General features: G+C 46.1%; 2 protein-coding genes across 3 annotated transcripts; one reads left to right on the top strand and one right to left on the bottom strand.

Moving 5' to 3' along the window:
- Nucleotides 1–32,797: 32,797 nt before the first annotated feature.
- LOC309970989 (piwi-like protein 3) lies at nt 32,798–38,951 on the bottom strand (the record flags this gene model as incomplete). Its single annotated transcript, XM_082853748.1, is given in 10 exon segments — nt 32,798–32,902; nt 32,906–32,914; nt 33,600–33,753; nt 34,856–34,984; nt 35,694–35,799; nt 35,802–35,846; nt 36,232–36,302; nt 38,514–38,617; nt 38,743–38,810; nt 38,813–38,951. Coding segments are annotated over 10 exon segments (930 nt in total).
- A 29,233-nt stretch (nt 38,952–68,184) lies between these two features.
- On the top strand, nt 68,185–143,898 carry SGSM1 (small G protein signaling modulator 1; the record flags this gene model as incomplete). 2 transcript variants are annotated; one of them, XM_082852507.1, is made up of 26 exons in its annotated part: nt 68,185–68,203; nt 68,301–68,344; nt 90,047–90,122; nt 93,299–93,461; nt 95,899–96,051; nt 98,942–99,009; nt 99,286–99,431; nt 99,564–99,695; nt 100,995–101,119; nt 105,779–105,846; nt 107,013–107,176; nt 107,365–107,497; nt 112,077–112,241; nt 114,141–114,270; nt 116,746–116,810; nt 118,669–118,814; nt 122,254–122,382; nt 127,288–127,470; nt 128,703–128,771; nt 130,090–130,680; nt 132,243–132,367; nt 134,597–134,679; nt 138,007–138,116; nt 139,501–139,597; nt 140,695–140,862; nt 143,810–143,898. In XM_082852507.1, 26 exons carry the CDS (start codon nt 68,185–68,187, stop codon nt 143,896–143,898), a joined length of 3,441 nt encoding a protein of 1,146 aa, XP_082708633.1. The 2 variants fall into 2 exon arrangements, with proteins under 2 accessions (XP_082708633.1, XP_082708634.1); XM_082852508.1 differs by lacking the exon at nt 112,077–112,241.
- Nucleotides 143,899–144,179: the final 281 nt, after the last annotated feature.

The following is a 144,179-nucleotide window of genomic DNA, read 5'->3' as shown; positions in this document are numbered from 1 at the left end:
GAATGGTGTCAGAATGACCAAGACAACTGATGGTTGCAAGGCAGATTTTATTGTGCTACAGTTGCAGATTATATAGACTAGAAAAGGGAAGGTTGCCTTCCCCCTCCCCGTGTCCTCAAGTCCATTCTCTACGTCTGCGTCTTTATTCCTGCCCGGCCCCTAGGCTCTTCAGAACCGTTTTTTTTCTTTTTTAGATTCCATATATATGTGTTAGCATACCGTATTTGTTTTTCTCTTTCTGACTTAACTTCACTCTGTATGACAGACTATAGGTGGGCTACTTTAAAGCGGTACGTCTGCCTCCTCCCTGCTGAAGGCCTGGACGAAAAAGCGTGGGCAATGCAGGCCACGCCCTGCGCTGAGGCCCCGCCCCCTCAACACCGTGTCCAACCAGGGCCTCCTGACTGGGGATGGACTGGGGCGGGCCCCGCGGGGCCCGCCCCTCCCGCATGCCGGAGAGAAGGCCAATTCCTACACCTAGACCCGCGCCATTTTGCGCCGCCTCTTGTCACTCTGAGGGAAGCAGATGTGCCAAGGAGGAAGGCTGGGCCCAAATGGAGTCCCAGCAGGCTTTCCCCAGCCAGACTTTGCCCTTTATGGCTAACATTCAGCTCTACTTATATGCGCCAGATGCTATGTTGAGTGCTTTCTTTGCGTAATCACCTGAAATCTCCTCAACAGTCCTGGACCCCGGAAGGTGAGTCAATTAGTCCTTATCTTGGAGTCTCACTGCAATGGGGGTGCTTCTTCCTGGAAAATAGGGGGCTGGAAAGGTACCGAATGATCCCGCTGCGAATGAGATGCCTCATTTTTTTGTAATCAAAGTTTTTATTTTGAGATCACTGTCGATTCCCACGCAGTTGTGAGAAATAATAAAAAGAGATCCCATGGATCTTTGACCCAGTTTCCCCTAATGGTAACATCTTGCAAAACAATAGCACAGTGTCACACCCTGGATATTGACATTGGTCCAGTCAGGGCACAGAATTGATCCATGACTACCAGGGCCCCTCATATCCCTTTAATTCCCACGTCCTCATCCCTTCTCATGCAGCCTCTCCTTAACCCCTGGATTCCACTACTTTTTTTTCTCTGTAGCTGCAAGAATGTTGTGTAAATATACCATACAGTCCTTTGGAGATTGGCTCTTTCCACTCACGTAATTCTCTGAAGGTTCATCCAAGATGTTAGGTAAATAGTCTGTTCCCCTTTATGGCTAAATGCTATTCGGTAGTATGGACGTTCTGCAGTCAGTTTAGCCTTTCACCCACTGAAGGACATCTGGGTTCTTTCTAATTTTTAGCTATTATGAATATAGCTGCTATAAACATCCATGTACAAGGTTTCTGTATAAACATAAGTCTTCATGTCTCTGGGAAAAAAAAGAGATGCACAATTGCTGGGCCATGTTTAGTTTACCGGTAAAAACTGTCCAAATGTTTCCTGGAGTGGCTGTACCATTTTACATTCTGCCAGCAATCTATGAGTGATCCAGATCCTCTCCGACCTCAGCAAAATTTGGTGTTGTCACTGTTTTTTATTTTAGCCATTCTGATAGATATATAGTGGTATCTTATTGTGGTTTTCATCCCTGATGGCTAATGAATGTCAAAAATTATTTTTTCTCTGTAAATTCCTCTTTGGTGAAATGACCCTTCATGTCTTTTACCAATTTTAAAATCGGGGTGGTTTTTTTTCTTTCTTTTTTGCGGTACGCGGGCCTCTCACTGTTGTGGCCTCTCCCGTTGCGGAGCACAGGCTCCGGACGCGCAGGCTCAGCGGCCATGGCTCACGGGCCCAGCCGCTCCGCGGCATGTGGGATCTTCCCGGACCGGGGCACGAACCCGTGTCCCCTGCATCGGCAGGCGGACTCTCAACCACTGCGCCACCGGGGAAGCCCATGATTTCAAGTATATTCTTAATTGCTAATTTGAGGATTTTTTCAATGGCTGCTTTAAAATCCTTGTCAGATACTTCACCACGTCTGTCACATCAGTGTGGGCATCTACTGACTGTCTTTGTTCAGTCCGTTTGAAATCTTCCTAGTTCTTGATGTGATGAGTAATTATCTATTGAAACCTGGACATTATGAGTATGATGAGACTCTGGATCTTATTTAAATGTTCTGTTTTAGCTGGATTTTCTGACCCTGCTCAAGGGGAAGAGGGTCTTGCCTCATTACTGCCAGTTGACTGTGGAATCCAGGTCTCCCAGTTGGCCTCCATTAACCCTCGAGGGCTGAGGTTCTCCTTACTGCTGGTCAGGTTGGGCCAGGAGAGTGGAGTTCCAGCTCCCCACTAGGGCTCCAGTGATACATCGGTGGGAGGGAGGGTTATGAGTGCCTCATTAGTGCTCCCCATGTGACCTCACTGACATCAAGGGTAGGGAGGGTGGCCTCAGTAACACTGTAAACACTGTGGTAAAATCCTCCTCTGACATCACCTCAGCGGGGAGAGGGAGGCCACCTCTTTACAAGGCTGGGTGTTGTTGGAAGTCCAGGCTCTCTCCAAAATCCACTGACACTGAAGAGTGGAGGACTTCCTCATCATCTGGCAGGGATGAAAGTCCTGACTCCATACTCAGCCTTCTCTGGCACCACCATACCCCTGTCCCGCCAGAAGGGGGTTGGAGTGCCTCATTACAGCCTGGAGAGAGTGGAAGTCGAGTTTATTTACTCAGTCTTTGCAGGTATGGGTGGGTGACTTATTCAGACTAATTACCCCTGGTTTCTACTTTGTGCCTGGATCAACTTCCCTTGACCCTGGGATATAGATGAAAAGCAGACCAGTCAACTGGCTTCTTTGAAATGTGGCCAGACATTCTCATTGTCTGAGAACAATGAGGGAAAGGGTCAGAAGGAAGAAACAGGGCTTGCAACCCAGAATAAGTACTGTAAATTTTTAATCCCTATTAATGTTGGAACTGAATAACACACTCTGGCACAACTGCAGAGGATAGCAGTCGTGAACATGAGCTTGGGAATCAGATAGCCCTGGGTGCAAATTCCAGCTCTTCCACTAATTAGCTGTGTGACCCTGGGTAAGTTATTCAACTTCTCTGATCCTCATCTATAAAATGAGAATTGTTAATGTAACACGTTTTGAGTTCCTACTATGAACAAATAATTGCTATTATTTTTATGCTACTTAGGACCCCATCACAACACTTTGGGATGGTTTGTTACACAGCACTAGAAAACTGATACAGAAACCTTATCCTCCCATTTTACAGACTGAAGGAAGTGAGGTTTGCTTGAAACCGTGGAGCCACAGTTCAGTCTCTTTCCACTACATCATCAGGGTGAGGCCCCTTCTGACATCCCCAGCCCCATGAAGCAGGGCCAGTTACTGATAACACAGGGGGTGGGAGACTCCAGTTTCCATTTCCAAAACTCTCATCCACTCACTCTTGACTCTCAGTTTTCACATAAAATGGGGTCACAGCACCTCCTGGGAGGCTTACTGTGAATATCTTTTCAGGTGGGAGATTCTGCCTTCTTCCTATGAGACTTTGGGACTGGCCTTCCCACTTGGGGAATCAGAGGCTGAGACACCTCCCTGTGTCTCCTTGAGGGTGCACTGGAAACAGTGCACCTGGAGACCTGCAGGCACATGGGGCCCACAGCCAGGACCCTCCTCCTGGAGCCTGGAGGGCTGTAGGAGACTGGGGGGTGGGGGGAGGTCCAGGCTTGGAGGAGACAACATATACAATGGGACCAGGTGCTAAGGCTCCAGGTCCATGGCTGGAGCTGGAGCAGTCCTGGGGAGAAAGACTGATGGGCCTCTGAATGTTGCCTGGTTGCACAGAGCAGAGGTTGGTTGGGCGGGTGCCGTGTGGGTGTGGCCCCCTGCAGTTCTAAATGCTGCCCTGCTGCTGCTCCTTGGGGCTGAGCTTGTGCAGGGGAGGCTTCTGCCAACTAGATGTGGGCATGGGGAGTGGGGTGAGGTTAGGGCTGTCCTCTTCTGGAGCTCTGAGAGCTTCAAAAGAGCCAGAAGCCCAGAAGATGCTGGCATTGTAGCCCTTCACCAGTTCAGGTTGGGGGAGGCAGGCTGAACTCCCTCAAACCAAGAATTCACTGTATGTCCCTGAATCATCTACTGTCTCTTCCTTCATTCAACAAATAGGTCTGGGGCTGGGGTTAAGACCCTTCTTCCCACCACTGTGTGATTTGAGCAAGTGACTTCACCTCTCTGAGCCTCAATTTCCTCATCTGTAAAATGAAGATGACAGTAACACCGCTTTCATAGCTTTTTGAGGATTTAATGAGAATACAAGTAAGGCCCTTAGTAAGGCGGTATTACTGTTGATGCTCTCCTCCACGCCACACCCTCCCCACTCCCTCAGCCCAGGAGACCCCTGCCTGGTCTACCCAGAGGCCCAGCCCTGCTGGTTATTTGGGGTTGCCCAGGGAGAATGGCTAAGGCCAGCGCTGGAACCAGCAAGATATAGGCTCAGTGACATCCCTCTCTGGATCTCAGTTTCTCCACCTGTGGAAGACAAGAGCTGTACTGTAAAAAATGAGAGACAGCAGTGCCTGGTGCATTTATGGAGTGCCAACGGTATGCTCCACACTTCACCACCTTCCCCACAACCCTAAGGGGCTGCCAGTGTCATCAACAGCCCCATTGTACAGTCACACAGCTAGGAGTAGGGGTGCTGGGCTTGAAGCCTCACTCTCCTGTCTGAGGACGTTGGGCCCCTGGGAAAGCAGGGCTAACTCTGGAGGGACTTCCTCTCCCCCTCCCTCCTCCCTCCTTCCCAGCCTCCACTGGGGGGTGTGCCCTGGAGGAGCAGCTGCCACCCCACCTCCACCAGGCTCAGCACAGAGGCAAGGGCAGGGCTGGTGCTCTGTCTCCACCTCATCGGAAATGGGATGGAAAAACACAGGAGAGTCGGCCTGGAGGGGAGGGCGCTCAGGAGCTGGCGCTGGCTCTCTGGGGCTGCAGCACAAAGAACTGAAACAAGATTCAGTTCCTTCGGGCATCTGAGCACCTACTGTGTGCCTGGCACTGAGTGGGGCCCGAGGGGCGGGTGGGAGAGTAGGAGCCATCCCTGCCCCCAAAGAGCTCATTCTCCATCACACGAGCCGTCCGTTACTTCACTTACTATAGGGGACTCACTATGTCCCTTCATTCACCACCACCAAGCTATGGGTGCTGTTATCCCCAAGGGTTGTATCTGGAAAATGAAGCCCAGAGAAGGAAAGTGAGTTGTCCAAGCTAGTTGGTGTTGGAGTTGAGAATTATGATTCTTTTTTTTGAATCACACAATTTATTATTACATATTGACTTTCTAAAGGCAAAACAGTGCTTTTGGTCTCCAACCATATTTAGTTTGCTATTTATTCATGTACCTTCAATAATCTTTCTCTTTCGTTAATGTTTGCCTAGTATAACTTCCCAACATTTTAATCAAAAGTATGTATGTGGGGGCTTCCCTGGTGGCGCAGTGGTTGAGAGTCCGCCTGCCGATGCAGGGGACGCGGGTTCGTGCCCGGGTCTGGGAGGATCCCACATGCCGCAGAGCGGCTGGGCCCGTGAGCCATGGCCGCTGAGCCTGCGTGTCCGGAGCCTGTGCTCTGCAACGGGAGAGGCCATAACAGTGAGAGGCCCCTTTAAAAAAAAAAAAAGTATGTATGTGTACTTATATATAGTCATGTCTTGTATGGTTTATCTAATCTGGATAAAAGCTTTTTAACTCTCAAGTTAAGCCCATTTAAATTTAGTATGAGTGAATATTTTTATATTCATATTTATTTCTATTATAATTTTGATATCTTTGTATTTATTTTACTATGTTTTTTGCTATTTGTTCTGATGGTTTGATGCTTCCTTTCTCCTTTTCTTTTTTCTTTTGGTTTGACTAACTGTAATTTTTACCATAATACTATTATGTAATTTTAAAGTTACTCTTAAAACTTTCCTACAAAATTAGCTTACAGTGCAAAGTAATCTTTGTGCCTACCTCACTCTGAACAACATGAGAACTCTTCAAATCTGATTGCCATCCTTCTCACCCTACATGTTACTTTTGTCTAGTAGTTTGCTTCTTTTTTTTTTTAACTCCCAATTTGGAAAATACTATTCTTTCATTTGGTGAGTACTTCATTTCTGCTCACCAGTGTTCACTGAATATCCCAACATCTCAAACTTTCATTCTGAGATCATTGTCCCTTTAACTACCTCAATTTGTCTCTGAAAAATCATCTTTACCGTTTCTTTTCACTGTTATTTGAATACAAGTAAAAGTCTATAATTCTACACTGATCTTCTTTTGAATCTTAGCATATGAAAGTGTTATTTCAGTTCCTTTTGTTTGTACTTTTGCTGGTTGTTCTTATGGGATAAGAATAGCCCTTTCTCGTTGCTCCGTTTGTTTTTCTTGAGATGCACCGCGATATAGCTCTACATGGATTTTTTATTTATTCACGTGCTAGGGTTTTCATCCTGCTTTCTGAAGATGAGAATTCACATATTTTTATCACATCTAGGAAATGCTCGGCCGTGATTACTTCCAGTGTTTTCTTTCTCCCATTCTCTTCATTTTCTCCTTGGAATAAAGTTGGAAGATGATGAAAGCTTCTCATTCTGTGTTTCATATTGTTTTGCCTCTTTATTTGAGCATTCCATTTCTTTGTATACTAAATTGGGAAAGTATGTCAGACCTAATGTCCATTTCTATGTTTCTTTCTTCACCTATCTCTAATCTTCTGCTGTAGCTCATTAAATGAGTTTTTAATTTTAATTTCTGTATTTTTCACTTCTAGTAGTTCAGTTGTTTCCTTTAATAATCTGCCTGGACATTTCTGATCATCTGTGATTCCTTTCCATGTTTTTAGTTCTACATTTAATTTTTAAAATATTTAAAAGGTCTTTATGATTCTGACAATTATAGAATCTCAAGCCCTTAGATATCTAGTCAAACAGGAGGTTATAGGTGAATTTTCTAGATAAAGAACTTTGGCTGTGTTTTTGCAAGCCACTGTAATCCCTTTAGATGGTACAGGTTTGTGTCCTAGGGGGTGGGGTGTGTCTGTATGTGAGTTCGTGTGGTGCAGTTTTGTGTGTGTGTGTGTGTGTGTGTGTGTGTGTGTGTGTCTTTCCCCTATATTACTTTTACACAGCAAAATTGCAAGTGTCAGCTTTCTCAGTAAAATATCCCATTGCCATTGCCTCATGGGTATATGTGTTAGGTGTACTGCAATGTCATTCTGACGCTAACCATCAAGAGTTACTATCGGATCCCACAAGTTAAGGACAAAGTCCTCCATATGACTGCCGTTTCTTCAGATACCAGCCACATTTTGCGGGTTCCCAGGCTACCCAAACTTCCAAAAGACTGGCTATAAATTCAGGGGTTCCCATGACCCCCTCAGGTTTGATAATTCGCTATAAATGACTCAGAAAACTCAAGAAAGTGCTATACTTGTTATTACAGTTTTAGTATAAAGGATACACATAGGGCGAGGCCTGAGGGGGTCCTGGAAGCAGAGCTCCCATCCCCTCTCCCTGTGGAGTCAGGCACGTCACCGTCCCAGCACAACTGTCTGTTCCCCAAACAAAAAACACCACTGAGCTTCGGTGTCCATAATTTTTATTGGGGTGTCACTCTGCAGGCATAATTGAGTTAAACACTGAAGCCAATCTCTGTCTGCCCTCCCCTCTCCTAGTCTTTGACCATGGTTACCTTACAGCAAAATGATCAGACCTGTCTGAGCATCTACATTTGGAGTAGCATTTACGTAATAGATACAGCAATAGTACTGATGTGAATATAGCTAATATTTGGAGGAGCAAGTGTAGGGTACAGATAGTAGGTTTTTAACTCAAATGTATTTCCCAATACATTTAACTATCAGTATTATAATCTTGCCAACAATGCCGGTGTTAGACCGCATCTCAATATTATAGATGCAACCTGAAAAATGAGTTCCTTTTCGTTATGAATAAATAGTCCAGCCCATCATCATATTACATGACCAAATGTCTCCTGGGCCAGGGCCACACAGGTTTGCAGGCTTCCGTTTGACATTGTCAGGTTCCAAAAGAAGGAGTGGTTTCAGCTCTATGTATCAGCCTTTCAGGCATCTGGCATAATTGAGCTAAGAGCCTTTTTGGAAGAACATTGGATTTCCCTCTGCATAACCCATGTATTCATTCCTTTACCTTCGGCTGTTATTTCTGCTTCTCTCCATTTGTACAGAATGAATGGGCTATTTCTACCGCTGGGCAATAGAAGAGCATGCACCATTAACCCCATTTTGGCTTGAGGGAGTGAACCCAGGACTCACTCAATCAGGCCCTTAGGAAAATTGACATAAACGTGTAAAAGTAGAGTTACAATTTCTTGCCTAGGACCCATGCCTGCTTCTGATTGTAGTTACAGCCCAGTCCTGTGACTACTATTTACGTCAGGTAGGGGAAGAAAGTTGAGGTGATGGGTGAGGAAAAGAAAAATATATAATCATACCATCATCTTCCCCCAGTGGGAAGAACTGCATAGTCAAAGCAGCATCCTCTCCCATGCCCTCTCCCTCAGATCCACCAAAAAAGCAGAAGGATCTATCTAGTGGGGAAATGCCTCTGGCGCCTGTCACGGTGAGAGTGAGCGAACGCTTGTGAGGGCACACAAGCCAGTCTGTTGTGCCTCTATCTCCCCCTGTTTTAGACAAGTCAGTGCTTTAACTGCCTGCTCCAATCTCCACCAAACCATTACTCTGAGGATGAGCATTGTGTTGCTCGGTGCAGGACCTTCTGTTCTGACTCTTTTGTTGTAGTGTGAGCATTGGCATGTACCACCTGATAACATACACTCCAGTCCATAGTCAGTATCTATTCCTGTCAGGACTTAGGTATAGCCCCCTGGGGCCCCAGCATTAGTCCAGTGTAATCCACTTGCCAGCTTTCCCCCTGGGGAATCCACTCCACGGCCATCAGCAGTCTGTGTCTCTCTTGTCGACAGACAGAACAGTTCTTGGCATTTTGTGTCTCAGAGGGAGCAAGAGGAATGCATATAGATTCAGTCCATTACTACAGTCCGTGGACCGAGGAGGCCACCTCAGGCAAGCACATTAGTATATCCAAACTCATCGATTCCAGTCATCTTACAAATCTGAAGAATGGTTTTTCTGATGGGCATTGACGTATCCTACTTGAATTCAGTCTTCACATTTCCATAGTGATTTCCATAGGGCCATGCCCCATCTGGGCATCCTTCTCATAGGCCAGTTTTCCATTGCCTTTTGGCCTGACCATATGGCCAAGCTATTGGTCACCACCCAATGCATCAGTAAAAACCCAAACAGCATGCAATTTAGGGGCATGGAGCTAGTTTATTTTTACCTTCTTTGATCAGAGTGATGGTCTTCCAAACAGGAAACTATCTCTTCATCTTGGAACTGTCATCTAAAAGCTAAGCCGCTCTTTTTTGGTCAGTCAAGAGCTGTTTATAGGGCACTGTCCCAAGTGGCAATGGAATCAGCAGCTCCTCATGTGATTCCAAAGTCAGTCCTAGAGAAAATGAGTGTACTTGCCCACAAATACACTGAACAAGTCTTTGCAATCCCCTCACAGCATGCTCCTGTGCAAACCATTTCCATTTTATCATGGAACTCATCTGGGCACTGCCCTCCCTATTAGAGTGTCCCTCTGCTATCACCCAAGATATTATGGGTATTTCAGGTTTCAAGATTATTTTATATCCTTCAGTTGTAGGGCAGAGTCAGTTAATGTCCGATAGCAAGATAATAATTGCTCCTCTTATGGAAATTCTCTAGTCTGTTATCCCAGCAGTGGTCACTGGGAGGGGAACACAGGGTTTTGCCATAAACCCCAGTCTACACTCTTACATGGGTTTACTGTAACGAGAATTTGTCTGTACCAACACTTAAGCTTCTATTTTATACTCTAGGTTCTGACATTTTTACTGCTTCCCATTTAGCAATTAGTATTGCTTGAAGAGTGGACTTATGTGCCTTCTGTTTTATGCCAGGCAAGGGAAACATTCCTCAGTCAGACCCAATATCCATCCCTATAATATGTTCAGGTAACACAGACACAGCCACTTCACACAGAGCCTGCATAAACATTCCAGTTTTCATCCAAACTTTCCACCTTAATCCGATTAAATCATGCATTTTTTTAATTTTCTCAGTTTAATTGTAGGCTCTTTGAGGTCCTGTCTCACGCACAGATTTGGGTGCTACACAGTGCATGAAGTTCTTTTGTCAAGGAGCCCAAGAAACTTCCCTTCCTCCCTCCCCAATCATTCCACCCACTCATGTGCATAAGGCTTTAGGTCCCCAGCAGAGCCATGAGCCAAGATACACTGGCCCCTTTGTCAGTCTTTATCTAGGTGAGTCTGCTTGACTGTCATCCCAGGTGACTCCCAGTTGGGTTTCTCACTGTAGTCTTTGCCTCCTGACTTTTAAAATTGCTCCAAACTGGGATAAATAGAGTGGAAAGACATGTTTGAGGACCCATGTCCCATTGTTCCACTCATCCTTTGATGGTGCTCCATTAAGACTTTTGTTTCAATGCCATCAAGGTCAGCTTTATTCATCCCATTCCTCAAAAACCATGCAAAGATTTCCATTCTGCTGGGATGAGTCCCTTGACTCTCCCTTCTGCCTTTTGCCATTGTTTAAAGTTAATTAGTCTATTTTTTAATTAGCACCTATAAGACCCGTAAGGGGAAAACTGAGACAGAAAAATCTCACAAATCATTTTGGGGCGCTGTTTGATTTGGCAGCAGTTAGGTTACAAGGCGTGTCCATGCAGAAGAGGCTCTTTAATCACAGCACGTGCCATGTCCTGGGTAAGGGGCATACTCTGTGGATTAAAATCCTGATCTCCATAAAGCCAGTTAGCATGGCTTGTGTGCAAAGCATTTCAGCTGCTTCATCTGAGATGTACTAGTTGGCATTTATAGGGGGAGTCAGACAGTCTTTCCTGTCAGGGGAAACAGACTTCACAGGGCCTTTTATCCAGCCCACAAGGCTGTTGGGAATAACCTTTGGTGTGTCTGAATCATGCACAACTTTCTGTGATTGTTCCATAGTGACATGTGGGTCCTGGATCAGAGCAAACACACCCTTCCACTGTGCAGCCTTCAAAGCCAAAGGCACAGCCCCCACATTAATCGTCTCACGTGCCATTTCAGTACAGGTTTTTCAGGAAGCTGATGATACCAATCCACAAAATGAGACAGCGGCACAATCTCCCTCCTGGTTTCAGGAATTTCTTCTTTTTGCCATCCTCGACCTGGACTGCCTTTTTGATGACCAGAGGTCTCAGAGGTCCTCTCCCCTGTCCAAAACCTGAGCTTTGTCAACACCAAGATCTGGCTCAGAACTTTCTTTCAATTCAGCGGTAGCTATTACAGATAACAGTAACCAGCGGACTACATACTGAACTTTTTTCTTGTTATTGCACAATTCTTATGCATCCAGTGAGCCAAAACCCCAGGAGCCGGGCCCATCATCTCTAAACCCTATTGTTCACTTCTGAGTAAGGGACTGCAGCACAACTGCTCTTCCATGCTCTAAATGACCTTGTGGCCACCCAGGAATCAAAAAATCCTCACCCGCCACCCTTTTATCCTTTCTCTTCACAAACCACATGTCTCAGTGGGTCAGGGTCCTTGTAGTGGATCCCCCATTTCTGACACCAAATGCTGTGTTTCCCCCCCTAATCTGGGCATACATTAATGTGAGTCTGATGCTTACCACCCAGAATTAGCATCAGATCCCACAAGGTAGGACAAAGTCCTCCACAAGACTCTCCTTCCATCAGACACCAGATGCAATTTGGGGATCCCTAGCCACCTACACTTCTGATGGACTGGCTATATATTTATGGGTTCCCACAACCCCTGGGGTTCAATAATTCCCTGGAAACAATTCATAGAACTAAGGGAAGCACTATCCTTACACTTACAGTTTTACTATAAAGGATACACACAGGTGAGGTCTAAGAGCGTTCTGGATGCAGAGCTTCCATGTCCCCTCCCTGTGGAGTCCTAACACATCATCCTCCCACCACGTGTTCACCATCCTGGAGGTTCCAATGTGTACGGGTGTCCAGAGTTTTTACTGGTGTTTCATTAGGTAGGCACGATTAATCAAATCATTGGCCGAATGACTGAAGTCAATCTCCAGCCCCCTCCCCTCTCCCTGGAGGTCACTTTGGCCTGAAGTTATAACCATCTAATCCTGCAGTTGGCCTTTCACTTCCATCCTAAAGCCATCCAGGGATCCAAAATGAGTCACCTCTTTGGCCTAACAAAGGCTATCTTAGCATGCAGGAAATTCCAAGGATTTTTGAAGCTTTGTGCCAGGAGCCAGGGACAGAGACCAGACACCATCTTTATTATACTATAGGATGTATGTCCAAATTTATCAAACTGCAAACCTTCAGTATGTACAGTATACTGTATGCTAAGCATACCTCAATAAACTGGGACAAAATACTGTTGCCATCCAGGAAAACATTCACAGAGTTCTAAGTGGACAAAGCTGTGGCTTCAGAATCACTATTACTGAGACATTAAGTATTCGTTTAATAATAAATCTCCACTCTGAGTTGGCCTTTACGTTCCCCTCATTTTGGTTGATCAAATACAAGAAAAGAATCTCTAACTGTATTTATTTGACTTATGAGAAATGGGAGGCTTGAGAACGTGGGGGTATTCTGCTAAGTTGTACGACCAGCAAATAGGGAACCAGGCCCTGTAGATTAACCCTTCAGTTCCAAATCCTGTGGACTTTCTCTGGTGCCTCTGCTTCTTGGGACAGACTCTAAACTTCTCCTATGAGTTTGGCATATCAATTATGACTTTAATCCTTGTTCCCAATCCTTGTGTGGGATGCTCAGCAGGCCTGAGATTGCAGGAATCCCAGCCCTTGCTCCTTCAGATACTTTAACATTAAAGGGGTATTTTCTCAAGGATGCCTCCTTCCTGTCCGTCTCCACATTCCCAAAGCTTCTTTTTGTTATTACAAGAGGCTTCAGAATTAATCCTCCCCCATCTCAGCTGGGCGCTGGGGCAGCATTCCTTCCTTTTGCAGGAGCCCCAGGTGAACCCACATGTCGCACCCAGTTCTGGAGGAATCTGAGAAAGGAGGATCCTCCAAGGATAAATGAAGAACCTATACTCCAACTCTCACCAACTAAAGTCTAGTATTTTGCTCCAGAAAATGTTGCCAAGAATAGGAAATGCCATTCTGATGTGGGAAATCAGTTTCCCATCACTTATGCCAGCCCTGGTTTCTGTGTGCTGGGCACGAAACACTGTACAGAGATCTCCTTCAGGGACTGAGCGTCAGGGTAGGCCCTGGGCTCCCTTCCTGGGAGGCTGAAGGGGAAGTTATGCATTGCAAGGTGGGGAGAGGGGAACTCAGCAGTGGGACAGGAACATCGCCACTCATGTCCCTGTCAAAACTGCCAGAGGAAATAGGGTCTGGGTTTCTTCTGAAGCCTTAGCAAGTAACAAGTCAAGGGAGTTGTTTGAAGTCAATGCAAATATAAAATGAGGCAGAGTCTGACTTGAGGATCCTTTAGTTTCATGGCTCCTGTGTGAAATGCATGGCATTTTAATAGAATTTGATTGTCCCACAGGAGTGTTGAAATTTTTCCCCACAAAATAAAAAAAGGAGACTAGTTGATTAAAAAGATCAATTTTTTCCCCCCCAGAAGCAAGTTTCTCATAACAAGATTGTCCTAGAAATCCTTCATCTCTAGATCACAGATTCCCAGGGGTGCTTGAGGGGACCCTGGCCATGTGTGATTAAAGATTACAGTGAGAGATACCAAGAGCAGCTGCCCATAGGAGACATCAGGGCCCAGAACCTTGGGCAGGACCTTGAGAGGGAAAAGATATGGAGGGACACAAGAAGGACACAAGAGTACCCAGGCCATGGGAAGGAAGAGGGGTGATAGATTCCAAAGTCTTCAGATGGGAAAAATCAGTACAGCGTCACCACCTGTGTCCAGCCATGGCCATCTGTACCTCTGTGCTCCTTCCATGTGGGGATGAGGGAGGATGAGGTGCAGTGGCTGCAGTGAGAACAACAGGGACATCCACCTTATTTTCTGCAGAGAGGAGCTTCCTTCCTATTCTGTTGTCTTCTCCATCAACTGGAACATACCCGGCACTTTGCATCATGGCAGTTGGTGAGAGGCAGAGAAGAGGAGTCAGGTCTGACATGGGTCAGCAGGAATGGACTACAGGGTCCGGCCAGAGACAGGAGGCTCTGAGACCTCTTCTCCCTCATGCTGGGACAGGGACCAGTTTTTACTTTTCATCACCTTCTAGAGGTTGCATGACTGCTACTCCTTTTCTAGACAATATTAACCAAGGATTTTCCGGCCCAGAAAAGCATTTAAACTGAAGAGAGCTCACAGCATGTGGCCAGGCAGCTGTAGAACACTCCAGGTGCAGTGGAGGTGGGGAGGGGCACAGGCAGTAGCACCGGGCAAGCTCAGCAAAGACATGAGGGATGTTCCCAGAGTCGAGGTGGTCCTTGCTACTCTTCTCTATGACTGAGAGGCATCAATTTGAGAGTTTCTTCGAAATCGTCTTGGAATTCTCAGGCCCAAACTCTGTGTCCTCCCACTCATGGGAACAGGAACCTTGGACGTAGGTGACCACTTCAAGGGCACTGCCTGTATCTTCCTCATCAATTCTCACCCCAGTGGTCAGCCTTGGACAACCCTTCTTAGGCCCCATAAATGTCTAATGTACATCCCCCCACCCCGGACTGGGATCCAGTTCAGGGGTGGAAAGGGTCCCTCCTCAGCTTGTCCAGGCCTGCTAGGTCCACACCAAGCCAGGGGCCTGCCCAGGTTCTAATCCAGATCAGGAATGAGACGGGTGGGCTCCTGAAGCATCCCTCCCTCACCCCTGACCCTGCTGTTCTGATTACATCAGCACAGGTGTGCCCGGCCTTGCTCTTCATCTCTGCTGACAGGTGGGCCCCCTGCTGGGAATCCTCTAGGACCTGGGTGTTGACCTTACTGGCTGTGTCCCCAGGGCCTCACTTAATGCCTGGCACGTGTGCGTGAGTCCAGGAAGGACCTACAAATGCATTGTCAGATAAGACCAGCAAACTATACTTACAAGGAACAAGGCGGAGCGGGGGAGACTATGTCTTCCTCATCTTTGGATTCTATAGCTGTGACATCCAGTGTGGTGTTCCCTTGCCAGATTTACCTGTTTATAACTAACTACTTAATTAATTATAAATAAAATGAACATTCAGTCCATCCATCACACCAGCCATGTTTCAAGTGCCTTATAGAGTTATGTGCTAGCAGCCACTATATTCAACAAGGCAGAGAGAACATTTCCATCCTCACAGGACACCGTCTTGTGCAGCTGACCTGATCTGGGCACAGGTCTGTTGGTTGAACTCATCTAATTCAAAGTGTTTCCATCACAGGTGGAATTTCAGGTTGATAAATTTGCAGGTGACAGTGGTACTTATCCGGTGGGAATTGGGGTAGTGAGAAGTTGAAGAGGGATCCTCTCTCTCATTAGAAGATTTGCAGCTATAATCTTGGTGAAGGGCTCTGGCTCCAGGGAGCCCAGGGAAGGCTGAGAACCCAGAGGAAAGAGCTGGGTGATGCTGAGTGAGCCAGCATGGCCTCCACTGGAGTAGAAGGAAGGAGTGAGCTACTCTCTCTAACAACCTTATTGCTCAAGTTTGTGTTTCTAAAGAATGGCTTGAGGAGAGCATATATGACTCAAGCAGCGAGGATGAAGACTCTCCAGGTAGGGAACAAGGCTCAGCTGCTTTAGTAGGCTGAGGAAGAAAGGTGTAAAATCAGAAAGAGGAAACATGGAGGCTTGTTTTGTGTTTTCCGTATTTTTTAAAGTTAATTAATTAATTAATTAATTTTTGGCTGCATTTTATTTTTGGCTGCATTGGGTCTTCATTGCTGCGTGCAGGCTTTCTCTAGTTGTGGCGAGCGGGGGCTACTCTTTGTTGCGGTGCGCAGACTTCTCATTGCAGTGGCTTCTCTTGTTGCAGAGCATGGGCTCTGGGTGCATGGGCTTCAGTAGTTGTGGCTCGTGGGCTCTAGAGCGCAGGCTTAGTAGTTGTGGTGCACGGGCTTAGTTGCACCGCGGCATGTGGGATCTTCCCGGGCCAGGGCTCGAACCCGTGTCCCCTGCATTGGAAGGTGGATTCTTAACCACTGTGTCACCAGGGAAGTCCCATGTTTTCTGTATTTTAATGACCTAATAGGAAGAGGTATTACGTCTGTGGGCTTTGAGGGTGCTATGTTTGTAATCACCTTTTCTGGCTTTGTTATTTAAGATAATCATTTCCAGGAGACCAGTTCTTGCTGCCTTTGCCACTGCCAAACACCAGAACCTTTGCTTACGTTTGGTTGGCATCTCTTGGGAATAAAGCACAAGTGTTATTGGGTTGGGGTTTGGGGGTTGAGCTGGGATGAGGCCATCTGGTGGGACTGGACTCCCTCATGAACACTTGAACCTGGAGACACAGTTCTTCGTGTGTGATCCCGGTGCTGGGTGAGAAGCAGACTCTCCCTCTGCACATTCAGGTCTTATGGCAGCACCTTCATGTCCTGTCCTCAGGTTTACTCCTAGTTTAAGGGCACTCCCAGGGGTGGGGAGGTTAGAGATGACCTCCTCCCAGCTTCCTGCATGGGTTCCTGGGTCCTCCTGGAGAGGTGAGGGGGGAGCACCCCCTGGAGCACATTTCTCACCTCCACTCCTCACCCACAACCCAAATCCTGGGACCAGGAATGAGGCCCATGTTCAGCTGCCCCTCGAGCCCCTCCACGGATGGCAGGAATTCTCGAGGATGCTGTGAAGGGCTGGCCCCACACACTTGTCCTCATAGCCCTGCTGACCTGGTCCTCTGGGACTGACCTGCCCCAGGACAGAGCGTCTGGGAGGCAGGGCCAGGGGATCGCTTCTCCTCTCAGAACCCACTGCTGCAGCCAGGCAGCGCTGCCCCTGCTCCCCCACACCCCAGCCATGCCCACCCTGTGCCCTTCCCCCAGGCCGGCCCAGGTCCCCTCCTCCCCAGTCCTTCCAGGACTCCAGGGAAATCTAGCAGGTACTGTTTACTCATGTGGGCATATATCCTCCTGCCGGAGAACCCTTGTTGCATCACTTGCAGACCAAGAGAATTTGGACAAGTTACTTTACCTCTAAGCTTGTGTTCATCCCCTCTAAGGAGCTAGAAAACTCACAGGGTTGTTGTGAGGAGTAAGTATCTAGCAAGTAACTAAGGTCATCGCCTCAGGCACAGGACAGATAAGTTGTATGTGGAATTGGCTGCCATTCTCTCCCAGGAGGCCCATCAAAACCCTGGGTCCATGACAGGTGCTTCCTGCATTTGGTTGGATTGGTTCATCGATCCATTGATTGATTAGGGAGAGTGGCAGGATACCCACAATTGTTCCTGCAATGTTCCCATATGTTGGGGAACAATATGGTTGGTGGAGGTTGTCAAGGAGAAGGGACTTTAAGCCGACAAGGAAGGGAAGAAGTAAGGAAGAGGAGGGAGCTGGGAGGAGGGCAGTGTTATGCACAGAAAGCCATGGCGATGTGACTGGCTGTTGGAGGCACAGGAGGACACAGGCGTGGCTTCCTGGTCATAGTTACAGAATTCGAGGGCTGGAAAAGGGGCCCTAGAGATCCTAGACCCTCTCCCTCATTGCAGAGGTGAAGCCATCCAGGCCCTGGGAGAGATGGGGACAGAAGAGGCCCCGAGTTCTGACCTTGACTCTGATTCTCAGCTCTCCTTTCACATGCCCCCACCCCCAGCATCATTGCTGTCCTTGGGCACTAAAACACTCCTTGGCTGACAGTGCAGACTCTGAACAGGAGGGCAACAATCTGCATGTAACTTACTTACTCTTTCATCTCCTTTACATTTTCTCTCTTTTTCTAATCCATAAGCTCCTCTGTGTAGCTCTTCCCCGATCCCCTCCTTCCCTCTTTTTAATGATTCTCATCCAGAAGGACCTGTTCTCATCCAGGCACTTGAGGTCCTGGGATCTTCTATAAAATCTGTACAAACCTTCTGCAGCCGTCCTCCTCCACTTTCTTAGCATTGCCCTGGCTCCAGAGTGCCCGCCTACCACCCTGTCTGTATCACTGAATCGTGTTGAGCAGCCCTGAGTGCCCCCCTCCCTGGGGCAGGAGGCAGGTCGGAGTCAGAAGGACTGGGCCCACCCTGCTGGAGCCCCCCCAGCCCCACCTGTGAAGTCTGGCTCTGCGCTGCCCCCTCCCACCACTGCCACCAATGGGTGTAGTCCTGCCCTGGGCGCCTCTGACAAGTGCCATTGTTTTCTCTCCAGCTGTCAAGAAATTCTCTCCTACTCTATTAGAATGAAGGAAGGAGATAAAGTGGAAGAATAAGAGGAAATGGGAGCATGAAACAAGTAAACTGTGGAGGGGAGGCAAATAAGGGCACATGGGTTCCATTGCTTCCTAACTTTCTTTCTGGCACTTTGGTAGAACCAGCAAAACTGAGGAGCACTCATGCAATACTGGGGTGGCCAGTATTGCATGCAGGGGAGACAAGAGGATGGTAAAAATCTATGCAGACAAATGAAGGGTGCCCTGAGAACATCTTTCCTGGAAGCGATAACCCACTCCACATAACCTTTTAAGGTTGCTGGGCCAAACCCTCCAATGGCTCCTCCATTTGGAGGGGAGGCCTGTAGGTTACTGTAAGGCCACCTGTGCCTGACTCCATGCTGCGTTGTTCACATCATACACGTTTGTAAGAGTCTGCCAGGATTTATTTAATATCTTGGTAGTGCGGGACCCAGCTCTGCTCCACCAACCCCCTTAACATCAACAGGGGGCATCCCCCACTCAGCGGCTGAATGCTAGATCTGCTAACATTGGATATGATGAGATAGCATGGTGAGGCCCTGACCCTCCCCCTCCCTCAGGCCTCCTAGGAAAAGGGTGAGAAGGACAGAGGCACCTGGGACTCCTTCTCATGCAATCAGGACAGCTCAAGTGGGCCAGCTTAGAGCCCTGTCTGCCCGTAGTAGTCTCAGGATCAAGTAGGGGACTCTGCAGGATCCACACCCAGCTGGGAGGGAGCCAACCCCTGGGGGCCCCTCAGCCTCTACAGAGCCCTGCGGAGGGCCCGAGTCACCTCATGGCAACGTTTCTCAGGCTGAGGTTCTGTAGATTTGTCATATGTATATAAGAACAAAACAGGCACACAAAAGTGGAAGGAAACTCAATGCCATGCTCATTTGGGATAGGGTAAGGGGGCAGAATTATAAATCGCTTATGTTTCTTTAATTTCCAAATTTGTAAATAAGTAAAAAATATATATATTTGATTATATTTCATTATTTATTTATTTATTTTTTAAATATTTATTTGGCTGTATCAGGTCTTGGTTGTGGCATGTGGGATCTTTAGTTGCAGCACATGGGATCTTTAGTTGTGCATGTGGACTCCTAGTTGTGGCATACAAGCTCTTAGTTGGGGCATGTGTGATCTAGTTCCCTGACCAGGGATCGAACCTGGGCCCCCTGCATTGGGAGCACGGAGTCTTAGCCATTGGCCCACCAGGGAAGTCCCTATTTCATTATATTTTATTTTATTATTTTTTTAAAATAAAGTTATCTATTTATTTATTTATTGGCTGCGTTGGGTCTTCATTGCTGCGTGCCAGCTTTCTCTAGTTCTCTAGTTGTGGTGAGCGGGGGCTACTCTTCGTTGCGGTGTGCAGCCTTCTCATTGCGGTGGCTTCTCGTTGCGGAGCTTGGGCTCTAGGCACACAGGCTTCGGTAGTTGTGGCACATGGGCTTGGTAGTTGTGGCTCGCAGGCTCTAGAGCACAGGCTCAGTAGTTGTGGCACATGGCACTAGTTGCTCCGCAGCATGTGGGATCTTCCCAGACCAGGGCTCAGAACCTGTGTCCCCTGCATTGGCAGGCAGATTCTTAACCACTGCACCACGAGGGAAGCCCTCGTTATATTTTACATAGCAGTGTTTTCTATAACCTTTTCACATTGGAGTACTTAGGCCATAAACCTTATTTTTTTATTACCACTGAATAATCTTTTTCTAAAGTGAAAGAAACAAGCAAGGCTTGGTGGGGATGTTAGGAAAAAAATTATTGGGGGTAAAATGTGACTTAATTAATTGTTCATTTCCACTGTGCAGGTCTCCTGATGGGTCGGGTTGAGTAGGGCTGGAGGGAGAGGGTCACTACTCCCACCTGTGTCATCAGACCTCCCACTCCTCACAGCGCCCACACTTTTCACCCTGGAGCCCCAGAGCCTCCCCTTTCCTCTGCATCAATTTCACTATTCAGAGGACCAGTCAACTGAACGCCGCCCGGCCAAATGCCCAGGTTAAATCGCCCCATAGAGGACAGGTCTCTCTGCTACCAGAACACACTTGGCAAAGAGCAGCAAACAGGCCCCAGTGCCCTGGGGATGTGAGCCCTGGGGATGTCAGGGCCCAAAGTCACTTGCAGGGTCTGAGTAGCCCCCTGGGTCCCACACACCGACCCCAGGGAGCCCACCTCCCCACTGACTCCAGTCCCTGCCTTTGTGTGGCAGGTTCTGGTCTGACACCTGTGAAGACCGTGACCTGGAGGCCTCAGCCTGAAACTCAGGGGGGATGGAGCTTGTGCAGCGTCTGGCAGCTTAAATGAGACACGAGGCCAAGGAAGGAGGGCCGCCTCTCTGCTCCCCCTCCGCTCCTGAGTCAGCTCGTGAGTGCCGGTTACTTCCTGTCTGAGCTGTACAGATTTAGCATTAATTTTAGATATATGTTTTATTTTTAACACTGGAGGCTTTTACATCAAGCAAAATTGATCTCCTCCTCGTTTTTTTTTTTAAACACTTCTATGTAAAATAACACACAAGTATAGAAAAGCACCCTCCGCAAAGGGAGGGCTCAGTGAATTACAATGGGCGCTCCACTCTGGGGAGCCGTAGTTTTTCCCTCTGTGAAAGCCCAGATGCTCCTGAGAAGCTCCTCTCAGCTTCCTTACTCTGGCTCCAGACCTCCACAGCGGAAATCCCAAAGGGACTGGATTCTCCCAGCCCTCCAGCGCCCTCCACTACTTTCTGATTGTGCTGCCACACTAATTTTGAGTTATTTGTGTGTAAATCACTGCACTTGGAATATACATGGAGTAACTGATTTCATTCTTATAACCGAATAAGTTAGCACTTATTCTTCTCCCCTTCTACAGGGGGCAGCCAGGGTGCTGGGGACGTCCTGTATATTGAGCTGGGTGTTGGTAACAGATGTGTTTATATTTACAAGAAACCATAAAGCTCTACGCTTAAGATCTGTGCCCTGTACAATACACCAAGGAAACTTCAATTAGAAAGAGATGCCAAAAAACTTTCCCCACAAAACAAACTTCAGGCCCAGGTGGCTGCCTCTGATTTCTACCAAACATTTAAGACAGAAACGATGCCCGTCTCCTACACACTCTTCCAGAGAACAAATACAGGGGGAATACACCCACACTGCTTTCATCGGACCAGGAGAATGCTGACGTCGTACCCGCAGCAGATATTACAGGACAGGAGAAATTACAGACTAAACGCTTCTGAATGTCGATGTCAAAATCCGAAAGCAAATACTAGCAGTCTAAATCGAGAGGTTTTCAGAAAGGGAGGAAATGGATTTCGGGGCGGTATTTCCAGTGGTTGATGTGGACAGGATCACTGGGTGTTTGGGCGCTGCCTGGGAACGTGGAGAGAAGGGACAATGCCATCGGGTTAGTGGAATGAACATTTGGTGACAGAGATTAGGAGGGCCTGGGTCATCCTCAGAGACAGTCCTGGGATGGGGTCTCTAGGCTGTGGCTATGGAGGGGTCCCTCTAGAAGGGCATGGGCCTCTCTCCTGTGCCACTGCAGGGTCTAGGGATGGTTGAGGAGTTTGTAGGGGCTGGATTTTGATGAGGAAGGATGAGCAGGGAAGGTGCACCCTCAGAGCCAGTGCAGCCACGGCCCCTCCCCAGCCAGGCCGTAGCCCAGGCTACTCCGACAGTTGCTCACATCAATAGTCAGGCGACAGTGGGGCACGCCAGCTTCACCCACGAAACCACCAAGCACAGCCCAGCAGGCCACTGTCCTCATTAATCAGCACTAACTGTGCATCCAGGGCTGGTTGTTGAAGACCAAGCTAATTTGTTAGAGACGTGCCATGTGGGCAGCTGGCTTGGAGAGACCGGGGCTCTGAGCCACGTGGAGACAAGCCGACCACTGGTCAGACCACCAGGAGGCTCACCCAGTGTGTGAAGACGCTGAGGGAGGAGGGACGTAGATGGGACCCCCTGATCCTTCAAGGGACCTTCTTTCAGGGATATTTAAGAGCTGTGGGGTCAGGGATCAACATGTAAGGGAGGCAGCGGGTCAGGCATGGGCCCTCCTGTTGGCTCAGACCCCTCCTGTCCTTGGAGCAACCATGGAGCAGGCAGGAGGATTGGGGGTTGGAGGGAGGGGAGCCCTGGGCTCAGGAGTCCAGGGCACCATCTAGAGGATTCAGGGGTTCAGGGATTTCTGTCCCAGGGAACCAACTACATTCCTGTCCCACATCCATCTGTCATCAGCTTTGCGACTCCGGGAAAGTCACTTAAAATCTCAACATTTTAGTGCCATGTACCATAAAATATGGATCACAGCACCTGCCGTGTGTTCCCCACGGGGCTGATGTGGGGATCACAGGAGATGATAACAGATACTCTTCACAAGCTCTAAAGCATCACACCCATAACCTTCCCCGCTTCCCTGCCCTGTGGCATCCAGGTCCCCTCTCTGGAGGCAGCACTACCACATTTCTTGCTTATTCTTCCAGACATTTAATATTTGAACACTTAGGTAGCACTTATGAAGTACATTTTTCGTCAGGGTCTACCTGATTTGTTGTATTAAGCTTTATCATGTAATACTAATAAGTGGGCCCTATTAATATTTCCATATCACAGAACAAGGAACTGAGGACAGAGGGTCTGCATAACTTTCCCAGGTTCATGTGGCTTCTGGTATGATTTGAATCCAGACCATCAGGCACCAGCCCCCACTCTGTCGGTCACTGTGCTGTGTTCCTTTTCTGTATTATCTCACTAAATAAAGTCATGTCCCCGTGCAGTCAGCCCACTGGCTATTTTAAGTGCACCCCACATTGCAACACCCTCTTCCCAAGCCCAGTTTTGATTCGCTTGACTCCCCTAGACTCCCCTAGGAGGCTGGTGAACAAAGAGAACAGACGTGTGACCTGGGAATGAATTGACACCTCTGCATGGTCTTCTCCCAGCAACATATCAATAGTTCTCTCAGTTTTTGTTGTTTTCCAGGATCATGACTCGGGTACCAAGAAGAAAAGGAAGATTATAAAGGAATCAAACATACACAAGAATATCATCTGCGATCAAGATAATCTGCTGGCCATCCGCAGCGGTGGTTCAGACACATCAGAATCAGCATTTGACCAAACAACAGGGTGGGGACAGAAATATCACCCCCACTAACCACTCCATTGAAGGTACTGTGGAAATAATACCAGCAAGTAGATTCAGGAGTAATGGCTGTAGTTTGTACAGCAGAACCTGGATCTGGCTGAGGGAGGATTGGGCAGGGAAGGTGCCCACTCAGAGCCCGTGCAGCCACTGCCCGCTCTTAGCCAGGCCTTAGTCCAAGCTGCTCAGACAATTGGTCAGTTTCTAGTCAGTGAGACCCTGGGGGTCTGTAAACTTCATCTGTTAAGCCACCAAAACACCAGCCCAGTAGACCCTGTTCCCAGCTCATGAATATTAACTGCTCATCATTCAGGTTTGATCAGTTGAAGATGATGCTAATTCTCTGTGCAACTGTCATGTGGGCAGTTGGTTTGGAATGTCCTGAGTTCTGAGTCAGTTAGGGAGTCAAGTAGACTACTGGTCATTCAGGGTGGTCACCTGACCACCAGGAAGTCTCACTGCAAGTCAGCTGCTAGAATCAAGTGCTGAGGGGGAAGGGAGGGGAGATGCACACATATTTGGATACCCTGGTCCATCAGGGGGTCTGCATTTGGGGGAAAGGCATTGTATTTGGGGTCAGGAATTGAAACGTAGAGCCAGGAGTTGGGTCCAGATTTGAGCCATTCTCTTGGGCCAGGCACCTCCTCCGAGTACCAGCTGTCTCCTTGCAGCATCCTTGGGGCAGGAGGATGTGGGAAAGGGAGAGAGGAGAGCTCTTGGTTTTTGTATCCAGGGCATGATCTCATGTCCATGTGTTCAGGAATCTCTATCCCCAGGGAATCAACTCCCTCCCCTGCCTTAGACCCATCACTCATCAGTGTTGTGACTCTGGGCAAGTTACTCAATCTCTCTAAATTTCAGTGCCCTGAACCATAGAATATGGGCCGCAGCTCCTACTCTGTCCAACCCATAGTGCTGATGTGAGAATCCCAAGAAATAACAGATTCTCTCCACTATTGAAAGTTGAGTATTGAAGTTTCTCACTATTATTGTTGAGGAGTCTGTTTCTCTTTTCAATTCTGTCAGTTTGCTTCATGTATTTTGGAACTATCTTGTTAAGTGCAAAATGTTTATAATGTTTCCTCCTTGAGAAATGGACCCTTTTGTCACTCTAAAATGTCCTTACTTGTCTCTAGAAAAAAATGCCATAATGTTTATTTGTCTTATATAATAAAGCCAGTCTAATTCTCTTTTGGTTAATATTTGCTTGGTATATGTTTTCCCACCTTTTTACTTTAGATGTCTTTGTATCTTGAATTTAAAGTGCAACTCTGTAGATAGCATACAGCTAGATCATAGCTTTTTATCCATTCTGCCAATGTCTGCCTATTGGAGTGTGTAAACCATGTATGAATACATTTAATTTAATCACTAATCAGGTAGCATTGAAATCTGTCATTTTGCCGTCTGTTTTCTGTATGAGTTATATCTTTTTGTTCTAATATTCCTCCATTGCTGCTTTCTTTTGTGCTGGTTATTTTCTAGTGTACCAATTTAATTCCCATGTTGTTTCTTTTACTATAGATTCTGGTTATAGTCTTAGTGGATTCCCTGGGGACAATTAACATCTTAATTTATAGCATTCTAATCTGGATTAATACCAAATTAATTTCAGTGACTTACAGAGACTTTACTCATCTGTGGATCTGTTCCATGTACCCTTCTGTATACTGTTACTGTCATATAAATTACATATTTTATATGTTGTGTGTTCAGCAATGTAGATTATTATATTCTTAGAGTGTCCTTTTTAAGCAGATAGAAGAAAATAGTACATTGTTTATATGTTTATACTATATACATCTTATGTACTTATATTTACACTTTCTTTTATATTTACATATGTAACAATTTCTTCATGTAGATTTGCGTTACTCTGTTGTCTTTTCATTTCAGCCTAAAGGACTCCATATTTCTTATAGGCCTGGTGATAGCAATGGCGTCTCTCAGGTTTTATTTATCTGGGAATGTCTTAATGTCTCCTTCATTACTGAAGGGCATCTCTACTAGAGAATTCTTGGCTGACACTCAATGTCTTTCAGCACTTCTTTGTGTTTTTTTTGGCCACGCTGCGCACAGCTTGTGGGATCTCAGTTCCCCAACCAGGGATTGAACCCGGCCCCTCTGCAGTGAAAGCGTGGAGTCCTAACCACTTGACTGCCAGGAAATTTCCTTTTTTAGCACTTTTACTACGTCATCCCACTGCCTTCTGTTCTCCATGATTTTTAATGAAAGTCGGCCCTTTAACTTAGTGGGGAGCCTTTGCCCGTGATTAGTCACTTCTTTCTTGTTGCTTTCATGATTCTCTCTTTGTCTTTGACCTTGAACCATTTTAGTGTGATGTGAGCTTATTCAACTTGATGGTCATCGAACTTCTTGAATATTGATTGTGTTTTCCATCAAATTTGGTGAGATTTTGGCTGTTACTTCACATGGCCTCCCTTTCTCTTTCTCATGCCTTTTTGGGACTCTTCTTTATGCATGTGTTGGTATGCTTGATAGTATTACCCAGGTCTCATTAGGCTCTGTTCATTTTTCATCCCTATCTCTCCCCTTTTTTTAACTTACTGTTCATCAGACTGGAACTCAATTAACCTGTCTTCAAATTCGCTGATTCTGTCTTCCTCCTGCTCACATCTGTTCAGCCCTATTGTGGGTTTGTGTCCCCCCAATTATATATTAAATCTCTAATGCCCAGTACCTGTGACAGTGTCCTTATTTGGAAATAAGGTCTCAAGTTAAGATATGGTCATATGGGATTACTGTGGGCCCTAACCCAATGGCTGTTGTCCTTATAAGAGCAGGGAAGTTTGGATACACAGACAGAGGAGAGAAGGCCCCGTGATAATGAAAGCAGAGATTGGAGTGATACAGCTGCAAGATAAGGAAAACCAATGAGTTCCAGAAAATACCATAAGCTAGAAAGAAGCAAGGCAGAATAATTTTCTAGATCTTTCATAGGGAGCATAGCCGGGCCTACAGCTTGACTCCAGACTTCCAGGCTCCAGAAGTGTGAAACAGTAAATTTCTGTTGTTTTAAGACATGTGATTTATAGTAATTTGTTACAGCAGCCCTGGGAAACTAATCTAAGCCCCTCCAGTGAAATTTTCAGTTATTACTGTCCTTTTCAACTACAGATATTCCATTTGGTTCTCTTTTATAATTTTATCTTCTTTATTGCCATTCTCTACTTCGAGGAATATAATTTTCATACTATTGTTTAGTTTTTAAAATATGATTTCTTTTAATTCTTTGAACATACTCAAAAAATGTTTCAGGGTTCATAGCAGCACTATTTACAATAGCCAAGACATGGAAGCAACCTATATCTTCATCAACAGATGACTGGATAAAGAAGATGTGGTGTATATATATATAATGGAATAATACTCAGCCATAAACAAGAATGAAATAATGCCATTTGCAGCAACATGGATGGACCTAGAGATTATCATATTAAGTGAAGTCAGACAGAGAAAGACAAATATCATATGATATCACTTATATGTGGAATCTAAAAAAATGATAGAAGTGAACTTATTTACAAAAATAGACTCACAGACATAGAAAACAAACTTATGGTTACCAAAGGGGATAGCAGAAGGAGGGAGTAGAGATAAGTTAGGAGTTTGGGATTAACATATACACACTACTATGTATAAAGTAGATAAACAGCAAGGACCTACTGTATAGCACAGGGAATTATATTCAATATCTTATAATAACCTATAATGGAAAAGATTCTGAAAAAGAACACATATATATATAAACCGAACCATGTTGCTGTACACCTGAAACTAACACAACATTGTAAATTCACTACACTTCAGTTTTAAAAAATGGTTTAAAAAAATAGCTGATATAAAGTATTTGTCCATTGTCAGGAGTTTCATGAAGATACTGTCTACTAGGGTTTTTTTCCCCTTGTGTGTCAGCCTGTTTTGGGGGGGGGGGCGAAAACACCCCCAGGCTATGTGATTCTCTCACCGAACTCAATATATTGTCATACTAGTTGCTATCATTTATTACAATGACAGCACACGAAGCAAAATAAGCTCAGGGGAAAGTGCATGGAGGAGGTCCAGAGGAAACCAGGCACAGGCTTTTAGGAATCCTGCTCCAGTGGAGTCACACAGGCACACTGAGCTCCTCCAGCAAAACTTGTGACAGCACATGTGAAATGTTGTCTTCCAGGGAACCTCATTGGAGACTGTGTGCCCAGAGGTTGTTACTGGGGGGACTGTCCTGATTCCAAGTTCCCAGACTCTAGCCAAGGGCCAATCTAGCAAGCAGGCCTTTCTAAGGAAAGCAGTCTCAACCCTACTATGTCAACTCTTTTCTGGACCACGTAGGACCACACTTTTTGTTTTTGGTGGGTGGGGGGCATAAACTGGACATTTAAAATAATATCACATGGAAACTCTGAGAATCAGATTCTCACCCCTCCCCAGGATTTGTTGTTATGCTGTTTTCTTGTACTTGTGTTTTTGGTTTTGGGTTTTTGTTGTTGTTGTTGTTTTGCTATTGACTTTTCTGAGCGAATTCACTAAGTGTATTCTGTGTCGTGTGTGACCACTGTCGTCCCTGTTTGGTTACTTGGTGGTCATTTGTTGATTGGATAGAGATTTCATTAACAGCCTGGAACCAAGAAGTCACCCAGTCTTTACTGAGGGGCTCTGTGAGCATAGGGATTTTTGTCTTAGCACTCAGCCAGGCAGCGGAAATCCCCACCTAAGCCTTCACTTCCTGCTTGTGCAGAACGTCAAGGTCAGCCAGAGGTGAGAGCTTAGAACCTTCGCAGGTCTTTCCTGAGCATGTGCACAGCCCTGAGTATGTGAGCCAATTCCTCATAATAAATCTCCTTCTACCTCCTTCTATCTCTGTTTGTTTCTCTAGAGAACTCTGACTAGCCCAGGCTCCACATGACCTCTACAGCCAAATGCATACTTCGTAGGGTGTGTCATCTTTACGACATGGCTGCACCCTTCCTTCATCTCATCCAGACTCATCTAGAGTCACTTCTCCTGACCCTGTCCCCACTGCCATCTGCCACACTTAGGCCCAGTGCAAATTCTATTATTTACTTGGATGAACAACCAAAAAAACTTTTTTTTGTTGTTGACATATGCTGTTACCAACACCTAGAGCATTTTCCCCCTCATTTCTCCTTCTAGCTCATTTCCATAAATCCTAAAGATATCACCCTCTGGGGGCAGGTTTCTGTGTCCTAAATGCTTCCCCCAAGCCTAAACCCTCACTGGGGATTTAACTCAATATGTGCTCCCACGGCACCCTTCTAATTCTCACACTGTTGTGTTCAGGGACTGGTAGAAAAAGGTGAAGGTGGGGCTTTGGAGGCACAATTGAGGAGACTGACATCCAAAAACATAAGCTGTGTGAGAGCATTACTGTTCTAGTGTTAGGGACCTCAGGAAGTGGCCAATATATGCTGTAATGGTGGATAATCCACAGGACTGAAAAATTAGATGATTGCATGGAATTGAAAGATTGTTAGGAAGAAGTTGGGTAAGTAAATGTCCCTTTAGCTATTCTTGGCGTTGTTTACAGTTCCTTTATGGAAAAAATCGGAGGTTAAATAAACATATTTAACCTAGCTCCTCTTCATTAATAAATACATGTAATACACATCATCAAGTAGATCCCAGTAGGTTTAGAACTGTGCTGCATATAAATATTTTTGAATGAGTAATTCTAAACATCCTTAACTGGATTTATTGAGTTTTGTTGGCAGTCCCAACTTTAAAAAGCCCCTTCAAGTACCCAGTATTGTCTACTCCATATCTCCTCAGGGATCCATTGCACCCCGATGCTCTGGGCAGCGAGTAGGTAGCCTGAAGCCCAAAGGTCTTTCTCTCACTTCCCTGTGGACCTTGAGCGCAATGCAAGCACTCAGCTGCTGTCCCATGCTGAGCAGTAATAATTAGCCTCATCTCCAGGCTGGAGACCAGAGAGAGAGAGGCCAGTCTGCCTTGACCCAGAGCCCACGAATCTCTCTGTGATTCCTGAGAGTCGGTTAACATACTTGTGGGTCAGGAGTTTGAGGACACAGCCTGAGTGTTGCTGCAGCCAAGCTGCTCCCTGGTTGCCCATATTGTTGCTATTTCCAGTACAGGTGATGGTGGCCATCTGTCCTGGGCCCTTGGATGCTGAGGGTGGCTAAGTCAGCCCTGCCTGGGCCGTAGACCCTAGAGGGAGAGAGGGAACAGTGAGCCAAGTGAATGAGGGTACAGGGCAGAACTGAGGGGTCCCCCACAAATATTCCACCCAGAACAGGTCAGCCCTCACCTGCTGCAGAGAGGGAGGAGAATGATGAGGAGAGGGGTGCAGGTCATGGGGCAGGTGCTCAAGAGCTGTGCTGCCTGAGACTCCAGTGGGTGCTCCCCTAAGTCTCTCTTATTCTGAGGCACCCACGGGAGGGAGGAGTTCCTACATTCACATGTGTCCCTGTTCCCCGACACGCTCAGCCCTGGGCAATGTCTCTGTGGCAGGTTAATGGCCCCTCCAAAGATGTCTATATTCTAATCCTTGGATTCTACCCAAATGTTGCCTTATATGGGGAAAGGGAATTAAGGTTGCAGATGGAGCTAGGCTGCCTATAAGCTAACATTAAAATAAGGAGAATATCTTGGATTATCCAAGCGGTCCCAACATCATCACAAGGGCCATTAAAAGTGGAAGTGGGAGGCAGAAGAATCAGTGTCAGTGGGATATGAGAATGACTCCATTGGCCATTGCAGGCTTTGAAGATGGAAGCGGGGCCAGGAGGCAAGGAATGCAGACAACTTCTGGAAGCTAGAACGAAGGAAACAGACTCCTAGAGCCTCCAGAAAGGAATGCAGCCCTGCTGACATTTATTTTAGCCCGGTAATGCCCACATCAGACCTCTAACTCAGAGTCAGGAAATTCATTATTCTTAGATTATATATTGTATTGCTGCTTAGGCCAAATTCATTCCTAACCTACTCAGTAACGCGAAACTTAGGTACTATGATACACTGGAGAAAGTTTATCTGTAAGCCTTTGGAACAATAAAGCTTTCTCCTAGAAATATTTGATACCCAGTTTCCTTCATCTAATTTATAAAGGACTAGTAGGCTAATAAAGTCAGATGGTGTCCTGGTCACAATACTTCTGTTCATCTTACAAAAGCAACAATTTTTTCTAATCAGTAGATTAAGAAGCCTAAGACCATATTTTTAAGAACAAGACTGAATTCAGTGATTTTAACATGAATACCTTTATTGAATCACATTTTAAATTTATAATTCTAGACATTATAGTTTTATGAATAAATAATATTTGTATTGCATTTATAGGAAATGTTCAGAAAGTGCTCATTACTTTGAATTTGTTCCAAGTGATTTTTGTAGCTCTCTAGAAATGTACTACCATAAATGTATTATCATAAATCAAATTCTAGCTTTAGAAAAGAATGTGTTATCTTTAATCATGGAGACCATATCCTATATTTATCATTATTAGCAATACAGCTAGGTAGGACATTACCTGGATTACAGTATATTTAAAAGACTTGATTTAATTTTATTTCTTATAAGACGGGTTCAAATTGCAAACCTAAATTGATTAACCTATAATCAAAGCAATTATATTGTTTTTAAACATATCCTTTCCGACGTATTTGAAGCCCCCTAACTACCCCACCTCAAAAAGAAAAAATACCACTCTAGGAGTATAAGAGAATGAAAGTTTCACATATTGTTTTTTTAGTTAATTGAGTTATTTATTTTTGGCTACGTTGGGTCTTTGTTGCTGTGTGCGGGCTTTCTCTAGTTGAGGTGAGCGGGGGTTACTCTTTGTCGTGGTGCGTGGGCTTCTCATTGCGGTGGCTTCTCGTTGTGGAGCACAGGCTCTAGGCGTGTGGGCTTCAGTAGTTGCGGTGCGTGGGCTCAGTAGTTGTGGCTCACGGGCTCCAGAGCGCAGGCTCAGTAGTTGTCACTCCCGGGCTTAGCTGCTCTGCGGCATGTGGGGTCTTCCCAGACCAGGGCTTGAACCCGTGTCCCCTGCATTGACAGGCGGATTCTTAACCACTGAGCCACAGGGAAGTCCCACATATTGTTTCTTAAGTCTATTTACAGATAGTTTTAAGTGGAGAGAGAAAAAAAAATGTGTCTGCTTTCAGGAAAAACATGATAGCTTCATTTAAACAACTTATTCAAGACTTTCTTCTGATGATGGTACAGCTAACACAATAATGTCACACTTAGAATATGCACAAGAGAATGAATTAAACAGAAATGCTAACAAAGCCCTTAATTTACCTTCTTTGTGGAAAAAGTGACAAAATGTTACATTCCTGAGCCACCAACTTTTAAATCGCAAAGCTCTCCTTACTACAGCTCCACCAGAAAAAATTCAGATTGCCATGCAGGTACAAAGAACAAACTATTTCATATATAGGTTGTTTCTTTCATACAAAATATTAAACACAAATAAGTTCCCATTTAATTTTGCCACTTTTATGTCTTCGCTGTCCTTGAGAAAAAGGATGTTACAAAAATAAAGTAGGTATGATTTTCCAAGTAGAATTTACTTGTTCATAGATATATATATTCTCCATGTGACTAATGCCCAACCTTTTTTTAAAATTAATTAATTTATTTTTGGATGCGTTGGGTCTTCATTGGTGTGTGCAGGCTTTTCTCTAGTTGTGGTGAGCAGGGGCTACTCTTCATTGTGGTGCATGGGCTTCTCATTGTGGTAGCTTCTCTTGTTGCGGGGAATGGGCCCTAGTGTACGTGGGCTTCAGTAGTTGTGGCATGTGGGCTCAGTAGTTGTGGCTCGTGGGCTCTAGAGCACAGGCTCAGTAGTTGTGGCGCATGGGCTTTGTTGCGCCACGGCATGTGGGATCTTCCTGGACCAGGGCTCGAACCCGTGTCCCCTGCATTGGCAGGCGTATTCTTAACCACTGCACCACCAGGGAAGTCCCCCAACCTTTACAATTAGAGCAGCATTGCTTGGAGTACAGAATATTCAGGCATGTTTAATCATAAAGTCCTTGTAACACATTTGAAAGGTGAATTCTAAAACAAAACTCTCACTGTCAGTTCTCCAGCCTGGAGAAGAGAAGCCTCATGTTAAGTTAGTGGTAGTATTGAAAATAGCATAACACACTTGGAGTCTCGTCCATGTCCAGTCAAGAATGGTTTTAAACTCTGATCGTGCATCTAGGAAAAAATTTCAGATGTACAGATGCAGAATGAGAAAATAAATTTACAAATTGTGGTTTTCAACATCCCATCATGCTTTCTTCTCTATGTTAAAGGTAAAAGAGACGTTTTGACAGAGACCCATGTGGTTCTTGGTGAAGACTCTGGCCCACCAGGTAAGCCAGCTTATGGGCATAATGGCAAGGAGCAGGGACTCAGATGATACCCTTTAGGAGAAAGATCAACCAAAACAATTTTCTTACCTTTATGTCTACTTTACCTAAGTTTAAATTTTTATAGATATCCAAGGTTCAAAAAGCAGATTCAATTTTGAACAGTTTCACAGATCTGAAGGAAAATCAGTATCAAAAAATACTTACCACAGCCACTATGGAGAACAGTATGGTGGCTCCTTAAAAGTAAAAACAGAGCTACCATATGACCCAGCAATCTCACTCCTGGTCGTATATCCAGAAAAGACGGAAGCTCTAATTCAAAAATATGCATGTACCCCAATGTTCATAGCAGCACTATTTACAATAGCCAAGACACAAAAGCAACCTAAATGTCCATCAGCAGATGAATGGACAAAGATGTGGTATGTGTATACAATAGAATAGTACTCATTCAGAAAGAATGCAATAATGCCACTTGCAGTATCATGGATGGACCTAGATATTATCATACTAAGTGAAGTAAATCACAGACAAATATTATTTGATATCACTTACATGTAGAACCTAAAAAATAGCATACAAATGAACTTATTTTTATTTACAAAGTAGAAACAGACTCACAGACACAGAAAACAAACCTATGGTTACCAAAGAAGAAACTGCAGGGGGGAGGGATAAATTAGGAGTATAGGATTAACAGATGCACGTTACCAAATTAAAGAAAAAAAGTACTTACTGAAAAATTGTAATACATGTGGCATAGTTTGTAAGTTAGACTCTGTACTGCATCTGGGCTCAAGTAAAGCGTGTCATGGATGACATTATAATGAGTGGGAGTGACAGCACCAGTGCCTTCTTTCACAGACTGACTCACAATAAAAAAGTCATACCTGGAATTATAGAACCTAATTGGTATCAAGCTTATTTTAGAAGAAAAACAATGTAGCAAACCTAGTCTCTGAAGTAACAATTTACAGAAGTCTATGATACAGAGTTTCCTTTATATTTAGAAGCCTGGCTAACTGTTGAGCAATGATTTGCTAAAGCAAATCTACAAAGGACAGTGAAATCATTGACAATTAATAACGCTCATGGGATTTAAACTCAAAAGCTATGCACTGATGCCTAGAGGCAGCAAACATCAAATTAGCTCGTTAGACGCGGTCATAGGTCATGTGATTCAGAGATTCAGGGAAAGATGGGACTATCCCTCCCTGCAAATCACCAGAATACATTCAAACTCCCTAAGTTATATAAGTGGTAAGCTTAACCAATTTATTGTAAATATTGAATGTTTATATCATTTTATGTTATACTTTATGTTAATTGTACTTTTCATTTGCTTTGTTTTCTTCAATCCTTTCATGCCTTCTACTAGAAAAATCAGTGTTTCTGCCTTTCTTCAAATTTAATTCATTTCTCCCTATCTGTTAGTATGAATGTCCTGTTTTATTTCTTGCTGTGGTTTTGCATAACTTTCTCATTTGCATAATTCACTTTACAAGTCTAAAGTTAACCAGAAGTTCTAGCCTTCTTCCTAACAACGGAATCATCTTAGAACGATCAATAAATATTTGTCTGTTTTTAAAATTCTCTGAGAGGGCTTCCCTGGTGGCGCAGTGGTTGGGAGTCTGCCTGCCAATGCAGGGGACACAGGTTCGTGCCCCGGTTCGGGAAGATCCCACATGCCGCGGAGCAGCTGGGCCCGTGAGCCATGGCCGCTGAGCCTGCGCGTCTGGAGCCTGTGCTCCTCAGCAAGAGAGGCCACAGCAGTGAGAGGTCCGCGTACCGCAAAAAAATAATAATAATTAAAAAAAAATAAATTCTCTGAGAAACAAAATGATTGAAGACAGAAAAAATTATCATCTAATATACCTATCATTTTTAACCTTCTTTAGGTCAATTCTTCCTTTCTCGTCCAAATCATGCAAACCTTAAAAAATTCTGTTACTATTTGAATAAAAAGGAATCTTTAAAATAAAGATGGCTTACCATTCCATCCTAGTCACCTCTAAATCAATAACCGTTCCTGGAGATGGATTGTCAAGTCTTCCTTCATCCTTTTCAATAAAAAATCTGATGTTTATTTGTTTCTTCACCACGATGAAAGTTACTCTGATACTTAAAAGATTATGATCAGTGTCACTCTGTTTGCTCTGCGTTATCTCAGAAGCATTCAGAATGTCGAAAACAGCCCACACGTAGGAGTCATTAAAAGGAGTCTGCAGATGTTAGCTCTCCACACATCCCAATTTTACTGTCTTAGATCCAAGAGCCTGATTCAGGAAGTAAAGGAGGAGGTTTCTATTCATAGCCATTCAGATCCTAGGGGAAGGGTCCCTTCCTCCCAAGGTCAGGATTACTTGTACTGTCTATGCTGGGCACCAGGCTTCACTGACAAACAGGTGAGGCCAGAGAAGGGAACTGAGAGGAATCCCCAGTCCTGGGACGTACAGAACTCCAGGATAAAGGAGCTGGATAAGTACAAACCATTGATTGGCTATGTTCATGGACTTTTAGGAATATCTGAGGTTAGCAAGCCCTCCTCCATCAAGGTTTGGAAGGAGATTGGAAACAGAGAAAGAATCATGGGGTTCCATATGGGGAAACAACCTGCTACTGCAAGGCTTCAGTTCTGCTTTCTCCTCTGACGTGGGCATGGAACACAAAGGGGGAAGGGTCTGTTTTTTCTCCCCCCCCCCATCCACTGAAGCCCTCTGTATCCAGCTTTCCAATTCACACATCACAATTGTTGTAGATATTTCCCCCTGCCCCCGGAAACTAAAATGTAAAGCTTACAAAATCTGCACTTCAAGAGTAATATACCCACTTTTGTCCTCTGTAAGCATTTTCTAAGTAGGACTCCATCTGTCTTAGTTCTTGGTCAGTCAGTGCTTGAAGTTGTCCATCTCCCACTCCATCTCGATACACAATGGTGAATGTGGCAGAGATGAATTTTGTTCATACCAGAGCTTCAGGGCAGCTGAAAGGAAGTCAGAAACACATATAAATAAACCATAACTTGGAACAAAGTGGCCACTATTTTAGACAACTTCTGTGTTCATTTGTCAACATGGTAGCTTTCAGGACACTGCTTAAGTCCTCAGTCTAGTCCATACTTAACAAGAGTATGAAAATTTTGAGCCAGTTAATTCTTTGTGGTGGTCAGGGGCAGGGACTATTGCTGTCCCATGCATGGTAAGACATTTAACAGCATCCCTAAACTTCTGTCCACTAGATGCCAATAGCACCTCTATCCCCATTGTGACAACCAAAAGTGTCTTCACTCATTGCCAGATGTCCCAGGTGGGGGAGCAGTATCTCCACCAGTATAGACTCAAGCCCTCCAGCCTCCACCAGGCACTGACTGTGCAAGCAGGTCGTCAGCCCATTGACAAGCTCCTGCCCTGATTGCTGGATGATGCATTGAGAGAACCACCTGTATGGAGAAAAATAAGCCATTAGTTTGGAAAACAAGATTAATTCAGAATCAAAATGATGACATTAATCTATGACCAAAAAAAAATTCACTATCAGTAGTTGAGGATCCAATTAAAGATCTTTTTTTTTTTTTTTTTTTTTTGCGGTACACGGGCCTCTCACTGTTGTGGCCTCTCCCGTTGCGGAGCACAGGCTCCAGACACGCAGGCTCAGCGGCCATGGCTCACGGGCCCAGCTGCTCCGCGGCATGTGGGATCTTCCCGGACCAGGGCACGAACCCGTGTCCCTTGCATCGGTAGGCGGACTCAACCACTGCGCCACCAGGGAAGCCCTAAAGATCCATTCTTCATCCCACTGCAGAGATCCAGGTATTGGTCTCTTCACATATCTTAGGCATTTTGTAACATTTTGAATGCACAGAAGGACTAAGATAGAATGGAAACATTTGTTAACGTTAACTACAAATTATACATGCTTTGAATACATATGACTCATATTGTTTCAGCTCCTGGGGAATTCCACAAAGTGCAAACCCAGTGTTTTTCTGGAGACTCCTACTTTAGTTCGATGTCTTAAACAATGGTTCATCCACATGAATCTGCTTTGGAGGGAGCAGTTTGCTTCAAAACAGTAATAGCTATTGTGACCACTGCTCAAGGTATCGAGTAAAATCACCTGTTTGTCTCGAGTTTCGATCCCCTTATTGTGTTTTTGCTTACTTCAGAGTATTAGGATGACCTGATAGGGTATGATGTATGTTTGCCTCTTCATCTGAATCTGTACTCCAATGGATGGGATCAGGTATTTTGGCTTTACATTTTCACTGCTGCATTCTCAGTATTTACACATAGCAAGTGCTCAAAAATATCTATTGCGTGAATGCAAGCTTAACTTTTTACCTATTATCACAGCATTTTCTACTAAAAAAGGCAGAGTAAATCCATGTTACTGTATTTAGAGTATGACTGGAAAAAAAAAGATCCTTAAAGGATACTGTGGAATTATACCTGGTGGGCCACAAACAGCATTGAACATAGTAGTGGTTTGTGACTGTCCCACATACCATAATGCACAGGAGAAGAATATGCAGACCCATCTGCACTATGGGTTTCATTTTCTACTCTAAGCACAGAAAATAAAAGGTCCCTGGAGAAAAGGAGAATCATAGGATATAGAAGCACATCTCCTTATTCAGGTACATTATATACAAATGTATGAAGACAAGATCTTATTATACCTACAGGCTACTGAGTATGTTCCCATATGTGTCTTCACCCATGTGTATCCTAAGTGCTTCCTCACGTGTCCCTATGCAGAGGCTTACTGATCAAATTCTGCGGTTGGCAGAATTCTACCTGTCCTCATCCTTGGAACTTGTGAACATACTGAGATCTGGCCCCTGTGGTGATGTTATATGGCACAGTTGACTTTAGGATGAGGAGTCTCCAGATGGATGATATCCGACATCCTGAGCTCCTTTAAAATCAGCAAGTTTTCTTTGGCTGATGACAGAAGAGGAAGATGGAGAGATTCAAAAGAGAACAATAGCACAGTGTGAATTGGCGGGTTGGAAGTTGGAGGGGAGGCAGGGAGCACATCAGAAGGAACGTGGATGAAACTCTAGAAGCTGAGACTAGCTGTAGGTGACAGCCAGCAAGGAAGTGGGGTCCTCTGTCCCCACAATCACAAGAAAATTGGCTCTGCCACATCGACGTATGCTGGGAAGACGATCCCAAGCCTCCAGGTGAGAATGTGGCTTATGTGACACTTTTCACTCAGCCTTGGGACTTCCCTGGTGGTCCAGTGTTTAAGAATCTGCACTTCCTCTGCAGGGGCCATGGGTTCGATCCCTGGTCGGGGAACTAAGATCCCGCATGCTGTGCAGTGCAGCCAAAAAAACAAACAAAATCTCGGCCTTGTAAGGCCCTGAGAGCCACGCAGTGCCCACCATCTGACCCACAGGACTGTCCATGGTCATGTGTCATCTTAAGCTGCCATATTTTGTCATGGTTGTTAGGCAGCAATAGAGAATGATCAGAGGCTTCCATACAAAATGTTCTGGGAGCCTAACTTTGCCAGAAGATCAGGAGAGCACATCTCTAAGAACAACTTGTCCATGGAGCTTGCCAATAATGTGTGTTAAGTCCACCTCTCCTATCTGGCCTCCAGATAGCTCCCCACTAAACACTGTCTGCCAAAGCTTACCCACCGCGTCAAGTCTGGATCAATGCTTGCCACAAATCCTGCGACTGACTTCCGTCGATGTACAACACCGTGGAAACAATCGATACCGATGAACATTGCATTCTGCAACTTAAATTTTAAACAAGGTAGCAGATTGAGTTAGAACATGAAGCAAATTTCCAATTAAATAGGACCTTAACAAATTCTACCAAAGACAGATGAAAGCAAGAGAAGGCAACAAAATCCCCACGTACTTCTATATCCACCTTCCAGAGGGCACCTCCTAGCTTGCAGTTCATCTGCAGGGCAATCTTTGTAGCGGTGGTCTCTCTAAGGTCCGTTTCAACACACACTGGCTTGGAATCGGGTAATTGACACACAGGTGTCTTTTTATGCCATCATAAATTTCTTTATTTTCAGTGGGCAGCAAGAAAAGGACCTTGAAAGAAAGCAAACATGACATTCCCCAAAATGCAAGAACACAGTGACGTGAGAAATGGATGCGTGTCGAGGAAGCTATATAGGTGGAGCACTGACAAAGTAGAGACTATTTATTAAACAGATATCTGAATCCATGAGGGTGAAGGGTCTAGAATCACACTGCATTCAACAAGTGTGAGTGTGAGTGTATGGAAGAGACAGGCTGCGAGACAGGCATTTGGAAATATGCATCGATCCTTTAAACTTGCAAAACCCTTTCATCCTAGTCATTCCATTCCCAGGAGTCATTCCATTTCCAGAAGTTTATCATGAAGTCAACATGGATGGGTTAAAAACATAGACTGAACTATACCGTCCTCAGGACAGTCACCGTTGATGGGATGATTGCTCTGTGTGGGGCGCTTCCCAAGCATTCTACTTGATTCAGTTAATTCTCTCACCAATCAACTGAGATAAATACTGTTATCTGCCCCCACCAGCAAACAAGCTTGGGGGCTGTTGTGGAAACTGCCTGATTTACAAGCAGCAGAGCAAGTTTCCAAACCCTCGCCAGGACCTCCAGTAGGACACTGAGCAGTTAGGAAGAGAGGCTACTGCTTGGCTTGTTTCTGACTAAAATCATCAGTATATATATATATATATATATTTTTTTTTTTTTTTTTTTTTTTTTTTTTTGCGGTACGCGGGCCTCTCGCTGCTGTGGCCTCTCCCGTTGCGGAGCACAGGCTCCGGACGCGCAGGCTCAGCGGCCATGGCTCAGGGGCCCAGCCGCTCCGCGGCATGTGGGATCCTCCCGGACCGGGGCACAAACCCGTATCCCCTGCATCGGCAGGCGGACTCTCAACCACTGCGCCACCAGGGAAGCCCAGTATATTCTCTTTAACATAATGATGCTTATAGAAGTTTCTGGCAGACGTTCTTTATCAGATTAGGGTAATTCTTTTCTCATTGTAGATTGAGTTTTTCTTTTCACATGAAAAAGTATGAGATTTTATTAAATGCATTACCTGCGTGGACTAAGAGAAATATTCACCACACTATAATTCACCACACTAACCAGTTTTTAGAAAAATATAAACAACCTATTTCAAACTTAGTGGCCCACTCTAGCCCATGGTGTTCTCCTAATATTTCTTTAACCACCAACTGTGAACTTTGGAAATCACACTTCCCATTTCTTATAGCTTTTGTAAAAAATAAACAAGCCTCAATTAAATAGAGTCAGGAGACCAGAGGGGGAGCTCTCATACCCTGCAACGATAGCAGAGCCCAACAGGAAGAAGAAAGACTTCTTTTCTTCCCTGGCAAGACCTTGGCCAATGAAAAGCCATGGACTCTTTGTTTACTAAAGCCCTTCCAACTTGCTTTTCTCTTCTATGAAGGGGTTCTCCTTTCCTCATCAAGTGGGACTTGCACGGGGCTCGCCAGGGTTGCAGACCCCAAATTGCAATTCTCCACTGATCCCAAATCAACCCATCTTTGCTGAAGAAACAACCTGCAGTCTATTGTTTTAGGTCCAAAAAACAAATCAGTTCTGTTGTCCCTATTTCCATTATTTGAAAGGTAGGATTGCGCTTACTTTCTAATGCCTCATCTATGAATTCAGCAGTTTTTCCCAGATCTCATTACAACCCTATGACAAAGTTGTCATCTCTTATGAGACTCAATTCCTACCAGGGCATCCTGAGACTACCCTAGTCATTCAAATATTTCAGCACATCCATTTCACTCAAGTAAATCTGCTGGAACCATTTTCTTATGTTTACATGTAAGACTCTATATATCAACACATGCCAAGAAGGTAGTTTGCCTTAATGTGACACACTCCCTCAAATTATTACTAATCCCACTACTCTGTGATGCTAACATGCATGAATTATCTATTACAACCTATGTGTATGAACTACTATGTGCCAGTCATGGTGTAAGGTATAAGAGATATGTATTGCAAAGAGCAGAATCATAGCTCTCCTAGTCCTATGAAACTCACAGTCTATTGGGGAGGGGAGAGATTAATAAAAATCCCCCAAATATATAATTACAAACTGGGATAAGTGTTATGAAATACAAGTACATAACAGAACAGGGTGACCTCACAGAGGCCTGATGTTGCAGGTCAGTGTATGCACGAGAGGGAGGGGTACTGTTGGGATATCCAGAATGGCTCTTTTTAAAAACATTTTATGAAGTATAGTTGATTTACAATATTGTATTAATTTGTGCTATATAGCAAAGTGACTCAGTTATACATATGTATATTCTTTTTCATGTTCTTTTCCATTATGGTTTATCACAGGATATTGAATATAGCTCCCTGTGCTATGCAGTAGGACCTTGTTGTCGTTCCATCCTATATATAATAGTTTGCATCTGCTAATCCCAAACTCCCAATCTTTCCCTCCCCTATTCCCTCCCACTTGGAAACCACAAGTCTATTCTCTGTATCTGTGAGTCTGTTTGTTTCATAGATATGTTCATTTGTGTCATATTTTAGATTGCACGTATAAGTAATACCATATGTCCATCGACAGATGAATGAATAAAGAAGATGTGGTGTATACACACACACACACACACACACACACACACACAATTGAATATTACTTAGCCATAAAAAAGAATGAAATAATGCCATTAGCAGCAACATGGATGGACCCAGAACGGCTCTTCTTAGTCAAAGATCTTTGAGATAAAATTTGTAGGATGAACAAGCAAATATCAGCCTAGGTGGAGGAATCAGCACACATAAATTGAGAAGGAGAGAGGTCCTTAACTCTGTCACAACCTCACCTCCCTTACTTCCCCAGCTTGCATTCCATAGGCTGTCACAATTACGTCCTCACAAATACCATTCATTCCTTGACTATGCCTTGATCATGCTACGTTGGCAAGTCTCAAACCCTGGTAAAACCCAGCTGTCTGTTCTGCCCATGCAACCAACAGCCAAACCCTGCTGAGTGGTTCTAGAGTTAGTCTGCCACAATCTAAAAGGGGTGCTCTGTTCAGATGCCCTAGTTATGCTTCCTACCCATTCAAAAAACCAACATTTCACACTTTCTCATCTCTTCTCAAATCTCCTATACATCTCCCTTATCGCTGCCCGTCAACTAACTCAGCCGGTGATCTTGCTTCATACTTCACTGAGAAGTGAATGTCTGAGGATTCAGACAGGAGTACACTTATATTCTGCCCGGTGTTTGCCTTCTCTCTACACATATGTATGTTCTTCTTGCCTTCCGATTACTATGGAGGATGTGTCCTGCTCCAGAAAAGGGTCCGTAATCTCTACCACAGCTATGGATTCTAACCTCTTCTTTCCTTCAGGGATTTTGTTCCTATCATTACCCCTCATTTATCTTGCCTTCTGTATTAACAATTTCTCCTTCTCTATTGGACAGTTTATACCAGGATAAACACATACTGTAGTATTCTCTAACTTAAAAAAATCCTTCACCTATATAACATTTCTCTTCCCTTCTACAGCAAGCGTTGCTAAATTTTTCCTTCAGTACCTTCCACCTGGACTTCAATTGCCACCATTACACAATTTGCTCTTGGCAGTGAACTCCATGCTATCAAACTCAATGTACTCTTCACTGTGTGTTTTTCCCCCAGCTCTATTGAGGTATAATTGGTATACAAAAATCTGCCCATAATGTGTACAGTTTGGTGAATTGGGGCATATGTATACACTCTCATTTAACCTCATCTTAACATTCTACAGAGACGCATATCCTTCTTTCCTGAAATATTTCATTCTCTTGGTCATCTATATATTCTGCCTAGGTGACTGCTTATCAAAATCCAAGGACTAGGTAAGAGCTAATAATTCCCAAAATGAAAACTCCAGGCTTTAACACCCTGGGACTCCTGACTCATCCGCATGCCCAAAGAGCATACTTTATTTACACCCTTTGGCAGAGAGATGATACTGAACTCACCACATCTGTACACGAAAGAAAAGAGTGTCCACTTAGGTAGGTTCAGGCTATAGGACTCAATTTTAACAAAGAAATATGAGTGAAAGTAGTGCATCAGCCTATCACTTTCAGTCTAAGGGACCTAAGAGCCAGTCTGCTGCTTCTACCTCTTTTCTTCTAACATGACAACCTTGGAGTCCTCTTGTTGAGATGGTAGAGCCACAAAATGGTAACAGATGAGATCACTGAGTCTCCGTGACTCTCAGTAGACTTTATTCAAGCCAGAAATAAACCTTTTAAAGTTAACTTATTGATATTTCAGTTTGCAATTCCATCTGTGCCTATCTCATCCCAGAACAATCCCCTCACTTATTACAACCAAGCCTTCACTATGTCCTCTCCATTTTCACCTACTTCTCCCACCCTGCTCCAGGCCACCATCATCATTTAAGTCAACTGATTTAATAACCTCCTCCCTGGTTTCCCTGCCTCCATTTTTACCCCCATACAGCCCATTCTCTGTATATTAGACAGAAATCTTACAAATATCTACACAATATGATTTGACAATAAAATCCAATTTACTTCTCTAGAGAACACTCCAGCCTAGTTTGGGCTCTGGGTACACAATGCCCACCCCGAAAATAGTGCCTTTGTACTACCTCTTCTCCCTCATCCGCACCTAGCTTGCTCCTTGCTTCCATTTACATATCAGCGTCGCAGAGAAGCTTTCCATGACCTTGCAGACTAATAGCCACCAGATATTCTCCATAATACCACCCGATTTTAATTATCTCCATATCCCTTATAACTATTAGAATAGTTTTCTTCTTGTTTGTCATCTCTCTGTCTGCCATGAGAATGCAAGTGCCTTAAGAGCTGAGAACTAAATTGTCTTACTAATGTATACCCAAGATATACAATAGGCACTAAATGCTCTTGGGATTGAATGAACAAGTAATAAGTGTGAAACACAAATGAGGATAATGTCATAATAACCCTCCCTTGAAGGGTTGTCAGAGGGCTATGTACCTGCAATTGTTCCAAGTAGCTATGTTTTGAGTCCCAATATAATACAAGCTTTTTTAAAAACATCCATTTATAAGTTCTTTCCATTTGCCACAAATATCTGCCATTCCTTTAATTACCTTTCTCTCATCTGCTAAAGCTAGAAAACCAACCTCACCAACTGGCCTGAGTTTATTTGTGAGCACGCAAATTAAAAATATAGGAGGGAGGGCTTCCCTGGTGGCGCAGTGGTTGAGACTCAGCCTGCTGATGCAGGGGACGCGGGTTCGTGCCGCGGTCCGGGAAGATCCCACATGCAGCGGAGCGGCTAGGCCCGTGAGCCATGGCCGCTGAGCTCCGCAACAGGAGAGGCCACAGCAGTGAGAGGCCCGCGTACCGCAAAAAAAAAAAAAGGAAGGACTTCCCTGGTGGCGCAGTGGTTAAGAATCCGCCTGACAATGCAGGGTACGCGGGTTCGTTCCGTGGTCCGGGAAGATCCCACATGTCGCAGAGCAGCTAAGCCACCGCAATGAGAAGACCACGCACCGCAATGAAGAGTATTCCCTACTCGCCGAAACTAGAGAAAGCCCGTGCACAGCAACGGAGATTATGAGATTTAGTACGTAACAGACATCATTTCAGATTGTAATTGGTCATTTTTTTCTTCTTTTTGAACCAAGTTCTGTAGGGCTGAAACTCCTACATAAAGTTCTCATTCCTGAAGTCTTACCATATTTTATTTTCTACCTAACAATCCATTTACATGTTCAAAACTACCATAGCCACTTCTAAGCCTGACAGGGAGGGCCATCTTGGAGCCATTCTAATTATGTGACATTGCCCTATACACAAAACACTCAAATACATGGATAATAGATATAAGCCAAGCTATGATACCCCAAAAGGAGAATATATACAAATACATATATGTCTAAATAAGACTTGAGAAATATACTTAACTATATAATATGAAAATTTTTAAGACAAGTATGTTTGAAGAAATAAAATTTCATACCTCCCTGTAATAGTCTACAAAGGAGGTTTCACTGCCATCCGATCTTGTAAATGTGGAGCTGGGAGACTTCTCCCAAGTAATACCATCCACCCTATAGGTTCTGTTGTCATACCTGTGGAATAATCGTAATATATGGTATTATTCCTGACGTTACTGCATGGAACCATGTAAGAAAGAAGTGGTTTAAAATCCTACAGGTAATTGCAGGATATATAGCTTTACTAAGATTAATTCACATAACATGCAATTCAGCCATTTAAGTGTGCAGTCCAATGGTTTTTAGTATACTTACTGAGTGGTGCAACCATCACGCGATTTTAGAATATTTTCATCACCCAAAGAAGAAACACCTGAACAATGAGCAGTCACTCCTTGTTTCCACCCAATTCCCCCGGTCCTTAAACCACCACTAGTTCACTTACTGTCCCTATGCATTTGCCTACTCATCACATTTTATATAAATTGAGTCATATAATATGTGATCTTCCCTGACTGGCTTCTTTCACTTAGCATAATATTTTCAGGGTTCATTCATGCTGTAGCATGTATTGCTACTTCATTCCATTTTATTGACAAATAATATATCATTGTATAGATATACCACATTTGTGTTTATCCATGTACCAGTTGATGAACATTTGGGTTGTTTATGCTCAAGCTAGTATGAATAGTGATGTTGTGGACATTCATATACCAATTGTGGTGGATATGTTTTTATTTCTTTTGGGTATATAACCTGGAGTGGAATTGCTGGGTCGTATGGTAATGCTATATTTAGCACATTGAGGAAATGCCAGACTGTTTCCCAAAGAGGCCATACTTATACCAGCAGTGTATAATGGTTGGTTTCAATTTTTCCACATCCTTGCCAACACTTGTTAACATCTTCCTTTTTAACTTTTAGCAATCCTAGTAGATAGGAAGTGGCATTTCATTGTGGCTTTAATTTGCATTTCCCTGATGGCTGATGATGTTGAGCATCTTCTCATGTGATTATTGGCCATTTGTATATTTTATTTGGAGAAATGTCTATTCAGATCCTTTGCCCATATATATGATATATGTATATATCATATATATCCTCACATATGAGTATATATAATAGTTTAAGCCCTGGTCCGGGAAGATCCCACATGCCGCGGAGCAACTAAGCCCGTGCACCACAACTACTGAGCCCACGTGCCACAACTACTGAAGCCCGCACGCCTAGAACCCATGCTCCGCAAGAGAAGCCCCACAATGAGAAGCCCATGCACCACAACAAAGAGTAGCCCCCGCTCGCCACAACTAGAGAAAGCCCAGGCATAGCAACGAAGACCCAATGAAGCCAAAAATAAATAAAAATAAATTTTAGAAAAATCTTGCAATATGTAACAACATGAATGAACCTTGAAGACAGTCACAAAAGGACAAATACTGCATAATTCCACTTATACATTGAAAATAGTCACACTCAGAAGCGGAGAGTAGAATGGTGGTTTTCAGGGAGTGGGAGAGGGGAAATAGGGATTTGCTAATCAACAGGTGTAAAATTAGAGTTATGCAAGATAAGTTAGTTCTTGAGATCTGCAGTACAACATTGTGCCTATAGTTAATACTGTGCTGTACATTTAAAAATACAATAAGAGGGTAGAACTCTATTGTTCTTACCACAATAAAAATTTAAAAAATGTTTTAAAAAGGTGGTTGGAGAATCAGATCTAAGGTTTCACTGCATTACCCAAATCCTTGGCAAACGACAACATCTAAGTCTGTGGGCTTACCTGTATAATGATAACTGTTCACCTGTGAGGATAATACAATGTAGGTAAACATTTGAGGAACTGCTCAACCTTTCAGTATAGCGATTCACGAACCCAAGAAAAATCTTGTTCCCCGAACTAGTTAACTTATAGTTGTCATATCAATGCATTTTCTAAATTTGAAAAGCAATTACATTGAATTAGCTAATGAATAATGACCTGTATTTCTTTTTCCATAAGCCTTAAAATATAAGGGGAATAAAGCGTTGATAGCCAGATAATTCACTGCAGGAGATAGTTGAGAGCTGTACCTTCTCATCCTGCCAAACATCACGGGAACACCGAGGCTATCTGTCTAGAATTTTATCACTGTCATGTACCGTCACATATTAAGTATCCTCTGCCCCTCACCATATCTTTCTTCTTCCCTCTTTTTACCTGAAGGCTGCGGTGTTCCTTCTGCTTCTGTTGGTGGTCCAGCCCCAGCCACGTGGCTAACACCCCACAGCTGCTTGAGTCTAGGCTGGATTTGACGAGGTTGCTGAGCCTGCAAGTTTTTGGAGATAAAAATAAAAAGTAATGTTATCCATATGTTCGACCGTCACCCAAAAATTATCATATGCCTGCCATGTGCCACGATGCATGTATCAGAGCATAAAGCAAAGGAACTTCCTTGAAAATCTCATATTCCAGTGACACAAAATACATTGATGACTAACTTATATGGCATGAATATGATAATTGCTAGGGAAATGAAAAAAGTAGAACAAAGCCAAGTATGGAAAACTGGGAGTTATTGGGAAGGTGGGGTATGAAAGGGGCTGGTTGCATTAATTCATGGGGGACAAAGCAGAGCCTCAGTGCGAAGTTGACGCTGAAACAAAGACTCAGAGGCAGTGAGTTAACAAGGTTACACAAGCCTCAGGTGGAGGAAAGAGCAATCTCCTAAGGAAGAAATGTTGAAGGGAGAGCAAGATGAACAAGGGAGGGGGAAGCAGGGGGACCCGGAGAGGTAGTGGGACGGAGGCCATGTTAAGGAAATCTCCTGTGACTCTGAGAAAATGGGAACTCTTACAGGCTGTGGGTTGAACGTGAATCCAATTTACTGGCTCTGTGCTGGGAACAGACTGAGGATGAGACCAGGGCAGAAGCAAGAAGACCAGTTATGAGGCCATTTGTGGGGTCCAGCCAGGGATGCTGGTGGTTTGGCCCAGAGGGTAGTAGTAGAGGGGATGAGAAGTGATCAGAGACTGGATATTTTTTGAACGTCAGGGACAACAGTATTTCCTGGTTGTTTATGTGAAGGGTTTGAGGTCAAGAGAGGATGAATCCAAAGACTTTGGCCTAAACAACTGGAAGAAAGGGATTTCATCAGATGAAGTAGTTAGGAATTGTCTGGGAGGGCAAATCAGGAGCATGAGACATGCATGGGGATGTTCGTTTAGTGCAGGAGAGGGAACTTGTCCACATACCAGATCGCACCTAAAGCCATGATACTGAAAAGATGACCAAGGGTGTGAGTGCATGTACCAAGGAGAAGAGGCCCAAAGACTAGGTCCTGGGCATATGGACAGGACAGGAGGAGAACCCAGCCAGGGGAAGCTACAGCAGTGGCCAGTGAGGTTGGCGGAAAACCAAGGGTGTGCGGTGACCTGACCACCACATGGAAGGAGTTAATCAAGGAGAAAGGAGGGCTCAACTATTCCAAGTACAAGTGATAGGCAAGACCTAGGACAGACCTGGGGATTTGACAAAGTGGAGGATACTGAGGAAGCCTGACAAGAGCCTTTTCAGTGGAGCAATGGGGAGGGCACCTGATTGGAGTGAAGGGACAAGAGGGAGATAAGGATTGGAATTCAGAATAGAGACGAGACTTCGTTGATGAGAAGCAAAGAGAAAGGAAGTAATCGTGAGGAAAGCAGATCCAGGAGAGGATTCTCGTTGGATGGCAGTCAACTCAGCTGGTTGTAGGCAGATGGGGATGATCTAGGACTTGGGAGATAGGAGAATTGCAGGAGAGATGCCAGGGGATAGAGAATTGGCTAAGAGGCCCAGGAGATTTTTCCTTTAGGTAGGAGCAGAGCCAGTGCCCTAGGGTCTCGGGTGAGGGACCAAGGCCAGGATGTGGAGATTCGGTGAAGACAGCATTGAAGTTCTGCTTTGATGCTTTATTTGTCTCAGTGACATAGGAGTTGATGTTAAAGGCTGAAAATTAAGACGGGGGAGGAGCAGCAGGAAGGGTTGAGGCTTGAGCAGGTGGGGGAGGCGAAGAAACAGGACCTGATGGGGTCATGTGACTGCTGGCCAGCACTGGGACCCATCAGAGGTCAAAGCAAGACCCCCTAAAACATGCAAAGTGGATGCAGGATAAGAGAGGACAGAAGTGCATAGAGACAGCAGGGATAGCAAGTTTTAAACAAGACTAAAAAATTCTATCCAACTCAGTCTGTTCAAACACTTGCCTGAAATTGCCCATTTTGAAATCACTCCCCAAAGAGGAGTCACTGGCTGAGACCAAGAGATGTAGATGACTTTCCATCCACTGGGGTTTGGAAGAAAGTCTGTTTTAGATGCAAACTATGAAGATGCACATGAAAGGGAAGGGGTAGAGAGGATATCCAGGTAGATAAAGCCTGCCCACACCGACAGCCGTGGAATCTGACTTTTCTTACAAGATGCATTAGTTCCCTCTCAGCAGGAGAGAACTCTAAACCTGAACTGTACTGACTCAGCAAGGCATCTTTAGGAACATTAGGAAGCTCGCTGCTGTGCCACATCTCACTATGTCAGCGAAGCTCCGTGGTGGGTCGGTTCTGGGTACTTCAGGACCCCCTAGCCACCTCAGGCTTAGCAGGCTCCACGGATGCTGGATTGCGCGCTCTGCCTCGGGCTCGAACCCTGGCCCTGCCGGTCATTGCTGTCCTGAAGGCGATGACCCTGAAGGGGGGAGGCCCTTAAAAAACATGGTTTTGTTAAACATCTCTGCGTAGTTGCCTGGGAACTTTTTTTTAAACTACGACTTCAAATAAAGCATCAGGTTTCTAGCTACACACGTTTTTCAGTCACACCAACAAGAGGGACTGCCCCTAAATTGTCAGAGAAGTGTCCTGTAGTAAAAGACTGGGGACCTGGGAAGATACTCATGGGAATTTAAGAAAATTGTTGATTTTGATTCTTTTCCACACACAGATTCACGAGACACTATGGTCAAAGTGCTTGCTAGTACAAGTCAGGTGTGTACTGGGTTCTTCTTACCTACTAGGCATCCGCATAGCACAGTGAGGAGCCTGGGTGTCCCCTAGACTTTCTCTAACACACACACACACACACACACACACACACACACACACACACACGGTGTCCCCTAGACTTTCTCTAACACACACACACACACACACACACACACACACACACACACCTCTGAACTGCTACTCCACCCACCTATCTCCAGTCTTGGTCCTCAACCCACACAGCTCACCTACCCTCCTTCCTCTTCTGCAATTAGGAAGATCTGTGCGTGATGCACCTACAGTTTTGTGCCCTCGGGTCCCTCTCCTCCAGCCCCACAGTGTCTGAGCGCCGATTTCTGCAGGGTTAGAGGTGCAAAGCTCCTTTCTAAAAGGGTTAGCCCTTCCCAGGACACAACCCTGTGCCCCCAAAGCAGTCACCAAACAGGGGTGGGATTGGAGGGAGAACTAGCCTGGCCGCTTTGTGGGATGCGCCTCACCCCGAGCAGGGCAGGTGCCCGGTGCAGGCCCACCTCAATTTCGTTTTCAACCCTGCTGCCCAGCCTCTTCTGGCGCCGCCTCCATCCTGGCCCAAATGCAGCCAACTCTAAGCTGCACCTGGTGAATTAAGAGATGCTCCGGGTGTCAGTGGGATGGGAAGGTGGGAGGGGGAGTGGCTCTGCCTGCCCTTGGGCCCACCTGATCCCACCCATCAGACATCCGCGGATTAACCTGCCGAGTGACTTTACCAAATGATGTTCACTTGGAACTCCAGAAACTTATGTCCTTAGCACTTGATACTTGAACTAAATCCCTGTTGTGGCCAATATAACTAACTCAGTTGTAGCTACTGTGGCTGTCTTTGGACTCAAACCTGGGCTCATCCCTAGTTGTCTCCCTGGCACAGATCCCTATAAATGGATTTGCAGTGATATTTAAGCTAACTATTGGAGGTTGTTTTTGTAAATGATATTTGTTGTATCAGTCTTTTTGTTAATTGCCTCCAGGTTCTGTCATTCTTTGGCTTTGCCATTTAAAAATTTTATTAGGGCTTCCCTGGTGGCGCAGTGGTTGAGAGTCTGCCTGCCGATGCAGGGGACGCGGGTTCATGCCCCGGACTGGGAAGATCCCACATGCCGCGGAGCGGCTGGGCCCGTGAGCCATGGCCGCTGAGCCTGCGTGTCCAGAGCCTGTGAGAGACCTGCAGCAGTGAGAGGCCCGCGTACCGAAAAAAAAAAAAGAACTTATGACTAAAAAAAAGTTATGACTGAGAACCATAAACAAAATGAAAAGACAACCTATGGAATGGGAGAAAATATTTGCAAGAGCTTTATTTCCAAAATATACAAACAACTCAACAACAACAACAACAAAAAACAAACAACCCAATTGAAAAATGGGCAGAAGACCTAAATAGACATTTCTCCAAAGAAGACATACAGATGGCCAGTAGGCACATGAAAAGATGCTCACTTTGTTATAAAGCAGAAACTAGCACACCATTGTAAAGCAATTATACTCTAATAAAGGTGTTTTTTAAAAAAAGAAAAGATGCTTAACATCACTAATTATTAGAGAAATGCAAATCAAAACTACAATACAAAGAGGTACCACCTTGTACCAGTCAGAATGGCCATCATTAAAAAATCTACAAATAACAAATGCTGAAGAGGATGTAGAGAAAAAGGAACCTACCTACACTGTTGGTTGGAATGTATTAATAAGTTGGTGCAGCCACTATGGAAAACAGTATGGAGGTTCCTCAGAAAACTAAAAATAGAATTACCATATGATCCAGCAGTCCCACTCCTGGGCATATATCTGGACAAAACTATAATTCAAAAAAATAAATGCACCCCTGTGTTCATAGCAGCACTATTCACAATAGCCAAGACATGGAAACAACCTAAATGTCCATTGGCAGATGAATGGATAAAGAAGATGTGGCACATATATACAATGGAATACTACTACTCAGCCATAAAAAAAGAATGAAATAATGCCATTTACAACAACATGGATGCAACTAGAATTATCATACTAAGTGAAGTAAGAAAGTGAAGGACAAATACCATATTATATCACTTATATGTGTAATCTAAAATGCAGCACAAATGAACCTATCTATGAAACAGAAACAGACTCACAGAGAACAAACTTGTGGTTGCCAAGGGGAAGGGGGGTGAGGGAAGGATGGATGGAGTTTGGGGTTAGTAGTTGCAAAATATTACATGTAGAATGGATAAACAACAAGATCCTATTGTATATCATAAGGAACTATATTCAGTATCCTGTGATAAACCATAATGGAAAAGAATATAAAAAAGAATGTATATATGTATAATTGAATCACTCTGCTGCACAGAAGAAATTAACACAACATTGTAAATCAGCTATACTTCAATAAAAAAAAATTTAAAAAAAGAAGCTATGACTGAAAATCTTGGAAATAAGGAGAACACATATGCTTGTTATGTCAGTAACAACTAAGGAAGCCAATTACAAGTTCTAGTAAAATAAGTCTATGCAAGAAAGTCATGGGCCAAATAGGAGGCCAATTAGAATGAGGCATGACTTTGAGCCTGTGATGGGTTATAAATTTAGAAAACCGTTTGATACTTGGATGGAACAATTTCCTTAGAATGACCCAGGACTGGTATTTCATTGTGTCCAATGGAATATTATTGCATTGTGTGTGTGTGTGTATATGACATATATATATATATATATATATATATATATATATAACATTTTCTTTATTCATGCGTCTGACGATGGAGATTGCTTCCTTGGATTAGCTCTAGTAATTGATGCTGCTATGAACATGGGTGTACAAATATCTCTTTGAGATCTTGCTTTCAATTCATTTGGGTATACACCCAGAAGTGACGTTGCTGGGTCATGTGGTAATTCTATTTAAAATTTTTTAGTAACCACCACACTGTTTTCCATAGTGGCTGCAGCATTTTACATTCCCACCAACAGTGCACAAAGTTTCCAATTTCTCCACATCCTCACCAACACTTGTCTTTTGTTTCCTTGATAGTAGCCATTCTGATGGATGTGAGGTGGCACCTCCTTGTAGTTTAGATTTGCATTTCACTAATGATTAGTAATGTTGAGCATCTTTTCACATGCTTGTTGACCATTTGTATACACTTTTGAACAAATGTTTATTCAACTCCTTTGCCCGTTTTTGAATGGTGACATTAGTTTTTTGTTATTGGATTGTAAGAGTTCCTTATATATCCTGAGTATTAACCCCTTATGAATGATTTGCAAATATTGTCTCCCATCCCCTGGGTTACCTTTTTCACTCTGTTGATTGTGTCCTTTGATGCACATAAGTTTTTAATTTTGATGTAGTCATTTATCTATTTTTATTTTGTTGCCTGTGCTTTTGGTGTCACATCCAAGAAATCATTGCCAAACCCAGCGTCATGTAGATTTTTGCCCTGTATTCTTCTTCGGGTTTTATAGGTTTAGCTCTTACGTTTAGATATTTGATCAGTTTTGAATTAACTTTTGTATATGGCATAAAGTGAGAATCCAACTTTGTTTATAATTCCATGAATATTTGTGGCTTTTCTGCTTATTTCTCCCTCAGCCTTGGCCATTACACGTGGTTCCCACTCACTGCCCGTGTGGATGCCTCCTCCGAAGCAGCTTGTCTGTACCTGGGATGAAGAGCCACTAGGTGGCGCTGTTGTCACTCGTGAGTTTCGGCGACGATAAATCTACACCAGCCTCTGTAGCAAGGGCTTTAATTTACATAGGTTAAATCATTTAATCCTCACAATGACCCGGAGAAGGAGACAGTGAGGCACAGAGAGGCAAAGTTGCTTACTCAAAGTCACACAGCTAGGAAGTATCAGAGACAAGATTCAAATCCATAAGCCAGGGGCAGAAGGTTTCTGCAGTGAAATTGTCAGTGTACAAACACCAGCTGTCCCCGCCCGGGAAAGGCCATTTTTTTTTTTTTTTTTAGGGCTGAAATTAGGTCCTTCCTATCCTTTAGGTGTTAAGATGGTTTTTCTTTTCGTTTTTTAATTTATTTATTATTTTTGGCTGCGTTGGGTCTTCGTTGCTGCCCGCGGACTTTCTATAGTTGCGGAGAGTGGGGGGCTACTCTTCGTTGCGGTGCGCGGGCTTCTCATGACAGTGGCTTCTCTTGTTGTGGAGCACGGGCTCTAGGCGTGCGGGCTTCAGTAGTTGTGGCACTCGGGCTCAGTAGTTGTGGCTCGCAGGCTCTAGAGCTCAGGCTTAGTAGTTGTGGCACACGGGCTTAGTTGCTCTGCGGCATGTGGGATCTTCCCAGACCAGGGCTCGAACCCATGTGCCCTGCATTGGCAGGCGAATTCTTAACCACTGCGCCACCAGGGAAGTCCCGGTTTTTCTTTTATGAAATGATGGAGACAGTGGATGTGTGGTGGTTTTTTGCGTCCTTAATAACCAAAATTAAAAATTTCCAGGAATTCCCTGGTGCTCCAGTGGTTAGGACTCCACGCTTTCACTGCTAAGGGCACAGGTTCAATCCCTCATCTGGGAACTAAGATTTTGCAAGCCACGTAGCACGGAAAAAAAAAATTTTTCCTATCCAATACATATTCCCCTGCAATTTTCAGGCCCCAAATATGCAAGATCAGGAACCATTCCCTTAATGAACAAGCTATGGTGTTCAGTTAGGAAATTCAAGTGTGTACAATTCTGTTGGTCACCCAGTCCGAGTGGAATACAGTCAGTAATGTGGCACATATATTTATAAATGCACCAAACAATGAGAAATATAACAAAAATTTTTTTGTATCATATCCAAAGCAATAATTTATGAAGAGGAAGAGATAAATTTCAAACAGAATCAATGATTAGGCTCTTGGATTATTTGATAATCAAGTTAAGAAGAGGAGTAAACCCTAACATATTGAAGGAATATACAAATTTCTGACCGGTTTCACAAGAAATCAGGATAACAGAAAACTATAGGTTTTCATTATAGGTTATTAGCATTTTTTATGTATATTTATTTTTTACCTTTTAAAAATATCATAGTTCATTTACAGTGTTGGGTTAGTTTCAGGTGTACAGCAAAGTGATTCAGTTATACATACATATATATGTCTTTTTCAGATTGTTTTCCATCTATGTGGAAAGAAAAACAGACCTTTTTGAATCAGGAGTTTGTGACAAACCACAGCAAGGCATTCATGTGGCATTAGGACATTTAAACAAATTAATCCTGTAGGTGGATAGTTGTGGCTTCCTCAGTATCACTGTGGGATTCCTCTTCTAAATGACAGTAAAACCACTTTGGTACACCACCACCCATATGTGCAAGTGTAAGGCCATCTTCCTAGGAATAAATGCTCAATTTGAGTTTAATTTCCTTACCATTTGTTTTCCTGATTTCACAGGGTCACCCCTTTAAGCCTCCAAAAATCACATTAACTGGATCCTTTTTTTTTTAAACATCTTTATTGGAGTATAATTGCTTTACAATGGTGTGTTAGTTTCTGCTTTATAACAAAGTGAATCAGCTATACATATACATATATCCCCATATCCCCTCCCTCTTGCGTCTCCCTCCCTCCCACCATCCCTATCCCACCACTCTAGGTGGTCACAAAGCACCGAGCTGATCTCCCTGTGCTATGTGGCTGCTTCCCACTAGCTATCTATTTTACATTTGGTAGTGTATATGCCACTCTCTCACTTCATCCCAGCTTACCCTTCCCCTGCCCCATGTCCTCAAGTCTATTCTCTATGTTCCAAAATATAGTAGAGGGAGGGACACTCCCAAACTCATTCTACGAGGCCACCACCACCCTGATACCAAAACCAGACAAAGATGTCACAAAGAAAGAAAACTAGAGGACAATATCACTGATGAACATAGATACAAAAATCCTCAACAAAATACTAGCACACAGAATCCAACAGCACATTAAAAGGATCATACACCATGATGAAGTGGGGTTTATCTCAGGAATGCAAGGATTCTTCAATATACGCAAATCAATCAATGTGATAAACCATATTAACAAATTGAAGGAGAAAAACCATATGATTATCTCTATTGAGGTAATATTGATTATCTATTGAGATGCAGAAGAAGCTTTCGACAAAATTCAACACCCATTTATGATAAATACTCTCCAGAAAGTAGGCACAGAGTGAACTTACCTCGACATAATAAAGGCCATATATGACAAACCCACAGCCAACATCGTTCTCAATGGTGAAAAACTGAAACCAATTCCTCTAGGATCAGGACAAGACAAGATTGTTCCTAACAAAGGCTCTGATGCTAATCCTAACTAAGGCCTGACACTACTCCTAACTCAGGCCATGGCACTAATCCTATCTCAGGCCCTGACACTGTCCCTAACTAAGGACCTGACACTACTCCTAACATAGGCCCTGACACAGTACCTAACAAAGGCTCTGATGCTAGTCCTAACTAAGGCCCTGACACTGTCCCTAATTAAGGCCCTGACACTACTCCTAACTCAGCCCCTAGCACGATAACTAACAAAGGCTCTGATGCTACTCCTAACTAAAGCCCTGACACTGTCTGTAAGTAAGGCCTTGACACTACTACTAACTCAGGACCTGATACTGTCCCTATCTAAGGCCCTGACAGTACACCTAACTCTGGCCATGACACTGACCCTAACTAAGGCCTTGACATTGCTCCTAACTCAGGCCCTGACACTGTCCCTAACTGAGGCCCTGACACTACTCCTAACTCAGGCCCTGACACGATACCTAACGAAGGCTCTGATGCTAGTCCTAACTAAGGCCCTGACACTGTCCCTAACTAAGGCCTGACACTGTCCCTAATTAAGGCCCTGACACTACTCCTAACTCAGGCCCTGCTAGTCCTAACAGGGCTTTGAGAAGGATAGGTGTTAGCTCTTCTCTAAATGTTTGATAGAATTCACCTGTGAAGCCATCTGGTCCTGGGCTTTTGTTTGTTGGAAGATTTTAAATCACAGTCTCAATTTCAGTGCTTGTGATTGGTCTGTTTATATTTTCTATTTCGTCCTGGTTCAGTCTCAGAAGGTTGTGCTTTTCTAAGAATTTGTCCATTTCTTCCAGGTTGTCCATTTTATTGGCATAGAGTTGCTTGTAGTAATCTCTCATGATCCTTTGTATTTCTGCAGTGTCATTTGTTACTTCTCCTTTTTCATTTCTAATTCTATTGATTTGAGTCTTCTCCCTTTTTTTATTGGTGAGTCTGGCTAATGGTTTATCAATTTTGTTTATCTTCTCAAAGAACCAGCTTTTAGTTTTATTGATCTTTGCTATTGTTTCCTTCATTTCTTTTTTATTTATTTCTGATCTGATCTTTATGATTTCTTTCCATCTGCTAACTTTGGGGTTTTTTTGTTCTTCTTTCTGTAATTGCTTTAGGTGTAAGGTTAGGTTGTTTATTTGAGATTTTTTTTTTTTTTTTTTTTTTTTTTTTTGTGGTACGCGGGCCTCTCACTGTTGTGGCCTCTCCCGTTGCGGAGCACAGGCTCCGGACGCACAGGCTCAGCGGCCATGGCTCACGGGCCCAGCCGCTCCGCGGCACGTGGGATCCTCCTGGACCGGGGCACGAACCCGCGCCCCCTGCATCGGCAGGCGGACTCCCAACCACTGCGCCACCAGGGAAGCCCTTGAGATGTTTTTGTTTCTTGAGGTAGGATTGTATTGCTACAAACTTCCCTCTTAGAACTGCTTTTGCTGCATCCCGTAGGTTTTGGGTCATCATGTTTTCATTGTCATTTGTTTCTAGGTATTTTTTGATATGCTCTTTGATTTCTTCAATGATCTCTTGGTTATTAAGTAGTGTATTATTTAGCCTCCATGTGTTTGTATTTTTAACAGATTTTTTCCTGTAATTGATATCTAGTCTCATAGCATTGTGGTTGGAAAAGATACTTGATATGATTTCAATTTTCTTAAATTTGATTTGTGACCCAAGATATGATCTATCCTGGAGAATATTCCATGAGCACTTGAGAAGAAAGTGTATTCTGTTGTTTTTGGATGAAATGTCCTGTAAATGTCAAGTAACTCCATCTTGTTTAGTGTATCATTTAAAACTTGTCTTTCCTTATGTATTTTCATTTTGGATGATCTGTCCATTGGTGAAAGTGGGATGTTAAAAGTCCCCTACTATGATTGTGTTACTGTTGATTTCCCCTTTTATGGCTGTTAGCATTTGCCTTATGTATTGAGGTGCTCCTGTGTTGTAACTGGATCTTTTAAGGCCCACGTAGCTTCCCCAAATTGTCTTTTGAGCTTCAAAATTAAGTTGTTGAGAGAACTCTTCCAGCCCAGGAATTCTTAAGGACTCCCTATTTCCTATGGGATAATGGGCGGGGGGCTCACCTAAAAATGAGCCATGAAGGAGGTGCATCCAAGTGTCAGTGACGTGGTTCCCTGGTGAGCAGATTATTGTTTATGTGATGGTTCTTCTTTTGTTTTTTGTTTGTTTGCTTGTTGGGTTTTTTTGCAGATCTGCCCCAGATATGAGCTGCCCCTTTGCAGCACTCAGCATTACAGCAGAAGTGAGTGAGTCCCTGAGAACCACAAGCTGCAATGGGGGAAACGTGGCCTGAACACCTGGGGCCCCCCTCAGCAAAACACCTCCATAGCGACCACAGGACCTGGCACTAAGAATAACCCTGTTTTTGCAGGCACGATTGCCCCTGCCTTAAGTCAGAACCTGGAGGTACTCCAAGGCAGAGCCCCCATGTTGCAAGTAGGGAGCCCGGTGACACCAAAGGCAAGACTGTGCTGAGATGTAGGCTCTGGCCTTTGCTACCGGTGGCCCTGCTTCTGCCGAGGGCACAGTGAGGAGCAGCCTTGTCATTAGGGTCCCCTCATCACCTGCCCAGGCTCTTTTGGACACAGAACTGTCAGGCCATCACCCAGCTCATTTTCCTCTGGTTCAGGATCCACACTTCTGGAGTCTAGGAAGCAAAGCCGACCTGAAAGAACAGTTTGCTTGAGAAGCAGCCAGAGCTCGGGTTCCTGTATCCTGGACCTTGCTTCTGCTCTGTCTTCGTTTCTTTTATAATTTTTAAAATTTTATTTATTTATTTTTGGCTGCATTGGGTCTTTGTTGCTGTGCACAGGCTTTCTCTAGTTGCGGAGTGCGGGGGCTACTCTTTGTTGCAGTGCACGGGCTCCTCGGTGCGGTGGCTCCTCCTGTTGTGGATCACGGGCTCTAGGTGCTCGGGCTTCAGTAGCTGTGTCATGCAGGCTTCAGTAGTTGTGACTTGTGGGCTCTAGAGCGCAGGCTCTGTAGTTGTGGCGCACGGGCTTAGTTGCTCCGCAGCATGGGATCTTCCCGGACGAGGGCTCGAACCCGTGTCTCCTGCATTGGCAGGCAGATTCTTAACCACTGCACCACCAGGGAAGCCCTCTGTCTTTGTTTCTAACACAAATTTATCTCTCATTTGTGCATTCCTCCAGGAAACTGGAAACCCAAGACCTCGAAGGGAGTGTGAAGAGAAGGAGGCAGAATGAGGCCAAGCAGAAGATACCTCGTGCCCAGATCTTGGTTTCTAATGCCACACTCCAAAAGAAGAAACTAAGGTGTCCTGGAGAAGTAGCTGATTCACAAGGAGGCAAGATTCACAAAACAGGCCGGTACTTGCAATTCCTGCTGAGACCTTACCCCATCATCTTTATTATTATCATTATTATTTTCTATTTTATGAAAAGGTAACATATGTTCATAACAATTTTTTGAAAAGCACACTGCTGGAGGGACTTTCCTGGTGGTCCAGTGATTAAGACTGTGCTCTCAATGCAGGGGGCACAGGCACGGGTTCAATCCCTGGTTGGGGAACTAAGATCCCACATGCCGTGTGGTGCGGCCAAAAAAAACTGCACACGTACTGCTGGAACGAGCACACAATTCAAAGTAAGTCTCCTTCCCATGCATTAGTAAAGGGAGAAAGACCCATCGGCAAAGAGAATGGAGCCACACACAGCAAGAGAAAGTCATTAAACTACACACAGCAAGAGAAAGTCATTAAACTTCACACAGCCAGAGATGCTATTTGGCTTGTCCTTTTCTTCTGTCAAATCCACCCCCCATATCGTTCCATCAATTTAAGTGACTCAGAGTGAGTGTCTTTCCTGTCTCAAGAGCCTTGACTGAGATCTGCTTTAGCAGCTCAATAACATAATTTTATCACTTCAGTAAATGAACAGTCATATGTACTTACATGGCATGTACACCAAGAGTCTCCATAAACACGATGTCATTTGATGCTTATCTTCACAGGTGCACTGGGAGATAGATAGACAAGTAGAATTAACACCTCTCCCATTTTATAGATGAGAAAAGTGAGGCTTAAAGGATAAGGAATGATGTTCAGAAGGCAATGCCTGTGGCACAGGAACCAGGACATCCTGGAGCCCTCAGAGACCATCTGGAACACTTTTCTCTCCCACCTTCTCTAGGCCTCACTCATAGGCACACTCCTGAGCCACATACTCTTCGTTCTGCTTCAGTAACAATGTTCACACCAAATAACTTCAGCCCTCTGGCTACAGCTGACTGGAGCAGATAGGGCCACCTGACCCAGGATGGAGTCAGTTCATTGGCTAGGCTAAGCCAATCAGATTTTGAAGTTTGGAGACTGGAGACGGGTTTTTTTTATAAATTTATTTGTTTATTTTTGGCTGTGTTGAGTCTTTGTTGCTGAGTGTGGGCTTTCTCTAGTTGCGGCGAGCTGGGGCTACTCTTCATTGTGGTGTGTGGGCTTCTCATTGCGGTGGCTTCTCTTGTTGTGGAGCACAGGCTCTAGGCATGCGAGCTTCAGTAGTTGTGGCATGCGGGCTCAGTAGTTGTGGCTCGTGGGCTCTAGAGCACAGGCTCAGTAGTTGTGGCGCATGGGCTTAGTTGCTCCGCGGCATGTGGGATCTTCCTAGACCAGGGCTCGAACCCATGTCCCCTGCCTTGGCAGGTGGATTCTTAACCACTGCGCCACCAGGGAAGTCCCTAGAGACTATTATTTCTTGAGCATTTTCTGTATGCCAGGAATATAGCACTTGGCATCCATTTCATTCTCACAACAAGCTTATATTGATCATTATTGCCCCCATCTTATAAATGAGGAAACTGAAGTTCAGGAAGGTTAAGGGACATGATCAAGGTCACACAGCTGGCAAGTAGCTGAGTTGAAATTCAGTCTTGTGTATGTCTGACCAGAGACTGTGGTCTTAACCAGTATATGGTTCTGCCTCCCTGAGTGGACCCCAGAGCTTTCTCAGCCACCCCACTTTCAACACCCCAGTATTCAATTTACTGACCAACGTGTAATTCCCCAAATGTATCATACTGGCTGTCACCTCTGAACCCTGCATGTATTATTCCTTCTGCTTTCCATGCCCTGGATCTGTCACCTCCTAACAGCCAGACCTTGGGCTTTGTTATTCCATCTCATTGATCTCAGTTTCCTTGTGTGTAGAATGGGAAACACTGATTGCAACCTTTACCTCGTAAGGACAATATGAGGACCAAGTGATGACTGTGAAACCACTTTATAAACTTCGGCAATACTCCTCCAAACTGTCTACAGATTAGTACAATCCTTAGGGAAAATCCCAACACCATTTTTGCAGAAATGAAAACACTGATCCAAAAATTCATATGGAATATCAAGAGTCCTCAAATAGTCAAAACAATCTTTAAAAAGAACAAAATTGGTAGATTCACACTTCCTTACAGTTATCAAAACTGAGGTGCTGGAATAAGGATAGTTATATAGATCAACTGAATAAAATTGGGGGCCCAGAAAGGAGACCATACATCTATGATCAATTGGTTTTCAAGAGGCTGCCAAGACCATTCAATGGAGAAACAATAGTTTCTTTTTTTTTTTAATTGGAGTATAGTTGATTTACAATGTTGTGTTACTTTCTGCTGTACAGCACAGTGAATCCGTTATACATATACATATATCCACTCTTTTTTAGATTCTTTTCCCATATAGCTCATTACCTAGTATTGAGTACAGTTCCCTGTGCTATACAGTAGGTCCTTATTACTTATCTATTTTATATATGGTAGGGTGTATACGTCAAGCCCAATCTCCCAAGTTATCCCTCGCCCCACACTCCCCCCTTGCTAACCATAAGATTGTTTTCTACATTTGTAACTCTAGTTCTGTTTTGCAAATAAGAACTTATTTTGTAAATAAGTTCTGTTTCGTAAATAAGTACCATTTTTTAAAATTCCACATATAAGTGATATCATACGATATTTGTCTTCTTTGTCTGACTTACTTCACTCAGTATGACAATCTCTAGGTCCATCCATGTTGCTGCAAATGGCATTATTTCGTTTGTTTTTATGGCTGAGTAATATTCCATTGTATATATGTACCACATCTTCTTTATCCATTCCTCTCTTGATGGACATTTAGGTTGCTTCCATGTCCTGGCTATTGTAAATAGTGCTGCAGTGAACACTGGGGTGCATGTATCTTTTTGAACTATGGTTTTCTCTGGATATATGTCCAGGAGTGGGATTGCTGGATCATATGGTAGCTTTATTTTTAGAAACAATAGTTTCTTGAAAAAAGGGTACTGGGACAACTGGATATCCACATGCAAATGAAGTTGGACCCTTACCTCACACCATATATAAAACTTAACTCAAAATGGATTGGAGACTTAAATATAAGAGCTGTACCTATAAAACTCTTAGAAGAAAACATAGGGGCAAATAGGCATAACCTTGGTTTTGGATATGGTTTCTTAGATATGGCATCAAAATCACAAGCAACAGGGACTTCCCTGGTGGTCCAGTGGTTAAGACTCCATGCCTCCAATGCAGGGGGCACAGGTTCGATCCCTGGTTGGGGAACTAAGATTCCACATGCCCTGTGGAGCGGACAAAAAAAATATTTTTTAATCACAAGCAACAAAAGAAAAAATACATAAATTGGACTTTATAAAAATTTAAAAAGTTTTTTGCACTATCTCAATAGGCTGCTATCAAGAAAGAGAAAAGATAACCCACAGAATGGAAGAAAATATTTGCAAGCCATATATGTAATAAGAGTCTAGTATCCAGAATACATAAAGAATTCATACAACTCACCAACAAAAAGACAATTCAATTTAAAAAGAGCAAAAGACTAGAATAAAACTTCTCCAAAGAAGTTATACAAATGGCTTACAAGCATATGAAAAGATGTTCAACATCATTAGTCATTAGGAAAATGCAAATCAAAATCACAATCAGATACCACTTCACACCCACTAGGATCACTATAATTTTTAAAAAGGAAAATAGGTTTTAGCAAGGATGTGAAAAAATTGAAATCCTTGTACATTGCTGGTAGGAATACAAAATGGTACAGTCACTATGGAAAAGAATATGGAGGTTCCTCAAAACGTTAAGCATAGAATGACCATGTGACCCATGTCTTAGTCAGTTTGGACTGTTATAACAAAATACCATAGACTAGGTGGCTTATAAACAACAGAAATTTATTTCTCACAGTTCTGAAGACCAGAAAGTCCAAGATCGAGGCACTGACAAATTCAGTGTCTGGTGAGAGCCCACTTCCTGATTCATAGATGGCTATCTTCTTGCTGTGTCTTCACGTGGTGGAAGGGGCCAAAGAGCTCTCTGGGGTATCTTATAAGGGCACTAATCTCATTCATGAGGGTTCCATCCCCCTGACCTAATCACCCCCAAAAGGTCCTACCTCCAAATACTGTCACACTGGGGATTAGATGTCAACATATAAATTTGAGGGGAACATCAACACTCAGTCTATAGCACCCAGCAATTACACTCCAAGTTAAATAAAAATATTTGTCCACATAAAATCTTGTACACCGAAGTATACAGCACTATCCATAGCAGCATTATTCACAACAGCCAAAAGGTGGAAACAATCCAAATGTCCATCCACTAATGAATGAAGAAACAAAATGTGGTATGTCCATAAAATGGAAATTCTTAAGCCGTAAAAAGGAATGAAGTACTGATACATGCTACAACATAGATGAATCTCAAAAATATGGTATGTCAAAGAAGCTGGACACAAGGCTACCTACCTACTGATCATTTAACTTACATAAAATCTCCAGAACAGGCAAACTGATAGGTACAAAAAGCAGATTAGTGGTTGCCAAAAGTTGGGGGAAGGGGGAAATGTGGAGTGACTGCTTAATGGGTACAGGGCTTCCTTTGAGATGGAGAAGTGTTCTGGAACTAGAGAGTGGTGATGGCTTCATCACATGTGAATGTACTAAATACCACTGAATTGTCCACTTTAAAATGGTTGGAATGGTGAATGTTATGTGACTGTTACCACAGTAAATTAAAAAGGCTTGCTGATGGATAGAATGTGGAACGAGACGGTAAGAAGGAAATCAAGACTCTCCTGGGTTTTTTTAGGGAGTTATGGACTGGAGGAGCCTTAAGTACTCACTGTGTTACAGTCTCCACCACATCCATTCTCTTCTTTGTCTAGGCATGCTCATTCCCGCCCCAGGGGCTTTGCACCTGCTCTTCCATGTGCCTGGAGTGATCTAGATCTATATTTATTGACATAGAGAGATGTTCTTTTTTTTTTTTTTTTTTTTTTGCGGTACGCGGGCCTCTCACTGTTGTGGCCTCTCCCGTTGCGGAGCACAGGCTCCGGACGCGCAGGCTCAGCGGCCATGGCTCACGGGCCCAGCCGCTCCGCGGCCACGTGGGATCCTCCCAGACCGGGGCACGAACCCGTGTCCCCTGCATCGGCAGGCGGACTCTCAACCACTGCACCACCAGGGAAGCCCTAGATGTTCATTTTTAAGTGAAAAAGCAGGTCACTTTTTTTTTTTTACAAATGTTCATGTAAACAGATGAACACATTACATAGAATAATTTTATCAGCAAGGTGTTTTCAACTGCAAGTAAGAGAAAACTCTAGGTCAATGACTTCACAATAGGGTCATGCCGTTGTGCCAGTAATCAGTGTATTGCTTTTCAACTCCAAATTCTTTCTTCCATAGTGAATGGAAGTATTCAGGGGTCTTTGGCCATAAGCCACAGAAGCTGACTTTGGCTAACTTAAGAAGAAAAACGGGCATTCCCGGAGTCCAAGGGAGGCTCCTCCATAATAATCAAGACTGCCTTAAGATTGTCTTTTATACTGAGCACGATGCTGAGTATTCTCAGTAGAGGGCGCTAAAGAGACACTGCAGGAGAAACAGGCCTTTCCCGCCGGTTCCCGCAGCTGCACCAGTGGTCAGCAGCACAGGTATGAGGCAAAGCCTGGGTAGCTGTGAGTCAGATGGTGGAATTCTCAGACCCTGAGGAGGGCTTTGGGATCTTTCCAAGCTGATCTTAGGTGATGGCGCCCCAAGTGGGGAGCGGTCTAACTTCAGCGGAGAGAGCCAAGCTCCTGGTTCAGAAACCTGAGCAAATCCAGGTCCCACAGATGCCCATCTTCCTGTTGCTATTAAAGCAAGCTTCATCAAGTCCTTCTTTTTGGAAGAAAAGCTCCAGGTTTTCAAGGAGGGACCATCACAGGTCACCTATCCATGCCTAGTGCTTGGCAGAAGGAAAAACATGGATTTTGAGAAATGGCTCCCCATAGTGGGGCCTGGGCACCCTACTTTTCTAAAGTACCACAATTATCCTAGGGGCACAGTCAAGGATAGAACCACTGGATCAATCTCTTGAGCCCTGGGGTCAGAATTCTGACTGCTGTTCGTGTATTACCATTTTTTTTTTTCTTTTGCCAATAGGCAACTCTTTCTCATATTCTGGGCACCTGCACTGGAGACAGTGAGGTGGGGGGAGTGTGATTGAGACTCCCCTCCCACAGAAGGAGCAGGCTTTGTGACCCAGGCCAGACCAATCAGATGCTCCCTCTCTGGAGCAGGGCCTTAAATAGGTGGAGCTCCTGTCACCTGAGTGGTGGTGCTCTAAGGTCTTTGTCAGACGACTATTCCCAAGAGTCTCTTTCTGGCCTTCCAGAGCTGCCTTGGTTTTCATCCCATTTCTGAGTCTTCCAGCCTCCCTTGGACTCTGGGAATGCCCATTATCCTTCCAGTCTATTCCCTTTTGCTAAGTTAGCCAAAGTCAGAACCTGTGGCTTATGGTCAAAGGCCCCTGACACTGACAAATGGAAAAGAGGGGACTCTGGATCCACGGCTGCAGGGAGAGGGCACACTCTGAGCTGTCCTCAGTCCTTCTGAAAGGAAAACTGAATAGTGGGGGCCCCTCTGGGGCAGGATGCAAACCCTAAAGTGGACTTCAAGGCCTTACAGGACCTTGGCCCACCATTGTGCTCCTTGTTTGTGCCACTCCAGCCCCACTGGCTTCTCAGCTTGTCATCACACTCAGTGGGCGCACTCCCACCTCAGGGTCTTTGCACTTGCTGTTCCCTTTGCCTGGAATGCTCTTCCTCCAGAAATCCCCACAGCCTACTCCTTTGCCTTTGCTCAAATGGCATCTCTTCAGTGGGGCCTCTCTCAGCTACCCCACTTCAAAATACAAAGCCCACCCGTCTGGGCCCTCCCTCTCTGCTTTGCCTACTTTATTTTTCTCCAGAAGCTTCCATCCTACTATATCATCTGCTTATTTATTTTGCTGTCTATTCCCTAAGCCCCACAAAGTGAGGCATTTTGTCTGTCTTGCTCACTTCAGTATCCCCAGCACAGTAACCTGGCACATAGTAGGTGCTCAATAAATATAGACCTGAGATGCATCCTGGGTGGATGCAGTCAGGAACTTTGTGGAACAAACCTTGGTCCCAAAGAGCCCATTGCCTGCCCAGCCCTGGAGATCCTGGCTGACAGGTGCCCCTATTGGGGTCCTGCCAGGACCCCACTCTCCCAATGACCTGCATGTGGGGGAGGGAGCCCCTCAAGGCCTGGCATCTCCTGGATGGAGAACCAGTGTGCCTTGGAAGATTCTTAATAATACCGCATACCTCAAAGATATGGCGGCTTCAGTTCCAGATCATCACAAAAAAAGCGTGAATAGCAAAATAAAGCAAGTCACACAAATGTTTCAGTTTCCCAGTGCTCATAAAAGTTATGTTTACACTATACTGCAGTCCATTAAGTTTGCAATAGCATTATGTCTAAAAAAAATGGACATATCTTAATTTCAAAATACTTTATTGCTAAAAAATGCTGTCATCCAAGCCTTCATTGAGGAGTCAATCTTTTTGCAGGTGGAGGGTTTGAAATATTGTGAGAATTACCAAAATGTGACAGAGACACAAAGCAAACGAATGCTATCGGGAAAATAGCACCGATACACTTGCTAAATTCAGGGTTGCCACAAACTTTCCATTTGTAAAAAACAAAACCCACAATATCTGCAAAGTGCAATAAAGGGTATAAGACACAAGCAATACTTTAGTTGAAAATAGACTGAAATCTATAAGTTGACTGGGAAAATGTGAACACTGACTGGATATTTGTTGTTATTAAGACTTTAGTGTTAATTTTTAGGTCTGATAATGAGATTGGGGTTTTGTTGTAAACAAAAAGAGTTCTTATATTTCAGAGATACACTGAAATATTTATAGATGAAATGATAATGGTGTCGGGGGTAGGACACAAATGAGGTATAAAAAAGAAAAGATTGGCTGTATATTAATAACTGGGGATGGGTAAATCCGGTTTATTATGCTATTCTCTCTACTTTTATATATGTTTGAAAATGTCCATGGTAAAGTTTTTAAAATGAAAAAAAAAGCAAAGCAGAATAAAACGAGGTATGCCTGTAATAATAATAATAATAACAACAACAGTAATAGTAGCAGCACAGCTATCTTTTATGGTTGCTGGCCTTTTTCTCCTAGGTGTGTGCTAAGCGCTTTACATTCAGTACTTCATTTAAGTCTCATATTATTCCCATGAGGTGATCATTTTATACCCACTTTAAAGATAAGGAAACCGAAGCTAGTAGAGTGTCGATAGTAGCCCCACCGTCTCCCGCCACTTCCAAGCCTCGCACACAGCAGACATTGAATAAATGATGCTGTCCTTCCCGGCCGCATAGAAGGCGGGTGGGCATGGAGGTGGGGGGGCGGTCCCTCAGGAGGGAGGTCCAGGCGCGGGATGCGCGGGATGCGCGGGACGCGCCGGATGCGCGGGGGTGAGCGTGTGTGTCGGGCCGCGCGGAGCCTCAGCTAGGGCCTGGGCGGCGCAGCGTGGCTCTTCGGAGGGTGGGGCAGCCGCGGCCCGGCCTGACGTCTGGCGCCTTGACCGTCACTCGGCGCTCGCCCCGCCCCGCCGCGGCCGCAGCAGCCGGGAGAAGCCCCTAGGAGCCACCGCCGCCGGCCGCACTCGGATCGCAGCGGGCGCAGCCATGGCTTCAGGGCTGGCGGGTAAGGGGACGCGGGGCGCGGGGGCGGCGGGAGGGCAGCCCCGAGCCGCGGCCCCCAGCCCTCGGCTGAGCGGCAGTTCCCCCGTGTCACCCCACAGAGGCGGAGACCCGGCAGAGGTTGCTGCGCACCGTCAAGAAGGAGGTAAGTGCCGAGCGGGGGCCGGGGGCGCGACCCACAGGGCAGGGAGCCACCGCAGCCAGCCCGGAAAGCGTCTGCAAAGGAGCGGTGGCCTCCTGGGATGTGGAGCTACCCTGCTTGGGTGCTGACCCCACGGGGCTAGAAGCGGGTGAGCTTGGGGGTGAGATTATTGGTGGGGGGCCCTTGGTGTTTTTGTGCTGTGTGCAGGGGCGACTGCTGTGTGAGGGCCCTCCAGGTGGAGGCACACCTGGATGTGTCTGAGTAGGACCCCCTCTTGTGGAAGAGCAGGTTGGTGGCTCTCGCCAAGGTGAGAAAAGCACTTGGCGGTGCTGACAGGGCATGTTGCTGGGGGCGGGCTGGATGGGACTGCAGCAGGAGCACCAGACTTTGGGAAAGGGGAGGAAGTCACTACGGGGAAATAAAGCTCCCCACCTACCCCTCCCCGAAATTCTCAGTCCTTGGAGCCACCCCCAGGAGCCAGGGGACTCCCTCCCTGAGAGTCCCAGTTCAGTGGGTTACTCCATTTGAGGCATGTGCGCATGCTCCCCTGGCAGGCAGGCCCCCCTGACCCCCACCCCACCCCCCCCTCGAACGAGGGTGAGAATTAGTCAGGGTTCAGCTGCCCCTCTGCCCCTTCACTCTCCCTGGGGTTAGACGGAAGCTCAGTCTAGCCTTAGAGTTAATAGTTCATGACTTCTCGGAGAGTGGGAGAATCTATAGTGATGGGTGCCTGGGGAAGCATTTAGATACCTGGACTGCGTGTGTTTTTTTGTGTGTGTACGTGCATGCACATGTCTGTGTGGGTGAGGACATGTAGCCGTGAGTATCTGTATCTGAGAACATGTGTGCATCTGCCTGGAGATATCTAAGTGTATCTCTATGTGTACATGCATCCGTGTGTCTGTGTTTTTATCTGTTTTTGTGATTATGATGTGTATCTGTGTGATGTGGGAATCTCTGTGAATGAGTGAGGTTGTGACCGTGTGTGTGCATGTGACATGGGATGCATGAGTCTGTGTGTGAATGAGTGAGCTGTGACCATGTGTGTATGAGTGAGGCTGTGTCCGTGTGTGTGCATCGCCCTCCTCATGTCACCCGCATCCCTCCACGTGAGACCCCATTGCTGCTGAGCCTGCCTCACATCTGCATCCTAAGTGCTCAGCCCTAGACCAGGAATGGCCGCAGACCTCGGGGGCTGACCTGATCCTGTGCCTCTGTGTATGTTGAGGGTGTCAGTATCTGGTAACAGTGCTGTCCACCAAGAAGCCCCTCCCCGCACGGTGGCAGATACCACCAAGGGCAGCCTGGAGGCTGGAACCTGTTGCTGCCCCTCCCCGCTTGGGGAGCGTGGGCATGTGTCTGTGCATATGTCTCAGTGTGTGGCATGTCCCATTGTTGCTAAAAGAATCAGCTCCAGGCTGACTGCCCATTCTAGCGTTTCTGAATAAGGAGACATACAGGCTACATGGAATCCCTCAGAAAGGCCCAGAACTTTTCAGCTCAGGCCTCTTAGAGACCCCTGTGGGGACCTGAAGAAAGCTCTGTCTAGACCCTGTTTCCATCAAAACCTACATATTCTGATTGTTTCGGGGGGAAGTGTGTATAGACCTCCCGCCCAAAACCCTTCAGGTTAAAAACATACAATTTTTTTGTTCATTGTTTAATTAAACCTAGGTGTAATATGTGCTCCCCAAATGTTTTCACCTGGAGTGGCTGTGTTTTTAAGGAAATGCTTGACTGGTTCAACAAGAGGTTGGGGGAGGGGACCTACAGGCAGAAGAGCTTGTGAACATCTTGGAGGGAGTGCTTCCCTGGTTCTGGGCAGGCCTCCAGCTGGGGCCCTGAACCCACCTCTGCTACCAGCTCCCTCGATGCCCTGGACGAGTTCCTTCCCCTCTCAGGGACACAGTTTCCATATCTGGAGGAGGGAGCATTGGTTCAGTGTCCCTGGAGGTCCCATCCATGTCAGTCTAGTTTGGGTTATTGGCCAGGCTGTGGGGGACTTCTCGCCTGGTGGCCAGCGGTCTGAGGCTGCATTCTCTCTCCTGGGAGCAGCTGAGTTTGGGGCTTGGGATGAGCTTTCTGCCTGGCTCGAGGCCGAGGCCATCTCCTGGTCAGAGGGACCTCTTGGCATCCTGCTTGATGCCTGGGTGGGGGGCAGGGGGGGCGGGGTGCAGAGGCAGAACCTTGCAAGTTTCGGCAAAGGACCTCGAGTGCCCATTGACCCCGATCTGCAATCAGAAGGCAAGACTTATAGTTGCAAGTTGATAGCTGTTTCTAAATTTTGCATTTCGTGGGGCACATCGTTTTAGTAATTAGTGCTTCCACTTACTGGGGGCTACTCTGTGCCGTATCCTGTGTGCACAGTAATTTTATGAAGTGAATGAGGTTGTTCCCATTTTCAGACAAGGAAACTGAGGCTCAGAGAGGAGGAGTGAATTCCTCAAGAGCACACAGCCCAGAAGGGACTTATCCCCCTGGCCTGTCTGGTGTTAGAGCCAGGCTGTCTTACCCCCTAAATCACAAACATGCCCATCCACATCTACACAGTGCCACAATCTCAGCATGTGTGGGTGGTATAATTTCCATTGTACAGATAAGAAAACTGGCCCAGAGAGAGTAAGCGAAGTGTTTCAAGGGCACAGAACCAGTGAAGGGGAACAGTCTTCTGTCTGTGAGCCCCCTGTTCAGCATGGGTGCCCCCAAGGGCGTGGTGACAAATCCATGCCCCCCCAAAGCAGATCTCCTCTCTCCTTTCCTTCCTCTGCCTACCTCTTTGGAGAGCATCTCCAATGGAATGGTGAAGGGGAGCTCTTTGCTTAGAAAACTGGGAATTGATTGAGGTCTTCCTTCTCTCCACCCTCTGGGTTCAGAACCACATCCCTGCCTGTCACAGCCTCGCCCAGAGGCCCCTCCCATCCTTCTTTCTGGAAGGGGCGGCTTAACAGTCAGTTTCTGTAGATAAGCCAAGCAGGTCTGCAAACTTTGTCTGAGCCACTGAAGCTACAAAGGCTAGTAGAGCCTGTGGGGCTGGAAGTTCCATCTAGTGCTGACTCAGCTGGGCTCTGTGGATCCCACAGTGAACAAGATCGGCCCTGCCCTCTGGGGGCTTACATTCCAGTACGGTGGACAGACCCTGACAGACATCCGAATGTAATTAAAAGGATGATTGCAGGCTGTGCACTGAGGTCTGAAGTAGAAGCACTTGGCATCACAAGAACATATAACTGCATGCAGGTGGCTCAGGAGGGCTTCTCGGAGGAAGTGATGTTTAAGAAGATGTGTGAAGGATAAGTAGGCTTTTTAGGTGAAGGTATGAGGTAGCAAGAGACAGAGGAAAACCATTCCTGGCAGAGGGAACTGCACATGCAAAGACTTTGTGGCTGGAGGGAGCACTACAGACAAGGAATGGAAGGACTAGGAAGTGGCTGGAGTGCAGAGAGAAAGGACAGTGGTGCCACATGCAGAGGGGGCAGAGCATGTGGTCCTCTCCTAAAAGCAAGAGGAAAGGAGTGGGGAGGACATGAGGAATATGGAAAGAAGAGGGTGGAGCCGAAACTCATTGCTTATCAATTGTACAACTTGGGCAAGCATCTGTCTTTACCTTCACACGTATCTGGGTTTCAGTTTATTCATAATGGGGGTGAAAATTACTCACCTATCAGGGTAAACCATGTGACCCACCACGTTAGTCTGAGCTTCTCCAGGACAGGAATCTTTTTATTTTCTGTCTCCCCAGCACCACCCAGGGAAAGCTGGGGACAGCGTGGCCTCAGCATAATTTCCTCCAGTTAAATCCAACCAACTCTATCCTGGCTCCTTCCTGGCTCGATTAGCCCTCCCCTCCTTTTCCCTCCCCGCCTCCACCCCTTAATTTTGTTTTGGTTCCCAGAGCCTCAGGGACTGGCTTCCCGTTGCCATGACGACTGCCACTAAAGGAGCTAGCCACGTGACACGAGTTGATAAGGGAAGCAGAGTGTCTAACTGCCTTGTTTTCCTGCCTCAGGGCTGGGCCTGGGAGGCCTCTTAATTGGAGGGGAGAAGGCAGGGGCTTGTGGGCCAGAGGAGAGACCCTGGGAAAGAGGCAGGGCGATGAGGTGGGTGCTAGAGAGGAAGCTATGCTCTGCACACTGGAGCTGGTGTGAGGGCTGTCCTGGGGAGCCATCCTCACAGTGGCTGAGCTGGGCTTGTCTGGGGACTCAGCCTCCCAGCTCCTGAGTGGGGGATCATGAGAGGGGAGGTAGGTGGGACGTGTTGAGAAGGTTGGAGGAAATCAAGAGGGAAACAGCTGATGTTAGTACTAGGACCCTGTGGTGGTGTCAGTCTAACCCGGTGGCTCTTAGTGAAGGAGGGGGCACAATTTTGCCACCCAGGTAGGATTGCCAGATAACATACAGGTCACACAGTTAAATTCAAATTTCAGATAAACAACAAACAATTTTTTAGAATGAGTATGTATTGCTAAATCTGGCAACCCTGCCCCAGGGGACATTTGGCAACATCTGGAGACATTTTTGGTTGTCATAGCTGGGGGTGCTACTGGCATCTAGTGGGAAGAGACAGGGATGCTACTCAACATCCTACAAAGCACAGGACAGCCCCCATCACAAGGAAGTATCCAGCTCAGAACAGCACTGCTTTGCTGATTGGCCCCCACATGCCACCTTCTTTACTCAGAAAGACAGCCCTAAGAGGGAGAATAACCATCTCCTTCACTTTATAGAAGAGGACCTGGAGGCACAGAGATGGTAAGCAGCTCGCTTTAAGGTTGCACAGCCAGCCTGTGGAGAAGCCAGGATTCAAGTCCCACATTCTCAGGATCTGAAGGGTGGCCTCGTGGCCCCTGATTCACAGAGGGCAGAGGTAGGGAGCTACAAGCTACAGCAGAGTCCCTGGAAGCAGGCTTGGGGGTCAGATGTGTGTAGGGGAAGGAGATGAGTCAGGAAAGGTCCATTAGCCCCAGCTTGTGCAGGGCTGTGGATGCCAGGCGGCAGCCTTTGCTCCATCAGATAGTAGGGAGCTCTAGAAGATTTATGAACAGGGGAGGTCTTGCTTGGAGTTGTACTTCAGGAAGTTTCATTTGGCAGCAGGGGCCAGGACAGACCCTTTCTGCCAGCTCTTGGAAGAAAACTTCCTCTCTTCTTTCCTTCTTTCCACAAATATTTATTGAGCATCTACTAGGTGCCAGGCACTGTTGTAGGAACTGCAGATTGAGAAGTGAACAAAGCAACATCCCTGCTCACGTGCTCTCGTGCAGCTTACAGTCTAGTTGGGGGACAGGTAAGACAATAAATATAGTGACAGGAGCTATGAGGAAAATAAAGCAGGAAAGGTGGTGGAGAGTGGTGAGAAGCGCGCTCCAGAGGGGGCACTCTGGGATGGCCTTTCTGACAGGGTGACATTGTCTGCTTGGCAGACGTCTGTGGGAAGGGTGTTCCTGACAGAGGGAACAGCATATACAAAGCCCTTGAGTGGGGAACAGTGAATAGCGAGGAGGCCAGCGAGGCTGGAGCAAAGGGAAAAAGAATGAAGGAGGATGAGATAAGGTCAGAGAAGGAACAGGAGGCCCATCGTGCAGGGCCTGTGGCCCTCGGAAGCTTTGGCTTTTACTCTGAGTGAGATGGGAGCCGTGGGGGGATTTTGAGCATGGGGGGAGTGTGAGTTCACCTATGTGTGGCTGCAGGCAGGCAATACATGGAGGGGACAAATGAGGATACAAAGTCATTAGGCAAGAGAGGAAACTTCTATCTAGTTCTTTCCGAGCTTTCCATTCTTGGGCTGGAAATCACAGCCCCACACTCCTCTGCTGGGCCAAGTGGAGGTTCCGAAAACGCTTGCTGATCGAATGAACAAAAGCAGGAATACTGGGTGGGATATTTTGGGGTTCCCTGTTGCTTGCAGGGTTGACTCAAATCAGTTGGTGTGTGTCGTGTTTTCGAACTTAAAACGGCAGAAGTTCTCATGAATAATGCAGCTATATCCACACATAGTCTGGTTTGATGCTTTTTTTGTATCTCTGGCAATGCGGCTTCCGGGAGCTTTGGATAGTGGTGGGCTTGGGTTCGATGTGATGGGGGTGGCAGGAGGGAGTCTGGCTTTCCTGCCTAGATATGTCTCCCGTGAAGTCTGGCTGGGTCCCCCCTGCAGTAACCTCCTGAGGGGCTCTGCGAGAGGGTGGTAGCTTTTGCTGCTGGTTGGCAGGTGGGAAAGTGCATTTCTGTCACCCAGTTGGACCCACAGTTGTTGGCTGCAGACCCCAGGATGGGAGGTGAGGACACCTGAGTCCTTGTCCCAACTCTGCGCCTAACGACCTGTGGCCTCCTAGCAGGTCCCTTCTCCCTGTCTCATTCTCCTGCTTTCTAAGTGGACAAGGTCGGACGGCTCAGGGATTCTAAGAACATCGAGCCATCTAATTTGACCGGCATCTCTTTACAAGAGCCAAGTCTCTCCTGTGTTTTCTCTACTCTGAATTTGCCAAGTCTGTATTTAAGACTTATTATACTCAGTAGCTGATAAGACTTTTGGGGAGCCTTCACTCAAGGAAAACAAGGGCTCGACTAAAGCCATTCTAATAGGATCAAGTTTTTTAAAACAGCATTTACTGAGCATTTTATATGAATGACTTCATTTAAGTATCTCAGTGCCCCGTGGAGTGGATAAAACGTTCTCCCTAATAGAGAAGGATATTGAGGCACAGAGATGGCAAGTAACACCCGTGCGGTCGTGGAGACTGTAAGTGGTACAGCTCGGGGGTCTGGCTCCAGGACCCAGCTCTGAACTCTGGAGCCAAAACCAATGTGGTTATAAGCTATGACGAGAGTGTGGAGTTAGGGATAAGGCCAAGCTTTAGAGCCAGACAGCCTTGAGTTCAGGTTGCAGCCCTGCCGTTTAGGAGCTGTGGGAATCTCTCTGGCTTGAGTTTCCTTGTGTATCAGATGGCCAGGGCATCATCTACCACTCGTTTATGCCGTCACACGGGGGTTTGACAGTATTTGTGGAGGGACCAGGCACAGTGCTTGGCTCACGCAGTTAAGAGTGAGATGGAACTCGTTTGCAGAAGGACATTTTGCTGCCCTTTCTGGTCACGTTGAACTTGCAGATGCCCTCAGCATGGGATCTTGATCTCCTTGGGTAAGCCTCGGGCTGGGGGGTGCCAGGACCACAGCAGCAGTGCTGTAGCCTAGGAAGGGGATCCAGTGGGACTGAGCCCTTGAGTAGGAGTCTGCAAGGCTGAGTCTTGACGGATGGCATTGCCATCCTCGGGTGGGCAGCTGGAGGTTCCCTCTGTGTCTGACTGCTCATCGGCCCCCGTGGAGGTAATCCCTCAGCCTCAGGAGGTCAGAAACCCTCGTGAGCCTGCTGGCCCTGCCGCTTAGCTGCTGTGAGCCCCCAGGTGAGGCAGCTAGGAGGGCTGAACTCCAATGGGGGCAGCGTATTTTTCTTTCTTTTAGTAGTACAAGAAGATAGGAGATGAATAGTTTTTTTGTGCTTTTTCTTTACAAAATCTTGAAGAAACTCAGATTCTGGGCATTTGTGAAGGACAGTAACAGGTCCTATTGCCGTAGACCCCATACAAAAATTGGATAACTAAAGCCCCAAGAGATCAAGGGACTTGGCGATACTTGGGGCATTGAATGAATTCTCCTCTAATTATTGTTATTTAGTGAATTATGTTGAAATAGAAAGTTAGAATTAGAGCAGCTATCATTTCTTTTTTTTTTTTAAGAAATAAAGACATTTTTACTACTACCATTTATTAAACGCTACTCTAAGTGCTTTACTCTGTCTCATTTAATCCACAAAGCAATTTTCCTATAGAGTAGGTACAGAATAGCAACTCCTCTTTACTGAAGAGGAAATTGAAGCTCATAGAGGTTAAGAAACGAGACTAAGTAAGGGCACACAGCTGCAAAGCAGCAGAGCAGGGTATTTTAGCCAGCCCCATCCAATTCAAGTTGGATGATAACTTGCTAAAAAAAAAACTAGTTAAAACAGTAAATAAACATATAAATATAAAGCAGAAAGGGAAAGAGAGGCTAAGAAATGGATCTATTGGTTCAAGGGTTTGGGAAGTTTGTAGTGATCTGGCTTTATGTACAGCTGTGTCCAGGGGTTCCAGTGATGTTATCAGGACCATCTCTCTCCATCTCTCTGTGCTGCTTTTGTCTGTGTAAGCTTTATGCTTCCTCTCTATGGGGAGGTAGAGGGTTGCCCAGCCACTCTCAGGAAACAATATGCCAGCTTGACATCGAGACAAACAGAGCTTCTCCTTCCCCACGGTTCTAGCAGAAGTCTTAGGATTACATCTCATCCGACCAGCCTGGGTCATGTGCTCCTTTTGCGCCAATGGCTGTGGGATGGATTGCTCTGATTGGTCAAGCCTGGAGGGGTGAAGTGTGGAGTCAGCCCTGTGAGAGCAAAGGAGGGGACCCAGAGGAGAGTCAAGGTGAAATGACCAGACAGGGAGATGGTAACTAGGCCAACAAACCACAGACATGCACCTTCACAGCCTGAGGGTCCTGCATTTGGAGCTCAGCCCCTAACAGTAGAGGTGGCCACTCTGATGCTCCGTGCCTGGCTGTGATCCCAAGTGCTGCCTGGGGACCTGCTGTGCGCAGGTGTCTGCTGGATCAGAGATTTTTACTCTGGGGTGTGCAAAACCCTGAAATTGTACAAACACTTTGTACTTGCTATATGGAGAGGGTATCCTCCATCATCCTCAGGACCTGTAAAGGACCCACAACCCAAATACCCTAATACAGTTGGTGTCCTTTAATATGGTTTTAAATAAACCTTTCACAGATTAAAAAAAAAAACAAAACATTCTGAAAGATGCTGGGATACAAAGGTGAATACAGTACAGTTTCCCAACCTCCACGTGCTCAGAAATGAAATAGTGTCTCCTAATTTCTAACCCAGTGAGTCCTCTAATAATAATATCAATCTCTAATAATAATCATAATGAGCATTTATTGGGCACCTACTATATTCTAGACCTGCACTGTCCAATGTGGGCTACTAGTCACGTGTGCCTATTTACATTTAACTCAAGTAAAATTACATTTTAAATACTGTTCCTCAATGGCACTAGGCACGTTTCAATAGCCCCACGTGGCTAGTGATACCATATTGGACAATACAGGGATACAGCATGTCCAGAAAGTTCTATCATGTTCTAGACGTTGTGCTAAGTGCTTTATATCCATTAACATATTTGATCTTCAAAAAATCCTTAATAAATAGGACCTACCCCTACCTCAGAGGTAGGGGTAGGTCCTATTTATTATCCCATTTTACAGATGAGTAAACTGAAGCACAGAGCAAGTGAAGTGACTTGCCCAAGGTCGGAGAGCCCGTAAGAACCAGGATTCTAACCCAGCCCTTAAACACACTATCTCACTGCTTTTCCTCTTAAGGTTGGCTGGAGGTGGTTAGTCCATTTTCTGGTCCATCCTGAGTGTGAACTATCTGGGAATTCCGTTTCTTTCTTTCCTGCAGCCCCCCAGACCCCCAAATTTTGGGCAGCTTTCCAGAGAATCTCGGCACCCTCTGGAGTCCGTGTGTGCGTTCCTCATCCTTGAGGCCTGTGGGTCTGCGGAAACAGGGCATGTTGCCAGGGGAGCCGCCACACGCAGTAGGCAGAGCAAGCGGGAGAAAGCTGGCGGGTGTCCATGGTGTGGGCTGAGAATGTGAAACACGCGGGCCCTTTTTCCTGGGGATGGGGGGCGACCGGGGGATGGTCTTCAAGGCTTCTCCAAGTCCATCCGTGGCTGGGTGTGGGAGTGTTGGCCGGAGGGACCTTTTGGCCAGGATGTCCCCAGGTGAATGGTCTTAGAATCAGGCACTGGGGAAGACTCCTTGTCGAGGGGTCTGGGGCACCTGTTCAGGGTGGCGATGACAGACCTGTTGGTGGGAACCCCATTCTCAGCCCCAGAACACCTCTCCTTCCAGGCCCCGCTGGCTGGCGGGTCTTTCTGCTCTTCCGAAACAATGCCTGGTGCCTATTTATAGCACGTCAGTAAACTATTAACTGGGGCGGGACCGGCAGCAGCCCGGGAGAGGCATTTGCTTCTCCTGCAAGCCCCATAGCCACCTTTAGGACGTTTAAGAGTGAGGAACCGGAGGGAGGGCTTTTCTAACCCTCTGAAAATCTACATGCCACCACTTCATCATTTATTTATTTATCCGCTCATTCCCATCACACGGATGGGACTGCAGAAGGACACCCCTGTGGCTTTGCCTTCCTTACGTGCGTGGATGTGGTGGGCAGGGTGGAAGGATGTGGGCGTGAGGGTGGGGCAGATCAGTCCTGGAACTGCAGGCGAGAGAGAATCCCGAAAAGGAAGCTTCGATCCATTCCCTGTGGTTGCTGAGGTCCTAGTGCCAGACACCTTCAGACCCCTGCTCTGCGAGGCCCCAGAGCACCCTGCAGACCACACAGGCTGAAGGCGAGGAGGAGTCTCTTTGGAAGGAGACTCAGCCTGTTTGCCCAAAAGCTGGGACCCCAGCCGACATCCTCCATGAGTGGCAGAGTAAGGTAAAGACATTTTTTTAAGAAACAGACTTTATTTTTTTAGAGTAGTTTAGGTTCACAGTAAAAATTAAATGAAAAGTACAGAGATTTCCCTTACACTCCCCACCCCACACATGCACAGCCTTCCCCACTATGGACCCCCCACCAGAATGGGACATTTGTTACAATGGAGGAATCTACACTGACACATTATCACCCCAAGTTCATAGCTACGCTAGGATTCAGTCTTGGTGATGTGCATGCTGTGGGTCTGGACAAATGCATAGGGACGTGTATCCACCATTATAGCATCACACAGAACAGTTTCACTGCCCTAAAATCCTCTGTGCTCCACCCTATTCATCCTTCTCTCCCCCCAACCCCTGGCAACCACCCATCTTTTTACTGTCTCCATAGTTTTGCTTTTTCCAGAATGTCGTACAGTTGGAATCATACAGTATGTTGCCTTTTCAGAGTGGCTTCTTTCATTTAGTAATAAGCATTTCAACTTGGACATTCTTTTCATGACTATGATTTTCCTTCAGGAACCGACGCGTGGCAGAGAGAGGGAGCTAGGAGGTGCCTGGCGAGCTGGGAGAGATGGGTCATGAAAGATGATGGCTGGGGCAGAGGTGGAGCTGGCAGGCGCTGCTGGACCCTGGCTGTGACTGTGACATTGGGCTTCACTGGGCTGAGGGAGCTGGTGCATTGGCCACCTGGCTGCTAGCGTCCCCACCATGACTTGGGACTCGAGCAGGAGACCTTGATTCAGATCCCAGCCTCTTCACAGGCCAGATGACCTTTGTCCCTCCCAGGTCTGCTGCTTCGTTGGAAAAATGAGAATAGTAGCAGTGACACCTATATTATTGTGAATCTTTGGGCTCACATATGTAAAGCTCCTACCCAGCTTGTGGGAAGCATCCATAGGTGTCTGTTGAATGAATGAATGAACCTACTGTGTGCCAGGGTCGGTGCAGAGCAGGTAGTCATGGGTTTGAATCCCTGCCCTGCCATTTGAAAACCTTGTGCTCTTGGAAAGTCATTTAATCTCACTGAGACTCAGTTTCCTCGTTTGTAAAATGAGGAGGCTAATTGTATCCATTTCTCCAAATTACCACAAGGATTGGATGAGATAAACCCCCTAAACACAGTGCCAGGCACACAGTGAGCACTTTATAAATAAATGCCGGTTGTTCTTACATAAAACAAATGCATAAAGCACCTACTATGTAGCTGCTATTGTGTTTAATGCTTTATATTGAGTTGTCTGTGGTGTTATATATATTTTGGATGTCAACCCCTTATCGGTCATATCATTTGCATATATTTTCTCCCATTCCGTAGGTTGTCTTTTTGTTTCGTCAGTGGTTTCTCTTGCTGTGCAAAAGCTTTTAAGTTTAATTAGGTCTCATTTGTTTATTTTTGCTTTTATTTCTTTTGCCTTCAGAGACAGATCCAAGATATATTGCTACAAAATGTATTCTCTTATGCCTTTGAGACAATACCAATCTCTAATACAAATACTAATATAACACTAATATGAATAACACCATTTTATGGATGAGAATGCTGAGACTCAGGGAAGGGACATGATTTGCCCGAGATCATGCGTGCATGAGCTGGGATATGAATTCTGGAAGTTTGATTCCAGAGTCCAGTGCTCATGGCTGTGCAGTGGGTGTTACTCTAGGAGTTGGGAAAGGGAGGGGGCATCACATCAACTCGAGGGGGTCTCAGGAGGGAGTAAGAAGGTCACATTATCTGGTTCTGGAGCACTGGGTGGTTTTTCCAGAGCTGGAGGTGGAGGTAAGGGTGGGTGGGGATGTCAGGTGGAGGATACTGCGGAAGCGAATGTCAGGTGGTGGGAGTCACATGGGTCACACAGAAGGAATGCACGTGTGACTGGGAAGGGACAGGATTTGGCAGGAAAGGCAGGTGGAGCCACACCATGGGAATAGTTATAGCTTGCCAGGCGGTCCCATCCAGCCCCCACATCTGTGTCTGTGCTTTGGAGCTTCCCAAAATATTCCTTTCCCTCCCCCCCACCGCCCCACCCATCAGCCTCAGCCCTGTTCCAGCCCCTCCCAACTCTCACCTCCTGCGTGCCTCGCCCATATCAAATTAAAAAATACAGAGCCGCCAGCTATTTCCATGTAGTGCTTTTCCCTGCCACACTGTCCGTACATCTGTTCCTTCCTTTGAGCTCCAGGGCACCTCTGTGGGGGCAGTAGCAGGAGGAATTTTTTTTCCCTATGCTTTAGAGTTGGTGAATCCGAAGCCCAGAAAGTTCATTTCTACTTGTACTTCAGATCTTGAGCATCACCTCCTGCAGGAAGCCCTCCCTGACCTCCCCACCCACCCAGTTTCCTTGTTATCTGTTCTCATAGAACCAAGTTCTTTCACTGCAGAGAACTGGTCTCGCTTCGTCATTATCTACCCGTTGGTGTGATTTAGTTAATGTCTTTCCACCTTGCTTGACTGTGACCTCCATGAGGACAGGGACTCTATCTGCTTGCCACCTAATGCTGCACACATAGGAGGCGCTCTGTGAATGTTGACTGACTGAGCAGTCAGTTTTGACAGTTTTGGTTCATGTGATACGTTATGGGAAGGCAGGTGTTAGCGGAACGTGGAAGAGGCGTGCTTATCCCGCTTGGGGTATGGAAAGTCCAGGAAGGCTCCCAGGAGGAGGGGACCCCTCGGCTGAAGCCTGAGTTGCAGTTAGCCAGCTGGAGCATGCAGGGAGGGGCGTCTGGCAGAAGGCACCACCTAGGCAAAGGCGTGGAGGTGAGCCCATTGCGTTGCCTTTGGGGACCTGCGTCCTGAGGCAGGGCTGGAAATACTGGCCTCTTAAGGTATCTGCGTCTTGTTCTCAGCATCCGGGGTGCCTGCAGAGTGGCCCAGCCTATCCACCTCTCACGCCCCTCACCCCAGTCATTGTCGAGGGGGCCTTTGAGCCACCCCCCTTTTCTCCCCACTTTCCCCACATGCTGAGAGTTTTGTTTTGTTTTTTATTTATTTTGGGCTGCGTTGGGTCTTCGTTGCTGCACGCGGGCTTTCTCTAGTTGCGGCGAGCGGGGGCTACTCTTTGTTGTGGTGCACATGCTTCTCATTGTGGTGGCTTCTCTTGTTGCGGAGCACGGGCTCTAGGCGCGTGGGCTTCAGTAGTTGTGGTGCGCTGGCTCAGTAGTTGTGGCTCACAGGCTCTAGAGCACAGCCTCAGTAGCTGTGGTGCACTGGCTTAGTTGCTCCATGGCCTGTGGGATCTTCCCAGACCAGGACTCGAACATTGGCAGGCGGATTCTCAACCGCTGCACCACCAGGGAAGTCCCTGAGAGTTATTTTTAAAACCACTTCGAAGGCCCTCCAGGCATCCTAATCTAAGGGTCCTCTCCACTGTGAGTTTCTTGTAGATGTAAGAGTCAGGCTGCCTAGGGGCCTCCATCTCAGAAGCTGTTGCTACCTAAGCATTACTCACCCACCTGCACCACCAGGCACCTACCACCTGAGACCCCGGCTGGTGCGCGGATGCTCTAAGGCCTCCACCGAGCAGGTGGCAGCTCTGGTGATGTTTATTTAGGCCTCCTATGTGCCACAGGCACTGTGCTGGGTGCTTTAAACCAGGGGTCCCCGTGGCCCAAATGCAGCCTGTTTGTGTGCTGCCCTTGAGCCAGGAGTGCTTTTTACATTACAAAGGGTTGTGAAAACAAAAGAGACACTGTGATGTAGACTGTGCGTGGTCTAAAAAAGAGGTTTGCCAGATTTAGCAAATGAAAATTCAGAAAGCCCAATTACATTTGACTTTCAGGGAAACAGTAATGTTTTAGCAAAAGTATTTACCATTCGCTATTTGGAACATACTTATACCAAATATATATATGTATTTCTTGTTTATCTGAAATTTAGATTTTACTGGGCATCCTGTATTTTATATGGCACCGCTATCCTAAAGCCTGAAGTATTTGCTGTCTGACTTACTACAGAAGAAGTTTGCTGACCCCAGCCTTACACACATAGCAAACGAGATCAGGCATCAAAGGGGCTTAGGACACTGCCTGGAACCCGGCTCCATAAGCATCGGCTACTGGTATTCGTGTTATTGGTATAATCAAAGTGATCACCAAATATATATTGAACTGCTTGTCCGAGGGGCTCAAGGTTTACTTGGGAGAGACGGACACTGAACGAATAAATGCACAGACGTGTAGTGACGATCAGACTGTGATAAGTTCTAGGGTGCCATGCAAGAGACTCCGTTTTAGACAGGGCGGTTCTGAGCACCGTGCCTGTTTTGTCTGTGGAATCCTCACATAGCACCCCTGTGAGGTGGTGCAAACATCATCCCCATTTCACAGATGAGGAAACCGAGGCCCGAGGTTCCCCAGCGAACAGCAGAGCTGGAGTCTGACCTGGGCCTGGTGGCTCCCAAGCCCATGTTCTTACTCACGTCACTAAAATGCCTCCCTTTATATGGTGCCAGCTGTGTGCTGGGTCTCGTTTGAGGTCCCCTGCCTGTATTTTCCGTAATCCTTGTGACAGCCCTGCATACTGGGCCATGTGATTCCCATCGGGGCTTAGAGGAGTGAACACAGCACAGTGTGGAGAGTCAGGGAGGAGGAACAAGTCGATTTGGAAGCTGGCAGGGTTCCAGGTGGGCAACATGAGGGTACCTGGGTGTGCGCAGGTGGCAGGTGTGAGGAGGAGAGACACAGGGCAGCCCGGGGAGCCACCAGGAGCCCCCCTTCCGGCTTTGCAGATTGGCCCGGATTTCCCTGTCTCCCTCCTGAGATTAATCCTCCTTTTATGCTGTTTAAATATTTGCAGGTAGAGGGAGGGAGGGATGGGGGAGGGCAGGCCATATTTCTGAATGGTGGCCGGGTGGGGCCAGCGGTGGGGTGGGGTAGGCGCTCTGAGGCCTGATGTGGAGGCACGGCTGGGCCACAGCCAGAGGAAGTTGGGGTTGGTGAATAGAGCTGAAAGGGCCCCTTAGCAATTGGCCATTCACCTAACTAACTAACCCTCATGAACATCCACCGTGGGCCACTCAGTGAACCTGACCGTCACTATCATCTCAAGAGTCATTGCTGTTTGTAGCATCCCTGCTGTGTGCCAAGTACAGTCTCCACAGTCTCATTCAAGCCTCACATTACCCCTGTGAGGTAGGGGTGCTAAGACCATCCACCCCACTTTACAGAAGGGGGAGCTTGTCTAGCTTCATGTGGGCAGTGAGTGGCCAAGGATTGGACCCCAGGTCAGTGACTCCACCTCTTGGGCTCTTAGCCTCTCTCAACTGCCTCCTCACGTCCTGTCCTTAGAGCTGAGAAGCTGGTTCCAAAAAGAGTGAGCTCCCCATCGTTGGAGAAATGCAAGCAGTTGTTGGAGGACTCCTTAGAATGGAGCTGGAGAGGGATCACAGTGTCCCGACCACTGTGACCTTTGAGGTCCCCCTGCCTCTGAAGGGTCCCCACAGTGGGATGTAGTTGGCAGAGTCACATCCAGGTGACCCAGGTCTTCTGACTCCCAGTTCAGTGCCTCTTTCCATCCCCAAGTTGGGAGACACTGGAGAATCCCTCCTCACAGGTTTCTCAGCACCTTGGGATTTCAGAGGGCCTGACCCAGCATTGGGCAGGGCTGGAGGCAGGGCTTCAGGTCAGGCCGTCAGACCTGGCTTCAAGTCCTGGCTGTGTGACCTACAGGCAAGTTGTATAAACTCTCTGTGCCTCACTTTATCCATCTCTAAAATGGGGATAATAATGCTCTCATGAGGATTAAATCAGACATTCTATACAGATCACCTGGCACTTCGTAGATGCTCTTAGTATACATTCTCTTTTATTCTAATAACAAAAGCAGAATGACAAAACAAAAGGAGAATAACAGAAGCATTTGGTTCACAGTGGCCTCTGCTTCTGCAGTGACAGACAAAGTATTTGTTAGAACAAAGGCCCTGGGTCTGAATCCTGCTGCCTCTGCATGACCTGGGTCAAGTTAGCTAATGTTTGTGTGTCAGTTTCCCCATCTATAAAATGGGAATAACTTGGGAAATGACCTCATTAAGGTTGTGCTTACAGATAGTCCCCGGAACACAGCGAGTGCCCAAAAAAGTGAGGGTAAGCTTTAGCGTCATAAAGCTTCTATAAAGCTAGCCCGGCCTGCCCTTTCACCAGTCACATCACATTTAATTCTCAGCACAGCCCCAGGGGGTGATAGGTTCCACTTTACAGATGAGGAAACTGAGGTGCCAGCAGGGGCACGACTCGACCGAGCTCACACTAGACGTGAGTGGCCGGGCTGGGATGAGAATGCAGGTCTGTGTGGCTCTAGAGTGGCGCCAACCATAGTCACTGCCTCTGTGCCGCCCAAATGGGGCAGGATTCCTGGTCCAAAGCTTAGAAAATCACACAGGCCGCAAGGAGCCAGGATGGCACCCTGCCACTGCCACTGTCTCCAAACCACCCCACGGTCCCTCCGTCTGTCTGCCTCCAACGTGGACCAAGTTCACGACCATGTCTGGGGGTCTGAGAGGGGGAAGGTGGTTGAGCTAATTTCAGAAGTCTTCTGCAGCTGCCAGACCCTCTTCCCCCGCCCCCAGTGCTGACTTGTCCCCGGGGATGGGTCCCCCCCTCGCTGGAGTGGGCAGCAGCCTCTTTCTTCTTGCGGCGAGACCATGCCCTCTTCTGCAAGACTCTCAGTGGCCTTCTGGGGGAGGCTCCCACAGCATTGCCCTTTAATTTCCTCTCCTGGCCTCCGGCTGTCAGCCTGTTATGAACTTCTGGGAAGATATTCTAGCCCACAGCTGGGAGCCAACGGAGGTGGGGAGGGGCCCTCACTCGCCGGAACTCCTTGTTCAGGCTGAGAACACCCTGGTTGCTGCATTCTCCCCTCCACCACCCACCCCCAGATCCATCCCCAGGACAAGAGGCCCAGAGCCAGGCAGCCACGGGCTCCTCCCTGCAGCCGGCTTCCCAGCTGTGTGACCCTTTGAATTTCAGGATCCACAGCTGTAAGCAGACGGCCTTCTCCGCTCTGCAGATTCTGGAGTTGAGACAATGTGTGTGTGCAGTCAGGGTGCCGATAGGAAGCAAGTGCTTCCCAAGGTGAATTTAAAAAGGGCTGTTGACTAAGGCAAGGGAAGGATGCTGTGAGGCCCCGGGAAGCATGCAGCACCCCGTGATATTAACGTTGGGGAACCAGGACCCGCTACTGCCCCCAGTCTGATCAGGGTGGGAGGGAGAGGTTCCCAGAAGGGGCAGCCTGTGTGGGGAGGGTCCCCAGAGACAGCTGTGACTGCTACGCCTCTTTCTTAAGGATTTGGGGGCAGCTCCTTATTTTATATTTTATATCCTCCCCCACCCTTCCCCACTCTCCCCGCCTCTCCTTTTCCATCCCCTTAGATCCTTGAGTACAGTCTGAGCGTGCTTGAGATCACCTGGAGGGCTTGATCACCACCCCAGAGTTTCTGATTCAGTAGGTCCAGGGTGAGGCTGAGCATCTGTACCTCTGACCAGTTCCCAGCTGGTGCCAGTGCTGGTGCTTCCGGGCCCCACCCGAGGAGCTCTGCTGGTCCCCATCGCACTTACCTCCCACCTCTCTCAGCTTGTGGCTCTTTGGACTAAGGGCCCCTTCAGGGCAGGACTGTCTTACTCCATCCCTGCAGCTCTCTCCACCTTGAACTCAGTATCCGAGGGCTGGTTCTCAGAGGGGAAGCCCTCTCCTTTCTTCTTCGTCAGTCCAGCTTAAAGGCTTGTCAATTTTGCTGATTGTTTGAACCAACTCTTGCTTTTGTTAATTTTTTCTGTTCTCTATTTTGTTTATTTCTAATCTTGATTTCCCTCTGCTAGCTTTGGGTTTAGTTTATTCTTTTATGGTTCGTTAAGGTGTAAAGTTAGATTGCTGATTTGGGATCTTTATTCTTTAACGTAAGTATTTCCAACTGTAAATTTCCCTCTTATCACTGCTTCCCTTTAATCCCATAAATGTTTGCATGTTGTGTTTTCATTTTCTTTTGTCTCAAGACGTTTGTTGATTTTTCTTGTGATTTCTTCTTTGACTCATTGTTTAAGCGTGTGTTTAAATTTTCAGTTATTTCTGGATTTCCCAGTTTTCCTTCTGCTGTTGATTTCTAGCTTCATTCCATTGTGATCGGAAGAGATACTTTCTTTGATTTCAGTCTTTTAAAATTTATTAAGACTTGTTTTGTGTCCTAACACACTAATCTGAAGACTATTCCATGTACACTTGAGAAAAGTGTGTATTCTGCTCTTGTTGGTTGGACAGTCCATGTGTCTGTTAGGTCCAGTTGGTCTATAATGTCGTCCAAGTCCTCTGTTTCCTTATTGGCCTTCTGTCTGGTTGTTCTGTTGACTTACCTTTTAACAAGATCCTTCTGGACACTGTTAAGGCTGTTAAGACAGCCTCTAGGATGTAGATGCAGGGAGACCAGTGAGAGGTTACAGTGTCAATCTAGGAGAGATATGACTTGGACCAGCATCACTGGCACCTGGGCAGTGCTGGTGGAGGGGAGGAAAAATGGTTGGACTCTAAGTCTGTTTCAATGGTGGAGCCAAAAGAGTCAGTGAAACGATTCTGTAGAAATTGGAGCTATAGGTAAAGGAGTTTGCCTAAGCTCCTACAGCTAGTAGGTGGCTGAGCCAGGATTTGAACCCACGTCTGCTTGGCTCCCAATTCTTGGCTGTTGATTACTCACTGTGCTTTTGAAAGTCCTCCCGATCCAGCTGCCTGGACACCCACCCCCATGCCTCCCTGACAGTCTACTGTCGCCACTATTTGGCCTGAACTCACTCCCTCTGCCTCTATTCCCAAAGGATGTCCAAGTCTAGGTGCTGGGAGCAGAGAAGAGAGGGAGGCAGGTACCTGAGGCTGAGGAGGGCAGAGAGGGGGACAAATGCTCTGAGACCATGTGGGCTTAACGGCATGTTGTAGAAGGGGCTCAACCCCTGGAGTCGGATAAACCTGGGTCCAAGCCCTGAATCCATTCGTCACCGGCTGTGTGACTCTGGGCAGGTTACTCCGCCTCTCTGTGCCTTTGTTTGCTCCAGGGGTCATTATACTGCTACTCCGTTTACCCATGATTATAGTGACAAGAAAGCATGTTTTTCAACTAGAATATTCTACCAAAGCAGAAGTCAGTCATGATCTTTCAAGCCATTCATTCCTCAAACAGAACTTTATTGAGCACCTACTGTGTGCTGGAACCACAGTTGTTAAGCAGAGAGACACGGAGTGCTTGCCCTCATGGGGTCCACAGCTTGGCAGGGGGGACAGATGCTGACAAAATCATCACAAATCTGATGGATGTTACAAAAAGCAGCCACTGTGGGCCCCCAAGCAAGGAAATTTAATCTTAACAGGTGATGTTTCAGGCAGGACCAGAATAACGGTAAAGGAGGCCAGGTGTGAGGTTCTCGGTAGGGCAATGACCTGCATGCAGCTAACGTTTATCGCAGGTACACTGCACACCAGGCTCTGTACTCAGCACATGGGGTGCATTACCTTGTGCAGTCCTCCCATTGCCCCTTGTAGGTGCTGTTCCTACAAGCCCTTTACCCAGTGAGAAAACTAAGGTTCAGAGAGGCGACATGAGCTGCCTGAGGAAATACAGCTAGCGGCTAGACGGGCCAGGATATGGCAGCTGGAGCCAAAATGAGAAACATTTTTATAAGTTGGAATTCCAGCTCTGCTGCTTCCTAGCCGTATGGCCTTGGGTGGGCTAGTTCATCTTCCTGAACCTCAGTTTCCCCATTTGTAATTGGGACCAGTTCCACAGGCTCAGTTAGATAGTTTTCAGACTTTGAAATGCTGCTGGCAAAACCAGGCTTAGAGCTTGCTGGGCTTGGTGGCCGGGAGCTGTTCACGGTGCGGGTGCTGACTTGGTTGTGTCGGGGGAGGTGCTGTGTCAGCTCTCAGGTGGTCACTGCCATGTGTTTTTCCGGAGAACATGGCCAAGGATGCTTTGGGTTCTGTCTTCCCCTCCAGAAGGCAATCAGAAGGAAGGGAGAGAGGGACACTGAGAGCCTGAGACTGCTCTCAGACAGGCGCGTGGATGGGCTGGCCAGGCCGAGTGTAGGTGGGCTGCAGGGCAGCCAGAAGGGAGTAGGGGCTCATCGATGGGGGTGGATTCCGGATCCCCACGTCACAGCCCCAGAGATGTAGAGCTGGGACCAGGTTTTGAGGTCATCTCTTCTGACCTCCTCAACCTCCAGGTGGGCAAACTGAGGCCTTAGAGGGGAGAAACACTTTGCTAAAGTACTACAGTGACTCCAGACACGGTGGGGCCCAGAATCCAGCAGAGCAGAAGGGCATTCAGGCCACCAAAGGGCCACCTCCATAAGCAGAGGCATGGCTGCCCTTTCAGCGCTGTGTCCCCTGTGCCTGGCACATCACAGGTGTTCAGTAAATATTTGTTGAATGAGTGAATGTAGTATGAAAAACACACAGCCTGGGGAGTCAGACCCAGCTTGGATTCTGCCTCCACTCTGGGCCAGCTCTACGTTTCTGGGTGAATTTCTACACGTTGCTAAGCCTCTGTTTCCCAAAATAAGATCACAAATCCAGCTGGTAGGTACCTGAGCAGGGATTTGAACTGTGGTCTACAGGATTCCAGGGCTGATTTTTCATACTACACCTTCCTGTTTTTTTTTTTAATATACCCGTTTCATTCATTCATTCATTCATCCACTCACTTAGAAAATATTTTTGGAGACCTCCTGTGGACCAGGCACTGTTCTAGCCTCCATGGATACAACTGTGAAAAAAGGCAGACAAGGCCCTGCCCTTGGGGAAATTATGTTGTAGAAGATGGAGACAGACAGTAAACAAATAGGACAGGAAGTACTCTGAAGAAACCATAACAGGGGATGGAAGGAGTTAGAGGTGGGATGCCTTAGATGATGTGGACAGTCAGGAAGGAGAGGACATTTTTCGTGACATCTCAAGAGAAGCCCACTGTGCAGAGAGCCTGAAAAAATAATTTAGTTCAGTGTGAAGTGTGCAGCTATCAGAGGCCACAGTCCCTAGCCCTACAGAAAACACAGCAGGGAGGATGTGGAAGGAAAGCAGTTACCAAAACATCCCAAGCAGCCTGAGAACACCGTGGGGGGTGATGTAGCCCTTTGAGGTGTCTGCACCCCGAGTGGGTTTGGGTCTCCCCCTCTGGTGCCTCTGCCTTCCAGGTGAAGCAGATTATGGAGGAAGCCGTCACGCGCAAGTTTGTCCATGAAGACAGCAGCCACATCATCTCTTTCTGTGGTGAGTTAGTGGCCCGTGGCCTTGAAAAGCGGCGCTTTTTTCCCTCTGTGGGCTGCCTTGGGGATGTGGCGTCTTTCTTGGAGCAAAGTTCTCATGTCATTCTTTTGCTTTTTAACTGCGAAGTTATTTTTGGATTCTAAAGGGACTCCATTAGGGAATTTGGAAGTAGAGAAAAGATTTAGAAGTAGAGAAGAAATTAAGAATGACATCTGCACCCCGGGAAAAGGTAATCATGGTTGACACAGAAGGATGCCTTCCCTCCCGTGGGTTCCGTTCACACTGACCCTACCCCAAGCGACCAAGGGTCTTGCATCTAAGGGATGGGCTCTACATCCTTTCCTCACCCAGGGAAAGAGAGAGGATGAATGAGGACTTAAAAAAAAAAGAAAGGAATCAAGAGCCATAGACACATCCCGAGGGATCTCTTCCAGCTGGCTCAGCAAAGGAGGCAGGCTCAGAGCGTGACTGAGACTTCTCTCCTTGAACCTGCGAGGCCCACAGGGTTCCAGGAATAACCTCGCTGCCAGGTTCTTACTGTACTTTCACAATGGCTAGAGACAGGTGTCTTACCGTGTCCCTGAAGTCAGATTCAGTGCCTAAGCAGTGTGTACGTATACGTGGGAGTGTTTCTTTCTCCCTGAACACCTTTTTATTTCGTGATTGGAGTCTCATAACAAAGGACAAGCTGTAATGCCCCCCTCACGGTCTTGGCCCTATAGAGGGGCCCATCAGCCTCCATCCAGATGGCCGGGGACACCACCCATGGGCCTGCAGCTGGCCGAGCACATGCCATGACCTGGGAGACCACTGACATCAGCTCAGCCCCTTGCAGCCCACCTCTGTTCACATCCCACCTCTGCCATTTCTTGGTTGGGTGACCTTGGGCAAGATCTTATTTTTTAGGTGATAATGCATTTATTTAAATAAATATATATATATATACACACACATATATATATTTTGGCTGCACCTCCTGGCTTGTGGGATCTTAGTTCCCTGAGCAGAGATCAAACCTGGGCCCATGGCAGTGAAAGCGCCGAGTCTTAACCACTGGACTACCAGGGAAGTCCCAGAAATAAGTTTTATGTATATATTGGGTTGGCCAAAAAGTTCATTCGGGTTTTTCTGTAAGATGTTACATTGTGTATAAAAATACACATTTATGCGTGCACATATATATACACACATATATATATGGGAATATATATCTCTATATATAAATATAGGTATATATCTCTGGCTTTCCTTTTTCTCCTGGACATTTTTATTTGCAAAAGACATGATATGCATGTCTATTTTGGGACTCGCTAGCATACCTACCAATTAAAGACTTAGAAGACTAGAGAGTGACACAAATCATGATAATTCTCTAACTCTGATCAGAGTTTGGGGGTGAGAGAAATCTGCTGGCTCTGAATGAGACCTGAGGGATGTCCCTGAGGTTTCTTTTGTCCATTGTTCCTCATGAGCCATTGTCGGAAAGAATGGAATAATGTCTACCAAGCCAGAATGGATCATGAACTTAATCAGTATAAAGAAATGAAAGTTCTGGGTATGTAAGCAAAACTGAAGATATTTTAGAGATCATCACCCAGAATATTTTAAATCCATGAGCAGATTAGGCAACATGTGAACAATCCTTCAAAGCCAAGTCATTGCTAACAACAACAACAAAAGCAACACAAGCAATTAAACTGAAACCTCTCAGTATTTCTCCTTGCACATGGCATGACCTTGGCCAGCCTCTTTTTTTTTTTTTTTTTTTTTGCTATACGCGGGCCTCTCACTGTTGTGGCCTCTCCCGTTGCGGAGCACAGGCTCTGGACACGCAGGCTCAGCGGCCATGGCTCACGGACCCAGCCGCTCCGCGGCACGTGGGATCCTCCCGGACCGGGGCACGAACCTGCACCCCCTGCATCGGCAGGCGGACTCCCAACCACTGCGCCACCAGGGAAGCCCTCGGCCAGGCTCTTGAGTGCTGGTGTGCTCTTCTGAAAAGACAGTAACTAGAACACTTGCTTAATGAGTTTTGCCACGGGGATCAGGGAAGGTAAACCTTAACACTGGCTGAGTAGGTGCCCAAGAAGGGGTAGCTCTTATTATAAATTAACATTTTCCCATAAATATTGATTATGCTGCAGTGCATACCAGAGAGCTCCCAGTCTGCTGTGTAAGACGGAAAGTAAGAAGATAAATAAAGGCTGCTGAGAGTATCAGATATAAGATAGGGGCCATCAGAATGGCCTGCACAGGGTCTGTTTCTTAGAAGGGAACACTGAGGACCAGAGGGGGAAAGTTATTTGCCTAAGGTCACACAGCAAGTTAGTGGTAGAACCCAGGCTACACCCTAGGTCTCTTATTTGAGGAGGACTGGGCAGGGCCTCCAGGGTAAACACAGAAATGGGAAGATTATGACTGAATCCTCTCTTCAAAGGCCCTTTGTGGAGGCACAAGTGTTGTGAGCACACCTTGGGTTCAGATGTGGGTTTGAATCCCAGCTCCATCACTCATTTGCTGGGTGGCCCTGGACAGTTCAGTTTACCTCTGGGAGCCTCAGTTTCCACATCTGAAAAATGGATGGTTTTACTTTCTGCCTGGCTGTGGCAGAGATCAGATGAGATCCATGATGTTAGCTGTTACTGGAGTCACAGTAGTAGTGACAACAGTGTGACTCCCTAACCGGAATAGAGCTCAGCAGTCACATGGTCCAGGCTCCCCTCCCTCACTGACAGGAGTAATAGCTAACATTCGTAAAGCACACACTATGTGCCAGGCTCTGCGCAAAGTGCTTTCCGTGCATTTTTTCCACCTCATCTTAACAGTAACCTCACGAGGTTAATGTTCATACCATCCCCATTTTACAGATGAGGAAGCTGAGGCACAGGGAGGGGAAGTAATTGACCCCTGTCACACAGCTGGTTATTGGCCAGGAGAGAATGTGAGCAGAGATGATCTGACCTTGGGCGGCCAGCGTGGGTTCACCACTAAGCCCCCTTGCTCCCTTTGGAGGGGCTGGATGGTGGAGAGGTATACGTGCTTTTTGCTATGATGCTGTCACGAAATTTGTGATTCTGGGGTCCCCGGATCTTCAAGGTACCTGTGTGTGTCGGCAGCTCAGAGCCAGGCTGGGCACTGGGGAGCATGGGCAGGGCCTGCTGATCGTTGTGTCCCTGCAGCGGCTGTGGAGGCCTGCGTCCTGCATGGCCTGCGGAGGCGAGCGGCTGGCTTCCTGCGCAGCAACAAGATCGCAGCTCTCTTCATGAAAGTGGGCAAGAGCTTCCCGCCAGCAGAGGAGCTGAGCCGCAAGGTGCAGGACCTGGAGCAGCTGATCGAGAGCGCGTAAGTGCTGAGAACGGGGTACAGGCTAGGGTACCCCCAGAGGATAGCCCCTGCACCCTCTCCACTCTCCATTCTGCTCCTCCAACCCGCCAGATTCTTTCACACCCCAGGTCCTTTGCACACACTGTACCCTCCACCCAGTTCACACCCCTCATCTTCCATGGCTGGTTCCTTGTCATCCTCAGGCCTTCTGCTAATTAATGGTAAATTTCAACCCTCACCCCATTTCTCTTTTATATCCCTCTGTTTATTGTCTTCCCAGTTGTTATCACCATCTGTAGTTTATTCATTCATTCGTTTACTGTTTACTTGATTGTCGTCTGTCTCCCCCACTTGACTCTGAACTCCTTGAGGGCAGGCAGCTGCACCTGTGCTATCCCCCATTAGGTCCCCAGTGTCTGAGACAGTGCTCAGCACCTGGGAGATGCCCAAGAAACAACTGGAAAATGAATAAGTGCCTACTCTGAGCCAAACCTGTGCCAAATGCAGGAAGATCAAAGTTTAACATAACCAACATGGTCTCTGTCTGTGTGGACAGATGCTCACAGTGAAGCAGCCATTGAAGGGGATGTTGTCTTAGTGGCTGATTGTGTGTACTGGGGGGAGGCTCATGGCCTGAGAGTGTGCACGTGAGGGCCTTCCACCCGAGCCACCCCCAGCGTCCCAACTGCACAGCCAAACCCCCTACCTGGAGCCTGGTCAGGGATGGCAAATAGGTTTCAAACCCATTTGGTCCTAGTAGCTGCACAGAGAGTTGTGTTGCGAAAGATTCTGGAGCTGTGAGTGGACTACATGGGAAAGAGGGCATGGATTGATTAGCCATGCCTGTTATGGGCAACAGAAGGGAGAGAGAGGCGTGCATGTCATGTGTTTGCCCTCTCTGCCATGAGTGGTTACTCTACTTCACTGGATGAGAAATGGCCCTTTCCTTGCCCTTTAGGCCCTGCCAGCCCCTGGCTGCTGGCCAGAACTGCATGATGGGTAAGGCTATGGATTTGGCATTGCCAACTCCCATTTGGAATCTGACTCCTCAGCCACCTGGTCTTTAGGTGCCTTCCAGTCCATCTGCTAAATTCCCAGGTGTTTGCTGATAACTTCTTAAAAGGGATGGATTTCCATGGACCTTCCATAACATTGGGAGCAACTTTCTAATGGAGGAATGAGAGATGTCCATTCCAGGTGTCCATTCATTCATTTGTGCAATTATTCATTCATGGACATATTTACTGAGCCCTTTGTATATGCCAGGCACTGTGCTGGGCCCTGGAGATACAGGCATGAAAAAGGGCCAAGGCTTGCCACTTGGTAGACTCAATATTTTATTTTAAAAGCAGTTGCATTGTCCATACCCTCGAGGTCACAGTGTGGAGGGGAAGACAGAGAAGTGAGTGGGAAGTTAAGCTGCAGAGGTTGAGGGAACACAGAGGAGGGGCCCCTCCCCAGCTTCAGCTGGTGCAAGAGGGCTTCCTGTAGGAGGGGGTGCCCTCGCTGAGACCTCAAGAGTGAGAAGGAGTCAGCCAGGGAATAGGGTGGGCGGGGGAAGCCGGGAAGAAGCAGCAGCTCACGAAAGTCCTCATATGAGAGCTTCACAGCCTCAGGGATCCACAGATATCTCTGTCTGGCTGGATCATGGGGTCAGAGGCAGAGAGTGGTAAGGAGGTGGCTGGAGAGGCAAACGGGCAAGGTCATGGAGTGCCCTGCTAGTCATGTTAAAAAGCTTCCTTCTCCAGGGCAATGGGGAGCCACCAAAAGATCTATAATCCAAGACTCTTCTTGGCCAGCACTCTTTTCCAGCCGAGAGAGAGAGAGAAAGTAAGAGAGAGACAGAAATTTCAATAGGAGCAAGACAGGAATAAAGACACAGACCTACTAGAGAACGGACTTGAGGACACGGGGAGGGGGAAGGGTGAGCTGGGACAGAGCGAGAGAGCGGCATGGACATATACACACCACCAAACGTAAGGTAGCTAGCTAGTGGGAAGCAGCCGCATAGCACAGGGAGGTCAGCTCGGTGCTTTGTGACCACATAGACGGGTGGGATAGGGAGGGTGGGAGGGAGACGCAAGTGGGAGGAGATATGGGAACATATGTATATGTATAACTGGTTCACTTTGTTATAAAGCAGAAACTAACACACCATTGTAAAGCAATTATACTCCAATAAAGATGTTAAAAAAACAAAGACATTTCAGTATGAGAATCTGGCTCACCCATCCACAGTGTAGGAAAGCGTCAGTTTTACCACAGCTTCACACTCACTCGGTATTATTTTTTCAACTCTTTTCCCATTCTCCAGGAGCAATGTGGGCTCTTGTTGTTGTTCTAATTGACATTCCTTGATTTCTTAGAGAAGTTGGACACTTTCCTATTTGCATATTGATCCTGTTGGATTTCCTCTTTTGTGAATATCTATTCTCTTCCTTTACTGGTCTTGAAGCCGAAACCAGATACAGGGCCTCCAGGAGAATGTGCGAAAGCTGCCAAAACTGCCCAACCTGTCCCCACTCGCCATCAAGCACCTGTGGATCCGTACAGCCTTGTTTGAGAAGGTCCTGGACAAAATTGTTCATTACCTTGTGGAAAACAGCAGGTGAGCGGAAGACACCTGGGTGCGCTCTGCCACCACCTGCTGGCCTTCTTAGGAATTGCACTCTCTCACACAAAGCTGCTTACCCTTTGCCCCCTTGATATACACTTGATGTGAAGGTGATTAAATAAGGGCCTTCTGGATATTTGACTCTGAACTAGCCTAGCTTAGAACCTTGGGAATATTTGGGTGCTTAATAGCAATGCAGTGTCTCTGGAATTGGGGTGGGGTGTAAGGATCTTGCAATCTTAGAGATGTTCCTTTTCCCATGAATGAAGCCCACAGTCTATTCACTATGTGGCCCTAGGGGACTCACTTAGCTTCTCTGTGCCTCTGTTGTCTCTTCTGGTGAATGGGACAGGATGGGAATTGCTGCCACTCTGGAGAAGAGGTGAGAAAAGGAGTTAGTGAGTACACAGCATTTTGGAAATGCATAGTGATATTTTTTACATTTTCTCTCCTAGCTCAGATTGACATGGTATAAAGGTTTTACAGTGTAAGTCCTCTTGGCAAACATTCATCCGTGCATCCGTTCATTCACCCAATAAATATTTAATGAGCATATACTATGTGCCAGGCACTAACCTAGATGTTGGGGATACACTGGTCTTGCCTCTCATGTTTAAGAACTTGGATATTATGAAAAGAACAGTGGAGATCTACTGAAGGATCTATGATCTGAGACTCCTCGTGGCCAGAACCCCTTTCCAGCAAGAGAGACAGAGAGGATGGAAGAAAGAAAGAAATATATCTGAGAATCTTTCCATCTTTCAGTATGTGAAAATGCCTGTTTAACCACATCCTCACACAGAGTGGGTATCATTGTTCTCATCTTTTATTCTTTGCCTGTTTGCTAGGAAAATATGTATGAAAGTACAAACCAAAGTCCTTCCCCTCATGAAGCTCGCATTGTAGCAGGGAAAACAGGCAAATAGTAATTGTGATAATTTGTGATGAGTGTACCAGGACAGGTGGGTGGTGTTTAACTTCCTCTGGGTGGTCAGGGAAAGTATCCCAGAAGATGGGATACTGTGAAACAGTGTGGGGAAGAGTGTTCTCAGCAAAGGGAACAGCAGGTGCAAAGGCCCGGAGGCAGGAGAGGAGCTGAAAGAAATCCAGGCTCTGGAGTTCCAGTTCACCTCTTCACCTTCTAGTAAATTATAACACATCTCTGCCCCCTGTCTTGTTATGGGTCCAGGGTCTCTGTAGTTAATTGCCTTTGGCATATGACCTTGTGTTTTCCCGCTGAAAAAGTTGGTCATATTTATTTAGTAATTTATTTGAGCATCAATACCAACCTACTATTTCTTCATTAACACTGTATTTTGAATTTTAGGTTCACACAGAATTGAAACAGTAGTACAGAGGGTTCTTGCCTACCCTCAGTGTTAACATCCTACATAACTGTAGTACAAGTCTTAAAACCAAGAAATTGCCATTGATGCAATACTGTTAAACCAACAGTATTGGTACATTCTTTTTTTTTTTTTTTTTGCTATATAATTCTATGAAATTTTAACACATGCATAGTTTCATAAAACCAACACCACACTCAGGCTACAGAACTGTTCCAAAGAAACCCATCACCCGGAAGAAACTCCCTGGGGCTACCCTATATAGTCACATCTTGCTCCCAACCTACCTCCTATTTTAAGGCATTATTTCCAGGTTACGATCACATAACTGTGCTGATTTTTGGAATAGAATATGAGTGGTGGACTGGAAAGTGTCTCAAAGTATTAGCTTCAGATCTGACACCAAAATGTATAAACTTGATGTTGAGCATGTCCAGGATGTGTCATTCTGCCTCAGCCAATTTTATGGTTGATTGAAGATTTCTTTGGGGTAAAATTACAATGATATTGGCACATTTAGTGAGAACTTCACGGTGTTGGGACTTAATACATGCAGTTGGACATTTGCTCCTCCCAGCATCCGCAAGTGGATGAGTTCTGTCATTCTTCCCACTTTACAGCTGAGGGCACCGAACGCAGCTTAGAGAAGGTAGTCACCTGCCCAGGGACACACAGCGAGGGAGGGAGTGGCCGAGCTGGGCTCCCACTCAGTCCGACTCCAGATCCTGTGTTCTTCACCCCCTGTTGTAGGAAGGGAAGAAGAGCTAAGCTTGCTGGGTGTAGCCTGCATCCACCTGCTGCGTGGCCTCCAGCAAGTCACTTACCTTCTCTGGGCCTGAGATCCCTCAGGAGGTCAGAACAAGGTCCTTTCCAATTCTGAAGTTCTGTTAGTTTCTAGATTGTATGAGTTTGCAAAGAATTAAAAACCAGTGCACAACAACTCAAAAAACAAAACACTCAGCACGAACGTATTGACAACATTGCATGTTATTTTGGAGAGTCAGAGGCCGGAGGCATTTTTGAGCGTGTCAGGCCAGCGTCATCTGCTTTAGTTTTCCAGACAGGAAGGCCTATTATTACAGCTTTTGAGGACACACCACAGCTAAAAAGCGTATGTTTGCCTCAATAATATTGGAAGGGCAGACATCATCTGAGCCTCTAAGTGACTTCATGTTTGAAATGGAAGATGCAAGAGAAGCAGACAGAACGGCCAGGCCTCGGCAGCCTTCTAATGACTTTTCCTGTTACTCTCATTATTAATAATAATGTATTATTAATAAGCCATGTATTAAGCAGTTATAGCCAAGCACTGTGTTAAGTGCCTTACATCTGTTGTCTCTCTCAAACGTCCTTTGGCAGCCCTATGAGACATATTATTATTATCCCCATTTTACAGATGGGGCAGCTGAGGCTCACAGAGGTACTGGGTGACCAGAGAGGCATTGAACCCAGTCTGCTCTTAACCATCAGGTTGTAGTTGATTGTGAACCCTCCGTTGGTCACCATACAACCCTGCATATCCTTTGCTCTCTTGCTAGTAAGTATTACGAGAAGGAAGCTCTCCTGATGGATCCCGTGGATGGCCCCATCCTTGCATCTTTGTTGGGTAAGTGGTCCAGTGCTCTGAGCTTCCTCTGGATCTCTGGTCTCAGCTCCAGGGGGCACCTCCTAAGGGCCGCTCTCGCCTCCCTCCAGCCTCTCCCTTCAAAACTGCTCCCTGCCTCTTGCTTTCAGGGTCTTGTGCTTGTTTCTCTTTAGCAGGACCCTGGGTCATGCTAGCTGCCTGGAGGGGAGAGATGGTGAAATAAGTGGTCCATCTGGTGGTAGAAGGGAGGGAGGACTTTCCAGGGAGATGGCTTCCCAGCCCCTGTCTGCTCCACAGTAGGGCCCTGCGCCCTGGAGTACACCAAGATGAAGACTTCCGATCACTTCTGGACGGACCCCTCAGCCGACGAGCTTGTCCAGAGGCACCGCATCCACAGCTTGCACCTGCGACAGGACTCGCCCACCAAGCGTCCGGCCCTCTGCGTGAGTGGGGTGGACGGTGGGGCACTGGGAGGGAGTCTGGCTGAGTTCTGGACTTGGTGTGGAGGTGGGGAGTGGCCCGGGGCCTTGGTGGTCACTCCAGACCTCATCTGCCACCTCCCCGCACATTGCCAGATCCAGAAAAGGCATTCGAGCAGCAGCATGGATGACCGGCCGTCCCTCTCCGCCCGTGACTACGTAGAGTCCCTGCACCAGAACTCCCGGGCCACCCTGCTCTATGGCAAGAACAACGTTCTGGTTCAGCCGGTGAGAGTTCATCTTGGGCCCAGTTCTTCCACTGGGGGTCTGGCTCCAGGTTGTAGAGGAGGAGTTCCCTCTGGCTCCTGGTTGCTCATCTATCCATCCATCCACCCATTCACCCATCTATTCATCCATCTGTCAAAGTCTCCACCCACCCAGCCAGTCTCCTCTCTTCCAGTCTCTGTATTCACCCATCACTCTATCCATGCATCCATCACTATTTCTTTATCCATCTGCCTGTATTTATATCCACCCCACCACCCATTCATTCATCCATCCATCTACCCATCATTACGTCCATACAGCCATCTACCCATTATTACATCCATCCATTCATCTACCCATCGTTACCTCCATCCATCCACCCATAATTATATTCATCTATTAATCCATCCATCTACCCATCATCAATCCATGTCTGCACTTGTCCATTTGTTTTCCAGTTCATCTATCCATCCATCTGTCCAGCCAGCTGTCTATCTATCATTCTCTGTTGTAATCACTCACTCATTTAGTTCACTCATTTGTACTGAACCTGCTATGCACCGTTTCAGGTGCACTAAAATGTGAAAAAAAATTGTGTATCTTAAAATCGATGAAATACGGCAAGGATGCTTCCTCCCGGGGTTGCTGGCATGTGTGGTTGAGATATTTATGGAGTGGAGCCATGCTCGGTACGCCCTCGGTGCTCAGTAAATGTTAGTTGTCTGTCTCCACGTGTTGTGGGGTGAACCTGGGGGGAGGAGGGCTGCCTCTTATGTGTGAGGCTTGGAGACAGCCCCCTCCGCCAGACCCCACTTGGGATAGAGCAGAGCAGGTGAGAAGCCCTGCAGGCATATTGGGAAGGCAGAGGATGGGGCTCCTGGGCGGGGAGTGTGGAGAGGGTATTTGGGGAGGGCGTTCTGGGTAATATCTGTGGAACAGAACTCAGCTGCCATCTCTTTCTCCCTTAAGACTGGACACAGTGATGGCAGATACATGCCTTCCGTTATTGAAAGGACAGAGCCCCCTTCCTGGTTCTAAAGTTCCCCCCCCGACTCCACCCTGGCATCAGGGCTCCTGAGCCACGTGAAAGGGTGGGGTGGGCGGCTTTCACAGCTGGACTCTAGAACCAAACCCATCGTGGTGGTTGGCTTAGCACAGCCATCTGGAGGGAGGCTCGGGGTCTTCCAGATGGACATGGCCGTGGAGGGAATGAGCCAGCCTCTTGGTTCTGGTTGTGTGCCCTTGAGTCACATGGGCCAGGGCCCGTGTCCACTGTGATGGCAGCGCTATGATCAGGCCTGAGTCCTGCTGTCTCTGCAGAGGGATGACATGGAGGCTGTGCCGGGGTATCTGTCCCTGCACCAGACAGCTGACGTCATGACCTTGAAGTGGACGCCCAACCAGCTGATGAACGGGTCTGTGGGGGACCTGGACTACGAGAAGAGGTAGGGTACTGGGAGCCTCCCTTCCCCTCGGCGCAGGGATGTTTGTGCCCTGTCCCTCGTGCCCCGCCTCTGCCCCTGCTCCGTCTGGTTGTTATGGCCACTTGGTCCAGCCTCCCTGCAGCTGTGGCCTTGTGGGTAACTCAGGAGGATCTGGGAACTGACTGGAAGAATCTTAGGATATAGGTATTAGGCAGTGCCCTGGGCAAACACCACCCGGAGAGAGAAATCGTAACAAAGATCTCGTAAGCCCGCAAATGGCAAATACTCCCCAGTCTCCTGCCACCTTACCCATCACTCAATGCAAAAGGAAGGCCAGAGGTGTTGGTTGTGAGCATCTGGTCCAGGTCTGTATCTCCTGTAATACCCTGCGAGTTATAAGACCCAGCAAAGGCCTTGGAGTCACACTTCAAAGAGACCCGGGGACCAGGGATTCCCTGCCTGCGATCCCCTGTGTTCCAGCGCACTTAGGGAAAGTTTAGGAAAAACACAGGGAAGCCGCCATGCAGAGGTGCGGCCCGCCCGGTGATTTCAGCTGGGGGAGTCTTGGCTGCCGGTGGGGAGGAGGGATGATGGGTTTTGCTGCTCTGAGCCCACATCGGGCTCTATTATTATTATTATACATGTTCTCGATTTCTTCAAAACTTTTGATTATGAGGAATTTCTAACATAAAAATAGAACTCAAGTACCCATGATGCAGCCCTAACAGCCATCCCATCATCCCCTCTGCCTTTCATATTGTCCTGCAGTAGCAAACAAACATCATGAAATTATAGGATTTCATCTATAAATATACATACATATTTGTAAGTATAAATATATATATTTATACATAAAGAAGAAGGACTCTGTCCAAGAGCCGTGACCAGAGCGCTATCATTGTATTCTGTGTAGTGTTAAAGCCTCGGTGCGATTAACGCCAGGCTTTGGTGTGATTAATATCATTCTCTAAGCTGATCACTTCCTGGGCAAGGGTTACCGTCTGTCCTCAGAGACGGTCATTGGGAGGTGCAGTCAGTCCTCAGCTGGGCCACGTAATTCAGCTCCAGCCAGACTCCTGAGTTTCTGATGGCAACACCTTCTGGGAGGAGCGGTGTGGGAGCCGAGGAAATGCTCTTGCCCTTGAACCTTATATCAGCTTGTTCATCTGAAATCTCTATATCAGGCCTTCCCTGACCTCCCAGCTGAGTTCAGGTCCCACGGAGGTCCCCTGAATCTCCTTCTTAGCATTTACAAAATCATAATAAATCTGTTACTACTTGTGTTCCGACTGTCTCGCCCTTTAGATATCAAATAACTGTGAAGCAAAGCAGGGAAGTCAGGGGACCTGGATTCATTCATCAAATGTTAACTGAGTACCTACCGTGTGCTAGACACTGTGCTTAAGAGAGAGAACAGATGCGTAGAAGGAGAGGAAAATCGATCTTTCAGAGCTTACGCTGTATTTACGTTGTACTGAAGGAGACAACGAATAAGCAATGAATAAATGGATGTGATGGGAACAAGTCCTTGCTCGGTCCTCACCTCACTGGATGACCTGGGGTACATCACTCCCCCTTTCTGGGCCTCAGCTTCCCTCTCCTATCAAATGAGGTGGGTGGACAGGATGAGGTCTCCAAAATATGAAGGGTTCCCCAAGGGTCTGCAGGGGTTCCTAAACATTGACGTGTCTTCCACCAAACATCAAAGCTTTCAACAACACAAGGACTCTGTTTGTTGGTTGGACCTAAGCCCAGGATTGTGTGGGCAGGAAACTTTTGATGTTAATGTTTTGGGAAAGACATTGGACCAAATGGTTGCCAGGCACCTTCCCTCCAGCTCAAATCATTGGGGACTCTGTTTCTGCCTGTTTCTGCATCATCTTTTCCTCTGTGGACAGGCATATCATAAGTGCTTCAATATTTAGTTCCAGCTGAATCTGCACGTCGAAGGTCACTGCTAATGGGGTTGGGAACTTCCCCAGCCCTGGGTTCTGAACCCCCATCTATCCTTGTTATCCTTGCCTGGAACTGAGGCTCACTGGAATAAAAACAGCCAGGGGTCAGGAATGTGCGTGTTGGCATGGGAAAGGGGGGAACCCAGGGGCTCCAGCATCCCTCTGGGGATCAAGGGACAATGACGATAAGGAGGAGGAGGTTCAGGACCTCTTTCCTCTTTTCCCAGCCAGACTTCCCTCTTACACAGCCAGGATCATAACTCCCCAGCTGGGTTTCCTGATGTTCAAGGGGAAATACCACCAGAAAGGTGGATATTTGGTCTCTGGAGTCAGCCCAGACCTGACTCAAGTCTCAGCCCTGCCATGTGGAACAGCTGGAACCCTCATACACTGCTGATGGTCCAACCACTTTACAAACAAGTTTGGAAGTTTCTTATAACATACCCTTGCTATATGACCCAGAAATTCCACTCTAGAAGCCGTTAGAACATGTAAAACGAAAACAGAAACTCAACTCTTGTTCCTTCCCAGTTGAGTGACCTTGGATAATCAACTTCACCTCCCTGAGCCTCAGTTTGTTCATCTGTAAAATGGGGATGTGGTAATGGAACCTCTGAAGAGACATACAGGGAAGAGTCAATAAGAAAATGCATATAAAGCCCTTAGCAGGAAGCCTGGCAGCTGGAAAGGCATCCCGGTCATGGGGTTTGTTGGTGTTAATTTAGATGGATCCAAAGGACCTGTGGCCACAGAGGTCCTCCTTGCTGGTGTCTGGTGGTAATTGGAGAGTTGCCTTGTTTCCTGGGCATTCCAGGATCCAGCATTTACCATTCATTATGAACATTCTTTAAGCATTTTGCAGAAGTGAACAAAAAGCCCAGTCCCTCTCCAGGAACTGGGAGCACTCCTGTGGCCCCCACAGCACCCCTTGGAGAGACAGAGGAGAAAACAGGCAATTGCAGCCCTGTGTGATGGGCCTGGTGTGGAAGCCCTGGGAAGGAGCTCCTCACTGAGACTCGCCTTGTGAGGGGCTCGGAAGAGGCTGCTTCTCGGAACAACGCTCGTGTACTTGACTATCGTCCAAGGACATTCACTCCATGGGTCCTGACGAGACTGATTCTGGTATAGACCTGTGCAGGAAGGACCCTCGGAGAGCTTATATTCCAACTTCCTTGCTTCACATCAGAGGAAACTGAGGCCCAGAGACGGGGAAAGACTGGCTCAACGTAGGTGGCAGGAGTGGGATTTAAACCCTGCCTGACCTTGACGCCTGTGTCAGTGTCCTCCAAGAAGCAGACACCAAGACAGGAGTAGACGTGCAGAAGAGATGTAATGGGGGAAGAACCTGCAAAGGATCAAAGTGAGGAGCAGGACGAGGCGGGCAGACCGAGAAGCTGTTCTTATTACTGGGAAGGGATGGGGAAAGGAAGGAAGACTGGCCAAGAAGAATCTCGGACACAGTGCAGTTCTAAGAACATTTGGCCAGATCAGTAGGGAATCCCTGGGCTAAAGTTGACCATTGGAGGAGTCTCCCAGCCACACGAATAGACCTATACTGTCACCCCCACGTGCTCAGTCCTGACTAAAAGCAGCTCAAGTGAAGCATGACCTTAGCACAGATGTGGTGGATCCACAGGGGCGGCCTCTGAAGCTGTTGGTTGGTCAGCTCTGCTCCCCACAGCAAGATCTGAAGGAAACTTGAACAGTGCACTCCTGCGGCCCCCACTGTCCATTGTGTTCTGAGGGGAAGGGCAATCTGTTTCAAGACAGCAGTAGGCATTGAGCTGGAAATGGAAAACCTTAAGTAAATCATCACAGGGACTGTTCACCAAGTACCTTTTCATGCATCACCACTGTGTTAAGCCCTTCAAATATGTGATTCCATTTAATCCTCACAGCAACACGATGCAGTAGATATTATTATGAGCCCCGTTTTATAGAGGAGGAAAATGAGGTTCATGGAAGCCTTCAAGTCACCCTGCTGAGACCTGTGCAGTTAAGGCTGTTGAGTGGCTGTTCTAACCACATGGACACATGGTGGCCTGGAGTTGGTCAATACTCTTATCTTAGATGCTGGTGACAGAAAACCAAACTCAAACTGCCTTAATCATTGGCTCACATGAACTGAAAAATCCAGGGTGATGGCTTCAGGCATGGCTGGATCCAGGGACTCAAATGAGGACCTGAACTCTTCCCATCTCTTGGCTCTACTTTCCCAACTGTTGACTCCATTCACAGGCAGGCTTTTTCTTGCCATGGCCCTCTACATCTCCAGAGTTCTATCTCCTAACCACTACTCTCCTAGCAGAAAGGAGCATCTCCTTCCCAGAGATTTCTAACATAAATCCAATAATTGAGTCTCATTGGTTCTGCTTGCATCATGGGGCAATCTGTGAACCAATCACAGTGGCTGGAACAGTGTCATATACTGAGTGGCCAAGCCAGCGTCAGGTGCCCATTCCTGGAGTCCTTGAGGTGGGGGAGGGTAGGAGAGGTCAGCCTTAGCCACATGGACTGGGGTTAAAGAAATGTGTGTGTAGGGGGGATTCCTTGGAAAATTGGGGTACTGGAACCAGAAGAAGGGGAGATAGAGTCTGGGAAGACTGGGACATGGATGTTGGGGATAGGTGGTCCTGGTGAGGAGGGTGGAGGAGCCCATGGATTGGGCTTCCCCATGGCGAGTTGGGCAGACATCCTGCAAGCTTGACCCTCCCTCTCCTTCCAGCGTCTACTGGGACTATGCCATGACCATCCGCCTGGAGGAGATTGTCTACCTGCATTGCCACCAGCAAGGTAGGGACTGAGGGTGAGCATGGGGCTGGGGTGTGTTCCTCCTGGACCCCCTGCCTACCCCACCCACTTATTACCTGTGCAACCTCAGACAAGTGACTTCACCTCTCTGAGCCTCAGTTTCCCCATCTGTAAAATGGAAATCATGACAGTGTCTATTCATGGGGTTGCTGTGAGGATCAAATGGCATTTGTTAAGGGCTCAGCATTAAACCCATGTATCAGGCACAGTTCTCACTATTCACATGCTTGTTATCTAATCGTTGCAACAACCCAGTGGAAAGGGCTCCATCATTCCCATTTTAGAGGTGAGGAAGCAGCGTGGCACATTGATATACTTCCTAAGCTCCCCAGTCTGGTCTCAAACCCAGGCCTTTGTCCCTCCAAAGTCAGTGTTCTGAAAATCAAAGATTTATAGCTAGAGTTCTCCTTTATAGCTCAAGGAAGGTATATTCTGAACAAGCAGAGGGCCATCTTGCTTTATTAAGAAAGGAATCTGTACATCACCAAGACACAAAACACAGTGATTTAAATTATTTAATGAGACAGACTTGGGTTCAGATCCAGGTCCTGCCACTCACCAGCTGTGTGACCTTGGGCAAGTTACATAACCTCTCTGAGCCTCAGTTTTATCATATGCAAAATAGGCAGTAATAGATATGCCTCATAGTGCTCTTTGGAATATTACAATAAGACAGTGCCTTTAACGTGCTATGCATGTATACAGTAAATGCTTAATACATGCTAGCAAGAGTCAATTACTAAAATAAATGAATACATAAATAAATTTAAAAAAAAAAAGAGTCAATTACTGCCCTAAAAATGGGTCTGTCTGAAAGCCTCCATACAAAAATAGGTCAGGTCAATTTGTAGAGTGTGTTTGAGTGGCATAGGGTGTTTGGGGGTACCTTTTTCCTTTGGTGGGTGAATGCAGGGAGGCCAAGCACCTTCTTCTTGACCTTGTCCTGTAGTTCCCCAGTTGATGACCTTGGTGGGTGGGATGAGGGGGACTCAGAGGAGGTGACAGCTGCCCCTGAGCTTCTGCCCAGACCTTTCCCAGAGCCTTAGAGCAGGACCGCTGGGTCTGGCTGGGCATGCCTGGGCGGGGGCCCATCACTGTGTCTCATAGTGACTTCCTGCTGGGTCTCCTCTGGCCGGTCGCGGTGGCAGTGGACAGCGGTGGGACAGTGGTGTTGGTCAGCCAGGACGGGATCCAGAGGCCGCCCTTCCGCTTCCCCAAGGGAGGTCACCTCCTGCAGTTCCTCTCGTGCCTGGAGAATGGGCTCCTCCCTCACGGGCAGCTGGACCCGCCACTCTGGTCTCAGCGGGGGAAGGTGAGTGATCGTGGGAGCCCCAGGGAGGCTGGGGTAGGGGTAAGCCATGGGGAGTGGCTGGCTGTTCTTGCCCATGGGCCCTTATGTGGCTGCATAGGCTCTTGCACGCCCCGCAGAGATCCTCGGGCTGTGCAGGTTGTGGAGACAGGTGAGTCCCAGGGACCACGCACTGGGATTTGTTCTTTCAGGGCAAAGTATTTCCCAAACTGCGCAAGCGAAGCCCTCAGGGTTCGTCCGAGTCCACGTCTTCAGACAAGGAAGATGAGGAGGCCACGGATTACGTGTTCAGGATCATCTACCCTGGCATGCAGTCCGAATTCGGTAAGCTGCCCTGGCCCTGGGCCCAGGGATCCACCTGTTAGCTGGTCCTGAAATTGACTTCAGCCATGTGGAACTAGAGGACAAGAGATGTGGATTCTGGGGCCAGCAGGGGGACCTGGAATCAGGAAGTTGGGGTCTTGGCAGCCTTGATTTCCCCCAAATGAAAACAAATAAGCACTCTCTACTTAGCTAATAAAGATGTCCATGGGCACAAGGTGGCATGGGGTAGCAGCAGTGATATGGGCTCTGGAATCCTGGTTGAACTTGGGCAAGTCACTTCACCCCTCTGTGCCTTGGTTTCCTCATCTGTAAAATGGGGACCTATTCATAGCACCTATTTCATGGGACTCTTGCGAGGATCAAATGAGATAAAGCACTTGGCACAGAAAGAACATTCACATGCTATTATGTTGTTGTTATTATTTTACTTCAAGGTATTGTTGTAAGGATTCAATGAGATAATAAGCTGGTCAATGTAATGCCCATAGAATGAGGCCTCGCATACAGTAGGCCCTCAATAAAGGGTTGTCAAGACAGCAGAGGGGGGGAATTTCCTGGTGGTCCAGTGGTTAGGACTCTGCATTTTCACTGCTGAGGGCGCAGGTTCAATCCCTAGTCAGGGAACTAAGATCAAGCAAGCCGCGTGGTGCGGCCATAAATAAATAAACAAACAAATAAATAAATAAAAGCCAGCAGAGGGGAAGGGAAGCCCTGGGCACTGGCACACAAGATTAAAACATGTGTCCTACAGTTTGCATGGTGACTGCCATGAAGTAGGTGCTTAGTGAATGGAAACTGTTGCTATGAAGATCTTCATTACCAGAGGGCTGTGGTGACGATGAAATGAATTAATATTTGAAAAGTTCTCAGAAGGAGGCCTGACATTTGTTAAGCACTGTGTGGATGTCTGTTAAACAAATCAATAATAAGTTATAGGCTCTTTCTATAAACCTTATTTTAAATATTTAACCCTCTGCAGCCCTGTTCCCATTTGATGGATAATGGCTCTGAGATTCCCTTTGCTTAAGTGACCACGCTGGGCAGTGAGAGGCTCTTTTGAAAGCAGACACCCTCCCTGGCTAGGTTGGACGAATCGTGCCAGGCTGCTTAATGCTCCAGTTCATGTCCACTGCTGTCGGAGCTGGGACGTGGGCAGGCTTGGTGGTAAGGTCTTATGTTGCTTGGGTTAGCCTGTGTTTTCACGTGTATTCAGTTAGGAGCAAAGCCTCATGTTCCTGTGTCTTTAAGAGCCATGGAGCGTCCTGACGGATATGGTGTACTGCCATATCCGTTCCTGCCCAGGATCAGGGTCTGAAGCCATCCTAGCCTCTCTGCGGTACTATGGCTCACATGGCGCATGCCCCCGCCCCCCCCTCCGCCCCCCACAGAGAGCTGATTTATCAGAGAGGCCAGTGCCCTGTGGCTGCCTTCCCAGGCAGCTCTCTCCACAGGACCTCATCCAACAAACAATTTGTAGGCTCTTGCTGGGAGCCAGGCTGGGTGCTGAATGTCTTACTTATTTGGGGAGTATCCACGTTAGCCTGTTGTGGCCCTGCACGTGCCAGGGCAACAGATGCTAGCTGCACCCACCCACACCCTCTGTGCAGGCAGCTCCACTGCCAGCTGCCAGCCTTAGTGTCTCCAGCCACCAGGGTTCCTTCTGCCCTGGTGGGTGGATGGGGTGGATTACAATCAGTGCCTCCCTGGAGCAGCCCTCAGCCAGTGTCCGGTAGGAGCTGGTGTATAAATGCCCCAGCTTCCTCACCCCTCAGGTGAGAACACTCTGAAATGTGTGTTCTGCACATGTCCTAGAGGTCCCCCACGAGATCAAGCGCCAGGTGCCCATGATGGTAACTGATGCAGTGACCAGCTTGTTACCCTCTTCGCCCTTCCCCTCCTGTGTCCTTTCACTTGTCCTCTACCTGTGCTTCTTGGGAACATCTCCCAACTTGCACTTGAATCCTTGTCTGCCTTCAAGGAAACCCCAACCAAGACAGTGTATTTAGAACAGGGCTTCTCAATCTTAGCACCACTGACATTTCGGATGGAACAATTCTTTGTGGTTGGGGGCTGTCCTGTGCACTGTAGGGTGTTGAGCAGCATGCCTGGTCTCCACTCGCTAGGTGCCAAGTAGTAAATCTGCCCCCACCGCCAGCACCACGTTGTGACAACCAGAAATGTCTCCAGACACTGCTAAGTGTCCTCTGGGGGCCAAATTGCCCCCGGATGAGAACTGCTGGTTTAGAGAAAAGAACACATTACTACTTTCAAGTCTGCCACTGCAGTGTGGCCAAGTGACTGGCCCTCTCCAGGCCTCATTGCCTCATCTGTAGAACTGGGATAACAGCAGTCCCCACCCGGGATCATATTCTTAGAAGTCAGCTCAATGATACATCACACACCTAATATGGCAGATGCCCTGTGAGCAATGGTGGGTCTCATGTACGAAGTGACACTGTGTGCCGAGCCCACTTCTGTGCTCTCTCCATGTCTTAACTCACTTAATCCTCACCACAGCCCTCCAAGGCAGGCACCACTGTCATCACCATCCCCCCTTGTTCAAAGGAGGAAACTGAGGCACAGAAAGGTTAAAAAACTGGTCCAGGATTGCCCAGCTAATCCTTGGCATGGCTGGCATTTGAACCCACATGGTCTGGCTCCAGAGCTTGTGCTTCTTACATCCACTCCATGCAGATTGTTTTGACGGGAGGGGAGGGGAGGGCATTGTGGTTTCACTCCCTTCATCCTCAAGGTCAGGTTCAGCCCACATGGAAATGGTGACCCCCGTGCTTGGTTGATTTTCTCAGGACCCTGAGCGTCACAGAGTTTACAAAACAGTCATGTTATGATTTTCATCTGTAAGGTCTGTAAAGTTCTTTATGAGGAAGTGCCTAAATCTGAAATCAGCAAACCCCTTCTTGTGGGCCAAATTCAGCCCACTGCTTGTTTTTGTAAATAAAGTTTTATTGGAACACGGCCACACCCATCCATTTACATATGGTCTGTGGCTGCTTGAAAAGCCACAGCCGCAGAGTTGACTAGTTGGGGCAGAGACCACATGGCCCACAAAGCCAAAAATATTTACTGGCTGGCCTTTTGCAGAAAAAGTATACAGATGCCTGCCTTAAATGATAAGAGAAGAGTTTCCCCCTGTGGGAGGAAAGATGTGGCCACAGATGGTTCTAAACTCCCTTTCCGTGTCTTCTCACCCCTGTCTCCACCACCTGGTTCTGTGCCTGCTTCTTGTGCACAGAGGAGGCAAAGACAAGTTCTCAAGCATTTAGGTGGGTTCACAGTCAGAGAAGGGCATTTCCAGACCCCTCTGTCGCCAAGACAGTCTCTGTACTGTCTGGTATGGGAGGTGTGAGCCGCATATGGTCCTGAGCACTTGAAATGGGGCTAGTCCAAATTGTAAGTGTACGATGCACACTGGATTTTGAAGATTTTGTACCAAGAAAAAGAATGTAAAATATCTCATTAATTATTTTATATTGATTCTGTGTGAAAATGATAACATTTGGTGGGACTTCCCTGGCGGTCCACTGCAGGGGGTGAGAGTTCGATCCCTGGTCAACAATGGTCGGGGAACTAAGATCCCACGTGCCACGCCATGCGGCCAAAAAAAAAAAAGATAACATTTGGAGTTTATTGGGTTAAACAGCACATATTGCTGATTGATTTCATCTGTTTCTTCTTACCCTTTTATTGTGGCTACTAGGAAATTTTAAATTATGCTTGTACCTCACATTGGATTTGTATTGGACAGCACCTGCCCAGTGCAGGGTTTCTCAGCCTTGGCACTGTTGACATTTTGGGCTGAATAACTGTTTGTGGGTGGAGGAGGGAAGAGTCTTATATATTATATAGGATGTTGAGCAGCATCCTTACCCACTAGATGCTAGTAACATCTAGCTAACTCCCAAGTCACGGACAAAATGTCTCCAGACATCACCAAGTGTCCCTTGGGAGGCCAACATCACCCCAGTTGAGAACCGCTGGTCTAGGGCAAGGATGGTTTGGGGAGACAACAGCCAGTAGGAAAACAGCTGAGAGAGTATGAATAGGATCTCGGGGTCTGATCCTCTAGGTTGGAATCCCGGCTCCACCACTTATTAGCTGAGTAGTCTTGGGCATGCTGCTTGAACTCTCTGTGCCTCAGTCTTCTAATCTGTAAAAGGGGATAATGATAGGACTTGAGCTCGGGAAGTGACAGCTCTTCTTAGTGGGAAGAGAAGGGGGGACTTTAGTCAAAAAGGTGAGGCTTTGAGTAAGTTGTGTTACCGTTCTGAGCCTCACTTTTCTCTGCTGCAAAATAGGAAAAAAAAGTGCATCCCTTACAGGGTCGTTAGGGATAAGGCAATCCCCTGCATATAGTAGGGGATGTGCACCCAGCACAGAGTAGGCACTTTATAGGTAACAGCATTCTTTCTTCCTCTGATCAAACACAATCCATGGGAACTAAGTGGAACAGGACAGGGGAAGGTTTCAAGCCCCAGGGAATTGGTTCTTCTCGCCTTTCCAGTGTTCCTGTCACCGCAGACCTTCCATTTCACCAGGGCTTTTTATTTTGCCTCTTAAGTTGCTTCCAGTGCTGTGGGTGGCACTTCCCCTGTCTCCGTGGGCCCTGCCTGGATGGTGGTTCCTGCAGGACGGTCCGCGTTAGTGGTGGCCAGGGGCAGTCGGTGGGCGCAGACCAAATGGGACACCACCCTCCCCACATCAAGTCAGAAGCCGCAGCCCCCCAGTAATGTCTGGGCTCTCCCCACCCCTGGGGCTGGGTGCCAGCCACCTCTGCCATGTTGTCATTTGAGTCTTGGTCCCGGGGGAGGTGGAGGCAGGAGAAATATTGATGCCCTCACACTGTCCTACCTCCGTGCTGCAGGACGCAGCTTGGAGTGTTGCGGGTTCTGTAGCAGAGGGATCCATTGATGATGTCTGCAGGGTGTGAGAGGCTGGGGGTGGAGGCATGCTTGCCACATCTGCGTGAAACTGATCAGTGCTTCCCTGAGATTGGCTGAGAACTGGGACTTTTTCTAGAAAGTTTTTTTACAGGGGCCTACTGGTCTTTCTTGTCCAGCTCATTGGTGAGTCTATGGGAAGGAGTAGGGCAACAAGCCACTTTTGGTGGCCTCAAGAACCTCATTCTGTAGGCAGCTTTCTATTCTGTCAGTGGGTGGGGGCAGACGCTGTCAGCTACGGATCTGTGGCGGCTAGGGGGGCCAGATCCACAGCTCCCCCTCTCCTTAGAGCCCAAGGGAAGAGGCCAGGTATTACCAGTCATCCTTGACGAGGCATGGCTCATGGGGCAAATGAGTACCCCTCTTAATTTCCTAAAGCAGGGTTTGGCAGACTATGGCCCACGAGCCAAATCCAGTCTCATTCTGTATAGCTCATGAACTAAGAATGGTGTTTACGTTTTTTTAAATCGAAAAAAAATCAAAAGAAGAATAATATTTTGTGACATGTGAAAATGATATGAAATTCACATTATAGTGTCCACAAAGGAAGTTTTATTAGAACATACCCACGCTCATTTGTTTGCCTTTTGTTTTTGGCTGCTTTTGCATTACAGCAGCAGTCAAGTGGTTATGATAGTGGCTTGCAAACCCTAAAATATTTTCTACCTGGCCCTTTACAGAAAATATTTACCAAGCCCTGTCCTAGAGAAAACAACTTTTTTGCACCAAGAGGCCAGGAAATTAACTGTAGAAATTCTAATGCCTGGGTCACCAGTGTGTTTGTTCTGCAGCATTGCAGATGCTGAGGTTCCCATGGATCTGGGAAAGAAAACAGTAAGGGAAACTATAAGTGCTATATCCTTGGGAGCAATTGATCAGGAACCACCAGTGTCCAAGAGTTAGGAGATCATTTGTGCCCTCTTGGTTCTCAAATGTGGCTGCTACCTCAAAACTCTTTTTGAAACATGGACTCAAGGGCTGTATCGCCAGGATACAGCCTGCATATAGTAGGACCTACTTTAATTCAGTAGGTCAGGGGTGGGATACAGGCATATGGCTTTTCAACATGCCCCCTCAACATGATTCTGGGGGGTTGCCAACCTATTTGAGGCTCTCTTGGTAGAGCAGCTACAGGCCCAGGACCATGGACAGTGCAGGCACCCTCATCAGTGGGGACTCCACTGGGTCCCCTTGCTGTTGGGTGGCCTGCCTCACCTGTTGAGTCAGGCTTCCTTACATCTCACCACCAGGAGCTCCCCATGAGACCTACCTCTGGGGACTCGAGGCCATCAGCCTTCCCCAGACGTCCCCAGCAGGCTCCCCTTCCTTCCTGCCAGCCTCCTATGAGGACAACTGAATGACAACATGGTGAGGCTTGGCCTCCTGCTCGGGGATTGGGCCTGTTTCCTTGGCTCTGATCTCTTTCTGTCTGTTCTCCTTCTGTCTCTTCAGCTTTCATCGGCTCTGCCCATCTGCTGGGGGCCCGAAATCTTGGTGGTGGCTTTCATTGGCTCGGATGGGCTCAAGGACCTGGTTTGGGGTCGCTGTCTCCTGCTGTGACATTCAGAGTCTTTCCCTATCCCTGTGCTGGTCTAGGGGTGAGCTGCTTGCTTTGGGGTGAGGTTTCTGTGACCCACATAGGCTTTTAACCATGGCTCTTCCTCTGCCCCTTCTACCCACCACAGTCCCCCAGGACCTGATGGATGTCTCCGTGAGCAACCTGCCATCCCTATGGCAACCCAGCCCACGGAAATCTTCCTGTTCACAGAGTGGCTCGGCTGATGGTGGCTCAACCAATGGCTGCAACCATGAGAGGTATGAGGGGCTTGGACTGTGGATGGAGGGAACGGAAGGATTTACCAAAGATTTGCAGATGCCCATTTCTTGCCTTGCCTTGAATTCAGAGGAGTGAACATAGGCTATAGAATCGTCCATGTCTGGGTTAAATCCTAGCCATGTGAAGTCTAGCTGTTGGAGCTTCCTTACATATATCGGTCAGCATAAACAAGATTATGACGCTGTAACAAACAATCCTAAAACCTCAGTGGCTTATTACAGTAAAGGATTGTCCATCGTGCATATTCATGCTGTGTGTCTATCCTGGGTCAGCTGGGGGCTCTGGTTTCTCCACATTAAAGGGCCTGGCAGAGGGAGCCACCACCATCTTGAACATTGCGAATCACGGTGACTGAGGGAAATGGAGCTCTGGATGGGGTTTAACCAGTCGTTAAATGCTCCAGCCCGAGTGCAGCACCTACATTTTCACTCACACCTCATTGGCCCCACCAACAAGGGACCAGGAAGTGTGTCCTACCACACTCCTGGAAGGCAGAAGCTGGAAATATTACTTAATGACAACCACACATGCCTCAGTTTGCTCTTCCAACCAGTGGGGATACTAATGCTTACGTCATGTAGCTGTCGTAAGGACAAATCACATACTGGTTTGAAGTGGCCAGCATGTGTACCTGGCACATGGTGATGTTCAAGAAATGACACTTGTTAATTTATTGCATAAAGTTAAATCCCCAGATCATCCCTCTCCTTGCCCACAGGGCTTTGTCTCCTTGGAACTACGCAGCCCATTCCTGAGACTGGTCATGTTTCCCATTGACCCCGCCTGGCCTGGCCTGGGAGAATAGAATTCTTTTTTCCTTTGCTGGGCCTCTGTCCCAGTGGGCGGTCCAGCCTTCAGTCATGGGCGTGTAGATGGGGGCCAGCATCAGATAAAGCCATATACTTACTTCCTGGCCTTCAGGGTGTGGTCTCCGCGCCAGCAGTGCCATCACCCGAGCAGATTCTCTGTCCTTCACGCCAGACCGACTGAAGCTGAATCTGCATTTGACAAGGTCCCAAGATCGTGTGTGTACTTTTAAGCTCGAGAAGCGCTGAAATGACCAGAGATTCTCACATTTTCATAGGCATCAGAATCACTTTGGGCATCACGTACTGCTTCCTGGACCACTTACTGGAGATCGTGACTGAGTAGGTCTGTGCAGGACCTAGGAATCCACATGCTGGAGAAACCCCAAGTGATTCTGTGGCTGATGGTGCATATGGACAATTGACAAATGCTGCTCTAACCTAGTACCTCTCATAGTATCTGCTTCCACGTCTGTAATGATAGGGAACTCACCACCTTGCAGACGGCCAAGGCCACTGTGGGGCAGCTGTCAGTGTGGTGCTGTCCTTATGTAACCCGAGGAAGCCAAGCCTCACCAGCCTGAGGGCACAAAGAGGGTGACTTTAATGTTTAATGCCTCCACGTGCATAACTGGAGGACTTCAGCCATGCCTCCTTCCCAGTCTCGCTGGGTTTTTAACGGGTGTAATATTCCTCCACTCTGTTTTCTCCAAGAATGCACAACGCTACCTTCAGCAGTCCTGTTTTCTCCATCAATTCTGAGGCCTTCTTTCAGCCCGAACAGTCCCCCCCCACCCCCGCAAATTCCCATGCAAGGAGAAGCTCTGAGGCATTACCGCCTTTGCAGTCAGCCAGGGTCCGAATCGCAGTCTGGCTCCACTTTGGTTCAGCGGGGTCACTTTAGAAGTCGGACACATGGCTGTATATATATGGCTGATTCATTTTGTTGTGCAGTGGAGGCTAACACAACATTGAAAAGCAACCATACTCCAATCAAAAAATAAAAAGATGTCAAAACACTTTCTGCTGGTGAAAGAAACCCACTTCAAACTGGTGCAAATGAAAATCTCTTGATAGAACTGAGACATCCAGAGGTATGGTGGCTTCAGGCATGGCTGGATCGAGATGCTCCATAGAGGGATGTCTGTTTCTTTGGCTCTTGGCTCTGCTTGTGTCTATGATGGTTTCATTCTCAAGCTGGCCCTTCCTGTGCAGTAGTAAAAACGGATCCCAGCAGCTGCTGCCCTACATCCCACTGGCTTAGGAACTCAAGCAGAGAAAAGAGTGTCTGTTTTCTAGTAGTTCCAACAAAAGTTCCAGGGCTGATTTTCATTGGCCCAGGTTGGATCATGTGACACCCCCCGCCCCCGGCCCGATAACTGTGACTCCAAGCTGAGTCATGTACTGGGTAGAATCAGCTCTACCCAAACCATAGGGACAGAGTTGGGGAGGAGCTAACTCCCAAGCTGATAGCGGAAGAAGGGGCAGTGATGCTGTGTAGATAGAAACAGTAACACCCCCAGTCTACTTGACTGGCTGGTTTTAATCTGCTCCCTAGAGATAACGAGTTATGCTCCTCTCCAGCAAACCTGGGCTATGTGTAGATCTGTACTAAGTGTGTTCCTTTCCCTTCCTTCCTTCCTACAGGGCTCCCTTAAAGCTTCTCTGTGACAATATGAAGTACCAGATTCTTTCCAGAGCCTTCTATGGATGTGCGTATTGCCTTATTTGCCATTGTGGTCTCCAGGGAGCATTTATTCAGTGCCTACTGCATGCCATCAATATCAGGGGAAGGAGCCTGACTCCTAGTTCCTAGGTGTCTAGTTTTGGTGAAGTTACATTAACCTTTCTTAGCCTCAATTTCCTCATTTACAGATTGGGCATAAAATGTCTCCCTTGGTCCTAAGGGGAGGCAGTGAACACTTGCTGGAAGGGGTTTGGTTTAATCACCATTGCATCTCCAGTGCCCACCTGAGAGGGTTTGTTTTCAGGATTGAATGGAAAGCATGTATAAAGCCCCTAGCACCTGGCATTGCGTGCAGTCGGTGCTCAGTAAGTGTCAGTCCCCTTCTCCTATAGGCAGGAGCAGAAGAGTAAGATGGCCTGATCCCTTCCCCAAAACTTAAAAACTAAATTCATAATACAGGTGCTCTGATGAGGAAACTGAGGCACAGAGAGGCAAAGTGACTTGCCCAAGGTTACACGGCTAATAAGCGACAGAGCTGGGACTCAAACCCAGGCCTGCCTGGTGGCAAAGCCTCTGTTTTTTCCACTCTGCTATTTTGATTCTTAGCAGGTTTTATTTCCCCTGTCTCACAGCCTAGATGGGGAAGATAAAATGTGTGTATTTTCAGGGATTCTAGGAAAGTGTTAGTATATCCTGCTTGGGCCTGTGAAAAAACAGTGCAGGTCGTATCGGCCTGGAGAAACAGGGAAAGCATGAGCTCCCCAAGATCAAGGTTTTTGCCTGTTCTGTTACTACCCATCCCTAGTGCCTAACACAGGGCCTGGTGTGAAGAAGGCATTGGGTGAGTATTTATGGAACCACAATGGAAGAGCTTCCTGGTAGAAGGGTTGGGGGTTGAGATGGGTCTTGATGTCATCACATGGTGTGGCTCCTCCCTGATGATGGTTGAGAGCCCAGGTTCTGGAGCCAGACAGTCTGCATTCAAACCCCAGCTCAACACCTAGCAACGTGACCTGGGCAAGTGATGCACTCAGACTGTGCCTCAGTTTCCCCACCTATAAGATGGGCGCAGTAAGAGTGCCTGCTTCACAGGGTTGTAGTGAGAATCAACTAAGTAACGTAAGCTCTGGGAACAGCTCCCTGGAACAGAGTGTGCTATATAAATGTTAGCTATCATATCATCCTCATCGTAGTCATCATGATTACCCCTGTTGTTGGTAGGGGTGAGTCCTCAGGCTCAGATGGTCCAGGGTCCTCTCTGGGACTCGAGGATGAGTTGGGGGTCAGTAGCCAGAAGGAACGGGCATGGTCAAAGCGCACATAGGCCAGCCCCGGCTGAGTGCTTCCTGTGGACCCGGCACCCAGGGTGGAGCAAATGAAGGGGGGCAAGGTGGTGGGAATTGCTCGAAGGGCCAGGGCCATCTGTGAAAGCAAACCAGTGCCCTCAGCATCTCCCCAGCTACTGATTGGCCAGGGCCTTCTTTATCCCGCTGCAGTTTGAACGAGTCATCCCCTCTCTCCCATTCTCTTTCTCTTGGTATGGATTGGAGGCACCCCAGGGCACAGCAAGCCCGTGGAGTCACTGGCCTCTTCCTGCCTCCAGCCCGTGAATTAAATGCCTTGGTTTCCAGCAGAGGAGGTGCTGGGGCTGAGAAAGGTGACATGACTTCCCCAGGGTCACAGGGCTGTTAAGCAGTTAAGCCAGCAAGTGACTTTGCCTCTCCGAGCCTCACCTTCCTTATCTGGGAAAGGAGGATGATGACAGTTTGCTGGTCACGAGGGTTCAATCAGATTGCGGGTAGGACAGTACTTTGGAGACTCCGTGAGACAAGGCAGGGGGTGTTGGATGGTGGACAATGACACTTTTCCTTCCTCCCCGGTAGGGCTTGCCTACTGCAGACACCTGTCCACTGTGAGGACCCACCTGTCAGCCCTGGTCAATCACATGATCGTGTCTCCGGACTTGCCCTGCGATGCTGGACACGGGCTGACGGCCGAGATCTGGGAGCAGTACCTGCAGGACAGCACAGTAAGGCTTGGCCTGGCTCGCCCTGCCGTGGGGCAGAGACTTTGCGGGGACAGAGACTATGGGGGGACTTCTTATCATCTGAGGAATAGACCCACCTGCGTGGGGACTCAGGTGTTGTGACATCCTTGGGTTCTCCATACACAAATTGAAGGTCCCCTCCTCGAGAGTTCCAACACCCACAGCCTGCTTCTGCCCATTGGGGTGAGGATCAGGGAGGGTGGAAAATACATATGTTTGCCTGGAAGGAGTAAAGAATGAGTCAGCCAGTAAGCATTTATTAAGCATCAGCTGTATGCTTGGTCCTGTATGATGTGCTGTGACTTCCTGGCCAGAAGAATTTACAGTCCAGTTGGCTACTTAGAATGATGAGAGTAGCTAAGTTAGAGGGAGGCAGCTGGACCAAGGAAACCCCGCCACTACGTGAAACCCTTTTCTCTCATCTTTGTCCTAGGGCTCGAGAATTCTACCATTAGCTATTTCACCTGGAGATAGATTTCTAAGATTTTCTTATTAGAGTACAAATATTCCTGGAAGGGAAATGTTTACATGTGAAAAGAGTTTCATGGAGAAATAATTTGGGAAACAAGCTTAAACAGCTTTCTGTATCCTGCAGGACTTGTCAGAGCCTTGGCTATGCTGATATGCTTGTCACGCTCAGGAAATTGGGGGAGTGTGGGAGAGCATATGGAACGTTCCTTCCAATGTATGTGGCCACAGGGACCTTCGTTGGAAAAGTACCACCTATGGTGGAAGGCAGAATCCACTCTAAGAAATACTGGTTTGCTGCCAAGTGCAGGCTCTCAGAGGAGATACCCATTTCCTCCACGCTGGGTAAATGCGGTGGCTCCGTCAGCTACGTCCCTCCTCCCTGGGGAGGGCCAAGCTGGTGAGCACCTGGCTCAGCCTGGCTTCCCCACGTTGGGGGAAGGTGCTATTCTGTATATTAATCTGGGGATGCCAGGAGACTCAGTGGGAAAAACAAACTGATTCCCAAACCTGGACAAGCAGAAGGGTGGTTTTCTTTTTTTGTCAGAAATAGTTGTTTTTCTAAGTTACAGGAGGAATGCCTTCTTACTGTAACAATTCAAAGAATGCAGAACACAGGTGTACAGAATTTTTTTTAAGTTTTTAAATATGATCTCTCTGCTGCACCCCCCTAGTTCTGATCCCCTGAATTAATGAATAGTATCAGTTGGGTGTAGACCCTGTTATACATTTCCTGTACTTATACATCCACAGATACGTCTATATAGATAAAACTGAAACTCATTTTTTTAATGAGGTAACATATTTTAAGTGACCAACTTACTTTTATATCAAAGGCATCTTTCAGATCTCTAAGTAAACTATTACACGTTAGAACCTTAGCACCTTATATGTGGGTGGACCATAATTTAGTCAAATCTTCCTCTAATGATGGACATCTGGGCTGTTCCTTTTTCTTTTTTTTTAATTATTTCAAACAGTGCTGCAGTTAACATCTTTATAAGCATATACCTTTCTGTACTAGTGCTCTTATTTTGAGGGTAGAGTCCTAGAAATGTAACTGTTTGAGGTCCATTTTAAATTTAAATAGATATGCCAGCTTACCTTTCTTGAAAGGTTATAGTGTTCATAATCCCTGGCAGTCTGTGAGAGTGAGTGCACATTTCCTGAGGAATTCGAAAGATTTATAGACCTCTGGGCTCCACTCCAGGGGCTCCAGCTTTACTGATTGAGCACCTCTAAGAGTGGAGCCCAAGAATTTACATTTTGAAAGTTCCCCTTCCCCAGGGAATTCCCTGGCAGTCCAGTGGTTAGGACTCCGTGCTTTCACTGCCAAAGGCCCGGGTTCGATGCCTGGTCAGGGAACTAAGATCCCATGGGCTGCGTGTTGTGGCCAAAAAAAAAGAAAAGAAAGTTCCCCAAATGCTCCTCGCAATCTCCCCAGTTTGGGAGGCAGAATCCTAAGGACAAATTGGCTGAAACAATAAATAGTCAAAAATGAATATTTTTCATCTAACACTCCTCCAACCCTTTCACAATCTGCTTGGTTGCATCGTTGTGTCAGGGTGGACTGCACTGCAGTAACACATAGTCCCCGCTATTTTACTGCTTGACACCATAGAGGTGTATTTGTTGCTCACTTAACAGTCCTGGGTGGGCATTCCTGGTGAGTGGGCATCTCTCCTCCCTCTAGAGGGTCAGGGATCTCTCAGTCTTGTGGCCCCACCATCTTCTGGGGCCTTGTGGTCATCTGCTTCCAGCCAGCAGAGGGGAAATGGAAAGTGTGAAGGGAGTATACCCGCTTCTTCAAAGCCCTGGCTTGAAAATGGATTACATCACTTCCTCTTACATCCTTTTGGCCAGAACCCAGTCACATGGCCACACCTACCTGCAAGGGAGGCTGGGAAATGGAGTCCAGCTATGGACTCCGGGAGAAGAGAACACAGATTTTTGATGAAGCGTTCACAGCCTCAGCCCCAAATAGCTCCCTAATTTTTATACAGCATTGACAAGGCTGTCAATACAATATGAATAAAAATTCCTAACAGGAACAAAATGGCTGGTTTTGCCATTGTGGTTGGGTACATTTAAGACTAGTGTTAAGAAATGAAACATGCTTTTAATTTTATAATGTGAAGTAAAGAGGTGGGAGGAAACAGGACCCTAGTTCCCTTCAGGGTAGCCTTCTGGCAGTCATTGGCATTTTACACACACACACACACACACACACACACACACACACACACACACACAGATAGGACCCTCTGGTCCCCCAGCGTGACTGCTTGACAAATTGTATCTGCAAAGCCTTTGCCTGGAAATGAATTTTTAAAAAGAAAGAGGACAAATCTATTCCACAGTACAACAAACAGTTGCTAAAGTCATTCTTGTGTGCACAAAAGCTATTAGTGTACGAAGAATCAGATGGAAATGGTTCCTTTTTGGTTTAATTCGCTTTAAGACAATTTTCTTAGTGCTGAGTCAAGATTAATAACTCCAAGATAATATTCCCCAATAAGCACAGTACACAAAATTGACTAAAAATTAAGTAGAAATGTTAATTCATTATATTCTGACCTTTGGGGTTTGTTTTTGTTTTTTACAAAAATGGGTTCACCCTCGACCTATTCTGCATCTTATTTTTTACACTTAACAATATACACTGAACGTCCTTTTATGTAGGTTCTCATAAATGCGCCTGCTGCCCAGTTACTCTCCGTGTGGTATTCCCATGTAGGGATGCAGCATTCCCCCACTGGTGGGCAGTTATGGGGGTTCCTGGGGTTTTGCTTTATTGTATGATGCCGCGATGGATATCTGGGCCCATGTGGCTTTGCTTGTTCACAGCATGATCACTGAGGGCTAAGTATGAGAAGCGGGACTGCTGGGTCACAGAGTCCATCCCCTGGTTTCCTGTTGAGCAAATGCTTTGTTTCCCCCGCACCTACCACAGAGTTACCAGGAGCGGGAGCTGCTGCGTCTCATCTACTACGGGGGCATCCAGCCAGAGATCCGCAAAGCCGTGTGGCCCTTCCTCCTGGGCCACTACCAGTTTGGGATGACAGAAACAGAAAGGAAGGAGGTTGGTTACCCCTGATGGGCAGTGGGGTCTTTGGCAGCAAGAAGACCCAGGTAATGTGGGGCTGGGGGAGCTCTGGTCCCATGGTGGACCAAGGTGGGGCAGGGAGATGTTGGGGAGTCAGGAAGCTTGGGGGCAGCGCAGTCCAATAGAAGCACAACAAACGCCACAGATGTCATTTTTTTGAATAACTTTTTCATTTTGAGGTAGTGATAGATTCACATGCACTTGTAAGAAATAACGCAGAGATATCTCATCCTTTATCCAACTTCCCCCAGTGGTAACTTCTTGCAAAACTATAATATCACAGCCAGGGTATTGACATTGACATAGATATACTGGCAATGTATCAATCTTTATTTTTACATTAAAGTCCATATTTTATTGCATTTCTTTTTTGTTGTTTACAATAAATATGTATATATTTTTAATTGAGAGATAGTTTATTTGCAATATTATATTAGTTTCAGGTGTTCAACATAGTGATTCAAAATTTTTATAGATTATACTCCATTTATAGTTATTATAAAATATTGACCATATTCCCTGTGCTGTATAATATATCCTTATACATATGTGTGTGTGTGTATATATATATATATATATATCAATCTTAATCAGGCTTTCCATTTTACTTGTACTCGTGTGTGTGTCTATTTAGTTCTCTACAATTTTATCACACGTGTGGGTTTGTGTATCACCACCACAGTCAACATACTGAACATTTCCTGTGCTACTAGGGTCCTCATGTCCTTTTACAGCCAAACCTCCCTCCCTCCCACTCACTCCCATCCCTAACCCCTGACAACCACTGATCTATTCCCTATTTCTATAACTTTGTCATTTCAAGAATGTTGTAGAAATGGAATCGTACAGTGTATAACCTTTGGGGATTGACTTTTTCCACTCAGTGTAAATCTGTAGCAACTCATCTAAGTTGCTGTGCGTATCAGTTCTTGATTCCCTTATACGGCTGAGTGGTGTTCCACAGAATGGATGCACCACAGTTTAACTCCACCTGTTGATGGAGAGGCAGGTTGTTTCCAGTTTTTTGGTGATTACAAATAAAGCTGCAGTGAACCTTCATATACAGGTTTCCATGTGAGCATAAGGTGGAATAAATGCTCGAAGGCAGTTGCTGGGCCCGATGGTAGTTCACACTTTGTTTTGTTTTATAAGAAACCACCAAACTTCTGCAGTGGCTGTACCATTTTATCTTCCCGCTAGCACTGTAGGAACGATCCACACCTGCATCCTCACCAGTGTTATCACTAGTTTTTATGTTAGCCACTTACAGGAATGTGTACATGGTATTTCATTGTGGTTTTAATTTGCGTTTCCCAATTGACCAGTGATACTGAACATCTTTTCACGTGCTCACTTGCCATCTGTGAATCTTCAGTGAAATGTCAGATCGTGGCTTCTGTTCATTTTCTTGTTGAATTGTTTCATTTTTTTATGGTTGAGTTTGGGAGTTCTTTTTATGCTCTAGATATTAATTCTTTGTCATATATGTCATTTGCAAATATATTCCCCCAGTCTGTACCTTGTCTTTTTGTCTTCTTAACAGGGTCTTTTGCAGAACAAATTTTTAGATTTTTGAGGAGGTTCAGTGTATCAATTTTCCCTCTGAGGGATTGTACTTCTGGTGTCAAGTCTAATAATTTTTTGCTCAGCCCCAAATCCTGAAGAGTTTTTCTCCTATTTTTTCCTAAAATGTCCATGATCCATTTTGAGTTCATTTTTGGATATGGTGTGTCATTTAAGTCAAGAGTTTTTGTTTGTTGGTTTGGTTTGGTTTGGGTTTTGCCTCTGGATGTCCAATTGCTTCAGCACCATTTGTTGAAAAGGCTATCCTTCCTCCATTGAACTGCTTCTGCACCTTTGTGAAAAATCATTTGGGCGTACATTTGCAACAACATGGATGAACTTGGAGGGTATTATGCTTAGTGAAATGTCAGGCAGAGAAAGACCAATACTGTATGATATCACTTATACTTGGAATCTAAAAAATAAAGCAAACTAGTGAATGGAACAAAAAAGAAAGAGACTCACAGATATAGGGAACAAACTAGTTGTTACCAGTGGGAAGAGGGAAGAGGGGAGGGGCAAGATAGAGGTGGGGATTAAGAGGTACAAACTACTATGTATAAAATAAATAAGCTACAAGGATATATTGTACAGCACAGGGAATACAGCCAATATTTTATAATAACTATGAATGGAGTATAACCTTTAAAAACTGTGAATCATTGTGTTGTACACCTGAAACTTACATAATATTGTGAATCAACTATACCTCAATTTTAAAAAAGTGAAGGAGAAAAAAATCAGTGGGGCTTATAGAGTGGCATCTATTTCTGGATTCTCTATTCTGTGCCTTTGATCTAATGCCACACTATAATTAGTAATCTTCAGGTAATACCATACTGTCTTCATTACTGTAGCACATATGGAATTTTAAATGTTTTAGTAGTTACATTTTAAAAAGTAAAAAGAAACAGACACAATTAATATTTTTAAAGTTTTAATTTTAACATAATTTTAAGTTCATGCCAAGTTGCAAAAGTTGTGATGCAGAGGTCCTAGGTACCCATCACGCCGCTTCCCCCAATGGAAACATCTTATAGAACTATTATATATAGTGTATTATCAAAACCAACATATTAAGGAAATTCCCTGGCGGCCCAGTGGTAAGAACTCGGCACTCTCACTGCCGGGGCCCTGGGTTCGATCCCTGGTCAGGGAACCGAGATCCCAACGGCCTCGCAGCCAAAAAAACCCCAAAAAACAAAAAAACAGAACATTAACATTGGTACAGTACAACCTAGGATTTCATTAGTTTTTGCATCCGCTCCTCTGTGTGTGTGTGGGGGGGGGGGGGGGGTTCTATGTCATTTTATCAGGGTGAAATTAATTAATAACATTTTATTTAACCCAGTATATCCAATATGTTACCATTTCAGCATGTACTCAATATAAAAATTATTAGTGAGATATTTTACATTCTTTTATTCATACTGAGTTTTCAAAACCCACTCATACTTTACACTCCATGTCTGTGTACCATCCGTGCTACGATTTACTAAGTATTTGTCTCTGAATTGATTCACTTAAAAATTTATATAACTTACTTAAAAAGGCATTTTATTTCCCTGCCATCAATGGAAAACCAATATGACTTGCCAAAAGAGAAGGAAACTCCAAGAATAAATAGAACGTGACAAAATGAAATAATTCAGTTCTACCTAGATGTCACAGGCTGCCCGAGGCCTCTCTCTCTTTGTTTAGAAGGGAGATTATAAGGTATTAAGGATGGATTAAAGACACGGTAGTGCCAGACTGGCCTTCCTCATAATCAGAAAAGTTGAATATGGAGACTTTCTCACACCGTGGTTCCGCATGCTGAGGCTGTGCCACGAACTGTCGAAAATGATCTCAGGACCAGCATGAGGATTCCGGTGTGGCAGGCCCCGTGCTCGGGACTGGGAACCCAGAGGTGCATTAGATAAGGTCTTTGCCAGTTTAGGGGGGTTCATGCAAAATCAGATGGAGGCAAACTCAGGGGCTTTAAGAACACAGAGGAGGCACCTCCACTGGGCAGAAGCCTACCTGAATTCTTTGAAGAGGTTGCTTTCCAGGCGAGGAGACTGAGGAAGGGCTTCTAGGAAGAGAGACGCCTGCATGATGCGATGTGTGTGTGTATGTGTGCATTTGTGTGGGGAGGGGCGGGAGGGCGTGCGGACGTGGGTAGCTGGGACGTAAAGGACGAGGGGGGTGGGGGCAGCAGTGAGAAGCAGGGCTGGAGAGGAAACAGGAGGAAGACTGCCGAGTGGGAGATGGACAGGAGGGGCCAGGCTGGGACAAGCAGGCACCAGGAAAGAAGGTCATCTGTGTGAGGGGTCCTGGAAGCCTAGCCTAGGATGGCAGTGGGAACAGGGAGGTGGGCTTGGATGAGTCTTCGGGAGGTCAGTGGGAGGGAGCTGCCCATAACAGGCTTGGGCAGGGTGGACCCAGAGCCTCTCTCTGGAAGTCCTGACTAGCTAAAGGATACCCGCCCCTCCTAACCCTGGCATGGGGCAGGCTCCCTGTCCTCCCTCTTCTCCTTCCTGCCCCCTCACACCCTTTCGTCAGCTTGTCTGCCCCACTTGTGCCCAGAGGTCTGGCAGATTCAGAACCTCAGTTACCTGGGCTGTGCAACACAGAAATGAAGTAAGCTCCGATCTTCTCTGCTGAAATCTCACAAGGGAAACACTAGAAACCTGTGGCCCTTCTCTAAAGCCATTGCTGTAAGTAAAGGAAAGGGTCACTTTTATTCATCTTTGTGTTCTCAGCACCTACCCCCATGCTGGGCACCTGGGAGGCCCCTGGTAAGTGCATTGAGTGACTGGAGGAATGGACAAATGAGGCATCTTGCTCATCTTTTGTTTCGTATGCCTAGGTTGGTGCCTAGCACATAGTAGGTACTTATCAACTTAGATGAACAAGTGAATGAATGAATGAATGAATGAAGTAGGAAAAAGGAAAAGAAGGTAATAAAGAAGGAAAGAAACAGTCTGCTCACTTTAGTATCCCCAAGGCTTAGTATACTGCCTGGCACAGAGTAGGTTGTCAACAAATACTTGAATAAGTGTATGAATGAATGAATGAATAAAAGAAGGAAGATAGGAAGGAAGGAGGGAGAAATGGAAAGAAAGAAGTTGCCTTGCTCACTTTTGTGTATCCCCAGGGCCTAGCCAGTGCCCGGCACGTAGTGTTCAGTTAACGTCTGTTGGATGTTAACTCCATGAACGTTGGATGGGTGTTTCTAGGGCTCAGGGTCCCAGGTCAGAGCCACCATCTTCTGGGTTGGGTTGGTTGTCCCCTGGGATCCCACCATTCCAGGTGACCGTGCATCTGCCTTGGCAGGTGGACGAGCAGATGCATGCCTGCTATGCGCAGACCATGTCCGAGTGGCTGGGCTGTGAAGCGATTGTGCGGCAGAGGGAGCGGGAATCCCACGCGGCTGCCCTGGCCAAGTGCTCTTCGGGGGCCAGCCTGGACAGCCACCTGCACCGGATGATGCACCGGGACTCCACCATCAGCAATGAGGTGACGGGTGGCTCCCCTCAGGGAGCAGGGGGCGGGGCTCTGCTCCATCAGGCTGTTGTAGGAAGGGTGAGGGCTGGGTGTTTGGGGCCTTGGGACAGAGTCTCACCCCTGGCTTTTAGGTGGAAGGTGACTTTGGAGTCAGACAGACCTTCAAACTCCAGCCCCTTCATTTCTTAGCTCTGGGGCTCAGACAAGCACCTTTACTTCTGGGTCTCAGTTTCCTCATCTATGAAATGGGAATGATCATTTGTATAGGGGAGATTTGTGTACCACTCAAACAAGCTAGCATATATAAAGTGCCCTGCACAGTGTTAGACTTTCATTTGTTCAGCAAATGCTGTTGAGTATCTACTATGTGCCAGGTACTGTCAGGAATGTCAAGAATGCTCCAGTGACCAGGTCAGACATATCTGTCCTGATAGAATCTCCAGTTTAGCATCCCAAAGCAGGGGATGAAAAGAAAGTCAATTCCCTTCACCAGTGGTAAATCCATCAATTGCCACACTAATACTGTGTCACGAACAACCCCCCAAAGCCAATGATGTCCAACAGTAAACATATGTTTTTTACTCATGAGTCTGTGGGTCAGCCGGGCAGTTCTGCTCAGCTAGAAGGTTTGTTGATCTTCGTTGGCCTCTCACATATCTGGGGTGACTCGGCCCTGCTCCTCACTTCTCATCCTCCAGCAGGCTAGCCTGGCCATGTTCTCGCAGTGAAAGCAGATCTTAAAGAGAGAAAGCAGAAATGCACAAGCATTTTTTTTGTGTTTGCCCTGTCGAGTTTGCTAACACCCCACTGGCCAAAGCAGGTCACTTGGCCAAGCTTAGCATCAGGATAGACAGAAACTAGAAGTTATAGGGCAAAAAGCACGTATACAGGGAAGGAGTAGAACATAGACATGCATACAACCAGTCCTTTGAGTTGAACTAAAATATTAGTTGGAAGTCTCAAGTGCAGAGCAGTTAAAGGTGGGGTTCTCTGGTTGTGGGTGGGAGGTGGAGGTCCAGTGGCTGCTGTGGCCTCCGAGGAGGCTCCAGGGAGTAGGGAGTGAACCGCCGCCCCACTTTTATTTGATAGGTAGGAAGCTGAGGCCCTGAGAAGGGACTTGCCTGAGTCAGGGGTAGAGATAAGACCACACTTACTGACTTCCAGCCCAGCAGCCCCTCCTGAGCTCAATGTGGGGACCCGGATGCAGCCTCACCCACACTCCATCCTACCCCTTTTTCTCTCAGTCCTCCCAGAGCTGCAGTTCGGGGCACCAGAACATCCGCCTGCAGAGCGACTCCAGCAGCAGCACACAGGTGACCTCCCGGAGGCCCCGCCCCTCCCCACCCATCCCCCTCCCTCCAACCTGGAATAACGGGACTGGAGGTCCCTCATATACAGGTCACTCATGGTTGATCTGTTTTAGCTTTTTATGCTAGCATTAAAAATTGAAGTTTTACCTACACGAGTAATACATGAATCTCTTTTGCCTGTTAAAAAAATTAAAATATTACAGAGAAAACTAAATTTGGCTTTGACCATCCCTAATCCCCACATGCCCTCCCTAGAAATAACATTGCTATATTCAGTTTGCTGTGTATCCTTCCAGACCCTTCTGTATGCCTTTACATACACAGAAATACATAGACAGTATGTAATATATTGCGATGTTTAGTAATCTTTTAAAATTTCTAAATAAATACCATCAGATGCATTGTTCAACAGCCTTTCATTTCATTCAGTGCAAAGAAAAGTTAACACATTCTCACTCAATATTAAAGAAAAAAACAAAGTGAAAAAATGTGCAAAGTATGTCACCTTTTGCATAAACAGAGGAAATATTAATATATGTATGTATTTGCATCTATTTTCTAAAATGATGGAAGGATAAACCAGAAACTGATCAAATGGTTACTTAAGTGGGGTGAGGGGCACAGGGAAAGAAGCTACATTTCCCTGAATGTACTTTGTTTTCTAGTTTTGACTTTGGAGTTAGGTAAGTTAACTCCAAAAGCAATTTGATCGAAAAGAAATCTTTTTAAAACCAGAAGCACATGAAATTAACAGTAAATCAAGTTGGTGACATAACCACACAGAAGAAATATTTCAAGTGATCTTGGGACATGATCTTACACAGTCTGCCTTGATGGGATATGGCCTACACACACAAAGAACCACAAATAAATCTTAGATATGTGTCCTGGAGACTTGTCCATGATATTTCATATGCATCTAACTAATTTTGAAAATTGAGCCATAATAGTCCACCACATGGATGCTTTTTTAGCCTGTTCCTTATGTGGTTAACTAATTTTTTTACTTTAAAAAATTATGTGCACATAATTTTGTATGATAAAAGATATTCTTCCTCAGAGTCAACTGCAATGCTTCCTTGTTTCCTTCTGGATTATTCTACGCTTATGTGTGCATATGGAGCAGTTTTTTATTTTCTACACATGGGCGCATATATTACACCTTGTTCTGCCTCGGTCTTTTTACTGGCTGTGTAGTGTTCCCCTGCAGGCATGTTCCGTATTTGAACCAGTCCCCTGTGGATGGATATTCAGGCTGCTGCTGGAAGTAGCACCACAATAGGCATCCTAGTCCATCTGTCTTTGTGCACCTGGTCTGCAGGTCTTCGAGTCTGTGGACGAGGTGGAGCAGGTGGAGGCAGAATGCAGGTTGGAGGAGAAGCAGCCCAAGATCCCCAACGGGAACCTGGTGAATGGCACCTGTTCCCCAGACTCCGGCCACCCTTCCTCCCACAACTTCTCCTCGGGCCTCTCGGAGCACTCAGAACCCAGCCTGAGCACGGAGGACAGCGTCATGGACGCCCAGCGCCCTGCCCCACTGGTGATTCGACCCAGGGACAGCGGTGTGGATGACGGGCAGAGCAGCGAGGCCACCACTTCCCGGGATGAGGCCCCCCGTGAGGAGCTGGCTGTGCAGGACAGCCTGGAGAGCGACCTCCTGGCCAACGGGAGCATGGACGAGTTCGTGTCCATCACTGGCAGTATGGATGTAGCTCTGCCCGAAAGGGAGGGCCCTGCGATGGAGGGCTGGAGGGGCATCGAGGTGGGGAAGCAGAGCCAGGTGGGCAGTGAGGACGACCTCTCAGAGGAGCCCGAGATGGAAAGTCTCTTCCCTGTGCTCGCTTCTCTAGCCGTGACCACTTCTGCCAACAACGAGGCATCCCCTGTGTCTTCTAGTGGCGTCACCTACTCTGTAAGTCACCAGGATTCTCCTCCACTCAATTTTCTGCAGCCTCAGGAGGGTGGGAGTGTCCCACAAACCTCAGTTATCCAGAACGACCTCTGGTTCATTGCCTTTTCCCATCACAGAGGGTTCACTGTAGAAACCCATTTGGGAGAGAAGATAATATAATACTTAAAGAACACAGGCTTTGCAGACAAACAGTGCTGGGTTCAGATCCCAGCTTAGGTCCATCACTTTATCTTTCTGAGCCTCAGTTTCCCTGTATATCTCGTACCTTCCTCCCTGAGTTGTTTTCAGAATTAGTGAGTCAAGGCCTCTGTGCTCAGCCCATAGCGATCGATAGAAACCTTGATGGTGAGCATCCTGATTTACACTCAGGTCCAGTATCTTTTAAATATTTTACTTTCTTGCCAAAAAGCCCAAAGCAAAGGACATCAACTGAAAGGGAGGTTTTTCTGGGCCAGGTGTTGTATATCCATTTTCTTTTAAAGGACTTTTTATTTCTATCACAAAGAGTCAAACAGTCAGACAAGGCTGGATCCAAACACTGGAAGTTGTGCGCCCCACCTCTGAGAGCCCATTAGGCTCTCCCCAGAGGCAGTAGTAGTTACTTATTCTGCCCCAATTATCTGGTGTTTACCCTCATGTCTGTAAATAATACACTTGGATTGCTACTTACTGATCTTTTTTTGTTTTTCTTCAGTTTTTGATATCTATTGACTCCCCACTGAGGAGGAAGAGGATTCAGTCTTCTTCCTTCCCCCCCCTGCCCCCACCCACCACACGAGTGAAACCGTCCCAATCCCCACCCATTCACTATGGTTATAGTAATTTTAGTTAAATGACTGTTCGGTGGTTATATTATTATACAAATTTAATGCATAATCCATGTAGTAACCTGTATATGTTTTTTTTTTCCTGCAAAAAATTTTGTTTTTCCTAGAAGTATTTTCATTTCTTTGTTTGCTTTTTATTAGTTTGCTACATATATATTGTAGCATATAGATACACATATATATCAATCTTACTTTTTTCATCTATAAAATGGGTATAGTAATTCTATACATCTCATAGGATTGTGTTGTTTTATTTTTTTTGGTTTATTTTTTTTAATATTTTTTTTATTTGGCTGCGCCGGGTCTTAATTGCGGCATGCGGGATTTTCATTGCCGTTTGCGGGATCTTCATTGTGGTGTGCAGAATCTTTAGTTGCAGCCTGCAGGCTCTCTTAGTTGCAGCATGTGGGATCTAGTTCCCTGACCAGGGATCAAACACGGGCCCCCTGCATTGGGAGTGTGGAGTCTTAACCGCTGGCCCACCAGGGAAGTCCCAGGATTGTGTTGTTTTATAAAGGAAAAAAAGAGAATTTTCAACATACAAAGTGAAAGAGGCTTTCTCAGGAAATAATAGCAACAAAAATAAAGTCGAACATCTGACTGGTCCAGGTAGAGGAAGTTTTTTTCAGTGATGACAGGAGAGGGCTAGGAGGAGGAAAGAGAATCTCTGGAAGACAGCCTCTGTGAGGAGTTGGGGTGTAATTGTTCTTTTCCTCCCCTCCTGGGGGCCCGCAGCCAGAGCTGCTGGATCTGTACACGGTGAACCTGCACCGCATTGAGAAGGACGTGCAGAGGTGTGACCGCAACTACTGGTACTTCACACCCGCCAACCTGGAGAAGCTACGGAACATCATGTGCAGGTGGCCGGGGTGGGTGGGGGGGATGGATCAGTCAGGGATCGGGAGGGGATGGCACAGGTGTGGGCTACGGGGAGCCCATTTAGAATCGCACTCTCTGCGGCTGGCACCATGCCCACCTTGAATCTCATTCCAGCCCATCCTGACAATTATATAACAATTATAGTAATGATAATAATAGAGAACATTTATTAAGCACCTACTGTATACCAGGCACTGTCCTGAGCCCTTTACTAACATCATTTCACTTGGTCCTCACAACAAGCCTATGAGGTAAGTGTTATCCCCTTTTATAGGTGAGGAAATAGAGGCTCAGAGGGGTACCACATTGCTCAGGGTCCCTCCAGGTGGGCAGTGGCTGTACGGGACCTCACCCATTTCTCTCGGACTCTAGAATCTCTGCTTTATTTCTTTAAGCCAGGATTTGGGGCTACTTGTTACTTTTCATTAAATAGTAAATATTTTATTTCTTGATATATGAAAGTAACCCATGCTTATTAAAAACCTGAATCAACCAAAGAAATCAGAAGTTCATAAAGTATAAAGAGAAACTTCTCCTTTTATATCCAGTCATTAATGCCACTCACCTAGAAGAAGAAACTACTGCTAACAGTTTAGTGAATATCCTCCCAAGCCATATATATGAGATATCTATATATACACATATATAATAGATAGTATATTACATAATATACAATGTTATACTATATAACATATAATTATGCTTCATATGTAGTATATAATTATATAAATATATAGTATAATATGAATATACACATGTTAATATATTGATATTTATTTAGATAGTAATTAATATTTAATGTAATATAATGCTATATAACTATATAGCATGTAATTATACTATATAGTATATAGTTATACTATGTAATATGTAGTATAATATAATATGAATGCACACGTTTTAATTTTTTAAAAATGTTTATCTGCATTGGGTTATACTATAAACTATTTTTCTACAACTTGCTTTTTACACTCAGCAGTGCATTCTGGACTTCTTCACATGCTACTTTAGCTCAGGGGTTTGCAAGCTACTACTACAGCCCATGGGCCAAATCCAGCCTACCACTTGCTTTTGTAAATAAATTTTTTTTTAGAATTTATCTATGCCCATTTGGTTGCGTATTATCTGTGATTGCTTCTGCAAAGTTATGTAGTTGAGAAAGAGAACACATGGCCTACACAGCTGAAAATACTTCTTATCTGGACCTCTCAGAAAAGGATTGCCAAACCCTGTTCAAACCGTTCTTATTAATAAATACCACCTCTTAACTGTTCTGTCTTATGGTCTCCCAAGCAATTACTGCCACTCAAAATTTAGTTGATGAGATATAAACATAATTAACTTTAATATAGCATGCTACCTTAAAATTAAATAGTGCTGGGGGGGGGAGGAAGGATAGACTGACTTTTACCTAGTTATGGCACCAGGAGAAATCATGGAAGGCCTCACCGTGGTGTGACCTTCAAGATGAATTTTGGCAAAAAGAGAAGACACTGAAGAAATAAATCATTTAGCACTGAAGTTAAGAGCACATACTCTGGAGTGAGGCCACCTGGGTTCAAATCCTGTCTCTACCGTTTATTGTTAGGTGTATGACCTGGTGCATGTCACTTGGTTCTCTGTGCCTCATTACCCCTACCTGTGAAATGGGATAATAATAGTAACTTTTTCATATGATTATTTTGAGAATTAAATGATACAGTACATGTATAGTGGACAGAGCATACGGTAAATGCTTAGTAAATATTAGTTATTATTATTAAGGGACAGATGGAAATTCCAGGCAGAGGAAACTGCTGGGACAAAAGCACAGCGGCATGAATGTATGCTTTATTTGTACAAAGGTAAATACCTCTGCAGCTGGAGGGGAAGAAGCACTGGGAAGTGATGTGTGAGACTGTAAAGAGGGATTGGGAGGAAACTATGAACTCCTTGCACCCCCAGTTAATGAGTATGGACACTGTCCTGTCATGCAGTGGGGTTTTTGAGCAGGTAGTGGTCTCCTTGAGCTGAGCTTTAAGAAGGACATCCTGGTGACTGAACATAGGATGTTTGAAGAGAGTGAGACTGGGGATGGGGATGCAGGCAGGAGGTTGAGGGAGTGGTCCAGGTGAGAGATGGGGACCAAACCAGGATGGAGGTAAAGGAGGAGGGGGTTGGAGAGGCATATTGTGGGGGCCATCACTGGGCATCTTGTGTCTCTCTTATAGCTACATCTGGCAGCACATTGATATCGGCTATGTCCAGGGTATGTGTGACCTCCTGGCTCCACTGTTGGTCATTCTGGATGACGGTGAGTGTATCCTCCCTGCCCCAGACCTGGGGATGCAGTTTCCTTCCCACTACATAGAAGAGAGGTTAACCTGACTCTGTGACTCCATATAATGGGTCAGTACAGGTGCTCAGAAGGCCTGTCCAGTGAACACATCAAGGTCCTAGTGAAATAAAAAGTTATCTTATTCCATGTTGACCAACACTTATTTCCAGGTGTCCAACGCCCATCCAACCTTTTGCTAGCCACTGGTTTTATAAACATGAGTGAGAACAAAGGAAAACTCTGACACAGACAGCTTCACTAGTGAATTCTACCAGACACTTAACAAAGAATGAATACCAATACTTCATAAACTCTTCTAAAACAGAGAAGAAGAGGGAACACTTCTCAACTCATCCTATAAGGCAGGTCCTTGTATGAGGACCCACTGGTACCCTGATACCAATACCAGACAAAGGCATCACAAGAAAAGAAAACTGCAGGCCAACATCCTTTATGAAATCAAAGGCAAAAATCCTCAACAAAACACTAGCAAACTAGAATCCATCAATATATAAAAAGGATTATATTTCAAGACCAAATGGGATTTATCCCAGGAATGCCAGACTGGTTCAATGTATGAAAATCAATCAGTGTAATTCACTACATTCATAGAATAAAGGACAAAAATCACATGATCATCTCAGTTGACAAAGAGATGCCATCTGACAAAATTCAGCAGCCTTTCATGATAAAAACTTCAGCAAACTTGGAATAAAAGAGAACTTCCTCAACGTGATAAAAGGCATCTGTGAAAAACCCACAACTAACATCATACTCAATGGTGAAATACTGAACGCTTCTCACCTAAGATCAAGAGTAAGACAAAGATGCCCACTTTTGCCACAAAAGGCCCTCGCCTTTACAGTTAGGGAAGAAAAAGAAATAAAAGGCATCCAGATTGGAAAGGAAGTAAAACCATGTATATTTTCAGATGGCATGATCTTGCCTATAGAAAATCCTAAGGAATCCAAAACACATTAAAACTAATAAACAAGTTCAGCAAGGTTGCAGGATAGAGGACCTATATAAAAGTCAGTTGTATTTCTATACAATTGCCATGAATAATCTAAAAATGAAATTAGGAAAGCAGTTCCATTTTCAATAGCATCTAAAAGAATAAAATGCTTATGAATAAATGTAACAGAAGAAGTGCAAGATTTGTACACCAAAAACTATAAAACACTGCTGAAAACAGTGAACCAGAAACACAAAAACTTAGTTATTTTTCTTCCAGTGAGCATGTAATTCTTAATTGATTTGAGTTTGCAAATAGACAAACAGGTAAAAAAAAAAAAAAAAAGAACAACAAAGGAAAAAAGACGACAAAATTGGATTCTCTGTCATCTCTCGCCCAACAGAGAATAGGCTTTCATTATACACCCAACAGAGATCACCAAATAGTCAGACCATAAGAGCAAATCCCCAGTCATTGCTGCCACCAATTCAGATTAACTTATTGAAGGTATACAAGCCAGAAATGAAAACAAATACATAATATCAGTAGAAAAAGAAAAAAAGAACTAGAAGGTCAGAAAAAGTTCTGTTGCCACCGAGGATGTACAGGTAAATTGATTTAATTTGTCTCCATTGGATTAATCCCCTCAAACATCTCAATGGATGACCTTCAGAACTGATAAAATACAATTTTCAAAAAGTTAATGTGTCTCTCTCATACAAATAAAATAAACACATGACAAAGATTTTATTCAACTTATTAATGAGGAAACCAGTAAGATATGAAAACTGCCTCCAAGAGCATGTGAGAAGCTGGGCATTTTAGCAACAGTAAAATAAGATTGCTGCCAGAAGGGACAAATCTGTAGAGACAGAAAATAGACTAGTGGTTGACAGGGACTGCAGGGAGAGGGAAATAGGTGATGACCTCTGATACAGAGAGAGTGTCTTTTGGGGGTGATGAAAATGTTCTGAAATTAGAGATTTTGGTTCACAGATGTGAATATACTAAAACCAGTGAATTATACATTTAAAAGAGTGGATTTTATGGTACGTAAACCTCAGTAAGGCTGTTTTAAAATGGGAAGTATGACTCGCAACTCTTCAGAGCTGAGCATGGTGACTTGCTTCCAGAAAGTTCAGTGTAGAAGGGGGTGGGAGGTGAGAGAGAAACTATGCAGTGGGGAAACCTGAAAACACTGCCTCTATCAGGTGGCCAAGGTCATCAACCATCCTCAGTCACATTGATACAGTATACCCTTGATATGATGTGATTAAAATGGCACCTTACCTACGTCTTTCTCCCAATAACCCATAATTCCAGTCTTATCGTGAGAAAAACATCAGATAAATTCCAATAGGGAGGCATCCCGTAGAGTACCTGACAAGTATTCTTCATAACTATCAAGGTCATCAAAAACAAGGAAGGCCTGAGGCACTGCCATAGCTAAGAAGAGCCTAGGGAGAGATGACAGTTGTATGTAATGTAGTCCTTGGATGAGTTCTTGGCACAGAAAAAGGACATAAGATAAAAAAAACTATGGACTTGAGTCAATTATGTATCATTAGTGGGTCATTAATTGTAACAAACGTACCCTACTAATGGGAGATGTTAGTAATAGGGGGAACGAGGTGTGGGGTATATGGAAACTCTCTGTACACTCTTCCCAATTTTTCTGTAAATGTAAACTGTTCTGAAAAATAAAGTCTTTTAAAAAATAAATGAGATCCTACTGTGCCTCTGGAAACCTTCTCATAACTTTCCCCAAAGTTACTAGGTGTTAAGAGAGAAAAAAGGTACTATTTTCAAATAAATTTTTTAAACACTGGGTTGAACAATATAAAAGATTTTTTAAATTACATGACTTCTCAGAGCCTTTTCATTCTTAATATAGGTAGTGGCTCTCTAAGCAGCATTTCCCAATGTTATTTGACCCTTTCTTTGCATAAGGCCTGCAAACACCCTTCCAATATTAACAATTGCTCTTTTAATACAGTGGTTCCCAGACATGAGAATTTCATGAACCCTGTAGAATTTTTTTTTCAAAAAGTTTGGGACCAAACATTGTCAACTTTTCATTATAGCAAATAGGGATCTTTAAAACAGAGCATTTTGCTGTCACCATTGTTTCCTAAAATAAAACACTTCAGTACCTCTAAAGGTGGGAAGTATGTAATTAATTGGAGAGTGTTCCTTGAAATGGTATACATTTGTACTCCATTGTCCTTATGTTTCTCATTTGGCTGTGGACTTTGTGAACCAGCTGAGGGCCTCGGACCATCACTTTGGGACCTCGGGTTCCTTGGGCAGTGGCGCAGTTGACTGTTCCTCCTGTGCTCTTCCCGCAGAAGCGCTTGCCTTCAGCTGCTTCACTGAGCTCATGAAGAGGATGAACCAGAACTTCCCCCACGGAGGCGCCATGGACACGCACTTTGCCAACATGAGGTCGCTAATCCAGGTAGGACCTTGTGCTTTTCAATAATATAACTTATTCCGGCTCAGCCCAATGGACCGCAAGCCAACTTAATAGCCACGCCTTGTTTAACTTGATTCAGTCTCTCAATCCTACTTAACACAGCCCAGTTGAGTTAAACTAAAAAACTCAATTCAACTCAGCCTTCACTCAACAGCTCAACTCCACTACATTCATTCTCACTGAGCATTTATTTGGTTCAGGCACTGTGGCTACACTGATGAACAAGACATGGCCCTCGCCCGTAACAGGATGTTTGATTGTATTGGTCCTTTTCTGCAAAGAACTATTTGAGTATATTTCTCTCTCGCTCGCTTTCTCTCTCTCTCTCTCTCTCTCTCTCTCTCTCTCTCTCTCTCGCTCTCGCTCTCTCTCTCTCTGTCTCTGTCTCTCTCTCTCTCTCTCACACACACACACACACACACACATGCACACACACACCTTTTTTGAGATCAATTCATGTACCATAAAATTCACCCTTTTAAAATGTTCAATTCAGTGATTTTTAGAATATTCACGGGTGTGAAATCATCATCACTATCTAATTTCAGAACACTTTCATCACCCCAAAAAGAATCCCCATACCCATTAACGTCAATCCCTCCCCAGCTCCTGGCAACTACTAATCTACTTTCTGTCTCTATAGATTTACCTATTCTGGACATTTCATATAAATGGAGTCACACAATATGTGGCCTCTTGTGTCTGACTTCTTTCACTTAGCATCATGCTTTCAAGGTCCATCCATGTTATAGCATATATCTGTACATCATTCCTTTTTATTGCCGAATATTCCATTGCATGGATAGACCACATTTTGTTTATCCATTCATCCACTGATAAACACTTGAGTGGTTCCTACTTCTTTTGCTGTTATGAATAATGCTGTTGTGTACATTCATGTACAAGTTTTTATATGGACATAGGTTTTCATTTCTCTTGGGGATATACCTAGGAGTGGAATTAACAGCTGCACGTTTGCATTCCCACCAGCAACATATAAGGGTTCCAGTATCTCTTCATCCTCACCAACACTTTGTTGTCTGTCATTTTTATTATAGCCATCCTAGTGCATGTGAAGTGGTCTCTCATTATGGTTTTGATTTGCATTTTCCTAATTGCTAATGATGCCCATTTGTTGCGTCTCTCGTGCTTATTGGCTATTTGCACATCTTCTTTAGAGAAATGATGGGGTTAGGTTGAGCTAGGTTGACTTCCACCTCAAATCCTTTGCCCATTTTTAAACTCCACCTGGTTGTTAAGGGCTGTATGGTATCTGGTGTGGGGATGTAGCATCATTTATTCAGCTGTCCCCTCTAGTCTAGCCTTTGCCCAGGAGACTGATGCCTATCTTTCCTTTCTCTGACAGATCCTGGACTCAGAGCTCTTCGAGTTGATGCATCAGAATGGGGACTACACTCACTTCTACTTCTGCTACCGCTGGTTCCTGCTGGATTTCAAGCGAGGTACAGACTTCAAACTGGAAACTTGTTCTCAGACTCTTTGTAGCAGAATCTCAGGGGAAAAGGTACCAGGGAGGTGAGGCTGGGAGGTGTTGTAACAAAGCCAGTGGAAGAGAGTAATGCCCATTTGTTAAGTTCTGACTATCAGTTCACCCAACTTATCTTGCAGAGACACTATGCACTAGGTGTTGTCACAATCCCCATTTTACAGATGAGGAAACTAAGACTGAGAAGAACTAAATTCAGAGCTAGGAATAATAAAGCCAGGATCTGAGCCCCACTCTGGCTACCTAAGCCCAGTTCCCTTCCATTCTATTAAGCCGCTTATCAGAGGCCAAGAACTCTGAAGCCCATAGAGCATCTTTCACACGTGACATAGAAATGATGTCTGACACGGTGCGTCGCTGTCATGCCAATTTGGGGTGATGCTAATAATATCTAACCTGTATGGAGGTGTTTATTAAGGTCCAGGCACTGTGCTGAGCCATTTCTATGTATTATTTCTTCAGTCCTTTATTACTGTTAGTATCACCGCACTTACAGATGAGGAAAGAGAAGGGCTCATGGAGGGGAAGTAACTAGCCCAAGGTCACCTTACTAGTAAGTGATGGGGCCAGGATTCAGACTGAGTTTATTGGACATAGGAAGCCTTACTTTTCATCATTGCTCTATTCTATCTCTTTACCAGACCCAGAGGCAGCAGCCAGCTCTGCCTGGGTGCAGGGGGAAAAGGAGATACCCCCATTGGTGCTAAAAGAGATGGAGGGAGCAGGGAGAGAGGGGGACACTGACCAAGGGGCAGGGCAAGGACAGGTCAATGTAAATCAAATCTGCATGTGCCCGGTTCCTCCACTTACAGGATGTCAGAGTTGGAAACTTACAACCCACCTGGTTTGCATAGCCTATTCTACAGAGGGGAAAACTGAGGCTTCTGTCAAATGACAGCGTCCAGGTCTCCTGTCTCCTGGCCTGAGCTCTGTCCACTGCTCCAGGACAGAAACGTGGACCATGACTGGCCTGGGATCTTTCCGGAGGGAGGGCAGCACCGTGAGCTCAGTGACTGACCCTTCCCCTGCGCGTGTGTGTTGGTGTCCCGGCAGAACTCATCTATGATGACGTCTTCTCTGTTTGGGAGACCATCTGGGCAGCCAAACACGTGTCGTCCGCCCACTATGTCCTGTTCATCGCGCTGGCGCTGGTGGAGGTCTACCGTGACATCATCTTGGAGAACAACATGGATTTCACAGACATCATCAAATTTTTTAATGGTATCCATGTGACCAGGGTCTTATCTGAGGGATGCAGGCTTCTGGAGGGCCCCTTCCTGGGGCCTGGAGAGGGATGGAGGGTCACTGAGACTGATGCACCATGAAGGGGATGGAGGAGGGTTCTCGCCACTTCTTGCAGCTATTTCCAAATGGATGAGTTAACATCTTGTAATGCTGAGTGATCCCTGTGTGTTTTTCTCAGGGATCTGGCAGAAGGGGCCTAGGTGTTGAAATCAGGCTCAGGGAGCATCCCTGGCTCTGCCATTAATCAGCTGTGCCATGGACACGTCACTTCCCCTCTCTCTAAACATCTGCTTCCTCATCTGGGAAATGGAGTAACAGTGTCTTCTTCAGAAGGTTGACGTGTGTGGGGAAAGCAGATACAGGAAAGCAGTTGAAATGGCATGAAAAAGGCACAGTCCTTGAAATCAAACAGAGATGGATTCTGATCCCAGCCTTGCCACCTGGGAGCTGTGTGACTTGGGCAAGTGACTTTATGTCTCTGGGCTTCAGAGTCCTTGGGGATAAAATGGTACTAACACCTCCCTCACGGAGATGTCAGGAGGATTAAATGAGACCACAAGGATATAAAGCCCATCAGTCAGATGGTACTTGGCTCATAGCTGTTACTATGAATAGAAGCTGTTGCTACTATCAATATTATCACTATTAGAACATTTTCTTAAACTAAGGAAGGTTTTGGAAAAAGCAAAAGAAGAAAAAAGCCACCTGTGATGACCTTACACTGGAAACATTATTAGTTTCCTTTAAAGAAGCTTTTTTATTTTGGAATAATTTTAGATTTAGAGAAAAGTTGCAAAGATAGTACAGAGAGTTCCCAATACCCTTCACCCACCTGCCCCTAATGTTAATATGTTACCTGATCCTAGTACATTTGTAGAACAAAGCAATTAACATTGATATATTATTATCAACTAAACTACAGACTGACTTGATTTCACTTGGTTTTTAACTAATGTCCTTTTTCTGCTCCAGGATCCAATCCAGGAAACCACGCTGTACTTAGTGGGTTCATTTTTTAAAAAATGTTTTTTCCATCTAGTCTTTCCCAAAGTAATGGATATTTTTATGTTGTTACCATTTCAGAATCCAGTTGTATCTAGGGTTTTTTCCGCTTAATGTTTTAAAAACCATCTTCTATATAATCATTTTTTAAGACAGCAGAATACACCTCAAGTGACTGTTCATAACTTACTGAACCGTCCCTTCTGATTGGGCATCCAGGTTGTTTTTGGTTTGAGGGTGTGATTGAGAACCCAAAGCAATTCCTGTCTTAGCGTGGAGGTTCTCAAACTTTCTCAGTTCATGGCACCCCTGATGTCTCCGTAAAGTTTTCGTGGCACTCGGACCAAAAGTTCCATTCACTAACTAGTTAGGTCCAAACCACCTAATAAGTATATCTCTCCTAACAACTTAGTAGCCATTTGAAAAAATAATACGTGTAAGTCAAAAGAAAATCGTATTTTTATTTTATATTTAAATAAGTACAGTTACTGGGACTTCCCTGGTGGTCCAGTGGTTAAGACTCCGTGCTCCTGATGCAAGGGACACGGGTTCAATCCCTGGTCAGGGAACTAAGATCCCACACGCCACACAGCGTGGCCAAAATAAATAAATAAAAATAAATAAATAAATAAGTACAATTACTAATGGGTGTGTTCACCTGTTGGGCTTTGCACAACTTCTCAAACCTTGGAATCATTTTGAACCCCACCACCTTCATTTCCTATTCCACAGTGATTTTCACATGATAGTTGCTTTTATCACGGCAACTGCTTGCTGAAAACCTAGTTTTTGCAAAGCTAGAAAGCCGTTAATAGGAATATCATGAAATTTGCAAACTCACTTGCATTAGCAGTTTATGTGGTGTTCAGTAGATGTGGAAGATAGCTGTATTTCCCTCAAAGTTTCCATATGTTCACTGTGGCACCCTGGGATTCCTCAGCACCCAGTTTGGGAACCACGGTGTTAGTGTTTTTTGTTTGTTTGTTTGTTTTTCTTCTACCAAATCATTTCTTTCTTTCTTGTTTTGTTTTTCTGAGGTTTTTTTTAAATGTTACTTATCCCTATTTTTATTTGTTTTTATTTCAACTTTTATTTATTTATTTATTTACTTGCCTGTGTCGGGTCTTAGTTGCAGAACGCAGGATCTTCGTTGCGGCATGCAGGATCTTTCATTGCAGCATGCGGGCTTCTCTCTAGCTGTGGCATGCAGGTTGTCTCTCTCTAGTTGTGGTGCGCAGGCCCCAGAGCGCGTGGGCTCTGTAGTTTGCAGCACGTGGGCTCAGTAGTTGTGGCACGCGGGCTTAGTTGCCCCATGGCATGTGGGATCTTAGTTCCCTGACCAGGATTCAAACCCACGTCCCCTGCACTGGAAGGTGGGGACTACCACTGGACCACCAGGGAAGTCCCCAAATGAGTTGTTTATGATAAATGTCTAAGTTTAGGATTATTCTGCTTTGAAGAGCTGATCATTTTATGTCACTCTTGACAAAGTGATTACTGGTCCTTTCTCCCCTCCCCTCCCCCTCTCCTTCTGTTGCTTCCTTCCTTCTCTACTTTTAAGCATCTACCATGTGCCTGGCATTGCTTTCTTAAAAGGTGTCCAGTCATCATGTTTGTAGGAGGGTGGTGGGAGGACCTAATTTTTTTTTTAAACACACACACTGAGAGTCAGCTTCGTCTCGTTTGATCTCACAGTAACCTTGTGAAGTAGGTACTGTTATGGTTCCCATTTTACAGATGAGAAAACCGAGGTCTGGAGATGCAGGCCGTCCCCAAAGTCTCTGCTTCCAGAACTGCTCTGGGGGTGATGCCAGATGATGATGATGATGGGGATGCCCCAGAGACCTCTCTGGGCACTGAAAGTGCGTCCCGAGGATGGACACAGAAGGAGGCTCATGAGATCTTACTTCCGCTCTTTCAGAAATGGCCGAGCGACACAACACCAAGCAGGTCCTGAAGCTGGCCCGGGACCTCGTGTACAAGGTGCAGACCCTGATTGAGAACAAGTGAGGACCACGTCACCCAGGCAGCATCACCCAAGCCTCTGCCCACCTGCCTGTCCCGCCTGCTTCTCCTCCTGGCCGCCCAGGGAGCAAGGTCCTGGCATCTGTTCCCGAGCATGGACCTCTGTGCAAAGAGAAAGTACCCCAACTTTGGCCACTAGGCAGGTGGGATCGAGGGATTGCCCCTTCAGTTCAGCCTTACGTTTTTCTGTTTGACCAAAGATTGCCCAAGTCTGGGATTTCTCCCTTGTGGGAGTTGGGAGTTGTTGGTGTGCGGAGGGAACATCT

Source organism: Leucopleurus acutus (genome assembly GCF_964270905.1).
Source record: "Leucopleurus acutus genome assembly, chromosome: 13".
Classification (NCBI taxonomy): Eukaryota; Metazoa; Chordata; class Mammalia; order Artiodactyla; family Delphinidae; genus Leucopleurus; species Leucopleurus acutus.
This window is presented reverse-complemented; position numbering and strand designations above follow the sequence as displayed.